Genomic DNA, 144,179 nt, shown 5'->3' on the forward strand with positions numbered 1-144,179 from the left:
CTCCTATTAATTTCCCTATAATTTGTATACGCACTTAGAAGAACGTATACCCCCATCCATCTTGTCAGGCACACACACCTGGGATTTTAGCAGCAAGAGGCTGAGAGAACAACTCAAGGTTAGGGAAGAGAAAGCAGCAGCAACACCCACTGTCACAAGGAAATCTAAGTTGTCTTTCCAGCAAATACATAGGAGCAGAGTTTTGTAACACAGGAGGCACGCAGACCCTATAGCTTCACAACTTTTTGGTTTTCCTCCCACATTACATCAGTGGAAGTGCTTCAAGCGCACCACTGAAAATGTCAGAGAACAAATCAATATCAAGGAGAGGAGAGTGGTGGCTTTGCACCAGCGTCTCACACGTGAAGTGAGGGACAGTGATACCGTCTGCAGTGGCTTTTCTGGTATGAATGCTACTGCCTGTCAGTCTCCCACCAGGGAAGAGAGAAGTGTTGGGATTCCAGTCTCACTGACTAGTCACCTTAAACCATCCTCACTCTAATTCAGCTCAAAGCTCAGAAACCATGACAAGCCATCTCCAGAGTGTGTCACAGAAGACAAACTAAGGTGCTTGTTTAGAAAGGACAGGAGCAATTTCCCTATACCTCGAAAAAGCCCAGGTTGAAAATCACCATTTCCAGCATCCATTGAATTCACTACCTGCTGCCCTGGAAGACACGTTTTGCCTGTACTGGGGAAGGCAAAAGCCGTATGCTCACAGACAGCAGCCACAAGTAGTGGGGAGGAAGAGGAGGAAAAAGGAGAGATGTGCATTCACCTGGGCAGGTGCAACCCAAGCAGCAGCTTCAGAAGGGATAAGGTGCAGGAGCAGTAAATGGGAAGCCCTCTGCTGGACTTGGTGACAAAAAATCATGTGAAACAGTATTACCAAAAATCCAGTGAGTGATTCATACTTTTCGGTTTAGTTGTGCTAGACTCTGAAAATTCAGACCAGGGGCCATGAGAGTGCTTTGTCCCTGTGGTACCCACCTCCTTGACATTTTGTAGGCACCCAGATAAGTAATTGACCAACACAAATATCTTTCTCACAGGGGAAAAAAAAAAAAAAGCTTGCCTTCAACAGAGAACTTTGGCATTTGACATGGTCTTACTTTGGTAACAAGAGTGAGAGTTTTGACAACAGCTAAGAAAGAGGAAGGGGTTTTTTTTCCCCCTTTTTTGAATTTCTTCCTACCTGCCATTACTTGGCAATCTTCTGTTATGTTACCCTGACATGCTAAGTCTACCCACTTTGAATTACTTCCTTGCTTTGGGATTTACAGATCTCTTTCTCTTGCTTTCCAGGCCTGGTTATGCAACTCGATTCATTTGCACGTTATCTTCTATTTTTCTGGGCTTTGTTCTGATGCAAAGTACAACCAGGTCACATGCAAAGCCTTGGAGCACATTCCTTGTTACCTCTTTTCTGGATTTAATTAAATTTTCCTCAAATCCTTGACTGCATTATTCATGTGTGTCTTGGCTGGCAATAGTGGACTGGGGATATGAGTGCCTGATTACTGAGATCAGGACAAGAAGAAACTTCAGCTACAGAGCTGCCAAATGCCCTCAGCCATCGCATGCCACCCCTTCTATTCCTCTCAGGAAGGATGTGGGCTACCAGGCTGCTGGGCTGTGTCCTCTGCTCAGCCTCAGCCCCAGGGTGCTGGAGGCCAGGCTGCAGCAGAGGCCTCTGCTGCACAGCACTGTGAGCCATGGGCCAGCAAGGGCTGAGCCCTGAGGGTGGCAAGTGGCCACAGACAGTGGTCTGGTTGCCCTGGAAACACCCCACACCTTGTCTGCTGGCCATGCAGCAGCAGCTGACTGCTGGCGCCCACACTGAGCCTTCAGCTCCACCTCAAGTGTTAACAGGTCTCCTTCCTACGTCCCCAGGATGAGAGTCCTTTCTGTTCAGAAGCATCTTTAGGTTCTATGGAGTACTGCTTCTAACTGTCTGCTGTGCTTGAATACAGAGTGACATCAGCTGGGAAAAGCTGGTACTGGCGCAGAGCTGCATGTTAAAGTTTCTTCCCACCCAAAAGCAAGGTCCCCCCGATGCTGCACAAAATAATATCTCAGTTCTGAAATCCAAAAATCCCAGGCAGATGACAACTCTCCGTAATCTTCAAGCAACCAATGAACTCCCTCTTTCAGTACCAGCTCTAGTGAGGGCTGGAGGTGGCAGTTATCATACTGATGGGCTGGCTGCCTGATAGGGTTTTTTTTGAGGGGTCCTTCTGGTGGTAGTAATTGTATTTTAATGTTCTAATAAGACTACAGGCTCCCCATTGAAAGACAAGGTAGTTGCACCACAATAATAAGTGATTCTTAGAATGATTTCTGCTTCTGACTGGCAACACATATTACCATGCAAGAACCTGATGTGTTTCATATGATCCAGGCCTAACTCAGGACTATTACTTCCCTCTGAAAGATATCAACAATTGCTGTAAAGCACCTTGGACAATTTTGGCGTACACACATGAGCAGGAAATATATTGAGATTTTTCTTTCTTTGGCAAGAAGTCAAGAATACCTCATTTCTGAATACATGATAAATGCAGCTGGAGAAATGCTTCACAAAGAAGAAGATAGGTCAAGAAATCCTTGGAGACTCAGATCAGCATTGAAAAAAGGTTTCTTTTTCTTGGGGCAGGAGATTAATGTTTATGGAAATTGTTCAGTCAAAAATTTCCATAGGTACAGCTGATCTAGTCTTTTGGGAAAAGCAGCTGTATGAGCACTTCATAATACTTACGATGTTTTTTGCTACTCTCAAATCCATTATTGATTTGCTGAACCACCACAACCTTGACAGCAGGGCTTCTGATTAGGATTTTGTTTAGTGATTAAAATTTTGTAGTTTCAGCAAGTGACAGGCTTGCAAAGGGAAATTGTCCTTTTTTGTATAGAAAACAAATTGCCCTGAAGGTCACAGTAAAAAACCCCAACTTTCTGGACAAAAGCTAATTTGAGAGATGATGGAAACATCTCATATTTCCCAGTCTGCACATAGCATGTCTTTTAGGAGAGAGAAAGCAGCTGAGTTTCCCAGGAGAGCATCGCTCAGGGACTTGTCCTGGCACTAATACCCTTTGGTCAAAAGATAGGTGCCTTGGGGCTGCCGTCAGGAAAAAGGAGTGGTTTTGCCTTTAGTTCTTCCATTTCCCTGAAGAGTTTCCAAGGTTATACAAGGAAAGGGAAGGAGCAAAGTGCTTATGGGACAAATTGCTCCAGTAATTCTCAAACTGTGTATGAGAGTCAGATGGAGTTGGTATGAAGTTTGAGAGTTTCTCTACAGCAAACAACATCTGGCAAAAATTTTGCTGCTAACTGAAAGAAAATTGTGATCAGCAGTTGAAGCAATGGAAAACTGCAGGAAAAGCACAGAGCATTACAGCAGGCTTCTCACCAGCAAGAGCTCCTCACAATTACAAGGCCCAATGCAGTTTATAAATAATGAAATGCAAGATTCCTCAGTATGTACAGGATTCAGGATTGAAGTCTTTAAGTGGGTCATTTTAAATGCTTCATTGAATAATGCTGTAATATAACAGCCTGTTGGAAGCTGTCTGCTCCCTGGGATCACCACTAGGACGTATTTGTTAGCTGATATTGAAAATAATTCTGCAGAGGATGCCTGAGGTTTAATCAGAGCAGGTTTCTCAAAACCCTTCACCGAAACCCAGATAATGAGAGAAGAAATGTTTTAGGTGTACAGTGTTGAAAGAGGGCAACCTGTGTTTATTCATTTACTGTTCCTAGCCCAAGGGGATAATGAACGCCAGTTGCCTTGGTCAGCAGCTAGCAAGGATGTAATCAAGGACTACCTTAACATCATTTGGTTTAGTTACAGAGGACCTCTGAGACAGGGAGCCAACAGGAGTCCCTTGGCCTACAGTGCTGGGCTGCTCCCAGACAGCAAGCAGCAGTTACAGCTCTCACTGTACTTTTCTCAGAGCTGCTTTGGCTACGTCAAGAGTTTCTTTGCTTCCCTGCGTTTTTGTTTTCCAGGGATGGCTCCGTGTCACTCTCCTCTGGCTTGGCGCACACTTTCAGCCAACATCAATGCTCCACCTGCATTTATATTCAGTCTATTAAATAACACGTCCAGCCTCACAGTTGACATTTCTGAGCTGCTTTGTACCTCTAGAGAAGATTTCACTGCTTCCTTAAATTTGTTTTCTTCAGTCAGGTCTGTCTTAACAGAAAATATAAAAAGCATTCCTCCGTTTAAGCTTTGTCTACCGCACGGTAAAGTCCAAAGGGTGCAAGATTGTCTGACCAAGCAAAGGTTGGACCCTGCCCCCCAGATATATGTATATATTTTTTAATATATATATATATAGAAAAACTTGCATATCAGTTTTCAGGACCTGTTCAGTCCCTCAAGCCACTTTTACTCCAGTACTATACAAAGTCCATTGGCTACCCCAGCAGGGTGCTCAGGATTGTCTGTCCTCTTCGTACCTGCTGGCCTGGTCCAGTTTGCTTTCTGGACTGTGGCAAAACCCATCTCTATTTCCACTGTCTGGTTCTATAAGCTTTTTACAACCATTTTCAGAAACTAATATTGCTGTTTGCAGTTTAGTGTCACAGCTCAGCTATTGGTATGGTACCTGTGCGCTACCTGGTTACCTGCCATGCTCAAAGAACTGTCCTCCTTTTGACAAGATACTTCAGGAGCAACAGCAAAACTCATAAAAAACTGCTGAAATCTGTTCTCCAAAATAATGGAGTCCTGAGTATCCCAGCACACACATGTTCCTGAGCAACAGCTCTCCTGTTTTTTCCTGCTTCTCTTTCCTATTGGAGTGCAATCCAGCAAGTGGGCAGTCCACAGAAGTGCACCGATGCCTGTGAAAAGGCTGAGTGATGCTCTCCTAGCTGGGCACACCAATTTGAGCATGATTACATGGACTCAGCTCTTCACTTGTTCCTCAATTTCACAGAACTCCCAAAGTTTTATTGTTTGCAACCCCATGGATGTAATGTCCATGGGCCAAAGGGCTGATGAAGCAGAAAAGACAAACCTCCATAAAAATGCCTCTGCAGTAAAAGTACTCCTGAACTGAATTATTTTCTCTTCATTCTTATATTTACATGACGATTACAACTGTTTCCTGATACCGTTATCTCTTCTTTTAAAATTACTTTATTTTCATGAAGTAACTGCACAAGTAAGTTGCTTACAACTATGATCAATAACTAATTAACTTTGGATTCTTTCTTTCCCGTCCTAGTCACTTAAGGAGACACCACTGACAAAAGAACCTACTTGGTTGTGGTGTGACGTGAAACACAAACACAAGCACCAATTCCTCTGTTTTTCCAGGTAAGTGAGAAGTGTCTTGTGTTACAGACATATCTTCCACCACCACTGGCACTAGCACCACTACAATTTTGTTCGAGAAGACGAGTCCCACAGGTAAAGAACAATTTTAATTAGAGGCAGATACTTAATGGTTGTTTCTCCCTCCTCAGCATTTTTTAACTTTTATTTTCAGGTTATTAATGGCTAGATGTCGATACCATAAAATTACAAGATGATAAAACTTCACTTTGGTGCCTAATTAGATGCTCTCCCAAAATAGTGATGCAAAATGTAATTGAGTCATGACATGTCTAATGTATCTGGTCTTGCATGACTCTCTAAACCAATCAATCATTCCTCCAATTATTAAGTAATCTTCCATTTAGCATCATCCTCATTATGAATTACTTTTCCAACAAGAAAAAAAACCCCGAATTATCAAGCCAAATAAATGGTAGAAGTCCTGATATAGCTATATCAAAACCTCATTTATGAATGTGTGTGATCTTGAAAAACAAAAAACACCAGTCTAGTTAGTAAAAATGCCCCCCCCCCCGACCTGTCCGAACAGATTTTACATCATGCTGCTTTAAAAGAAAGAGTAACTATCCTCCAAAAAAATTCCACAAATCTCTGTCAATGGCTTTTACATCATCTTTCTTTCATTATTGGGCAATGGAGCCCCACGTCAGCTTATTTTGCTTAAGACTGTGCTAATTGCAAGCTGTTAGTTTGTCATTCCCTATGCTGTTCCAAGAAAAATGCCAGGCTGAGCATTGCGATCTCCAAACAAACTCTCACTGGCATAGACACTAATACTAAACAAAAGGTCCTCAGTCAAGAAGATATTGAGCATTTGTATGTGTACTTTAAAAGAAGGCTAACAATATACTGAAATGCTCTAAAAAAAACCCAAAAAGATATTTTCAGTCCATAACACGCTGTTGCTGCTGAACTCAATAAACATTTTGCAATCGAGTGATCTGGTAAGTTTAAAAGTGGCAAAATATTTCAGTTTTGTATTTGGCAGTCCACATGGAAGAGTTCAGAAGTACACTGAGAATGTTTCTGTTGAGACACGTTAACTTCTTTTTAACAAGGACAGAGCTAACAATTGAGTTAAGGGGCCGCATGAACTGAGCAGGACAGTTTGCAGGAATGAAACAAAGTCCAAAGGTGACACACCAACATGAACCTTTCCTATTTAAATAATCCCGAGAACACAAAGCTAACTATTTTACAAGGCTCCATTTTGACTCACTGCTCAGTTGCCTTCAGTATTTTTATCAAAGCACTGTTTTGAGACTTAAAAATGAAGACATTAAAGGAAGCTGTTGCAGCAACGAAGGGCACCAAGTTTCTGTTAAAAAGCAGAAACAGGTCGCCAAATGTTGAGCCAAAGATGTACCATCAGAAAAAAAGGCCGCCTGCCTTCTTCCTGTAACGAGCTCGTGATCTTAAGTGAAGCGAGAATAAAGTGCACATATCCATCTTTCAACTGGCTGCACCTGCGTGACATCGCAAATGGCTTTCTGAAATTAAGAAGCCAACAGGCATCAGCTGTATAACATTTTTATTGTACTATATTCACATTTTATGCACAAATATTTTATCTGAGTAAAAATAGAAAATAATTGTTTCATGTAAAATTACCAAAAAATGCAAAACACAAAAGAAATACTTTTATTAGCAGAGTATAAGTGTCTTTATTTAAAGAGTAAAAAGTATGCAAAACCCCTTCCGTTTTACAAAAAAAACCTGGGAATATTTTTTCTGTGTTTATCTTCTGGCAGCAACACAACAACCTCTGACAATATATTCTACAACTTTCCTTTTATTGAAGACATCAAGTTAGTCACAGATTTCTTCCTCGAGTACAGAGACTGTGACTGATTTTACACGGTTTGAAAGATTCCTTCTTTAACGATGAGAACACGGTGGAAAAGCAAATGATCCCACAACAAAGAACCCAAAGGCCTATCACACCCACTAAAAAGCTGCAAATAACCATTGGATGTATTTACAAAGAAAGTGTGATTTCAGAAGCTTCCCCTAGAGGGCTTATCCCCAAACAAGGACATTCCAGGGCACCAAGTATTGACACTGCATTTCAATTTGCTGCTGGTTTATCCTCCCATAGTTCAGTTTGATCTAGAAAGCTTTTCCTTTAAGCTTCTCCCCTTTTATATTTGAACTAAAGAGGCCTCTCACGACCTCTGCTAAATAAAACTAGTGACTTGTATTGGACTGCTGTTCTGTAACTGAGCACTGTTACAGACAGAGCTGCTGCCACCAAACCATCAGCTTCATCCTATTCTCAACAAACCTGCACCCATTTGCTTAAGCCACTTCAAACACCAGCCAACTGGTGGAACCAGCCTACTGCAACAGCAATAAGTGGGGTGATGGTTGACCGCTCATCACAGATGCACTTACACATTTTGCTAAAGGCTTAAGATTTTCTTAAAACCAGAATGAAACCAGCACGCTCAGTAGATGAAGTGCTTTAACAGCTCAAGAATGAAAAAACAACATTAAATTACTGAAGGATTCTGGCAAGAAAAAAAAAATTATGGCTGCGGTGGTGGTGATGATGAAAAAAGTAGGCTAGAACTACAGGCAACATTTCTAGTTAAGCAAAAAATATCTGCAGGTGAATATCCACCTATAAAAAAAAAAGCTCTGTCCTTGATGCATCTTTAACACAAACATGCGTCTTCTGTGTTCTCTGCCCACTGCTTGCCAGTCTGACTGTTCCTCTTTGGAAGGAGGGCAACAGTTCAGTGCTCTTGTTACTTGGCATCAATGCATTTTATGTTTAGAAGCTCACTGTACAAGCACTTTTGATTTAAGGTTTAAGAGTAGCTCAGTCCCTCACAGCATTAAAGGCTTTCCCCTTGTCTGTTTTAATTGTTCAAGGTTACCAGGGGAGATTTCACCTATAAAAAGTTGGAAAACATGCACAGTGATGTAATATACTCCTTAATAATACGAAGAGGCAAACGCAAAACCAAAACTGCACCAATTTGCAGCCATCAAAAGAAACAGTCTAATAGGCATCAGTAACAGAAGCTCAAAAGTTGCAGCCTACTTCTTACTGCATGTGTAAGTTCGCATGAAGTAATTCTCCATTGCCCAGAATTCAGGATACGTTCCAATTCATCAACCAGACTTCAATTTACACCCAGCTCTGGAGCACACATGTGGCTTATGAAGCTTCACTTCAGAACAATGCTTGAAGTTCATAAGGAAAATAATTTTAAACAAAAACTCCACATCTTTGTATTTTAATATATGTTAGACTGTACAATAATTTGGAAATCCAAACTTCTGTGGAACTGTTTTGAGCTTGCATTTTGTTTTTAAATGGGGACTACTGACTGTGAATAACTTAAAGTCTTCAGTTACTAAGGTTGTCTACCACACAGATATAAGCCCCTTGCAGAGCAGAGCATTAACCCACTCCCCCCAAAAACCAAACTGCTCTTGTGGTAGTGGGGGAAGAAATTTATATTTGCTTTTTGCTAAATGGCTAGCGTTAACAATGCCTTTTAAAACAGGTAAGTACTTGCCCTCATATATGCATATCATCTACATGTAACAATGAAATACCCATAATTGGCTTTTCGTCTAAGTCAGCTCTAAACCTGGATCTCCTTCGTCGGCACCGATCTTCAGTTCGGTCTAGTCTTAGTTTCCTTTGCTTATAAACACAGAAGCTGTTTCAAGAACCTGATGCTCTGTAACATTTAATGTGCCTGGTGGCTCTGCTTGATTAAATGAGAATAACAAACACGTTTAACTTTGAAAGTATCAAATGCCATTTGGTAGTTCAGCAGAGAACAAAAGATGGGAGAGGGCTGAGTTCAGACAACTGATTGGCCTGCCTGCATTCCTAAAAGCGCTGCAAAAATGACTTTGTACAGCTGTGGACACAGAGTGCTGACCGGTTCAGCCTCTCTCACTAACCTCAGATTGCATACCACAGAGGCCCTGACTCCAAGTTGCAGAAGTTTAGGTGATCCCTTAACATATATGGAAATATATGCTCTTAAAAGATCCAAATTTAAGCGAGTCCCAGTTCTTTGTAGAAAATCATGCACTATATTGTACTGTCAAGAAATAACAGAAGTTTCCAATTCTGATAAAGGTTAAGAGCAGCAACTGCTCTGGTTATGTAGGAAAGGCCTCAGACTCCCACCTTCAAGTCCTAGTGCTTAATTATCTTTCTCTGTTTGCAGGGATGCTGTGGCTAGTGCCACTGCTGTAACTGGCTGTGCGATGCCATGGAGCTGCATCTTGGCTAGTTTTTTCTGCTCACATTCTGTGACCAAACGATTCAACTCTGCTGCGCTGTATCCAATGAGAGTTTTCAAGTCGCAGACAAATTTGTACACAAACCTCTTGCCTTGCACTTTGCAGATCATGTCTCCATCATAGTAATACCTGTAAAAAGGGAAAAAGAAATAATCAATGTCAACTTTCAACATCAGTAACTTTTCTACACTTCAGCCATTTACTTAAGGTCACTTGGAGGTCAAAATATGAATCTTATGATTCTCATATAGTTTCATTTACCAAGGGAAGATGGTTGAAAGTTGTCATTGCACCTCGATACATTAAGATGTAGGAAAACACAGTAATCACTTTATCAGCTATAGGAAGCACCAGTTCAGAAATGAAGGTTGAGCAGTTTAAAAATAGCTTGGGGGGCAGGAGGGAGGCATGTACTAAGTTTTATATCGTGCTTCACTTTAATATAAAAGGTCATCTCCTGACTCATTATTGTTTTCTGCTTTCTTTACTCTCGTCTTTGATTTTCTAAGGCAGAAATCCATGTTGGAAACAGTCTGAAAATTAGCATTGTGCCTTCTATGATATTAAAGCAGCCCATTCTCTCCCTATTACTTTCAAAGATGGAAGTGAAACTATAAAAGCATGTTTTGGTTTTTGTTTCTTCTTTTTTTTTTGTATAGTTCACATGCTGATAAAACTACATCCTTTGCCTTTAGCTACAGCTAAAAGCGATTTGTCTAACTACAAGTACTTCTTACATTGTGTCACAAAAGAGTTTTCAGACTGAACAGAAATGCAGTAGAGAAAACAGAAAGTCTGCATGCCCCACTGCTCCAGAAACATTGTGAGTCTTCAGGTAAGACCAATAGAACAGAAGTTAGAATTTTACAATTTGTTGCTGTTCTTGTCTCACTGAGGGCATTAATATATTTCTCATTAAGAAAATCCAAGTGGCTGAGATACATCTTGGACTTGATGAGCTTAACAAGCTTGTGATAAATTGAGAAAAAACCCTAAAACTAAAAACCCCAACAAATCTCACACCAAAAAAACCCCACCCCAATCCAAACCACCAAAAACCCAAACCCAACAACAAACCCCACTTAACCAAAAGTCCACCAATCAAACAAAAACAGCCCAACAAACCTCAAAATTCACACAAATTTCCTCAAAATTCACACAAAAAATCCCAGACTTCTCAACTAAAATTCAGTCCTCCGAGTGACGTACTTATAAAGCAAAGATGATTCGCATTCACTGGCGATTAAAAACACTAACTTTAGTTTTCTAGCTCTAATGAAAAAGTGGGCAAGAAATTAACTATTTTTCTTGAAGACTTGCTTCCCTACTGGATAATTAAACAGATGCTGATTTTTGAAGATTCACCAAGGTATACGCAATAAAAAGCAGCTCTTCCCTTTTTCACCCTGCTCCAAAGTCGCAATACTGCCTGATTTTCCTCGAGCTGGAATGAAGATCTGGCACATTTCCAAACAACATCAACATCATTTTCTGTATCAATCAGCTATTGACACATTAATTTCAGTGTATTAGTGTCATGGTTTGGCCCAGCTAGCACAACAGCACCACGACAGTTTCTCGCTCGATGCCCCCATTCACCCCCACCCTCGTTAAGATGGCGGAGGATCCAGTGAAATGGGAGTAAAAAGATAAGCAAGATTGTTGTGGATTGAGACAAGGGCAGGGAGGGCTCGCTGCCAATTATGGTTCTGGGCAAAACAGACTCTAGTACTTGACTTAGAGAGGAAAGTAGGAAAGTTTATTCTACAAGAAACAGAACAGAATAAAAGCAAAAAGGGAGTAGGATGATGAGAAAATTACAACCAGCACTTTAAGATCTCCCTCCCCCATCCCTCCTTTCTTCCCGGGCCCAGCTCACTGCTCCCGATATCTCTACCTCCTCCCCCCGCAACAGCTCAGGGGGGCAGGGAGTGGGGGATGTGGTCAGTCTCTCACAGATGGGCTCTGCCGCTTCTGTCTTCTCAGATGAGGACGACTCCTGGCATTCTTCCCCTGCTCCAACACGGGGTTCCTCCCCCGGGACACAGTCCTTAACAAACTTCTCTGGTGTGGGTTGTTCCCAGCAGCTGCGGCTTCTGCCGATACAGGTTCCCTCACACGGGACACAGTCCTTGGTGAATATCTCTGACGTGGATTCTTCACCGCGGTTGCAGTTTCTGCAGTTGCAAGGTCCCTCTCTCGGGACAAGGCCTCTTCTGGGCATAAGTTTAATGAGCTGCTTTGTCATGGGTTCCTCCCCACAGCTGCAGCTGTGGATATTGGGTCCCTTCCTCGGGACAGGGCCTGCTCCGGCCATAGTGATAAAGGGCCCCTCCTTCGGGACAAGGCCTCCTCCGGCCAAAATCACTGTCCCTGGCTCGGGGCCTTTAATGAAGTGAATCGCTGCCCCTGGTCCGGGGTCAGCTTTAGCAAAATGAGTCTCTGCCCCTGATGCGGGCTCATTATCAAAATGAGTCTCTCCCGCTGATGTGGGGTCTTTAAAGAAATGAAAATAAATCTCAGCTTCACCAGTTCTCTCCATAGAATGCAGGGGAGTCTCTGCTCCAGCACACCTCCTCCCTTTCATCACTGACCTTGGAGTCCGCATGGTTGTTTCTCTCACTGTTCCTACTCCTTGCACCACCACCAGCCAGAAGAAGAGAAGAAGGGGCAGAAGAAGGAAAAGAAGATGGAGGAAGACATCTCCCCTTCCGGCTTCTTCTTAAAAAGTGATCGTGGAGGCGTCTAATTGGCTCAGCCCCAGAAGTGAGCCTTTTCTGAGCTGGGGAGAGTTGTGAGCAACTTCTTGCAGGAGCCATCTTTGCAGCCCCTTCCCCCATACCAGAAAAGGCTGTCATGTCAAACCATGACAATTAGTGAACAAAGCGTATTACTGTTTCTATTTCAATAAAACTTTCGTTTGACAACAGTGTTTACCATGGGGGGAAGAAAGAGACATTCAATATCACGTCAGACATTTAAGTGTCAGAAAACATGTCAGTATTGATGCAGCTGCCAAAATGGCAATATTTTGAGTGGTGTGATTTTTGTAATTCTGTGACTAAAATACAAAACTTCTCTAAGAGTAATTTATGCAAACTACTGTGAAGACAACTGTTTAACATCCCAGCGATAAGAACATTATTTTCGAGTTCTTCTGCTGCCTTTGAGATCTTCTGTGGAGTTTGTTGACAAAACCCCAAAAACATTAGCATCATTTACAATATTTTGATCTTCCAGAAGTTTTTCACATCTACCTTTAGGACAAAAATGGAGAGATTCACAAAACCAGGCCAGAAATCTGGTATTGCAACAATACAAGTTGGGGAGCAGCTCTACTGGAAAGGCCCTGCTTTGAAGCAGGTTGGACTAGAGACCTCCTGAGGCCCTTCCTACCTAAGAGATTCTGTGATCCTATGAAAAAAGTAACATTCTAATTTAATATCCAAATAATGCAAGAACAGCAATACAAGACCAGACAAAAAGATCTATCTAGAACAAGATGTGGATGCCAGTAGACCAAAAGCAGATGTCCAAGGGAAAGCAGGAAAGTAGAGTAAGCATATAATGATGCTTTTCCTTGCTTTCAATGATCTGTGGCTCAGAAACATCCAGAAGTTGCAACTTGCTGTACTTAATATCTTAAAATCGCTTAAATAATTTGTGGGCTTAGGCAATAAATAACTTTCTTGAAAACTATTCAAGAGAAATAGCTGTAACTATATAAACATAAGAAATTAAAAGTTCAGTCTTAATGATTTCAGAGAATAAATGAATGAATTCTCAAAGGATTCCAGAGGTCGAAATAACCAGGGGGAAGAGAGTCTAAAATTCAGGTACTTGCATTTTTGCCTCTCCTCAACCACATCACCTACAATTCAATAACACAAGTCCCTTTTACCAATCTACAAACTACAAAATCATAACGGAATGAAAACAGCCTGAAACACTTCCATTTGAATTCTGAAAAAGTTTTGTTACATTCTAGCCATTATGTAAGTATAGAAAAGTACTTACTGCTTTAAACCATAACTAGAGCAAGAGGAACACAATCAAACAGTAAAATATAAAAAAAAGCAGTAACTCAGAATATTCATATATTTCTGCATCTTTCACCAATAATTAACATTATTTAGCACACCACTGAAAAAGTAAATGCTGAAGATACGTTAAGAAGAAATGTATTTCCAAAAGCAAGCTACCCAAATTAACACATCACTGATCAATAATCTGTAAAAAAGAAAACATTTTTCCAAATGTTCAAGAAGTTATTGTACTAGCTTCTTTAAAAAAGAAAAGAAAATCCAGAAAAAAAATCCCAATAAATACCTTGCCCATGAGACTAGTACTAGGGCTGATCGGAAGAAGTAGCTCCAGAGAATGTGTTTACTCCTTCACTAAAAGAAAAGCTGCAAGTCTTGCATTATGATAGTTAAAAATAAAGTAGCCAAGCAGAAGCAAATGACTTCACATATGATCAGGTCTTAAAATTTCTTACCTCAAAGCCCGACTGAGTTTCTCATAGTTCATTGTGGGTTTGTTTTTGCGCTGTCCCCATTTTTGTGCAACCAGTTCGGGTTGATTCAATTTAAACTCTCCTTCATCACCGACCCAAGAAATACAGTCCCGAGCATCTTTGTCAGTGAGAAGTTCTAATAAAAACTGCCACAACTGGATCTGGCCATTGTTTCCTGTTGAAACAGGAACAATAAATTACATTTCAGTTAGTCCTTTTATCTTCCTCTCATAGCTAAAAATTTTCAACCAACATATTAGAGCAGACTAACATAGAATACAAGGAACACCAGCACTTAATTACTTTCTTCTAATTCTCATTGAGATACAGATAGCAGACCTTATGTCTAAAGGGAGAAACAGCGTATTCCTCACTGATATCACGTGATAAAATTTTGGCCTAAGAATCCTGCATGACATCAAAATAGACTTTTATAGAGAGTTTTAAGTAAATAAAAATTCAACGGAAAGGAGAGAAAATGATTTAAGAGAAAAATTCACAAAGCAAGAAAAAAAAAGATGAAGAAATTGAGACAAGTTATTAATAATCAAAAAGCATGTACTAATGGCAGTAATTCCAAAAAGAAACTGCAGATTTAGTGTGCAGTATTCCAGAAGGTGTATGCATTTAACAAAACAAGAAATTCAAAGTCACCAAATTTGGGGGTTGGGGTGGGGAGCAGGAGGGAAACAAGTGGAGCAAGTAGTAGCTAGGTTAGACTGCTACAACATACAGTTTATTTTCTCCTCTTTCTGTAAATGGAAAATGGAAAGGAGTGAAAAGCTTCAATAAATGCAGTGTAGTGATTTGAAATGACAGACTGTTCAGCTATAGGAAGAGAAACAATTTTATGCATTTCATTTACTGTAGGACTCGAAAGCTGTGGCACCATGTTAACAAGGTGCCTGCAGGAGCCAACCAACCTGCCAGGTCTGCACGTGCTTCCACTATATTTTGTAGCTACAGTCCCTTCTGCACCACAAGGACTTATATAAACCTTGCATTCGGAGTGACAAAGATGTGTTCCACAAATCTGTAATTCAAATTAACGAGTAAGCCTTCACTGCATTTGTATTTAGAAACGATGGAGACGATACCTGTTCTGTTCCCGGGGGAGCTTCTGTCTTCCCCAGAGATCCTTGGAGCTCTCTGTACTTTAGCTGCTTTTGCACTGCTGTTTATTACTTTAATGGTGGTTGGGGTGGCAGGCTGTACAGATGCTGGAATAATCTGCACAGCTGTAAAGCAGAGAATATTGCAGAACATCAATTATAGATTGCTGGCACAGAAATAGGCATATATAATTTATTACCCATATTAGCATAACATGTAGGAGCTAGTTTTTTGCTTTGCTGAAAAGACACACTGTGTAAGTCACATTGCTAGGAATAATTTAAACCCTTTTTACTTCTTACAGTAGAAACTCTGGTTTTAGACCCTTAGAGAGATGCCACATTACAGATAAAACATCAGCTTTAGTTTACTATCATGTGTATTACGTGTCTCCATTAAAAAAACCCCAACACTCTCATGTCTTTGTTTTCATCTTCATGCTAGTCTCCTATAATCCATCATAATGCATTTTCCTTGGCAGTTGCTGTACAATTCTCCTTACCTGCTATTCAAATGGCAACTAAATACTCTTCTATTGTAATGGCACAAGAGGATGCAAATTGCCCTACTATAGATGGCTTTAACTAGAAACAAACCCAAGATTTACTAACACAGTCTATTCGTTTAACATATAAGCTGCTTACAAGTCTTCTGCAAACGGAATCATTTTAATAATTGATGACACTGCTTCAGCTGCAAGAATGAGTTTCAAATAACTGGGAAGTTACTTTAAGGTATTTTTTCTAGTATAGGTCTCTAAGCAAGTCCTCTCTTCTACACCTCTTTTCAGTTTTTGGGAATGCTTTCTTTTGAAATCATAACATTTTAATATATCTATTCACTAATGCAATACATAACCTAAAAAAGCAGAACTCAAGACCTCATATATGTACCCCAGACAGCTTACTTCTAGAGACTGAAAAACCTACCACCCACAACGAAAGTTAAAAAGGTTAGTAGTTCAGGTCATACACCACCTTCCAGCCAATAACAAAGTATCGAGAAAGCCAGCATTTTGCTTTTAAGTTTTAAATACATTTTCCTCCACTTACCACGGAAAACTACTATCTCCAGTGATTTTCTAAGTGTTATACTATTCTAGCACTGAAGCAAAGTACAGTGCTAAACCTGCAAACAGTTAATTATGTGAATTAACTGCTGGCAGAAGTACTTACGCTGATCAATAGTCACAGTTGCTATTTCTCCAGAGTGTTCTTGGCTAGCCAACACATCTGCAAAACAGGAAGGAAAAAAAAGCTTTCTTTTAAACCACAAATTTCAAGTCACCTGAAGATCAAAAACTTTTATATTTGCAGATTAATTGCAATTCTCTTGCAAAACTTTCTGTTTGCAAGAGACGTGCATAGCTCCTGGTCTTGCAAGCACAGACACATTCAATGTCTGTCGTTCAGTCTTTAGAAATAGGGATGTAAAGGGTTAATTTCAAGGTTTCTCATGCATTGTCCATCCCCTAAATCCTTTAGGTATATCATGTAAAGATGGAAATAGTTTTTAGTCTGCCAGTTACAGACAAGCATGGTAAACCTGAACTGCACATACACACAATTGTATTATACACCTACAATGCAACACTTATAGGTTGTGTTGTGTACAAATCTAAGGACTTCATTGGCTATGCATAATAATCTTCACTTCTACATGACAGAGAGGTGTACGTTAAATAACTCACAATCAATATTTAATTACAAAACTGTCAAATTCAGGAGATGCACAAACTAAAAATCTTTATTAAAACAAACGAGTGATCATCAGTCACTATTTCCTCCCTATTAGTTACAAAGTTAGATAAAAGATGGGCAACAGTGTTAGGCTGCAGACATGTTTCATAACAGCAGGGATTCTCACTAATATCCCCTGCTATCCTGCACTGAAGCCCTCATTTTTTACTGACATTATTAAACAGACAAAACTCAGCTGCTCACAATCGGTTTCATCTTTGAAGAAATGCACCCCCCCCCCCAAAAAAAAAAAAAAAAGGAGTGGGGAGAGGGAGTAACTACAATCAGGTACAGAAAAATCTGCCATACACTTTCGAAGCAGCTCCAAATGGCTCCAGAGGATCTCTCCCCGTGGGACGCGCTGGAAAAAGTCTTCTTGACTGAGGCTGCAGAGCTCCCGCCCAGGCATGCTGAGACCATTGAGGTCTATGTCAGTCATGCTGAACTCCTTCATCACCCACACCACCCAGTGGAGCACCTGGTCTGTTGACCACTGCACTGGGTCTGGGAAAAAACATGGACAAAAAGGCACATCATCATCTACTGCACAGTTCCTCCTCACTGAGGACACAGAGACAGTCTTTACTGTAACCAACACCAACGATGACCCACAGCAGAAAGCAAGCATAACCCAGAGCTCATTTCTTGCTAAGACCTTTTCTGAAGATCTTTTGAAAAATTTTATTTAGGGGATTCTTTTTAAAAGCAGTACTAGTGTGAACAAGCTAGAAAGAGGATGAGTAAATCTAAGCATCATCTTCAAAACCGTTAATGTCATATGCAATATATTAAAACATGTCAATGAGTACAAACTGGAAACACAAACTAAGGCACTGATATTTACTTCCACTGTCTCAAGGGCAAAAACCAGGAGCGGAACAATTTATGTACTTCTCAATTGCTATATCCCAAACAGATGTCACTTTGACAAGTTTTTGTTTCAACAATTAAAAATTCCATTTTGCTTACCAAAGGACAGTAACATGATGCCATTTTCACTGCTGCTAGCTAAAACCAGGCAATGTAATCCTTTGGGAAAACATTGCTTTAGTTATCAAAAATACATTCAAAGTATTGGCAAGCTACATCTCCTGCAAAGACCTGTGACTGCACTGGATTTCTTAACACTACCAAATATCTCACTTTACAAATACATTCCAGTTTTGCAGTCTGCTTAGATACTACAGCTTTGTGTGCTGAATATGCCTCAAGAGTACATGGCTGTGCTGCTATTCAATGAGACCTGGATGGGCTGGAGAGTTTGGTGGGGAGAAATATGAAATTCAACAAGGGCAAGTGTAGAGTGTTGCATCTGGGAAATAACAACCCCATGTACCAGTACAGATTGGGGAATGAACTCTTGGAGAGTACTGTAGGGGAAAGGGACCTGGGGATCCCATGAGCCAGCAGTGTGCGCTTGTGGGAAACTGCTAAGTAACATTAATTCAAAAGATGTGATGATCTACTAGGATACTTACATTTAGTTCTGAATCATCTTTTTCCGGTATGTTGAAGTATGGCTTTCCAAGCAAAATCTAATTTAAACACCACACTCAGCATCCTACAACCTATGAACAACTTGCTTCACTGTCTTTAGAGGCAACCCCCACCAAGTACTGAGTCCAGTTCAAACTCAGACACACATAAAAAGCTTTATCACTAACACACACATTTTTAAGGAGAGGAGAACGAATAAAACTGCTTTCTAAAAACTGCAATGGCAAGAAGGTTATGGAACTAAAAGCATTATTTTAATTCAACTACTACAAACATTGACTGTACTTCTCTTCAGTCTTTTTCTTACACAAATATTTGCCCTGTACTTACCCATACCACAGGAAGCCTTCTCTGAGGTACTGGAGCACTTCAATTATATAACCAAAACTAATTATCATTTATGGAAAACACCAATCCTCCAAACAAGAAAACCCAGCCACTACCCAAACACATGCACGTGCACACACACACAGAGAGCCGTGTGTTATTACCGTAGGGTATCCCAAGACGCTCCTGCTCCTTTCGGTAGCCTTCCAATGCTGCAGCCCATCGTGTCACTTGCTCAGATGTTTCATCTGAAATTGTTGTAATATGTTTTGTTCCATCCAAAGTTATCACTTGAGCTTCCTCAACAAGATGTGCTTCAGCCTCTGCATGATGAGCATCTGGATCAATCACTACTTCCACAGTTTCCACAGGCTTCACAATTTCAAGGATGTTTAACTTGGGCTCTATCCCTAGGTACAGAAAGAACAAATATAAAGATAGCAATGCAAATATGACAAAAATGTTGGTTTTAAAGCTTTCTGATTATTAGGTGTTACCATACTTAGGAAAGAAGCATTTCACAAAAGCATCACCAAAATTCTGCAAGTGTCCTAAATTAGAATGACATATTCTTTAATACTGTATATATTTTAGCAAGGTGATCACAAAGCTGTCTCTCTTTCCCTTCTCAGTATTACAGTCTCCTATTTAGGTGATCCATTTCAAATACCTTGAACAGAATGTTCATCATGTGCGCAAAAAGAACACATATTTTGGTTTCTAAGAAAGATACTCAAATAAAGAAAGAAAGTAAACAAAAAACCTCCACCAGAACAAGCATCTTTGCTGCAGCCAAGAGGCATTTCTTTCAGCCTTTACAGTATTTCCCTGATATCTTTGGGGTCTACAGATATTTTCTTTCAGTACTCTACAAAAGGCAATGTGTTTAATGAAAAGTAAAAAGAAAAGTTGAAATTTCTTCATGTTTTAAGCTTCTTCAGCTATTCACATTTTGGTTTTAGATCTGTCATTTAAGCTACTATACCACGGTCGGAATATATGTCTGTATCTATTCTGTAGCAATAAAGAACACGTTCACTAATGCTACTAATGCTTTTTATCATCACCTTCTCTGTCCTCTTCTGAGAGGGCGTTTTGTCCAACTAGCACTTCACCAAATTTCTGACATTGTAGAGAAGATTTTTCTTGTCATTATAGTATGCTAAACAGAAAAAAAATCTCTCCATTTTTGTGACATATCATTTCTCTTATAACCACAACTAACAACCACATTTTTCAAGATGTTTATCAAACATATTTGCACATTAAAATATCATTAAATTTCATTTTATTACAACTTGGGAAACCTTGATGAGTGTTGAGCACTTTACAGTAGGATTCACAGAACATCACATGGCCAGACTAACTTCGGTACCTTGTGCCATAAGCAATCACTTTGTGTCCATCCCAGATAATCTACATTAAAACTCAATGTTAGACGTAGGGTCTGTAAGTGACAGTCTTGAAAGGTAAAACCACAATCGGTTCACAGTTTTTAATGCAAAACAAATGGAGTACTAACCTGTAGTACCAGTAAGAACAAAGCAACTCTTTTTCAGACAGGAAACGCTACAAAGACTGTTAAGTACAATACACAACACTATGAAATTAAGGAAGTGAAAATAGATGTAGACAATCAATAAGTGGTTGATTAGAAGTGAACAGGAAGGAAAAACTTACTTTAGAGAGTAAATGTTTTATCTAGGCCACCTAATATCAACATGCATAGCACAGGTAGATAGAAATGCTACTGGTTAAGATTCTGGTTTTGATCTTCAAAAAAGAAAGTAAAGAAAAAAAGCTTCTAGAGAAGAATAGTTCACTATTGCTCAACAAAATAATTCGCTGTCAAAAAACTACATGTCAAAAGAACTGTGAATCTACTGCTTTATCCATATTGCAAACATAGAGATCAAAGTGATAAGTCTCTGTGTAAAAATGTTGTGAAGTAACAGTCTGTCACCTATCCTACTGCAAGGCTAGACTAACATTAATTCATTGGATTTGTCTGCATCTCTTTCACACCTCTTCTTTTTTCCAGTATTCCCTAGACAGCACGTAATTTATGGAACATAATGCAACAATATCACAGACTCCAGAAGTAAAAACTGGTACAAAAAGTACAAAAATTCAAGTACATAAGCTAGCAACACATATGCAGGTGTTGCCAGTACAAGCCCCTTCACTGCTAATTGTCTGAAGCTAGAGAATGTACTAGGGTTAAGACTGACTTACAGACAACGTGGCTTTTTTTCCTTGAAATGTCTAGTATTAACCACAGCCAGAGAAAGGACATTAGTCAAACTGCTTCTTCAATCTAAATCAATGTTTCATTACACTTAGGAATTGTTCCTTTACAAACTAAAAATAGTAAAAGCCTCCGTTCAATAGACAGACATAACTGCTTACCTTGTCTAGATATTACTTGCACACTGAGTTGCACTGTTCCATCTGTTTTCACTCCTTGATCAAAAAGGCTTCGGTCTGGGTCCAGCTTGACAAATGCAAAAAAAAAAGTATTAGTCTCACAGTTACAAGAAACTTACTCTCCTTTAAACACCAGAAACACTTAGTGTCTGCAGCACATTTTCTGAAGAAGTGTGGAAATATTTCTAGTACTATGTAGACACAGAACACGACAAAGAATTCAAATGGAATTTGAAACGTTCCACTCTGGTCTGTTTAAGGTAGTTTCACTTAGAGACATTTTTTAGCCTAACAAAAAACCCAATACCTGGAACTACCTTCACTTTGTGAAAAGTACCTATAGTTCCTTTTCCCAGTTTTACCATCTTCATAAAAATGCTTGTCTTTAAAGCACAATGAGAAACAGTTATAATGTCTAACACATGGTGGCGCCTGCAAAAATAAGGGAGGTGGAGGATTCCTTCAGTTATGTTTTGATATCTATGCACCTGATTAGTATAAAAACCTTTTAGCGTCATTCAGATTCAAAACAATGTTAGACTCACAGAAGTTCAGGCACCAACAGATCATGTGGGTTGCCCCAGAAAAGAGTGTATTGTTGCCCTCATTCTTCTTTCACTTGTAAAGTGGTAATTTTTTTGTTTCTTACCCTCACCCCAGGAATCTTGAAAGTACTTTGATCTCATTCACCAAATGAAGCATGAATTCCATAAACAATGGAAGAAATAGACAAAGTATGTAAAATGCTTCCCCATTAAGAGGTGAAATCTTTTGTAGTCTTTCAGTTTACCTGAATATCTTGTAGACAGATTTCATGTGCATCCAAGGAACACTGCAGTCTGGGTTCCAACAACTTCTTAAGATTTCCAATTGGTTCATTGATGTCAATAGCTTGACTCACAAATTCTGCTGTGGTGTAGGTTTGCTCAACAATGCTTAAATACCAAATTAATATACAAAAATATTATCTGCATGTTAAAACGGTACACGTGTAGCAAAGCTTCAAAAAAAAGTTAAAACTACATATAAGGTAATACTGACTCTGAAATCTTGATATCACACAAAAACACTTCTTAGCTTGAGTAGAGAATTAATTACTAAACTTGGTTCGATTGATTTTAGAGTTGTGCAGCTTTTACCCTATCACCATTAAAAAGCTAGGTTAAATACCAAGATTGTTTTCAGATCACCATTTTCAAGAGATTAAGTCACCATTAGCATATTCTACATTACTAACTTCCATGTAAACTAATTCTATCAGCCTTGCTTAAACTACATGTAAAATAAAGTTTAAAAACACGAAACACAGAAACTTGATGGGGGAAAATTAAATCTACTTTAATATAGACTAATTGTCTTTATCCTTGTGCTGACAGATGAAAAGACAAGATTAATGCATACAAGAGACATCTAAAAGGAGCTACAGCAACATGTAGCCTTGAAGGAAACATTAGTCACGTCATGGTTGTCCTGCATTAAAATGATGACAGTATTGGTGTAGGCATTCAGAAACATCAATGTATGGGGCTCATGTCTTAACAATCTCAGACAGTCGGTCTCTCTACATTTATACAGGAGAAAATCTGAAAGTATGCAGACATAGACAGTTTCTAAGTAGTCAAAATGTACGAGGAGCTCAGCATAATAAATACATAATCTATAATAATAAATTATTTAATAATAAATCAGCCAATAACTGGGTTTGAGTCAGTTCTCCAAAGCAGTTTCCTAAAGAGCAGGTCACCTACCAGTCTCAGCTAAGACTATCCAACACATCAACTGCCTCTCTGCTTTCAAAAAGAGTTGTAAAAAAACAAGAGGAAGCATTAGGAAGAAAAAAAAAAAAAAAAACCCAACAAGTTGAGATAATTAAGTCAAAGAATATCTTGCTTTGGTGCCTACAGTTCCAATGGCCCTAACAACAATGTAGTCAATAGATACAAAACATACGGACTGGAGAAACAGAAAGGTTCATCTCAATTAGAGAAGGATAAAACAAAGCTGAAAGTGTTTGTAGTATCTAAATGCAGACATATTCCTACAGACATGAAAGTAGAGGAAGATAACTACTATGAGAGAAACAAAATGGTTTGGGATTTAAGCAATTAAGATTCAAGAATATGATAGCATTATAGTGGTTTCCTACAGTTGCTACAGTTCCACTTCAAGAAAACTACCATTTAATTAGCTAAGAAACAGAAAAAAAATGAAGGAAGGACAAGCTAAGAACTTCATACCCAGCAAGAAAGTTGAAAAGCTGTGGAAACAATCAACAGCAGGATTATGGAGATCATATTCAGCCAGTTACTTCTGCCAGTTTGAAGTTCTTTATTTTAAGTTACTTCTAAGTAACTTTAAAATTACTTATTTCATAACCATAGCCTTGGTTACGAAGCATTACACAAAACCTAGTAATAAATCTGAATAAATAGAATTAGTGCACACAGCCATAAACCTGAAGCCAACTAAGGAAAGCAAATAAATAAATGAATTACAGCCTAAGGATCCCCAAAGGTAAAGGCATACATACCTTTCTTCAGTGCATTCCTGCTTCTCAGTTCCATCAATTTCGATTTCTATCAGCTCCTCTGCTTCTCTCTTAGTCATGGCTAAAATGTCTTAAGAACAGAGCTATGAACAGAAAAGAGTATTTTTGTAAGTCACAGACCGACAAACTACATGATGGATTGTTTCTATCAAACATTTTTTTTAAGTAAATACCAGTATGTTTTTTTTAAAGATAAGAATTCACCTAAAAAAAACAAAGCCAAAAGCTAATATAGATTTCACAAAACAGATGGCAATACCTGTTTCTCAAACAAATGCTCTAGGGGGAAAATCCAGATCTATAAACGGACGTTAGCACACAGACGAAAGCATGATTTTTTTAGAGGCATCCAAATTTACTGCACATTTTTGTTATGGGCCAGCCTCAGCTTGTAGGGGCTGGCTAAAAACTGAGAAGTCTTTCAAAGTTACACCTGTTTTGCTGACTAGATTCAACTACATATTGCCTTCCTAGAAAGGCTGAAAGTTGATGCTTATTAATTTTAACATCATTTTACTTAAAAGGCTGCAACAGGAAGACCAACGGAAGATCTATGATTTCCTCACAGGTAAATAAACTCAACAATAAAGTGCTTATTGATTGTCTCATCTTTCCAACCATCCTTCTCACGGGTGATTGCTCAATGACATGTGCATAACGAGTGCATCTTGCTAAATCCCAAAATAATGCAGTATGTTAGTAATTAAAAGGAAAGCTATTCTGTGACAATATTCTTACTGCAGATTTTTGCACCCTGTAGAATACTGGAGTCTGTCAGAAGGTAAGGAGGAAAGAAAGAATTGCAGCATTTGGTTTGCAAAGTCACAGATTGCATATAGTATTATCATGTTAAATGAACTGTCCCATGCATCGTAAGTATGAAATACCAGTGATAAAGAATTGGGCCAAGCCAAATGAATATTTTATGAGAAATAACACCATTAACTCATAGGAAAATGAGTAGAAAGGACTAAAGAGGAGAAAAACATCACAGAAGAAAAAGTGAAACATATTACTATTTAGGCATGCACAATAGCAGAGATTAGCAAAGTTTCCATGCTGAAATCATTCTTTCCTAGGGACTCCTCTATCCGAAACTCAACTGTTGATAAAAGAATTTATTAATGACAAGTTAATAAGGGATCCTATTAAACTTTATCAAAAGGAACAGTAATCAACTAAGTTGTATGGTTGTTACATAAAAAGTTTAAAGAAATTTTAAGTTTTCATTGACTCCTTCAAAAGCTATCATAGAATCATAGAATGGTAGGGGTTGGAAGGGACCTTTAGAGACTGTCTAGTCCAACTCCCCTGCAGAAGCAGGTTCACCTAGATAAGGCCGCATAGGAACATGTCCAGGTGGGTCTTGAAGACCTCCAAGGAAGGAGACTCCACAACCCCTCTGGGCAGCCTGTGCCACTGCTCCCTCACCCTCACAGCAAAATAGTTTTTTCTTATGTTTAAGTGGAACTTTTTGTGTTCCAGTTTCATCCCATTACCCCTTGTCCTGTTGCTAGCTACTACAGAAAAAAGGGATGTCCCAACCACCTGACACTCACCCTTTAGATATTTATAAATGTTAATAAGATCTCACCTCCATCTCCTCTTCTGCAGGCTAAACCGTCCCAGTTCCCGCAGCCTTTCCTCATATGAAAGATGTTCCAGTCCCTTGATCATCTTGGTGGCCCTGCGCTGGACTCTCTCCAGCACTTCCCTGTCCCTCTTGAGCTGAGGAGCCCACAACTGGACACAGGACTCCAGATGAGGCCTCACCAGGGCAGAGTAGAGGGGGAGAAGAACCTCCCTTGACCTGCTGGCCACACTCTTGATGCATCCCAGGATGCCATTGGCCTTCTTGGCCACGAGGGCACATTGCTGGCTCACATTTAGCTTATTATCAATCAGGACTCCCAGGTCTCTCTCTGCAGAGCTGCTCTTCAGCAGTTTGACCCCCAGCCTGTACTGGTACAGGGGGTTGTTCCTTCCCAGATGCAGGGCTCTGCACTTGTCCTTGTTGAACCTCGTGAGCACATAAAAAGAGTTTTGTAGAAACCAAGGACTTCACATGATACCAATCTGTAAGAAGGTATCAGGACTAGACAGGAAGTGAACAGCACCTCATTAATATCTCACCACTAGAAGCAAAACTAGAATCTGTTCTGCTCACATACCTGGAACCATGAAAATCCCCTGACTGCCAGGACATGTGGTAGTGTCCCCTGAACAGAGCTCTGAGAGACCAGTTCCCAAACCACTTCTTCTTGTATATTTATTTTCATGATAAATGGGGAAGAATGCAACACCACTTCTAAAGACTGTAGGCATCCTAAATAACTGTCTGAAAGAACCGATATCTGTGTGGTTACAAGTGATCTGGTTGATTCTTAACAGGTTTTTCAAACTTAAGGTTTGAGCAAAGTCCTTTACTGAAAACTCCCAAAGCTAACTGGTATCATAAAAAAGGAGAGAAAATTCTTTCCTATATCAGCAATCAGACAAAAAACCCTGAACAAGAAAAATAAGTCGTGTGTGTCTGTGTGTGACTTTACCAGTAATGTCACAAAAGGGGTTGAAGCTATAATTTCTGCTCTTTGATATATTCATAAGGTATTTGTTGAGAAAATCATGTCAAACTGAAGAAAAATCCTACCATCTCAAGTGATTTCTGGCAGAAAATATTCAATATTGGTAAATGCAAAGTCATGCACAGTGAGTAAATATTGTAATACCATAGCAACTTTGTGAAAAGTAGATAAGACATTTGGAAGTCCCTATGGATTGGACTCCAAATTGGCAGCTGGAGTAGGAACTGTTCAACTCAGTCTTCAAAGGCAATTTACAGTTGCACGTGGCAAGCTCTACTACATTTCTGGTTACCCTAGCAAGGCAGGAGAGGGGAGCACAGGCAGCAGGTACAGAAAGAGGAAGGAAGATGGTTCCATTGAGCACAGGTGCTAGAAAAGCAGATGACAGGTGGAACAAGGAAGAGCGACATCATGAAAGTATGTAAAGTCATCAATAGCTCAGAGAAACCTAATGGGGAAAATTATTCAGTCTTTCCTATGCTAGAATAGAGTCCTGATGATATAAACATTTCACAGAAAGTCTAGCAAAATTTGTTGCTGCAGGATGACAGAGTTGAATGTGTACATAGGTTCAGATGGGACTCAGCTTCTTCAGTCTTCCCTGAAGGTTACTGAGAAACTAGGGAACTCAAACATTTGTTTGAAGGAACATCTTAAAACTGTGCTTGGTTTGTGGAAGGTATTGCCTACTGGAGCAGTATTTTTCCTTCAACCTAAAAAGCCCGAAGACTTACCTGTTATACAAGACAGAATCTTACCATAATGCCTGACAGAGAGCTCCACTAATGTAAAAGAAGACACTTGTCATAGGAGCCTTTTTTTCTCCCCGCACAACAGCCCAGTGCTACTCCAGCATCTTTTCCAGTTTGGCCTTTGCAGACAAGGGAGAAGTCCCATTGTTCCCTTCAGACTTTTTTTTTTTCTCTTGGGACACAAGAAATCAAGCAAGTAATAAGCCCGCTACAATCTGGGCACAAGCTCTACTACTAGAATTAGTGGGTTTTATTCTACCAGGTAACTGTGAAGTAGGGGCAATTACTGGAGCCCATTATCAACTGATAAGCCCCATCTCTGAAGGTATTTGTGCTCCCAAGATGCTCTGGTGTTTCAGTTGTTCATGGAAAGTTTGGTACTACCCACCCCTCTTACCATTTTAATTTGGTAAATGAACAAGACACTCTACCCTTCACCTTTTTTTTTCAAGTTACCAGCCTGCTGGGATCTAAGACAACAGACAGTGGACCACTAAAGGGCGTGGGGCCATGCCCAGTTTCAAGTGTTCTCCTCTCTTATCAACAGCCAGAAGTTGGCGAACAAATCCCAACCGGGAAAAGTGGCTGTGCAGCACGTACCTGGCCGAACACCAGGACGCAAACTATGCAAGATGCTGAATTCCCTCTTAAGTTTTCCTCCAAAGTGATTTTTCACCGATAGAGTTTTTACGCCCTGGAGAGAACTCGTGGACCTCGGCCCGGGCTGCCCGACCGGCCCTCCGCCGCCACGGCAGGACCTGCGGCGGGAGGATTAACCTTCCTCCCGCCTCGGGCGTCCGCCGCGCTGCTCGAGGGGCCCTTCCCTGCGTTCCGCCGCAGCCGGCGGCCGCCGACCTGGCCCGGAGGCGCCGAGGATCCTGGGGATAGGGCCGCTCCTCCGGCTGCGGGGCCGCCGCCACAGGCCCTCCCACGGGCGGGCAGGCGGCGGCTCAGCCAGGCCGGCGGCCGGTGCGGACCCGCGGCCGGGCGAGGCCGCTCCTCCCCACAGGAGACCCGGTTCCGCCAGCCTCCCGCTTCCCCCCTCCCTCCTCCTCCTCCTCCTCGCGGCGCCTCATCGTTGTTTGAACCCGAAACGGAAATGAGACTCGCGGTGCCGGGGAGAAACGGAAACAAAACACGGGCCGGGCCTCCGGGCCGCGCCACACTCACCCGCCGCCGTCCGTCCAGCCGTCCGCCGCGCCGGCCCCGAGCGGAGCGGCCGCACAGCAGCTCCCACCGCCGCGGTCCCGCAGCTCTCGCTCGTCCCGCCGCCACCGCCGCCCTGAGGGCACCGTCGCGCGCTGGGGATTGGGCGGCGCGGCCGAGCGCGGGCCCGGGCGGGGAGGGCGCGCCCACACCGACACCCCCCCGCGCGCCCGACGGAACTACAGCTCCCGGCAGCCCCCGAGGCGGCGCCTGGCACTCCCCGTCGCTCCTCTTCGCCCGGAAGCGTATGGCCCGCTTCCGGCGCCACCGGCGGGTGGCGAGGCGTCCGTGCTGCCCTCTCGCCACGGTGGGCGGCTGCGTCGGACCGGGCGGACGCGAGGGACGCGAGGGACGCGGGTGCCGCCGCCCCGGGACCTCCGTGTGCGCGGCCGCGGGGCTTAGCGCTGTGGTAGTACCGGAGCGCGCGGCCGGTGCGATTCCCGGCGTGCCTTGCGCGGGGAGGCGGGGCAGGGCGGATCGGGACGGCGGTGGCGGCGACTCTCCCAAGGTGACTGGAACGGGTGCGGGTGGCCAGCTGTGCCCTGCACCTTCTGGCAGTGGCCCCGGTGGGTGCGGGCGATGTGTAGCCTGTGCGACTCCTGTTTGCTGTTGGTGCATCCGGGCCTTTGTGCTACATGGCCCCGCCGGCCCGCAGGAGGTTGCCCGGGGCGGGGGAGGTCGAAACGGGGACAGCGGCTAGAGGCGTGAAAAAGCGAGGGAGGGAGGACCGGCCGCCACTGGCTTTGGCTGGTTTAAAATTGTTATTTTTTCTGGTAACAAGGCAAAAGCTGGAGTTCTCCGTTTGTCCCGGTGGCGGTGCGAGCAAAGGTGTGAGCAGCCGCCTCATTGAACAGGCCGTGCCACAGCAGCCGCGGTGCCACCGTGCACTCTGGGTTCAGCGTCTGCCCGAGTCTTTACCCCAGATTGCACACCGGTTTAAACATTCTTTCTGGTTTAAGCCCTATCTCCGGACTAAATCTGGTTTATTTAGCTTCTTAATGCATATACATTGCAGGAAGAGCTAACTAATTCTGTGTGTTCTGGCTGATTTATTATTTTTTTAGCTCAACCACTACTGTCATCATGAATATGCATCAGATTCTGCGACTTTCTTCCATTTTGCGCTCTGCTATTTCCATTCAGTTGCGCAGAAACATAGGATTCTCTGCCGTTGTCTTTAATAAGGCAAAAGAGCTTGATCCAGTTCAGAAGCTCTTCGTAGACAAGATCAGAGAGTACACCACAAAGAGCAAGTAAGTAAAGGAAAATAAATGAAGACAAAAGGAGGGAAAATGTTGACAAATACTAAAATATGTTAGCTTTGTAGTTTGGCCGCTAAATACTTAAGGTTTGCACTCTTGCAAAGTAGGAATGCTTGTTGTTGCATATGTGACAGAAAATGTCCCATTTTTAGCCCCTTACAAAAAAAACCAACCCAAAAGTGATGTTATTTTTCTTAGGGGTTAAGGCACTCAATTAAGTTTATTTACAGAGGATGTGAACATACCAGTATGTTAACTTTTACTTCTCCGTGTGCTCTCTAAATAGAAAGAAAAAAAAAGCCCTTAATCCCCTTCTTTTTCCATCTGGGGAAAACAGCTGTTTTTGTCTTGTTTCCAGAAGCTGAATGGAAATAGCCTCCAAAAGCAACTGAGAATTTACAGAACTATGAGGCAGATATAGTAAACATCTAAAGTTAATAAGCAATTCGTTCAAATGGAATTTTAGATTCTTGTAACATCTGAATGAACTACTTAAAACTATAGTACTTCTGTCTAATTTATTCCTGGGGAAGAAATAAGCTACTTCTTAGTTCTACTGGAGGAAGATGTGTATTTGCACACGTACAAAGAGGCTTTTGTATGGAGGTATATTTTTGGTGGCTTTCCCAAGCGTGTTACCTGTGTTGGTAGAACTGAGCATTAAGTAGTCTAAAGAGTGACTATTTTAATTATTTTATATTTTTATCCCAAGAAATTCCTGGTTGAATCTATATGAATGCAAACCCTGTTTCTTGGGGTGGGTTTTTTTTTTTTTTTTGCTTGTTTAGTATTCAAAACATCTGCTCAGGCAGTAGCAGACGTATAAATCGCAATTTTATTAGGAAATCACACCTAGAACAAGTGAAACTAAGAGCCCTGAAAGCCTGGATACTCAATGTAGTTTTGTGTATCATAAGGCTACCTCTTTAGCTTGGATTTTCATCATTGGTAGTAGAAAGCCTGAACTTCACCCAAGAATATTGTTTATGTGTAAGGTAAGTAGGCCCTAAGGTGTGTCTTTTTTGGAAATGTTTTTAAATTATTTGTTTTAGTTGGTTGTCCAAAAGGTTTTTAATTTGTAAGTGGCCATGAAAATGTAGAATTTCCACATGACTTTTCAGAACTGAGCTGTTAATCGGAACTTTTGATGATTTTGTTTTAGGCAAGCTGGAGGGCCTGTTGATGCAGGCCCCGAGTTTCAGAAAGACATGAATGAGTCCCTTGCTAGACTTCAACGGGCGTATGGTGAGGGAGATCTAACCAAGTTTCCAGAATTTAAATTTGAGGGTGAGTTTTAACAATCTTACTGAATTGCTAATTGCAAGTAAGGACATGTTCACTGACTGGTTTTCTTAATTCCTATTTAGTTTTTATCTGGACTGTTAATTTTGCTTAAGATGCCTTCAGTGAATCTCCTTACTTTTGCAGAGTTCACATCTGATTCCATCTGACTTCTCTGGTTTTTAATTTTTTTTTTATTATTTGGTCTTTTCCAGCAGAGCTGTGGACTTCTTAATACTGATGCTTAACAAGATCTGCAGTGAGATCAGGCTATCTATCTTAGATGCCCTTCACAGGCCCTAAAGAAACAGGCCCAAAATAAATAAAAATAGTCCAGGGCCTATATTATGTGACCTCTCAAAGAGGTTATCAAGACTATAATTTTAAAGCCAGAAAATTATTTCAGAAAATGAACTTTGGTTACTTACAATCACTTTGTGAATGAATTTTCTTCAGTTATTTGAATACAGCTGCTCTTTAACTGCTGTAATTTTGTGTTAGCACAATTTCATATTATCCAGATTGATAATGACAAAGTGTGAGGATTGTGAGGATTGGCTGATCAGGAACACATCCCACAGACTTTGTCTGCCTTAGGGCGTAAAAGCAACAATATTTTTTTACTGACAGGCTCATTTCTATAATTTGTTTCTTTTGTTTGGTTAAGTGCAGCTAAAAGTCTTTGTCACTCACAAGCAGTTTTATCTGAAGTCAGGTTTTGAGAGGAGTAAGCTGCCTTTTTCATGAGCTGTAAGCAGCTGGTATCTGGGATTCAGCATCTTTTGAATGTGCCACTGGTTTACAAGGCAAGGCTTTGGTAGCGGGAGGCTGCAGGGGTGGCCTCTTACCAGGAGAGGCCAGGGGGTCTTCACACCTCAGAGCGAGCTCCAAAATAGACCCAGTGCAGGATGCAGCTGAGCCACTCAGCTATTCTGGTGGTGACTCTGTAACAATATATTTTTTAAAGGGTGAAAAATGCTGTCTCTGTCCTCAAACCTGTCTTGTGGAGGGAGGGAGGGAGTGGTGGAAAGAGTGAGAAAGAATGAGGCACTTTGGGCATCTGGCAGCCAGCCAAGGTCAAGCCACCATAGTCAGTGACTTGTAATTCTGACCAGACTAACTGGGCATTCTAAAGTCTAGTTTAGACTAGGAACAACACCTAAAAATGTTTTGGTGGGATTTCAGTTGGATTAAGGAAGAATGTGGCATCAGATTGTTACTGATGCAAAATAGAATATCTATAAAGTAATGTCTGTAGTGGGGTTTGGGTTTTGTTTTTTTCCATTTCCCAGATTTAGAGATGTGGTTTCTTTATATTCAGTTCTAATATGTGAAACAAGACATATTAAAGTTTAGGATTTCTTTCTTAATGAAATAATTCATGTGACCACAGGACCAAAAGAATGTGGAGGGAGACTGTGGTCTTTTACCACTGTTGCCCACCCTTAATCTAATTTCAACAAGCTTTCAAAACTCAGTGAGTAGATGGGTGAAAATAGATCACTGGCAGTTGAGCCTTACTTCTCAAGACTCTGAGTAGCAAGGAGAACAGGCATTAATAACCCACCTGTAAAAAGCCATAACCGTTCTGAGTTTGCACCTCTGACATCAAAAACTCTTTCCTCAGTGTTTGTATGTGGAGAATATCTGTTAATCAGCTCTAAAACTGTAATCAAGAGGAAAAAAAGCTTGTTTACCTGCTCTTACATCAGAGCTATGTTGGAAAGAGTGGTAGTGAGTCCAGTAACGTTCTAGTTTACAATTTCAGTTTATCTGCCTTCTCCTACCCTTGGTGTTGCTAAAAGCTGTTTTGGCAGAACATTTAGTAAGGTTAAACCTTATGCATAACTTCTCCAAGATGGAAAAGACCTGTCTCCAGTGTAGTTTATTTTTTATCACTACCCACATCCAATCCTATGCTGAAACAAAGTAAATACTGGTGTAGACTGCAATCTGTGAGAGCTTGCTTTAGCTTGCCACCTTTAACTTTTAGTTTTCTTTGAATAGCAGATGAAGAGGTTGGAATAGAGACTAATATGACTTTTCTCTCCCTCTCCTTCTTCCTTCAGAGCCCAATTTTGAGGAGACTCCAAAATGATCTCTGCAGCTCGTACACCAAATAGCAGCGTACATCCATGGAGCTGCTGAACATAGCACCAGTTGTAACTTAATAAATGCAGTATTTCAGTTTGATTTCAGAAGTGTGAATAAGTTATTTACTGATGGTGAGCATAGTGGGCTTAAGTGACTGAGGCACCTCAGTAGGGTTCTTCAGTGTTAAGTACACATGTCCTTGGCCAAGCTACATTGAGTGCTGAGAACATACAAACACTGATAATGATACACAAAGAAGGAACTATGTGTGTATTGTATCCAAAAAGCTTCCACAGAAACCCCATGAACCTCTAAATCTGTAGCAAAGCCCTATAGAAGTGATGGTCCTGTACAGCCAAAACTACAGTCACAAATACAGTGATTTTACACTGTATCAATGGACACACAGATGATGCTATGTCACTCAAAGAAGCAACTGCAACCTGTTAACAACATTGAGACATTTACATTTCAGTAACTGAATTATTGACACAAACACTTTAGATTTTGAGGAACCATTTATTAATGATGCTTCAACAGTTAAGGTCTGGATACCACAGCTTGAGTTCTGGCATGATTCTTCTTCAGAATGAAATTAATCTATAGTCTACAGCGAGAGGTACACTTCCTTGTTACAGAGAAGCTGTAGGCATTTTCTATTAGACAGGAGTAAACACTGCTTGAGCTTCAATTACAGGAAGCTTTATTCTGTCAGGATACTGAGTTTAAGTCTGCATCATGACTTATGCACTTACAAATGGCTTTGGCAGATCTAATACAGCATCACGGTACTAAGTCAGAATTGCTGGAGGGTTTGAGCCCTTGACAATGGTGGAGACATTAAATGTTAGCAGCAGCAAGGTAAGGTGTGAAGTTATTTGAATAGATTGTTCCAAGCTGTAAGGGTAAATCCTGTATTGTGGCATGTATACATTAACAAGGTGAGAATCTTCACGTAAATTGGCTTTTATATTCAATTTAGTTCTATCTTTAACTTAAAAGTTTTTTGGGGCTTTGTGTTTTTAAAAATCAATCACAATTAGGCTGACTCTAAACATTGGCGGTTTCTGTTTTCAGCATCTAGTACATGGAAACAATATTTACAGAGTAGAGGTCAAAAGATCCCTTTGATACTTTTGTATAACAAGTAGTCATTTGATGTCCCTCACAGAGGCTGAAATCTTCTAAATAACAAAGGACTCAGTATGCTTGAAATCCTAAATAAAGACAACAAGGTTACATTAGTAATAGTTAAAAAACTCTAACCAGACTAACCTTTGGTGTACATTTCAGAAGAAACTGAGGCATCAAGACTGAGAAGAAGGATCCCTGAAACACTGTTAGTTAACGTTTAACTCTCTTCTGGAAAGGGAAGTCTACAGAATGCACTGCTACACAGAACAGAAGTAGTGGCCGTTAAAAAAAGTACCAGTATCCAACACTTTAAGCCTCCGATTTGTAAGTGCATTAATATTATAAACAACACAGTTTGTCTTCAAAAATCTCCTTCCCAGGCAGAGCAACCAGGTGGCTGGCCTCACTAAGTTTCTTGCATACATTCCAGGTGAAGGAATAAGCTTCTGCTATTTGATATGTTCTGTTTTGATTTAAAGAAATGAGTGGCCTTTGGTGAACTTTTAAGGCAACTAATGTAGCCTTAAAAACTCTAGATAGTGAAATAAAGTTGCTCCTAGCTGAAGCTTTAGCTGGAGCTCCATTTTTTTCCTGCTATAGCAATGTACATGTACATATCCTTGAGCACTCAAAGTGGAAGGGGGCAAAAGTACTTAGTTTAGCTTTCATGTTTAGGCAAGCTTTTTGACCCACATTAGAGGCATTAAAGCCTATTTTTTTCTCTCACTGCTGCCTTGGACTGTGTTGAGTTTCGTTGGTTAAGTGATGTGTACAAGCAAGACAGAGTGGAATTCTTCACAAGAATGGCACCCTTAGATGGACACTATAGTCCAAATACTGACAAGTAGTGTAAAGGTCTCACTTCTTTAGCAGGAAAATAATAATGAAAATGGGAAAGAAAGAATGAAAGAAGCCAATAGAAAAGGAAAATGTAGTAAAAAAAGTAGGTAAAAGATAACCAGGTAGAAATCTGGATAGTGTGGTAAAGAAAAACATGGCAAAGTCTGGAGCAAGGCACTAGTTGGATGGTACTTGAGCTTGGGTAATAGGAAGCTAGAAGTGCAAACAGAGAAGTTATCTGCAGGTATTGGTGGCATGCGTGGTTTGGCAGGTGTGTAGGGGTCTGTGTGTAAAAACATCACTGATCTAAGGAATTTTGACGACACCTAAAACTTTTTAAACATGCTACTGAATGCAAGATACTTGCCTTTTCACTTGTAGATTGATAGTTGGTCTTCTTTCTGTTAACAGAACAGGAAAGGAACGTAGGTTCAATAGTGACTTTTCTGGTGTTAGCTTCAACCCTTTGAAAACCTTATCTATTAATGCATTTTTCCAGATTTCCAGCAATCCTCAAGAGTTTTTGTCCCACTCTTAGAAAAAAAAAATTTAAGTAACAAATCAATTGAATTCTATTAGATAGCAGTCATTATCTGATGAACCACTGTCAACTTCCATAGCTTGTCTTTTCAAGTTCCGCATCTTGTCCAGTTTGTGGCCAGGATAAATCACACACATACTATTTAAAAGTAATATTTGTATTTAGTATGTTACTTTCTTTTTAACCTGCCATTACCTAGAAGTGCAAAGATAAACTTTTCCTTAAAGAGTAAAATAAAAGTTGGAGGCCAGTCTCCAATGAAGCACACAATTTTAGTCTCGTGTGGGAGGACTAAAATAGCTTCAGGAATTTGGACTTACTGCTAAGAAATTTAAGAGCCTAAAATAAATCCATATAAAAGGAGTAGATCAGACACCCTCAGAAAGTTTCCACCACTCTTATTTTTGCAAAACGTTTCCTGAAATAATCTGTAGGCATGGATATGAAGACAGTTCTGATCATCCTTTGTTCTGAAGAGGAGACAAATGCAGGCCTGTAGCTGAGTTAGGGGTGTAAACTACAACATCTCTGCACTTTCATCAAGAAATAATGCGTAATTTTCTGACCAGCACACTGGTTCTAATGAGGGAAACAGCTGATGTGTAGCATCAGGTTTATTTCAGTGTTCAAAACACTCACAAGATACTTGTACAGTGCCTCGGGCTTTAAACAATCATCACAGATACTAAATCTTCAGACATGTAAACTAAGTGAACAGTGATTTGTGTACTATTTGTATCAAAATACTTACTGGGAAGAGCTTTCCTCTGGAAAAAAAAAAAAAGAAAAAAAAATTAGCACAAGAACATTTTTCTCAGGTGATTTAAAGTTCTTTTAAATAGTTCTTCACAACTTACTCAGGTCTTCAGTGAACCAAATATCTCTTTGGCGAATGAGTTTAAACAGAAAAAAGATTAGTTGCCTTGCAAAGTTCAATGAACTTCCAAACAGAACCTCTGATAGCCTGTTACTTTCAGGCAGCAGACTTTTCTCAGACCCTGACATTTGGCATTTCATCTTGCTGTGCTGAACTGTACATGCACTAATGTAAACGCTGTGGAGAGGGTTGCTTGGTGCCCAGCTTTTTGCAGCAAGCCTTAAAAGCACTTTCTGCATGTGTACTTTCGCAACGACCCAGAAGAGGGAGACAGTTAATTTAGTTCATCAGAACTCGGCCGTTCAGATTTTGTAGATGAAAAGTAAACTTGCATGGCTTGTTTTAACTTCACCTTTCTTACACATTGCCTCTCAACACTAGAGCACAGAGGCTCCAGGAACCAGGGTTGGGCTCGTTGCTTTCCCTACATTGCTGTTTGGTAGCCTTATGCAACTGCACAAACATCTCTGTGACATCCTTGAAGTATCTTTTGCAGTAGAAGTTGGTAGAAAAAAAATGGCTGCACCAAAAAGCTGCTGTTGCAATACTGTTTAGCTTTAGTACTATGGAGTTTGAGCCTTCAGGAAAAGCACAACACACTATAGTCAGCAGAAGTACGGGCTTTTTAATTTTCTTTTTTTGACACAGGGGAGAAGTGGTTTCATTCTACTTACTTGTAAAGTAGCCTTTTTTTTGGGCATAAAATACTCCAAGGCCACACAGTGCCATTACCAGAGCCACAATTACTGCAGCAGCGATGATGCCATTTACATTAAGGTCATCTGTAATTATAAAACATAAGTCTGATGTTGTAAGAATTTCCATTGGCTGGATTTTTTTTTTTCCATCATTACTACAGGCATCTTTTGTATCTATAGGTGGTCTGTGGCCCCAATCTGCCAAGTTAATTTGTAGCAGTTGGATGTGGATAAGTAGTCCAAAAGCACTATGATATCATAGCCACATTAACAGGAGTGCTTGATACACTTTAGTTTCTTAGTTTAGCTCAAAAGTAAAGAAATAATAAGAGAGGTCAAGGGACACGTACTCCTCATTATACCTATCCCCAATAAGTATTACTCAAGTCATATGTCTCTAAGCGAAGATATATTGTAATCTTTTAAAAAAGTATTCAACACAATGAAGGCCAACAAATATTTCAGTGCAGATGTCTAAACTCTACACTGGCCTATCAAAACATCTCACCATTTTCCTTTTGAAGGTGATGACCCTTGCCCATTTCTGGATATAATCACTAAGATCTTCAGACAGTCATCCATTTTAGAAAAATAAAACCCAAAACATTTTCATAGTTTTTTGTTATATGTCCAATTACTTATTTGGATCCTGGCTGCATGCATACATTAATATATGTTTGGGAATTTTACCCCCAGACTCATCAACTTTTGTGCATTGGTTGACAGGACCAATTTAGGACTTCAGTATTTCCACAGCAGAGGGATTCTGTCTTGGTAGCTTGTCAAATACGTGTTCATAATCAAACAGGAATGTATTAATAGCTGAAAATCCCTATATCATGGCTAGGTTCTAAGAGAGCACCAGACAATTACTTTATGGAATACTTGCACATGAATTTCTGTGCAGTATTTGCTAGGATCTGTTACCATCTGCTTTCCTATCACATCTGCAAGAGCTAGTTTTAATTCTGCAGAAACATTCATACATTTTTGGTTATTACAGACAATGCATCTCCAGCCTTTGCTAAATTCTTTATTAGTTAATCAATGCTACACTTATGCTGTGCAAGCAGAAAAGAAACAGGCAGCACAACTCTAATTTCTTTTTTAAGATAACACTGACTTCCTCTAGCAGGTATAAATGAGTCAGTTAAATTTCAGAACTCTTACATTAAGTTCTCACATGAACATATCTTAAAAGGGAGACTTTTCATAAAGAAAAGTACATCACACCATCCACAAAAGTATTCTTAAATATTAAAACTTGCACACAGATACTGCTGTTCCATGAAGTTCAGTGTTTAGCAACCTAAAGGCTGGCAACTGCAATAATTTAAAGGTACTAAACTAGCTGCTTTTCTGTGAAATGCAGTGAGATATGTTTGTGCTGTAAGAAAGGAGCCACAGCAACTACACATGAGGAACTAATTATTATTCCTTCCTCAAAATAAGATAATTCAATCTGATCTTAACTTCTCAGTTGCATCATGTAATACAATAATTCCTACTGCAAAACTGTTTTCTGCCATTATTTTCTTTGACACATACCAACTTGCATTCGTTTCACTGAGCATTTCTGAGATAATCCAATCCCATTGTAGGCTTCACAGAAATACTCTCCAGTGTCGTTCTTTGTAACTGTGTTAAATAGCTGTTAAGACAGAGTCCAAAACCATTATCACAATAGAAAAACATTCATAATTTCCTGCGGGATAGAAATTTTGACATGTCAACAAGGGGGATTCATTTTTTTTTAAACAAACATCTGAAACAGAACGAGAAATTCTGCTCCAGTTTGACCTCGTAATTCAGATCACTTAACTACAGCTTCTGGTCTAAGAAGGTCTTTTACATGGACATTTTAACTAGATTGAGTGTATCTACAAGGAGATTCAGTGGATCAGTAGTTTCCATTAAAATGGATTTTCTTATACATGATCCAATTTCAGAATCTCTAAAATTGGAATATTTTATTATTTGACAAAAACAACAACAAATTTTTAAAAAACACATACTACAAAAAATATGGCACTTACTCTCTTCTTCTAATAAAGAAATGCTGAACTACTATTGAATCCTATTACTATCAAAAAGAAAATAAGGAAGAGATGGACAGAGACTGACCTCACGTCAATTCCAATCTTTCTATGTATTTATTTTTTTAAATCATTAGACTTGTTCACTTTTTTCACTTTACTATATCACATACTTCAAAGCTAAAGTCATTAGTAATTTTGAGTAGTTCACCTAATTTTCACAGCACCTCTGAATATTTAGTCACACTTCACTTTTCCATGAGAACTGGCTGAATGGCAGAACCCAGAGGGTGTTGATCAATGGCACAGAATGGAGTTGGAGGCCTGTGGCCAGTGGAGTTCCACAGTGATCGGTTCTGGGGCCAGTCTTGTTCAACATCTGCATCAGCGACCTGGATGAAGGGACAGGGTGTACCCTCAGCAAGTTGGCTGACGACACCAAACTGGGAGGACTGGCTGATTCCCCAGAAGGCTGTGCTGCCATTCAGCGGGATCTCGATCGGCTTGAGAGTTGGGCAGAGAGGAACCTCATGGGGTTCAACAAGTGCAGAGTCCTGCACCTGGGGAGGAACAACCCCATGCACCAGGACAGGCTGGGGGTCAAACCCCTGGAGAGCAGCTCTGCAGAGAGAGACCTGGGAGTCCTGATTGATAATAAACTGAACATGAGTCAGCAATGTGCCCTCGTGGCCAAGAAGGCCAATGGCATCCTGGGGTGCATCAAGAAGAGTGTGGCCAGCAGGTCAAGGGAGATTCTGCTCCCCCTCTATTCTGCCCTGGTGAGGCCTCATCTGGAGTCCTGTGTCCAGTTCTGAGTTCCTCAGCTCAAGAGGGACAGAGAACTGGAGAGAGTCCAGCTCAGGGCTACCAAGATGATCAGAGGACTGGAGCATCTTTCTTATGAGGAAAGGCTGCAGGATCTGGGACTGTTCAGCTTGGAGAAGACTGAAGAGGAAACTCATTAATATTTCCAAGTATTTGAAATGTGCATGTCAAGGGGATGGGGCAACGCTTTTTTCTGTAGTGTTTAGTGATAGGACAAGGGGTAATGGGAAAAAGCTGAAATACAGAAAATTCCATTTAAAAATAAGGAAAAAATATTTCACTGTGAGGGAGTCCTGGCACAGGCAGCCCAGGGAGGGTGTGGAGTCCCCTTCTCTGGAGGTTTCCAAAACCCACCTGGATGTGTTCATGTGTGACTTGATCTAGGCAGACCTAGGCAGATCTAGGGTTGGACTAGATGATATTTAGAGGTCCTTTCCGACTCCTGCTATTCTAGGGTTTTCCTAGAAAAACTCTGCAGAAAAATCTTAGCTGATAATGCATAGTGTGTAGAATGTATTCAATTACTTTTTAGAAGGATCAGCTATTGGGATCGGGATGAGAAAGATGGCCAGTTCTGAGGGGAAAAAAAATCTACTACTCAACCAAAAAGCTACTAAGCTTATGTATAGTCCTGATTCATTCCCACTAACTTCACAATTACTGGGCTAGAACTTGTAAACGCCCCTGGACTGCCCTTAGTGCTGCACTCCTATTGAGGTGCATTAAGTTGCTATTTCAGATTTTAAGGCATTATCAAATACAACTCTGTTGACATCCTGAGATATCATTCTCATCTGGCACTAGTTAGCTAACTGACAAGGTGAAATTTGTCATGCATTTTCAAGATTCTCCTCATTTATCACCCCTGCAGCCTTGCAAGTCACACAATTTGTCTGTATCTCTCAGCTTCTATGGCTTGTCATTGGTTTGAGGCAGAGGCTACCTTTTATGCTTGTTAGCATATATTTCAGCATGACATTGGTCTCTGACAAAGACCTTGTACATTTTTGGATTAAGACCCTGTGCATCATTATAAACAGTAAATTTGGTCTTCTTGACAGCTGGTGATAACGGAGTTGGCTATTACACTTACCAGAGTGCCAGACTTCTTATTCATGGTGTAAGTTATGTTTGCTGCTTTAGCACTGCCTGTTCCTGTCTTTTCCAGTAAGGCAATACCATTTTTGTACCACTGGTACTCCGACGGAGGAGACCCCTCAGTCTCCTTACAGCTCAGTTCCACAACCGTCCCCGTCATGGCAGAGCTGGGGACCTCGCACACCGGAGTAGTTGGAGCAACTGGACAATGAAATTGCACCTGTTACACAGTCTCCTCAGTACTGTCTACACCACAACAGTTTGACGGTCACTGGTGAGGAGATGAGCACTTGTGTATGTGCTTAGAAACTACCACATGTTAACAGAATGAGGTGCTGGGAAGGCACTCAAGGCAGAGCCCTGCTACTGGAGAGCACAGTAAAATGGAAGAGAAGCTTGCTTTCAGCCTCCCGCTCATCCATGCTGTGTCATCCTGTCTCCAATCTATACACACTCATCCAACCCCAGAGAGTTTGTTTCACTTTGTTTCTTGTATGAGGCCTCCTGCTCACAGAGGGAGCATGGATAACTCAGAGAATCTTCAGTCCAGAAAATCCTCCCTTCCCTGCCTCCCTATTTAAAAACAGAAGTGAGAAAGAGGGAAAAGATTTTTTAATTAAGTCAACTGGGTTTTAAAAAATGACTGTCAAAATTACCAAGACTGGCCACCATCACAGTCGTCATGTAAATCCCAGGCTGACTGGTTACTAAATTTCATTTTAAATTAAAAACAAACTTTCCCACAGAACTGATTGTTACTTCTGCCTTGAAGATGAATGCCTCTTTTCCCATTTTGATTACGTGAACAGGAAGGGGTTTTTTTTTTAGTATCTTGAAGCTTAATAGAAGAAAACTAAGGGTGAAGAGGCATACACAGAATATTAAAAGCACAAGTGACACCTCAACAGACTTTCTTCTTGTCTGATTAAGATAAAAAGCAAAAATAAAGAAAAAGTGAAACACTAATTTAGATTAACTTTCAAAAAATTTGTGAGCAAGATAGACACATACACATGCACTCTCTCCTTTTGGTTCTAAGATTTCTACTTTAAATGAAGAAGCTGCCTTTAAAAGAGGAAAGCTGTTGAGAGTGGAAGAAAGAAGGAATAAGTGAGGTTACCTCATTGTTGAGGCTAATCAGAAGTTCATTAATTTATCAACTTCTAAGAAGAACTTTGAGACTTCATTTATAGTTTTAAAAGACCAATTATTTTTATGTATAAACAATATACAAACTAAAAAGGAAATATTTTCTTTTCTTGCTATACAAAGAAAAAGGGAGAACTGCCAACCTTTACCACCTATCACTGGGAAAAACACCAGGAATAATGAAAGAATAATGTGCTCAGTATTCACTTTTCCTTCCCAACTGTAAAAGAAAAACAAAAAAACAGAAAGAACAACCCCTGCCCCCCCAAGCCAACACCATCAACCCTGTAAATGAAGTCTACAGTGCCTGGCTGGCATTGCACAGACACTGCAGCAGTTTCTCCTTCCAAAAACAGGAGGAGACTGTAGCATACTGGAATGAACAGCTACTTAGGAATATTTGATAAGTGTTGACAGATGTTGACTTTCTAGAGCCATACACTGTGATCAGTTTATCCAGATTCTCAGCCACTGAGAGACTTCAGTTTTAACAGAAATGGAACTTTCACCACCACATAAATCAGCATACCTGCTACGTTTTGAGAACTAAACCCCACATTTATATCAACAAAATCCAAGTTGAAGTCTTTTCCAATGCAAGTGTGCATTTTGTAAAGTTCTTTTGTAAGGTATGTTGCAGAACAAATATATGAACACATGTTCACAAACCCATCCCAAAGATGATCCAAAAAGCCCAGCAGCCACACACCATATGGACAGCCCTATCTTTAACACTCTTTGCTATCATTCCATTTCATTATAGAAGCCCAAGTAATAAAAAGTTTGTACCCAATACTGTGAGTGTAATAGTAGCCTCTCCCAGGCGTTGTCCCTCTTCACTCTTTGCACTGATTTCACAGCGGTAGGTTCCAGAATCCTTTCTGGTCACATTTCTAATACGGATTCCAGTATTTAGCATCTCTGCTCGGCCTCGCAGATCACCTTTAAGAGAGAACAGATAGAGGAGTTTTTTGCTCTTTGCTTATAGCAAATGTCTATGTCTCACTGGCTTGTTCTGAAATCACATCCAATTTATGAACTACTGCTCATTTATTCAGCGTTAGTTACTTATTACCAGGGAGCAATATGTAATCCTCCTCCCAAGACAGTAAGAACCTTCCACAACTTGTCTATTTAGTCCAGAAAAAAACTCTCAATTCAAAAACCCTACATCTGTTATATATTTTCTAGTTGTAAGATAGAATGCTTTCGGATTTTAAGAAAACATGTATGACAGTAGTCAGGTGGCCAAAAAAAAGAGACCTTTCCCACTAGAGGGATGGCAATCACTGACTTAATTACCTTACAGAAAGAATTGTTAATGACACCACAGCAAAGTATTTGACATTTTAACTTGGCAAGAAAAACTTGACGGATTTAGCAAAAATATTGCCAGACTTCTTAAAATGTGGATTTTTTTTTCATTCTACAGCTTGCTATGAAGTTACATGCATACATGGAGTCATGAGCTCCAGTGTTTCTCTGAGTTAAACGTATGCAGGAAAAATCCAAGTTCATCAGCAAGACCAGCATGTCTTGCATGCTCTACAAACTAACAAAATTGCTGTGCTTCTATTTTACTTCTCGACCTTTATTTATTGTGTATGAGGTACCAGACCCACATTATCTTCAACACAAAACTGAGGCAAGTCTTTTTTCAGAACATATAAAGACATTCTGCTTCTAAAAAGAGTACAAATAATTTAAAATATACAGCTGAGTTTATATTTTATGTATATAAAAACTGCTGCATTATTCATATCTTGGTCGCATGCTCTACAGGAGGCTTCAGAAACCTCTCTGTAGGACAGGAGTGCAGAGCTTGCAGTAGTTTGGAGGAGCTTAGATCTGAATACAATTTCACTTTCGAAAAATACCAAGGATTATGCAGTGCCATTTTTTCTTGAGTTTTGTTCTATTTAACTTCATTAAAATATAATTAATCATTGATGATTTGTCATGGTTTACCAAGGAGCAGCTTTTGCTTGGTAAAAGGGGGAGGGGGTTGCAGTGAAGACCTGATAAAGAGTTTTTGGACTCTCCTCCATCTCCTGGGTTCAGACCCACCTCTGGCCGGGCTGGGCCAATCTGGCGCCTCTGCGATCACTATTTAGGGACGGGAATTTGAAGTGCTGGCAGGAGGTGTAAGAGTGATACAAGATGGAGGCGGCCACATGGACCCCACAGTCAGAGAAGGAGGAAGGATGGAGAAGCACCAGACCAGAGACCCCACTGCAAGCCATGGCAAGAACGCAGGCTGTGCCCCTGCAACCCATGCAGGGCCATGGCAGGACTGAGAGCCACCAGCAGCTCCGTGTGAATGAGCCCAGACAGGCAAGGGATTGTGTGGGGAAACGGCCATGGCGCCATCAAAAAGATAGCTGCTGTGCAGCATGGAGGGTTAAGAACATTATCTTTCAGTCACTTTCCTAATGTTGCTCTCCAAGAAAGAGTTGCTATCTATGCTAGAGAATGACATGTTAACCCGTCAGTCTAAGTTTGTAGTACTGTACCTGTAAATTCACCACTGTAGTAGACAAATGAGACTCCTTGAGACTGGATTTTCTTCCACTCTATTCTTAAGCTCATCCCTTTTGAAAATTTGTGCTTGCAACTAAGAATAGCCTCTAGAGGGAAAAAAAGACAAAGAATGCGAATGGGAAAATTAGAGACTTCTGCTCTACGTTTGGTACACATTCAAGCTCCATTATATTAATATTCCCCTTTTGAAAGACCGTGGACAGTCAGCAAGGGCCAGATCTACTGAAAGTGATGCCACAAGGCCTTCTTCAGATTTAAAGAAATACAGTGGGGAAACTGTAGTGTCCCAAGTTTGGACTGAGATAGTTAATTTTCAGAAATTAACTGGGGGGACACATGAGGACTGCTGACTTGGACCAGCCACGGGGATATTCCATACCTATGACCTCATGCTCAGCATATAAACTAGGGGAGCTGTCAGGGAGAGAGGTGCACATTACAGCTCAGAACAGGCTGGGCATCATTTTGCACATGATGAGCAGTTGCATTGTGCATCACTTCATATTTTCTTGTATTAGTGTTATTGTTATTATTTCTTCTCTCTGTGTGTTGTCCTAGTAAAATCTCCTTATCTCAGTCCATGAGTTTTTACCTTTTTCTTCAGATTCTCCTCCCCATCTCACCAAATGTGAAGAGGAGTGAATCAGCAGCCACACGGTGCTTTGTTGCCAGCTGGGCCTAAACCATGGCCTGATCATCTTGAAAGTCTTTTCCAACCAAAACAATTCCATGATTCTAAGACAAACAGAAACTAGTAATTTTCCCATACTTCAACTGCCTTTGATCAAACTTCAGATGTTGGGAACTAGATATTGCCATGTTGTAGGGGCACAGATTCTGAATTACTACCCCAATTTTTTGTTTAAATACTTATCACAGTGAGCAGGCCACCATCAGAAAAGGTCACTGACTTTGTTATCAACAATATTTTGTGAATTACCATTCTGAATTCAGTATTAGTAGCTTAATTGCTTAAATGTATAAGAATACAGATCAAAAATACATCAGTAAGATGGTCAGTGTTCAGGAAGGAAGAACCCCAGGCTCCAGAGCTGCTGGCAGCAGATGCTGCTCATAATATCTCTTGGCAGATACCTCTTATTTTTCTTGAATTCTCAAGAAAAGAAAGACATTGTTCACCTTCCTGTTTGTCCACTCAGGTTTCCCTGATTTACAAATAGGGGGCATCACCAACCTAATTTCACAGAGAGGCTGAGATTTCAAGGTTACTGATTATTGCTCAAGTTGTCACAACTGGGTAGGAAATAGACCAAAACTAGTGCACCTGATGAAGAACATATCATGCTGAGATCTCAACTGTTCTTTTCTCCTCTATCACAGCAGAGGATCAGCATACACCATCACTAATATATAGCTTGCATCATAGTAATTGTGGACTATGGTCAAGCACATAGTTATTATGGAGAAATGAAAGAGGGAAAGATGATATAACAAACTGTATAGGTGAGTTACTAGGACAAACTCAGCGTTTCAGTAGCATCATTCTTCATGGAAGAGCATGTTGAATTGCCCCCCCCCCCCCCCCCCCCGGTGAAATAGCTCTTACGGCATTAATAACAACAGAGGCAAACATCAGAGGAAAGAATCAAATCACACCTCTGACTGGCTCCAGATCTATTAAGAAATTTAAATTTGGTGTATCTCAGACACTTCTGTAAAAGAAACAAATACAATGTTGATTTTGACTATTTTAGGGCTGCTCATCTTCCAATAGTATCTTCCAGAGTATCAAGGATCAAAAACCTTTATATATTTGGCAATGTCTATCTAGCTTTCAAGAGACAAACAGCTACTGCTTAAACACAGTCAATCTGCATTAACTAGCACCCTCATTTCCAGTCTCAAACAAGGCTGAAAGGGCAATTAAGAGCTACCAACAGATCTACTCACTCACCCTTTAAAGTCTGATTTCCCAGGTCTGTTCTGTAGGGAAGCAAAGAGCATCCAAGGGGCCAGACTGGTAGCCTTTGTGATATCACAAGGGGGAAAAAAAAAAATTGCCTAGACTTGAAAGAAAAATTGAGGCAGGAGGGCATTCTTGGCCAGAAACATGTTATACCAGCCACTTCAAGAAACACACTGTGCACTCAGGAAGCCAGAGGTTCCTGACTTCAGGTTGAGTGGATGGGTGGAGGCTTCCTGAATCTTAAGATTTGCTGAAGTTTCCTTTCAATTTTGTTTTTGTATCCTTCTAACAAAGAAAAATCATCATTCAACCTCAGTTTGCTTTTGCTGCTGACCTTGTGACAGCTGGCTGGTCTCATGAGCTATATTAGGTGACATAGAGACAGCTCAGACAAAGTGTTCTCAGCTGAACAAGTCACCTCAGTCTTTAATGACCTGCCCCTTTCTTGCATGCCACAATATTTTGGTTCAGAAAAAAGCAGCATTGATACTCTCACACTAATCTTATTCAGAGAAAGGAAACAGAATGTAAAAAAGGGACCACATGCAGAGCAGAGCCAACATAATAAAACCCTCCTTATAGTTCCTCTCTCATGTTTTGCCCCATACTAATGGGTTCAGCAAGAGGTATTCTTCAGAACAGGTCTACTTGATTTCCATTAAGGTAGGCCCACAGGGCATTGCATCAGCACAGGCTCTGTCAACCAAATGCAAAAAAACCAAACAAACCCACAAACCAGACATATGCACCTCTAGGATCCCTTTCTTATCTACCCAGCAAACATTTTCTTCCCTGCCTCCTCAACTTCTATGGCACATTATTAGAAGTAATTTTTCACTTTACATATGACATATGTATATATAAATATGTAAATAGCCATTATAGTTACAGACAATTAAAATAGGCATTGAACTACAGTTACTGACAATTCACTGACCTACAGTTGTTCTCTCTCTAGTCTCCCACCTCTCTGTACTGCAAGACAATTAACACTTCTGTTTTCTATTAGTTCCCATTATTTTGAGTGGAAGGAAACCAAGCAGAAGTTCCAGAGTGAGCTACCAGGACTGACAAATAAATCATAGAAGAAGTGAGGTAGAAAAGGACCTCTGGGGAACACCTAGGCCAAGCCCATGAAAGAAAAGAGACCAAGATTACAAAAAGAATCAATGAAGAAGGTAGAAGCAGGACCCCTTAGGAAAGAGGAAGACAGTCTTAACAGCTGCATAGTTTCTGTATTCATTGTTTGCTTGTATTCTATGTATTAAAAATATTTCCAGCAATGCCCATACAGTACCCTTAAACTCTTCTGCTTTTACGTTTTTGTTGTCCGTTTCAATGGAAATTCCAGACACTTTATGATCTGCAAGAGGACATAAAAAAATAAAAATCAGCTTCAGCAACTACAAGCAGTATTTTCAAGACCTCCTTTATACTGGATAGATTAGATATTGTCTAGTATAGAGAGCACAGGACTAAAAGCTTAAACAGAGCTGGCCATGTGGGTGGCCTTCAACAATTCACCTTCTACTCTCCATGCAGTGGTACCTGTAAAAAAAACCAGTAATATTTCTCTTCTGCAGTAGCTTGGTAATATTTACATGTATAAGTTCTATGTAAACAGTAGGTGTTGTTTTATACTGGGGTAGTGTCTCAGTCTGTTTCTAACTGAAGAGATACCTATTATAAGGCAGAAGAAAATCTTGTACAGCTTCTACAAGGTAAAAAAAACAAATCAAAACCAAATGTGCGGTAACTGACAGTTACCTCAAATTGTTGTTGAAATGAAAACAGTAGTCAACATTTATGTAGTTTTGCATAAAGGAGAGAAAAAAAACCCCACACATTCTTGAATATCTCTTGTGTTGGGAGTACTGATATTCCAGAGAGAACAAGTGAAATAACCACTAGGCCTACATCAGCCCCCACCCAGCTATCTCCCCATCCCACTGCAGTTCACTATACATTCTCCCTTAAGACCTCCTCTCCTCCCAGGAAAGGAGTCCACTGTGTTCACTCATGATTCAGAAGCATTCCTGCAAAGCTCAAAAGTCAGTCACAGTTATTCTGATTATTCCCTGGCAGGCTACAAGTCTACCAAGTGCTTAAGAACAGCTAAATAGAGTTCTTCACACACATTTACATTAACTTTTTTTTTTCTTTCCCAAAAGTTCTCTTGGGATTAAGACCAGTTTTGAAGACAGCATGGACACTCCTAATGCAGTCCACATGCTCCGTTCACATTAGCCAATTGAACAATTGTTACAGAGGGTATGAACAAGAACTGATCCCTGTAGGGTCTTGCCAGAGCAGAGGAGGAGAATCATCTCACTCAAACTGCTGGCCACACTTCTTTTCATGTCGCCCAGGATATGGCTGGCTTTCTGGGCTGAGTACATGTTGCCAGCTTATATCCAGCGTTTCATGCTCTTCTTGGCAGGGCTGCTCTCAATCCACTTATCCTCCAACCTTGCACTTCACCCGTTGAACTTCATGAGGTTCACATGGGCCCACTTCTCAGGCTTGTCCAAGTCCCCATAGATGGCATCTCATCCCTCAGGCATGTCAACTGCACTACTTGGTGTCACCTGCAAACTTGCTGAGGGTGCACTTGATCCCACTGTCTGACTAAACAGCGCTGGTCCCATACACCACCATGGCTTTCTTCTCAGTTAAAGATGATTCCTTATCATTCAAGTTTGGCACAAAAGAGGGAATTCTCCATCCATATGGTCACCACAGTCCTTCCTCTCCATAACTGTCTATCTTACAGCATCTTTAAAAAAAATATAGATTGTGGTTCTACTGGTATCTATAACCATTGCCTCAAAGTCATGGAACCACAGTTAGAATAGATGTTTGAGTCTCCAGAACTGTAACAAAAGTTTAGTAACTCATTCACTGTATCCTTTTATGGTGAATTGACCTTGGCCAGCTGACACATGCCAAGCCAGGGCATGACAGAGCGTAGGATGTAGGTCCTCAACATCATAGGAGAGAAAATAAAATGAAAAAGCTCTGGGGTCAAGAGAAAGGCAGGGAAATCACTTTGCAAATCACCAATACAGGCCAACTAGACTCAACGGAGGGAAAGTTAATTGTTTATTGTCAATTAAAAAGAGAGTAAGTGCAGGGCTTTTGGGGAATGAGAGTTGTGGTCAGTCTGTAACAGCTCCTCTCTGCCATTCTTTCCTTCACGCACTTTTCCCATCTTCCAACGTGGACAGTCAAGAGCCTGCTCCAAGATGGATTGTCCATGCATTTCAGCTTCCTCTACAGTATATCTACTCGTTCTGGTGTGGGATCCTCCATGGGCTGCAGCTCAGACATCTGCTCTAGCATGGTCCTCCACGGGCTACAGAGCAATACCTGCTCCATCAGTTACTCCATGGGCTAGAGAGGATTCTCCTGCTCTCCCCTGGGTGCTCACAGGGCTGTTTTGCCTCAGAGCTGGGCAGCATTTTCCTCACACAGGCTTTCCCTGGGCACTGCTATGGTGGTTGCAGGGCTCAGCCATGTCCTGTGGTGGGTGGGTTGGAGCCCACTGGAACCATCTGTATCTGGCACAGGGTAGCCCTGGCCTCTCCTCACAGCAGTCGGCCTGCAGCTCCTCACAGCTCCTATGCACCACCAATGTGCCCCCCCCACCCCGTACTACTCTTCAGAGCTATGGTTTTCTAGATCTCACCATCTACTTTCCCCCTTCCAAATGTGCATGTCCAATATTTCTTGTTTCTATGAGAATACAGTTTCACACCTGCATGTGAACACACAATATAAAGTGAATTTTCATATGTGCACATAACTGACATCCAAATTTGTGTGCAACTATCCTGTTTTTAATGTTTTAGTTTTGTCACCTTTGTGTTACCTCAAAATAGTTACAACAGAAGTTTATAATATAAAAAATAAGTAAGTGAATAAGACAATTCCAGCAATGCCATTGATGTGCCCTTAAAATATTGAAATAGCAAAAAATATTTGCATTACAAATAGCACTTGAAGTTTTTTTCCATGGCATCAAGAAATAAAACTTTTGTGTTGGACTTGAACTAAAGAATTAAAAAACCCCAAAATGACCACTCCCACACACATCCCCTGTTGAAATCGGATGAGGTAACTGTTTCTCCAACACCTCCCAAGCTAGGATTTCTCCTGCACATCCACACGGAGCCCATCTCTTTGCTTTTGTCCAAGCTTAGTCTAGAATAAAGCCTGAAGTCATTAAGTCATCTTCCTTTTAATCTATTAAGCTCTGTTCAGTTTTAGGGAAATAAAATGAACTTTTGACTTTCACCCAAACCATGTTGTTTCTAGAACAATACACACATCCCCTCATTCTATATATGTCAACAGATAATAAATGCTGTTTATTAACATCTTCCTTCACATATTCATGATGGGGAGGAGCATTTTATTCTGAAGCTCTGACAGCAGCCAGCATTTACTAACACTTATGTAGGAAGCATTTCTATGACTCCATGATGTGAGTAAAGTAATTTATAAATGACTGTCACATCAGCCTCTCTGTCTGCACAGAAAACATCTCAAATGTATGCAATTCATCACTGAATTGCATTCACTGTAATTCACCTGGAAATTTATCTCCTCTTTAATACAGCTGTCACATAGCTCACTGTCATGGTCTAAATATTTATAAGGTAAAACTCATTTTCTTATTGTGACTTTTATGACTTCTGGGGCAAGATCATGGCCCTTCTCATTGTGGAAGTTAAAATGAAATTACTTTGCATACTTTGCATTGAGAACCTGCAATTACACAAAGTCTCCATACTTCCCCTTGCATCAAGGAATTTACAGAATACATGAAGATGCTATTATGCAATGCAGTAAGTGCAAGATATGTCACAAAAAAATGTTCAGCATACACAAAGCTCCCCTCCTCACACACACACCACAAATATACATGATGCTCTTCAAGAAGCAGTACAGTCAAAACAACTCCAAGTATCTTAAGGTGGTACAGAGACAGCTGACTAAATTAAAACTTTCATATATGCTCATCAAGCAGAATGACTTAAAAACTAAAGCACTTATCCCTTAAAATGTCTTTTTAGAAATGTCTCCACCAATTGTTCAGAATTTAGTTTGGATTTTAATTCACCATATAAAAAGCAAGTGAAAAAAACCCCCATATTACTGCACTAGTAAACTTTTTATTAAACACTTTTACATAGAACGAACAAATCTACCCCTACTCTTATATCTCAGTGACTTCATTTGGAAGTAAATCCACAGAATACACACTTTCTGTCTGATAATCACTCACATAGCTATAAAGTGACACTCCTAGCTGGAGGAATCATTAAGGAAAAGCATATTAATCAAATCAAAGGAAACAGTGTGCCTGGAGGAAATTACATGAGAACGGAATAAAAACAAAGTACAAGAGAAAAAGCAGTCTTGTGCTATTTGTTTTGCCAAGTTCTAAATAGCAGGTGGTCTAAAGCAAAACATAACAAAGGATTTCAGAGGATACTCTAATTTAGGAAGTTTGATGTCCCAAGAATAAAGAAATAATGAAGTCCCTGAAAGAGAATGAAATAATACAATCCCTGAAAGAGAACAGAAAGCCAGACATCTGTTTGGCATTAGCATCCTTCAGACACAGGACCACCTCAGGACAAATCATCAGCAATGTGCTTAGATACTGATGCAGGCTTGTCAGCTTTGTAATGACCTAGCATGAGATACTCAAATAGTACCTAGAGTTTTGTCATAGTCACAGCATTTAAACACTCTCATCTCTTCTGACTCTTCCATTGCCAAATTCTTTTCCTAAGAGTAGTCAACAGACATTTAGTCAACAGGTAACATAGTCCATAAATGGGGAAGGCAGAGGAGAAGTTATCCACATTTGGACAGAATTAGTTGCAAATCACCTACAAAAAAATAAAAAAACCCTAAGTAAAAAAAAGACTAACCCCCATTCATTCTTCCGAATAGTCTAAGATGCAGCTGCTACAACTGAAAAGCTACCAACCCTGCTAACAGTCACACTGGCAGGCTAAACTATGTTAACTGACAGTTAACAGACAGCCAGGGCTCAGACCCAACAATTTTCCCAACCACACTGCTGTTAGCAGTCAGTCTTTAAGCAGTCTTCACCATTCCTCAGTTCTGCTAGGTGAACACTGACCTCCAGCAAACATGCAGGAGAGAGATTGGGAATATTCCCAGCCTCTGCAGGAGCCTCCTGTGTTGGCCAGAGTCTTTAATCAATCTCTGAAACCCGTGATTTAGGCACCAAACCATAGACTGAAATAACTGGAGTAAACCCAGCTTCATTACATAAATGTAACATGAGCATGGCATTAAGAATTCAAATTTTGGTCAAAGGCTAGAAGAAATTATTTCACATCATGGTGGGGAAAAAGAAAAAAAAAAGATAAAGGAGCTTAGCTTCAGTCTTTCAGTTATTTTGAGTTACAAAGTTTCTTGACTCTCAAAGAATAACAACAAAACAGGATTTACTTTTGGCAGAGGATATCCAAAAAAAATTAAAAAAAACCCCAACCCAATCCTGAATATCTTCAGCCACAGAAAACAAATAAGGGAGGAGTCTGAAGAGGGAGTCTGTAGGGTGGGAATAAGCCCATCTAAACCCAGATGTGGAGAGCAAGTTTGTATTTTAATAGGTGTGATGTGACTGCATGAAGGATGGTAACCCAAGAATCACATAATGGTAGGGATTGGAAGGGACCTTTAGAGATCATCTAGTTCAATCCCCCTGCAGAAGAAGGTTCACCTAGATCAGGTTGCATAGGAACATGTCCAGGCAGGTCTTGAAGACCTCCAAGGAAGGAGACTCCACAACCCCTCTGGGCAGCCTGTGCCACTGCTCCCTCACCCTCACAGTGAAATAGTTTTTTCTTGTATTTAAGTTGAACTTTTTGTGTTCCAGCTTCATCCCATTACCCCTTGTTCCATTGCTAGCTACTACAGAAAAAAGGGATGTCCCAACCTCCAGACACCCATCCTTTAGATATTTATAAATGTTAATAAGATCTCCTTGGGGGTTGGACTAGATGATCTCTAAAGGTCCCTTCCAACCCCTACCATTCTATGATTCTACAATTCTCCTCTCAGTCCACTCTCTTCTGGACTAAACAGTCCCAGTTCCTGCAGCCTTTCCTCATGAAAGATGTTCCAGTCCCCTGATCATCTTGGTGGCCCTTTGCTGGACTCTTTCCAGCACTTGAAATTCTTTAGTCCCTCTTAAGCTGAGGAGCCCAGAACTGGACACAGGACTCCAGATGAGGCCTCACCAGGGCAGAGTAGAGGGGGAGAAGAACCTCCCTTGACCTGCTGGCTGCACTCTTCTTGATGCATCCCAACATGCCAAAGAGAACACACATTTTCTGTCTGACCAGCTAAAAGGGTTTAAAAAACACAAAAGGAACTTAAAAGAGATTCTTAGCCATCCCTTCATTTATGTGGTAGCTGTCAAAACATGACAGAAGTGTTGCTGTCAACTAGTCGACCTAAACACAGCAAGTTTTAGTTGTTTTCACCCTGGAGCTGCTGCAGCTATGAGACCTGGTGGATATATATAGAAGTCTAGAGAGTAGTTTAACACATTGAAATTTGTGGCAAGATTTCCAGCACTCTTACCACCTAATTCGGACAGACCTTGCAAATGTTTTCAGTCAAAGAAGAAAACCTAGGGATCTTACCCTATGTAAGTACATCAGTTCCCTACATCAGTGGCAAATGAGAAAAGTTCTTCTAGCACCTTGGAGAAACTACTAAAAAAAAGTTAAGTTCTTATTTCTTACAACTATAAGGAAAAATCTTCCTCAATGCAAGCAAATGTGATGCTGGTTTCCTGGCACTATGAAGAAGTTGTTCTAATGTGTCTGTGCAGATAGTGTTTCAAGTATCAGGAAAAAAAAACCCACTGATAGTTATTTTCAGTATTTAGACAGTACTATAAATGCAGTATCTTGGTCTTGACTCTTGTGAGTGATACAGATAGAGCAGAAGCAGCAGGCTTAGAAGGCTCAAAGGACAGTGGGATGCAGAGAATTAAAGCTCATCTGCAGAGTAACACAGCTTTACTTCTGTGTTGTAAGCAGTGCCTTTTCCATAAGGAGATGTATTAATAACCTCATGAAAAGGCTTGTAATCAACTGTAATTTGTGCACATAGATACCTGGTTACTTTCCCTTCCCTCTTTTTATACAAGCCCTCTTCTAACTTCTGACACTTTTTTTATTCATGGAGAAATAGACTAGGCTTTCAGAGAAAGGGAAGAGCTTGGGCAGTAAGAGTAGCTAAAACCTGTATTTATTTTGGATTGTCTTTTGGAAGAGCAGCTATTACAAACTAAAATTCCATCCTTACAGCTGAGTATCTGACACATAAAATTGGCCTTCCCCCCACCCCCAGCACAACCAAAAGTATCTCCCAAAACCCAAAGGCATTTTCCCATCTTCCAGCCCAGGCTTTAACGCATAAACAGTGGAGTAAATCTCCACTCTATTTGCTCTCCTGAGCAGAGCTATACCTTTGAAGCAGTTAACAAGGCTACCATCCAGATGGTAGTTTGGTTAGATATACAACATATACAGTAAGTATCTTATTGGGAAATTAGTAGCTTCTCTTTTCACTTGTTTTTATTAAAAGATCATAAATGAAGGGTAGAAGCAGTCATATAAATAACAGTAGAATTTTAAAAACATTAAGTAAGACAAAGCAGTCAAGTTTTAAGGTATCCTGCCTGCAGGACCTCTATTGCAACAAAGCAAGGTCTCACCCTAAAGTGCACTTAGGGTGGTTCCTACAGACAGTAAAACTGGACAAGTAAAAGATACTTCAGGAAAAAAAAAGCAAACAAAACCACAAAACACACCCCTGAAACTTAGGCAAAAAAGTACGGAGTTTCAATGGCCAAGCTACTCAAGTTCAAATAGTTTTTCTTGGATTTACTATTTATTACATACCCAGAGGTCTAGAGCCCAATACAAAAAGTGCTATTTTATTTAGATACAGCATAACAATAAAAACAATCCTTCACACTCATTTGTTACAGAGAATAGTTGTTAAATAAGCTTCAAGTCTGCCTTCATAATGGAAATCACATGAGAAACAGAATGAAGAACTGCATTTTCATCTATCCAGGAGTTACTTAGAGAAAGAAAAGCTTTGCCAAGAAGTGACTAAGAGCAGGATTTCTACCTGTATTAAAAGCTGATATTGGATGAGCTCTCAGTCTCACAGGGAGAAGAAATTCTTGTGTTAAATGCCTCAAGTAGAGCAGACTAGCAAAGATTTTTTCAGTTATAATACCAACCTAAGGAGGAGTTAATCCTTGGCTTTGTGTACTGTTTAGTGTAATCTGGTAGGCTAGTATACAGTTGACAGTACCCTAATCCTTAATTTTCAAAGTTAAGCAAAAAAAAAAAAAAACCACCAAACCACACACCAAAAAATCACCTCAAAAGGAAAAGTAGTAAGATAGAGATTTTTCAGAGCCGATTATCTAAAGTTATCAGTAGTAGTCCTAAGAATTTAAGATCATGTTAATGCTCCATTTCAGAGCAGAGCTCTGTTGGCCCTGGAAACTCAAAACTAGAAGTGTGTGTAGAGGAGAAAGTAGGGAATGAAAATGAAGTGGCATGAGACAAGAAAGGAAGAGATTATTTAGGTCAGCCTTTTTGAAGAAACTCAGCACTAAAGCACAACAATTCCAGATAAACTGAACAGCCTCCCCAGTGCTTTCAGCAGTCCAAATACTGAAAGATTACTGCATGAAATGGGGTGGTAAATTCTGGAGGAGAAAAAATATATATATATAATTGTCAAAACATAAAACTGAATTCCCCCCTTTTTTTTTTGTCTCCTCTTTTTCTACTCACACAGATGAGAGGAACAGTCTGAATTCACAGCTTGCAAAGATTCAATGTAGCATGGAGATCACTCCAACAGAAAGATAATCCAGAAAGCATATGCTATCAGCCAAATATTTATAGTTTGCACTTTTACAAGACTCCAAACTCTGCTACTCTTTTTGTCTCCATGGTAATTCAGAGGGAGCTTCTGAAGATGGGGGATGGGGTTTTAAAGTAGTTATACTCCCATTAAAAAAAAAAAAAAAAGCAGCCTATTTTCCAGCCCTCTCTCACCCCTGCTCAACTTTGGTTTCCACGGCAACTCAGTTGCAGCTCAAAGACAGCTTGTAAATGTAGTGCAACCCTATCACTGCTTCAGTTGTTCCTTATTTTAAGATGTACCAGGATGCTGACGACTTGTGTCTGGTACCATCATCTTTCTAAAGATCATGAGAGCAGACTATGGGAGTAGAAGCCCATTGCCACTGCCATCCTGCCCACCTCATATCACACACTATGGTAGCAATCTAAAGAAAGAGGCTTCCAGTTGCATTACTAGGTGTACCAACTCAATAAAACTGACTACCCATTGCAAACTAGCATGTTCCTCTGAAGTCAATAGTACTAAACTGTTTTACAAAAACAGTAAAATGAGCCCTGAAACACCCATCTGTGAGAAACCAGAAGAAATCATCTCCTCCAAAACTACCACAACCAATCTGGCCTACAAATTAAGATAAAGATCTCTGAAATCTCCCACAACATTTAAGTGACTTTTGCTGGAATTGCTAAGCCATTGAAAAGTATAAATATTTTCAAGGTGTCATTTATATATCTACAGATACCCACATTACTTAACTAACAAAGCCTGAAAACAAATTTAGTTTACTTTCCAATTTCCAACCAGCATTGGTTACAATGCCAGGAAGCACCAAATGAAACTGGTGAAACTGCTCATTCAGAAACAGTGAAGTCATTCAGCCCCCTCACTGTAGGATCATGTTGCCAGATGATAGGAAGAACATTAAGATGATAAAATTTGATTTTGTTGTAAGTAAATCCATTGTTATAGAGACGGAATGTCTCTTCTCATAGTTAGTCTTATTCATTTAAGCTGGAAACAAATTTCTTGTGAATCATCAGTCCCTTGTCAAGGCTATAGCAGTTTTTCCTCAGTAGATCTTCAATCCCTTTCTGATTAATCTAAGTACTTCTACAAAGCACATTCACTGCAGAGGATGAGTACATATGAGTATGTATGAAGTCCTGGTTTCTAAAGGTATAGGAGTAGCTAACTAACTAGAATTGTGCATTGCAAACAGATCCTAAGTAGCAGGTGGGATAGCTAATTTGAGCAACTACATCCAAAAGTCTCATTTTCAGCAAGGTGTAATAATCAAAGCCAAGTCAGCATTGCCAACTTACATCCCCCCCTAAAGGAGATAATACATCTGAAATACATTAATTTTTTTCTAGTTCTCTCTGAAGCAAATATTGACCTTGAAAATACTTATATACTAATATGCAACAGATGTAAAAATATGCCTTGTGCTGAGTTTTTTAAAAGGGCTTTAAATAGTTTTTTTTCCCTATTCAATTTTTACTGACTTTGGGACATATCATGGCTTCATTCTAACTAACATGTCCATTAAAAAAAAAAAAAGTCAGATTATTTCCAAAACCAGTAGTATGCTCTTAAACACAAATACTCAGCAAGTGCATTGTGCAATGCTTTGTAAATTAGGGATCTCAGGAGATGTCTCCACTATCCAGGGGCGACAGGAGTGTATTCACTTGAGCAAAGTTCTCTCCAACCATGAATTACAGGACCGCATCCTACTAGCAAGTAACAGTTTTTAAACTTTTTTTCATCCAGAATAGAGACCAAAATCTTTGTTAATGCAGGCTGGGAACATGATGACCACTTCTCTCCTGGCCAATTTGATGAACCCCTCCTAATCATCCAAATGCTACTGCCAAATTAGCTCATCCCATTTTCATTCACACATGATCTCTTACACTGCCAAGTTTGCTTAATAGTCTTCCCCCGTCATGTTTTGTGACTATTATTTCCAATGAACATCACAGTTTACAGTACACATGTATATCTTTAGCCTTGATTCTGCAGGCCTTTAATAGATAATGTATTTCTTTAATATAAAACTATACAGAAGCACCTTCCGGCACAGTTAAACACAACTGAAATTGCTCCTTCAATTCAACTAAGGCAGATATGTAACAAGAAGAGCTAGAACAAACAGAAGATGTTTTGCAAGCTTGCAGGAGGAGGGTGATTAGAAGAAATCCTCCGGAAGGTAGAGCTAGGAACAATAGGTCACACTATAATAGGTGCCAAGTTTTCCTTCAAGGGGATGAAGAAAGTTAAGAAAATCCAACACAACAACAAAACTGCACTACATTCTTCACCACATTAAAAGCTACATAAGCAAAACAACATATGGGTATTCAGATTAGAAAACATTAGAAAAAACAACACTGGAAAGTTACTCGGGAAACAGGAATAAACATAGTAAGTTAACTCTGTGCTTGCTTTATTTATTTTTAAATCAGTGGTGATCACAGCTTTTTCAACAGAAGGGATGTGTCAGCTGCCACATCCTCAAGAATATCTGGGTAAGGCTCACTAATGAAACACTGCTATCTTGCATCAGAAGCAGCAAAAGCTCAGTATGTGAGCTAACATTCACAATTCAGTGGTTTGCTGTGTGTAATCAGATTTGATGATCTTGTCTGCAGGTACTTAAACTAAAGTTGTTTCATTCTCACAAAAAGGAAACAAAAAAAAAGATGTCACCAATTCTATAATACTACAACAAAACATAATCCAGGAGACAGAATGATTTGTATGGAAGACAAACCTGTCAGAATTAAGCAGTCCATCTGTGACAGTTCAGACACAGAAATAGTACCAGGAACACAGAGCTGAGAATTTTAGAATAATTTTCTTTTAAACTTATTACGTACATACTCTTTAAAAAAAATAAACCATACTTTATTAAGGATTCAGCCCCCTGCGTCACTACCTTCTCAAGCACAATTGGTGATTAAAAGTCTGATGATTAAAATGGCTGTATCTGGAACATTCTATCTTATATGCACTGTAGAATATCAAAAACCATGTTACATTTCTAGAATACTTGTTACAGTCAATAGAACACATTCCATGAAACTAGGACCCCCCGACAGGCATGCATTCTGCTATAACTATTGTTTTGCCATCTGCTTTGCTTACTTCTGCCTGTATTGCCTTTATAACCACTGAGACATTGATGCTCTAGAAACTTGCATGACACTATTATTCCTTAAACTAAAGTTTCCTTTAGAAAAAAAGGATAAATAAGACCACTTTGAAGGTGCTTGTGCTCCTTCAACTCAGGTCAACCGATTTGAATTTAGGAATCACTTTTTGGGAATGATGACTCAACAACAGGCCAACACCTATGGTGACATTATACAGGCAGATGTACATCAGCATAAATGCTGTGATCACATAGAATCCAAACACAAAATAAGGTCTTCAAAGTTCAGCCATAGGAGCTTCCTTGGATACTATCTGTCCATCCAGCATACATTTTTCATCCCATGGCAGAGGCAGCTAAAGAACATGGACCATCTACCCTTCAGTCACCACAACCAACTATCTAAAATGATCACCTTTCACACCACATTTTCATGTAAAAAATTTCGGCAGGGGTCCATAAAGTTATTAGGGATTCAAATGCAACATATAGGTGAATGATTTCAGCCTTAACAGCAATATGATGTGGAAGATTTATATTTCTGGTTTCCAGAGGATTAGTTGCATCTCAAAACTGAAGGTGTTTAAGTTACTAACGTATCTACACTGGATATCACATTTTAAATAGTATACCTATGAACAGGGTTACTAGGACTCCAGGCAGCTTCTTTATGAACACATTGGACACATAATCTACACTGTTATTTTGATTGTCATTCTCTCTAGTTACAATTTGTCCCTTTCTTCTTTGTATTCATCCAACATGAGATAATTTAGTTTCAGATGATGGGTAAATTAACTGTTCCACCACCAAGCTGTTCTTTTGCTTTGGAGGCAAGGGGAGCATACACTGACGTGTATGATCAACTGTTAAAGATGCCAATAAGATCCAAGTTAAATTCTGCCTACCTCCAAAATCAGATGAAGTTAAAACTAGTTGCGTTCAGAGCTTATCAAATGCTAGTCTGATCCTAACTATTGACTCATTTCCAGCTTTACAAAGCGAAATGTAAACTTTTGGGCTTAGCAGATTTTGTAATATAGATATTGTTTCAGGTTCTATCATTTTACAAGAAGACTAAGTATCTGTCTTAAGCGTTTTATTAACTTTTCATGAGAAAACAATTTTTCTGTGACTTTTTTATGCCCAGAGGGGTTATAGAGTCTCCTTCCTTGGAGGTCTTCAAGACCCTCCTGGACATGTTTCTATGCGACCTGGCCTGGGTGAACCTGCTTCTTCCGGGGGGTGGACTAGATGATCTCTAAAAGGTCCCTTCCAACCCCTACCATTCTATGATTCTATGAGTCTATGACTGAAGACTAGTTTAAAAAGGTAAGAAAAAGACTTCTGTTCAGTTTTGATGTTCCATAGAAGACATTTAGTTTGCTTTGACTCAAGAAAAATGTTCTGGACCTGAAAGCCATCCCCCTCCTCTTTCTCTGTTTACATAGCTTTCAAAAGCTTTGAATAAACTTTAAATAAGTTTAAATGCTTACAAAGAGACATTACTTCATTCTTCTCTCACAAAAGTCAGTGCATTCTCCCAGCAGCTATTTATGTTAGAAAGTCACTACACTTTTTGGTGACTGGGCAAAACTTTTGTAGCACAGTTTCCTCTCCCTTGAATTTGAACACAGCTGGGGAGTGAACAGCAACTGCATGTGGATTGCTACAGTTTCGAGGACTCAGCTAGAGATTGAATTGGAACATGATTGAAATAAGAAATAGAGTATACAGTGACAGGGGAAAAGTAGAGCTGAAACCCAATTTTTTAGTTAATCTATCTACATATAGTGCCAATTCCCTGCTGATAAACAGCTTCCCTGAATGACTTATCACCTAGAACATTATGTACTTACAGCACTTGACTTCAATAAGTAAACTTCTAGAAGTACCCCTGTGCCATCATTTCAACAACATTTAAAACTAACATATAGAAAGAGAAGAATCACAATTACTTTTTATGCTCAATACATTTCAGAAGACTTCTGTATAATTTGATTCAAACAGTGCTAGTTGATGTCCAGAATATAAGTTTCATTTAGAAAAGTGGAAAAAAAAGTGAAAGCCTCAGACTGTATCGGCAAGTAGCATACAGTAACATAACATAAAAGGTCACTTCTTGATGTCTAAGCATACTTCCACATTGTTTGAATCTGAATTTGTTTGCTTTACTAGTTGCTCTAACACTACAACATCATAATCTTAAAAATCTTATGAGCCCTTGCTACTACCTGTCTGTCCTAATCATCCCTCTCTTCTACAGTTTCATATGCTGTAGTCGTCTATTCCAATATTGAAATACCCATTTTCCTTTTAGGATCCTCTCAAATTATTATAATACTCTTGTGTATCAGTAAATCATATTACACCAGAGAGGACCATTATGTTGGTGAACAGAAGGCAACAATGACATCCATTGAAAGATACAAAGAATACTCAGAACAGTGACTAAAAAAAACCCTACATTTACCTTTTACCTAAAATATTTACTGACCTCTAAATGGAGAAGTACTAAGTCCTCTCAGAGGGCAAAGACCTTTACTGTAGAAACTCTTCCAACATCTAAGCACGGTTACAAGTGATCTTTTAATTAGCCTTTATGTGGACATAGGAGGAGAAAGAAAGAAAAAGATACATCATTTCCTCACTTACCAAGGACAAACATATGATACACGTTTGTTCTTTAGACAGGGGCACAAAACACACACCACAAACCAACAAGACAACAGAACTCAAACCAGCATCATTTAGCATGTATTTTTGTTTCTGAACAGTGCTAAGCATCAGTGATGTCTTCATTGATACCCTCCTACTTTGGTTTTAAAGGTCCTCCATTTCACTATTTGTACAGTTAGGAGTTCTGAACATCTGAAAGACGCTGGAGTTGTTTATGTGCAGTATAAACTAAGGATTAGTTATAATCTTCTGTCTCAAACAATGAAATACATGCATTATCTAAGTTACTAAAATTTATACCCCTTTCCAAATCTTGACATAACATCTTAATTGGCAAGACATCACATTAAAATTTGTTTAATTCAGCATTTAAAGTCTTCAATCATGTCACATTTGTTACAGAAAGCATGTATTTGTTTAGAATTAATTTGTACAACTTAAAGAGTTCATTAACACACACTCCGCTTTCATACAGTATGGTTCAGCTAAGTGCTTTATTCTCAGGAGGGCCTGATTTTCCCAATAATGTACATTTTTAAAAAACATTCAGGCTCTCAAGCGAGCTCAACACCCCAATACCAATAAACTGGACCCAGTAAAGCTCTATAGCATGAAAACAGCAGCTCGGAATGCCCCAGCCAGTGCCACTGAGCACTGCCTCAAGTCAGAGCTGCATGGGCTCCCAGCCAGTAATCCCCCATGAGTCCTGGAACCCCAAAGCCATTATTTCTCATCCCCTGCCACTGTGCCATCTCAGATTTTTCTGTATTTACGCAGGAAAGTGGCCTCCCCAAATACATAGTCCTTCACTATTAAATACATGGGACAGCTTGCTTGAACCTCAGTTTCAGAAGTGCTCATCACCACCAATCTGAACAGCGTCAAGGCTGCATCAAAGCCCTGTCACACTCCTTGAAATATCACTCAACTTGGCACAAAGGTACATAAAATGAGAGTCACAAAGAAGAAGCCAAGAGTTTAAGATAGGATTTCTCACCTTTGTGGTTGACTAGCTTGAAGACTGGAGGAGGCATGTAAAATGAGTTTATGCAGCCTAATAGTCAAGGGGCAAAAAATTGATATTTACTTCTTCAGACCAATTCATAGAAATGAAGAGGTACTGAAGCACAAAAGCTAGCCATAAGACTCACTTAAACACATCTAAACACTATACAGATATACCAGAATATGCGTTTTTACTCATTTTTCGCCAGTAGAGCTACCAGAAGGCTTCAGTTATTAACCAGGGCCTCCTGGAGTTAAGTACTGTACATTCAAGTGCTAAACTGCTGTCTAAAGCACATAATACATATTCAAACTCTAGTTTTCTGCATATCATTTGCTTGTATGTTTACAAGTATGCTAAGCACAAACATCTCTCCAATTCTAATCCAGCTCTAGCCAACACACACAAGTCCTTAGAATACTACCCCCAAGAATTTCTCCTAGTTCATACTGGGCACTTTCTGCAGACTGAGATAGACTACACAATCATTTCAGTTTATTATATCAATTTGAGCAAAACTCACTTCTCAAGAACGCATGCTCCATCATTACCTCTAAGCACTATGTACTGTTTGCTAACAATAAATATAGCCCCTATTGTAAATGTTATTTGGTACTAAACCCTTTAATACATCACCTTCCATCCAGACAATAATACGCTTTGTTTTCCTTTGAGTCTGATCCAGTGATTTGGACAGCGATTCTTGAGAGCATGTTCAACTCTTAAGAAGTCAATCAAAACGAAAGTAAATATATCTGTTGAAACTGCACACCTGTAGGGTCTGTTCTTTCCAGCTCAAGTCTACCTATTTCTTTTTAAAACAGCCAGGATCTAGTTTTAGCTATTTCAATGCAAGTTTCATTTTCCTATCTCTTACTGAAAACTGGTAAGTTTTGAACTTGTAAGAAAGCATGTCCAAAAAGGCTTATTGCCAGTTTTTTGTCATTGTTCCCTCTGCAAATAAACTTTGCGAGAAACTGGATGCAAACTTTAATTCCTATTAACCAGTAGGGGTTACAGACTTATTAGTGGTTCAAAAACTACCACTGCTATGACTTGCTGTTGGTCAGAAATGGCTATTTTCTTCTTCCAGCTCCTTCACCTCCCACTGTGTGTTGGAAAGTGACAAGTGAACAGGACCAGATGTTCAGCTGCCAAGCTCACCTTCTGCCTGGTTCAATAAATTTTATATAAGCATTTGAGTGCTCAATGATATACTGTGAGCACAGGATGTGACATAACTCATCGGAGTCCTCCAAAATAAAGTGGCTTTGGAAATGCAGGTGAGCACAAGCACTGGCAAACATCCAAATGCTCCTCCAGACTTACTTGCTGTCCCATTCTTTGAAATACATATTCATTTCTCTAAAAAAACCCCAGCATTTAGATGAAGGAAAATCAATCATTTGTCTTGTTTACAAGACACCATAATATTTGCTTTAAGCTTCCTGTGGTAAAATTACAGCACAATCATATACAGAATTTTCTGAAGAAATATTTTGTTAAACTGATGGTTCTTTAAAAAGTACTGGGGATGGAAAAATACATGCCAGAAAGTAAAACTGTAACAAAGGTAGCTTTACAACATTGCTGGGGGCAGGAGAGGGGAGCAGGAAGGTGAGCTAGTTGGAATAGAATTAACTTCTGGCAAATAAATTGCCTTTCAGCTTCCAAATAACATTTCCCTTTAAAGTGCTCGCTCCATTCTAAATTACCTACTAAACTAGAAAGTAAGAACTTGTAAACCATCTATTTTCCTACATATATGTAATACTGCCACAAGGTTACTAGGACGGAGAAAAAGAAAAGCAACCAGAAAAACAAGAAAAAACAACACTAAGGTAATTCATTGTATACATCCACAGGGATAGTATTTTGAGCAAATTCTTTTTTGTTTGATATCATTGTACAACTTCAAGGGAACCTTAATTTAACAATTCCATATGGCCCTGGCAAAAAATTCTGCAATGACAAATAGGAATGTCTGCCTTGTGCTTCAATTGTTTTGATTTACAAGATATTTATATTGCAACGTGGACATTTCTAGCTGTGTGAACATTTCTCAGTAATCTTCCTTTATGTAAGCATTTACACTGGAGTCACCTCTAGCATTGCTGAGGGAAAGTAAGTCTTACTTTTAAGAAAAACGTTTCCAAACAACTGCAGGGAACCAATGATAAACTGACTGTCTTCAGAAGCACACCACGACAAAGATGACATTTTGAGTTTTAATGGACTCTAAGTAGATCATCCCATATGTAAACTTTTCAATCTCAGTTTCAGAATTAAATTACTAGCTGTTCCCACCCCTCCGAAAGTACTGACAACACAAACGTACACTCCTGTCCAAAACAGGGAGCTTGCTCACTGCTGCTGCAGAAGCCCCGCATGGATGTCATTGTTCATCTTTGTGAAAAAGTATCACTATTATTTGATTGTTGGAGGAAGAAAGAAAACCCATCTCCAACCCACTGCTTATTAATTTTCTTATTATCACTTGTACAAGAAGATTCTCCCATACTTGAGGACTTCTCTCTGGTGACTACAAGCATTTGAGAAGTTGAAGCACTTGGGGCACCCTGTGCAGAACAGTTAAAAGCCTTGTCTATGTCTATCATTTTTAACTCACTTTAAAAATAGGTCTGCACCCACCCCTCAATAATAGTAGGGGTCAGTTAGTGGTCACAGACAAGTTTGGTAGCTTTAGGTCACAAAAGATCCTACACGTTTTGTGAAGTCAGTCAGCTGAAGAGAAAAGGTGAAGTCAATGTTCAACTACTTGCGAGTTCTGACCTAGTCATCTGTGATGTCATCGGTTTCTACAGCAGAACCCTGTAGCTACCATGTTGCTGCCAAAACAGCCTGCAGTAGGAAACACAGGTATAATACAGGAAACAATTGCAAAAACATCTCATCTATTTAATTGAATTACACAAAGAAGAGCTTGTCCAGGCTCAATCACATCTGCTAATTACAGCGGTAGTTCTCCCATTATTAATGCCAGATCCCCTACAGTAGCCACAGTTACTGAAAATATATGTTCTTTGACATGACCAAAGAATTGTTGCAGTGTTAACACTGAGCAAACAGTAACTCAGTTTTTAGTTTTGTACATCCAGTAGTAGGCTGTGAGGCCAGTAACCTGAACTAAGGACACCACAGGGCCAGCCAGGGATCAGCTCTCTCTGCTTCCTCTCAGATGGAGAAAGAGGAGAGAGACAAAGCCCTTGCCACAGAACAGCACTGCTTCTGTCTTCTTTCAAGTAGCAGGCCGAGGTTTAAAGTGAAATAGCATGACTTGGTCAAATGCAGCAAAGATCATGATTTCTGAGAGAAGTGCAAATAACTCACAGCTGAAATTTCCTCTGAGCCATGAGGATCTAACCAAAAGGGTAAAATTATGAAGGTTATAACAAGATAGAGGGAGGAGCACATCCTCCTTTTAAAGATAAGAAGGGCTTCCACACCAATTCTCAATTCTGTCATTTTAGAAGCATTCAGGTATCTTGTGCAGTGCAAAAAAAAGTTAGGTTGAACATTAGAAAAAAAACATTGCTTTTCTGTTGTTAACTTTCATTTACTTGCTTATATTTAAGATGTTTGCTCTCATCTCACAGTCTCTGTTATGGTACCCAAGAGTCTATGCAGGTTTGCAGACCACTAGCAAACTCTAGCAAAGAAATGTTGCTTCTCAAAACAGCAAGAGGAGAAATTTTCCTTTGACATCTCCCCACTTCCTCTCCAAAAAATAGGTAGTCTGGCTTATAGTATTATGTTGTACAGGTGTTACTAGAGAAGTACACAGTCTTATATAAGACACCCCATCTCACCTAAACAAACACTCCAATTTAGAGATCACAGTAAGTCCCTATCAAGTTAACCCAGTAAACAAAGAGGGTTCGGCAGAAGACTGGGAGTTGACAGTATTCTCAGTTTTGAGTACATGAGTTATACACTAACATATAATCAGAAAAAACACAAAGACTTTCACTGTAAATTTCTATAGCCATTGCTGTCACGCTTTACAAATTCTTGTCAGGGGCAGGAGTGAAGATACAGAGGTTCTAGACCAAAAAAGCCTTTTGTACGTGGCTGAAAGACTCCTGAGCACTAAGGAATGTTTGTTTTAAAGTGAAAAAGCTCCAACCAAAACAAGGAAACAAAATCTCACCTTATTTATTGCTCAAACTACACCAGTGAACTCCATCATGTTTATGCAAGACTATTTATTGCCTCTGCATTGTCCTCACACAGCCACATTTTACTGGATTTGCTTCCAGCACCTGCAAGTTTAATTTCTAATGTACAGTAATGCAAGTAAAAATCACACCTAGAAGGCTCACAAAAGGGCCAAATCATCTGTAAATACAATCTCCTCCAGAGCAGCCATGATATTTAACAACATTAATTTCTGTATACTTACTAATTGTTTTGCCGTCAGAACTCACAAGTCTTTCTTTGACGTTATTTGGAAAGTTTCAAAAGATGCCAGAGTTTCAGGAGCTCATGCTGACAGAGAATATGACTGATGACCTCCAACTCCCTTACTTTCCCCTAAATTAAAGGTCAAAGAGAAAGTTTAACTCACAAAAAACCCACTATTTTTGAGGGTCACTAATACTTCTTAGTAAGTTCTCACTGAAAAAAAATCCAAACCTCACATACCTCAACATTGTTCTTGGCTACACTGATGTTCTCTATTTAACTTATATAGCTCCTAATTTCTGTAGCTAAACTACTAAGTTGTCTATGCCTGCTCCACACTACAATTCTCACACAGTTCAAGTATCAACTACTACCCGCTTTTCCTCATTAGTTTCAGCCCATTCACCGTTATCTCCAGAGCATGTGGGTCCCACATAAGAGACTGAGAAGCCCATATATCTGACTTCGATGTCAGTCTTACTGTTCATGTGAACATACTGCAGTCTTAAGAGCAGCAGCAGACTCCCAATTGCCTGGATTTCTGCCTGGATTTCCTCTGGATCACACAAACAATCAGCATTTCCACACCCACCTACAGTCACTTTCTTCATGTGACAACTTCTTATCAGCATCTTGCTGGTAAACTTTCTCCCCACCTGGCATTTCTTGGGAATTGGGACAGGAAGAGGAAAAGAAATGAGCAAGTCTGACAACAATGTAGGCACCAGACTTTGATATGCTGTACTGCTTCCAAACCACCCTCTATCATTTCCTCACTAGTCAAAGCCAGCATCACTAACAGACACAACTAACCAGAAAGCTAAGCAGCCTGAATACATGGAAACTTGTCACCAAAAAAACCCCCACAGCAGCCTTATGGGCTCAGATATACCCATGCAACTATCAACAAATGAAGGAAAAAAGAAAAAAAGCAAAGAAAATAAGTCTTATTATTATTTACTATAGGAATTAGAAATGCTGCGCTAGCTGCTTATCTAACAGCCCAAAATTTCCTACAAGGGCTCACTGGAACAAAGAGAAAGGGAAAGAAAAATGCCGCCAAATCAGAGACCTAACAGACCACTCATCATTTCAAGCCTTTCCTTGATAGGACTCAACCCTCCGCTACAAAAAGAGCTTCCACACAAGTTCTGTTGGGCAAGGAGGAATGAAAAGGAAACTACAAAACATACACAGCCTCAGTGCCACATCCAGAACAGACTGAGAACCATCCCAGGCTGGCCGCAGACAGACTCTTCGTTGCAAGGCTGCACTACATAATTCTTTTTGAGCCATTAATGCCACGGACAGACTCTTTCCTTACAATACCAACAACACAAGAAGTAGCATACAACAAGAGCATACTAAGATGTGTGTGTGTGTCACCAAGTGACAGCCTGAACACACAACTGGTACTGTTAATGCTGTATATTGACTCACTGCTTCTTCACAGGTGTGTCACCCCATGATCTGGGGTTTTGCTGAGTTTTTTCTTTTTTTCCCCCATGTGTTTTCGGGATGAGGCAGCTTTTGGCAACTTATTTTTACTTCCACACTCCCCTTTTATTTCTAACGGCTTAGACAATAGGGCCATAAATATACTGGGAATGTAAGTGCGTTCAGAACGCCACTGCCTTGTGCTGGAACAGGCCCGGCTTAAAGAGGTTACAGCTGTGTGAAAACACGAGACACATGGAAATTATCAGCGCGCACTCCCTCGGTAGCAGCGAAGGGTGCGATCGCTCGCGATTCCCTGTTGGAGCGCGGACTCGGCTCCTCTCGCCCCGGCGGCACGGGAGGTTGAAGTGACCTGCCGCTGCGACTCCCCTCGCCCAGTCTGCAGACACCCCGGGCCGGGCAGCGCCGCCGCGGGGGCGGCTCTCAGCGGGGCGCGGCAGGGCAGGGCCGGGGCGGCGGCCGGGGAAGGGCGAGCCGGCAGCCCCGGGGCCGAGTCCTTTCCCCTCAACGCAGCCTTAGGCGGGACCGCACCCCGCGGCTAAGGAAGCCCAGCGGCCGCAGGGCCACCGCCGGAGCGAGCGGTACGCGACAGCCTTCAAGCACCCGCTCCGCGGGAAACGGACGCGGCCACTTACAGCTCAGGACCCCCAAGTAACCGAGAAGCAGCAGGCGGAGACTCTGACTCGCCATCTTCCCGGCGACGGCCGCTCCCCACCGGCGGCAGTTCCTAATAACCGCCGGGCGACGGCAGCGGCGGCGGGGTGTGAGGCGCGGCCGGGGAGGGGAGGGACTGGGGGGGGGAGGCGGGCGGGCGGCTGGCTCGGCTCGGCCCGGCCCGGCCCGGCCCGGCCCGGCCTCGCTTCGCCCTGGGGGAGGCAACTGTCAGCAGGTGCTGCTGCTCGAGCACACGGTCCGCTAATCTCTGCCTCATCCTCCGCAGCCACCGCAAAACTTTTAACGTGTCCGAGGAGGCGGCTGCGAGCGGCGGGAGCCGCGGCGGGGCTGCGCTCTGGCCGCCCGCCCGCCCGCCCTTCCCCAGGGCGCTTCGGAGCGGGGGCCGCGGCGGGAGGCAGCTCCGCGCCAGCTCCGATCGCATCGTCTTCCTTCTCAGCCCCCGCGCATCCCGGGGCTGTATTGTGTTGTATTCAGCAGCTTTTTCCCCTTCCTTGTTTCTTTATTTTAAACTGTGAGATCCTCACAAGCTCAAGGACATTTGTTGCAACAGAATAAACTTTTCATCACGAAAAGCTTAAGCTTCACAAAGAAAACCATAGGCCCTGTTGGTACATTTCCCGACGTCAGCCCTAACTGGGGTGGAAGTAGGAATAACGGTGAAATCACGAAGCAAAAGATGATCCGAATGAGAAGAGAGCGATGTAGTGACGAGTTACTGTTTTAAGGCTGTAAACGAAGCCACAGTAGCTCCTTGTGCCTGTGCTGCTGGGATGGAAAAAGCCCCACCGACCCATGGGCCAGTCTTGTTAACTGGCAGAAGATGGGCTATGCCATGACCTGTAAAGCCTTTGTAACTGTTAGTTTATACCAGCCTCGGAGATTCTTGATGAAATATACAAGAGGTGCAATGGCCCTTTAAATTTATGAATTGAGGAAAATTACTCATTGTGACAGTTAACTGTGCATCTGAGTAGCTTCTAATGACATCTTAAAAATACATTACCACTGATGTAATACAGTTCTATGACAAGAAAAGCATTTATCTGATACTCAGAGCAGCAACATTGGCTAGATTTTGTTAGACTGTAGCAAAATGAGAAAATACTATTTATAAATAAAATCTCTAACAGCTATTTTAACGGAGACTAAAAAAGTTGGATACCATGGTGCTCCTCATGTCAAATCTTATTAGCTTATTTTTTTCACGTGTTTAGAATACAAGTAATATTTTTTTTTTAAATTGTATTTATCATAGAATCATAAGGGTTGGAAGGGACCTCGAAAGATCATCTAGTCCAACCCACCTGCCAGAGCGGGACCACCTAGAGTAGGTCACACAGGAACTCATCCAGGGAGGTTTTGAATGTCTCCAGAGAAGGAGACTCCACGATCCATCTGGGCAGCTCATTCCAGTGTTCATTCAACCTTACAGTGAAGTTTTTTCCCTGTGTTTCTTTGGAACCTCTTATATTCCAGCTTGAACCTATTGCCCTTTGTTCTTTCATTGGACATCACTGAGAACAGCCTGGCTCCATCCTCCTGACACTCGCCCTTTCTGTATTTGTAAACATTAATGAGGCCAACCCTTAGTCTCCTTCAAGCTGAAGAGCTCCAGCTCCCTCAGCCTTTCATCATAAGGGAGATGCTCCACTCCATCATCTTGGTGGCCCTGCGCTGAACTCTCTCCAGCAGCTCCTTGTCCTTCTTGAACTGAGGGGCCCAGAACTGGACACAATATTCCAGGTGTCTCACAAGGGCAGAGTAGAGGGGGAGAAGTCCAGTATATATTGGCAGTACAACAGTGATATGCATTTAAGAAAATGAAAACTATTCCATAGGCAACAGAAAAGTTCTTTGAGCGGCCCAGCACATGGTAACTTTAAGCATAACACAACATTTAATTGATTGCTGTAGGACTGCTTTATTGTTCAGAGGCACACAGTGACTGAAATGCTGTGTTGATACAAAATTTAAATGTATGAGAGAAAAAGTATAGAGATGGGGAATGTTAAGAAATGGGAGTTTGTAATTAAATTAAGTGAAGACACAGCTGATAGGATGACTCCTAAAGCTGATGCAATGACAATGAATCAATGAGGGGAATGAAGAGATTACTCATGAGGAGAAAGTATCCCATTTGACAATGAGATGAAGGTTAGGCTAGCACAGTAGCCTTTCCACCACAGTAAACATTCAGTTATAACTGTCTAGCTACATAGACTCATAATGAGGATTTAATTTGGATTTCATTAACATGACTCATACCACAATAAATCCACTTAAATGAATACGTTTACATACATATGAGGTCATTTTTCTGTTCACTGTTTTGTTTCCCTTGCAAGTGAAGTAGTGTACAGGGCAAGTGAAGTAGTGTACAGGGTTGTCTTCTCCATGTTTCTCTGACTTTCTAGTACTGTCACAGTTTCTTTACATTACTCTCTTTTATTTCAGCAATAACTATATCACCATTTCTCTGCTTGCTTCATACAACTGCAGGAAACATCAGCAACTAAATACGAATATTCTGAATGCATTTAAAGAATTACTGTAAAAGTGGGTGTAGTGCATATAGTACATTTAATATAGGTACTTGTTCTGTGTTTGCTGAACAATGGTACTCTTCAAAATACTGTCAGGTACTTTGTTACAAAAGACTGTTATCCATATTTCTAATCTTAAGCTAAATATAGTAAAGTATTTTCATTAAACAGCAGATAGAGCCCAACATGGAAGGATTCATCTGAGATGCTTAGTTTAACAGTTATTCTTGGAGAGCTTTCCATAGAGATTCCTCTTTGGAATAATAAAAATAGTCTATAATTAACATCTGCACAGAGGATACCAGTCAAGAATAGCTATCTTATTTTGTAATAACTATTCTAGTCAAGTTCTTTGTGAAGAAAAGCCTTTAAGAATTGTGTGGAAGTGCAACTTGATTTCAAGACTCGGATGCTTCTTAATGATCTCAGTAATTCATAAACCAAAAGATGACTCCCATTTTGTTATATGGTATTTTAGATAAATCTACATTCTTACACCGCAGTGGAATTCCTTCCCCTTTTAATGAAACTTTCTATTGCAAATCTGGAGTGCTGGTGATAATCTGTTCTAACAATACAAGTTTACTCTTTTTATTATGGTACCATCACTCTTTTAAAGAGCGTTGTGAAAAAACAGTTTTTAAAAATAATTTGCAAAAATTCTGTGAAACACTTTAAGCCAAAACTCCAGCTCTTCACTTTGGGAATGTTTCATTTTTCTCAGCTAGAGGATGATAAAAATGAATATAGAGAAATTAACCTATATTAAGAAAATACGCTTTCTGATGTTTTCTCCACTCAAAATGGGTTTTTGTTTTTGCAGGGAGAACAAAATCAAATCACCCTACATCTATTTTTCTACTGCTCCGTGATGTCATGAAGAATACAGCTCTTAAGATGTAGTTGCACACCATGTGGTCTTCCAAGGAAATTGCTGCCTCTGGCTATGGATTACTGCTACTCTTTCACTTGTTCACAGAAACGAGCATATAAAGCTGTACTTCAAGCCAGGTCACTGAAATAATATGAATAAGTCAAAATCTCTTAGCAATATTTATCCTGCAATTTGTATCACTTCCATGATCTTATGTTCAGCACCTTGCATAGCTCTGCTACAGTTGTCTACCTAGAGGGTAAGCAGTGAGAAACCACTGAGAATGGCAAAGAAGGATGGAGAGGGCTAGAACTTTTAAGCCAGTTTTGGTTTTGAAGCAATGTGTAAGTGAGCTCAGAACTGGCTTTAAGGCAATAAACTGTCAGTTTATAATTTATGCATTAGTGTTGGGTCACATACTATGGCATAAGAGCAGTTATGGGGTTCCTATTGTCTTCTAGGACAACCTCTAATTTTCTGCCAATTATAAAATAACATCTATGGTTTTCTTGAAAGTCAAACAATTTTATGAAGACCAATATGTTGTAATTATTCTTGGACAGTTTTGTTACCCATCTTTTCTGCCTACCACAAACATGCTCAGTGTTGCAACACACTAAAAGCTACTGGATTTCAACCAGACCCTTCTGAGAGTACTTCTCAGTTAGAAAGCTTTTTATTCTTTTGGCATCGAGGTATCAGTAGCTGGGAATTGCCAAAGGCCTGTATGTTCCCCCCAAGGCTGCTGACAGAACCACGTTTGGCAGCTGAGAATAACCCCCTGGCTGGCCCTCAGCTCAGTCCATGGGATTTGACCCAGGGCATTTTAAAACTCCTCTCACAGGAGCCTCAAGTAAATATGCTGTAGTAAACAAAGAAATTGTATTACAGTTGTGATCCAGCTATGCCAGCTTATTAAAAATATGCTTATCAAAAATAAGCTTAAAGACTGAACTTTTTAATTAGCCCCAAAACTATGTTAATGTTTCTCTTTTCTGCTTTTGTCCAAGGGCTGAAGAAATGCCAGCCAAAACCTGGATGAAATTTCCAGCAGCTTTGGATATCTTTTGGTTTCCACTGGGAGGTGTGTGTAAATCTTTGCAGTGTCACTCTTGTCTGAGGATTAGCGAAGGCAGAAAGCTATGATTGTGCTCCACCTGTAGTTTTCATCGTGTTACAAGCCCCAAACAGAATTTTATTTGCATTGTGCTTCCAGAGTGACATCAAACAAATGGAAGGAAGGAACGGATATTCTACCACAATTTTTCTGAAGATTAAGCTGAATAAAGAGTTGAAAATACTTGTACAAAAGACATAGAGATTATAAAGTGTCAGTTTAAAACAGAGGGACAGACATATAGTTGAGTATCAAATAGCATTTTACTCTTGTTGTTCAAGACTTCTTCAGCATGACAGAGTAGGTTTGTTTCTGTCTTTCATTGTCTGAACATTTTGAATTTATCTCCTTGGGGTGGTTTAGCCCTGGCTGGGTGTCAGATGCCCACCAAGTCATTCTATCATTCTCCCTCCTCAACTGGACAAGGGGAGATAGAAATACAACAAAGGGCTTCTGCGTCAAGGTAAGCACAGGGAGGCTGCTCACCAATTAGCGTTGTGGGCAAAACAGACTCAATTTGGGGAGAATTGGTTTGATTTATTAATGAACCATCAAAACAGAGCTGGGAAATAAGAAAAAAAAAAACCCAACTTAAAACACGTCCCCCAGTGCCACCTCTTTCTTGGACTCTCCCTTCTTCCTCCCCCTCAGCAGCATAGAGGGATGAGGAATGGAGTTACAGGCAGTTCATTACAGGTGGACTTCACTGCTGCTTTTTCTCAGGAGTTGGACTTCTCACACTACCCAGTGTTGCAGCGTGGGGTCTCTCCCGCGGGCTACAGTTCTTCACAAACTGCCCAAGCGTGGGTCATCCACGCGGAGAACAGTCCTTCAGGAACAGAGTGCTCCAGTAAGGGTCCCCCATGGAGTCACAAATCCTTCCAGCAAACGTGGTCTGGTGTGGACTCCTTTCTCCACATGTTCCCAGGTCCTACCAGGAACTTGCTCCAGGGTGAGCTTCCCATGGAGTCACAGCCTCCTTCAGGCATCCACCCGCTCCAGTGTGGGGTCCTTCATGGGCTGTGAGTGAATCTCTGCTTCCCAGTGGCCTCCAGGGACTGCAAGAGCGCAGCTACCTCACCACGGCCTGCACCAAAGCTCACAGGGGAGTCTCTCTTCCAGTGCCTGGGCACCTCCTCCCCCTCCTCTCTACTGACCTTGGTGTATGTGATGTTGTTCTCACATTCTGACTCCCTTCTGCTGCTGCTGCAGTTTAGCACCTGCATAGCAACTTCTTCCCCTTCTCAAATACATTAATCACAGAGGCATTACCTCAGTCACTAATTGGCCAGGCCTTGGTCAGTGTAGGTCTATCTTAAAACTGGCTGGCACTGGCTCTATAAGCTACAGGGGAAACTTCTAGCAGCTCTTTTTAAAAGAAATATGGTCACACAAAACCACCCCTCACCTTTGTGAATCATGTATCTAACAATTATCATAAAAATCCTCATTTGTCACACAATCTTCACTCACATTAACAAAAAAACAAGTCACCACACCAAAATGAAAATAACATCATCACAACATCGAATGAAAGTGGACAATTTACAGACAATCCACCCCTCATCCCTTCACCACAAATAACCAAAATTCTTCATGACCATTCCATTTTCTAATATCACTTAGTCCATGTTTTGCCCATTACTTCTCTCAATTACTGTCTTTATCTTGAAATCCTCATAATCCTTGAGCCCCACACTGTGTGCCAAAAAGGACTGTGATGGGTTGAGTTTTGCTGGATACCAGGTGTCCTCCAAGCTGCTCTATCACCACCCTCCTCAGCAAGCCAGGGAGAAGAGAAAATAAGATGGAAGCCTCATGGGTTGAAATAAAGACAGTTTAATAAAGTAGTAGGCAAGGCCATGCACATGAAAGCAGGGGGAAATGAAGATGTGACTATCTCCTTCCCATCAGCAGTGATGTCTGGCCACTCCCCAGGCAGCAGGGTTACAACACGCAGAGTGGTTGCCTCTAAAGACAAACGTAAATCATGAGGACTGCCTCTTCCTCCTCCTCTCCTTGAGTTTATATTTCTAAGCTGACATCATATGGTATGAAGTATCTCTTAGGTCAGCCTGGGTCAGCTGTCCTGGCCATGTCTCCTCCCAGGATCCTGCCCACCCCTAGCCTACCAGTAAAGCTAGGGGGAAGAAGTGTCAGAGAGGCAGCCTCCATATTGTGTGAGCAGTAGCCAAAACACTGGCGTGCTGTCAACACATTTCTAGCTACCAGTAAAAGGCACAGCACTTTGAGGGCTGCTATGGAAATTACCACATTCTCAGTCAGTCCCAATACACTCGTCATACAGTAAAAATGTTCTTTTTATACTTTACACTGTGATCTTTGGTGAGTTTTTTCTTACTATTTAAACCAAAAGAGTTAAGTGATGTGATAATTGACTGCCTGTGACTCCTCAAGCCACAGAACAGAATCATATAATCATAGAATGGTAGGGCTTGGAAGGGACCTTTAGAGATCATCTGGTCCAACTGCCCCGCAGAAGCAGGTTCACCTAGATCAGGTCACAAAGGAACGTGTCCAGGTGGGTCTTGAAGACCTCCAAGGAAGGAGACTCCACACCCTCCCTGGGCAGCCTGTGCCAGGGCTCTCTCACCCTCATACTAAAATAGTTTTTTCTTATGTTTAAATGGACCTTTCCGTGTTCCAGCTTCATCCTATTATCCCTTGTCCTATTGCTAGATACCATCAAAAAAAGTGGTGCCCCCAACCTCCTGACACCCACCATTTAGATATTTGTAAATATTAATAAGATCACCTCTCAGTCTCCTCTTTTCTAGACTAAATAGCCCTAGTTCCCGCAGCCTTTCCTCATAAGGAAGATGCTCCAGTCCGCTGATCATCTTGGTGGCCCTGAGCTGGACTCTCTCCAGAAGTTCTCTGTCCCTCTTGAGCTGAGGAGCCCAGAACTGGACACAGAACTCCAGATGAGGACTCGGTAGGACAGAGGAGAGGGGGAGCAGAACCTCCCTCGACCTGCTGGCCACACTCTTCTTCATGAATCCCACCCAGGATGCCATTGGCCTTCTTGGCCACAAGGGCACATTGCTGGCTCATGTTCAGTTTATTATCAACCAGGACTCCCAGATCTCTCTCCGCAGAGCTGCTCTCCAGCAGAATAGAAAGCTAATAGAAATGACGTGGTAAAATGACATAAATAATAATAACATCTTTGTGTTTTCTCATGACTTTTCACCTCAAGGCTACATAAACTGTTTTATATATGCTACAGTAAGCCTGGTGCCCTAAAGAGTAAGTTGTAGTCAAACAATTACAGCAATGTAGGGTTACAAAGATTAGTAGAGGACTGAAGCCTCTCTCTTATGGGGAAAGGCTAACAGACCTGGGGCTATTTAGCCTGGAGAAGGTTGAGAGAGGACCTTATCAACACTTATAAAGGCCTAAAGGGTGAGTGTCAAGAGGACGGGACAATTCTTTTTTCTGTAACACCCAGTGACAGGACAAGGGGTAATGGACACAAGCTGGAACACAAGAAGTTCCACTTGATCATGAGGAGAAACTTCTTTCATGTGAGGGTGAGGGAGCCCTGGCACAGGCTGCCCAGGAAGGCTGAAGAGTCTCCTTCTCTGGAGGTTTCAAAACCCACCTGGATGTGTTTCTGTGTGACCTTATTGAGATGAACCTGTTTTAGCAGAGGGTGGGGCTGGATGATCTCTAGAGGTCCTTTCCAAGCCCTGCCGTTCTGGATTTCTGTGAAACAAAACAGCAGGATGACTGACCTGCTGAAATTCTTAGTCTATCAAATAATGCAATGAAGGGCACTGAATAGCTACTGTAGTTTTATGCACCTGTTTTTCTGGATGAGAGCCCGGGTATGCAGGAAAGCCAGCACCAAGTAGCAAAACAAGAGCCAGCTGTCCTGCTGCTCTGCAGACATGTTCACACAGAGGAAAATTCCTCGTCTATGACTGGCCCTTGCCAGTATTAGTACATTTATTTTCTTGACGCTGTGTTGGATTACATCCTTTAGCTCTATTGGCACTAATTCAGTGTAAGCATTTGACATTGGCATTCTTGATGGCTGTTGTTATATTTTTGCCAACTGGGGATTGGGATGAAGACCACCATCAACTAAATTGTAAATCGTTGAAAAAAATTTGAGTTATTTCCACAAATTGAATACATTTTATTGCAAACCATGGGTTTCCTACAGAGGCAGTAGCTAATTTCTGCTTGGCTTCAATCTTTTGAGGAAGAAAGTTGGCAGAGGGGTTTGCTGGGTTGACTCTGGCTGGATGCAAGGTCCCCACCATGCTGCTTTATCACTATCCTCCTCAGCTGGACAGGGGGAGAGAAATATGGTGACAGGATCATGAGTCAAGATACAGACATGCAGAGATCATTCACCAATTACGTTCACAGACAAAACAGACTCAACTTGGGGAAAATAGTTTATTACCAATCAAACCAGAGCAGGGTAATGAGAAATAAAAACAAACCTTAAAACATCTTCCCCTCACACCTCCCCTCTTCCATTACTCAATTGTGATCTCTATTTCTCTAACTTTTCTCTCTGAGCAGAGGAACAGATAATGGGGATCATGGTCAGTTCATCACGTATTATCTTTGCCACTCTTTTCTCCTCCTCTAGTGTGGGGTTCCTCCCCTGGGAGACAGTCCTCAATGAACTTCTACAATGAGTCCTTCACATGAACTGGAGCCAGCACGGGAATTTTCCATGTGGTTCAGTCCTTCAGGAACAGATTGCTTCAGGGTGAGTCTCACTCCGTGTCACCAGTCCTGCCAGGAGCTGCAGCTGCTGCAGTGTGGGAACAGTCATAGCCTTCTTTGAGCATATCCACTTGCTCTGTCATGGGGTCTTCCATGGGCTGCAGGTGGACCTCCTGCTTCTAACAGCTTCCTGTGGAAACCACCTCTGTAGCCCCCTGCTACTAAAACCTGGCCATACAAACCCAATACAGGATGTCAGTGATGTTAAAAGGGAGCTGGCAATGAGGAGCTGGAGTTATGTGGAAACTCAGTGGCTTGAGCATGGCGTGACCTGGCCTGTGGCTTTCCCACAGCACGGAGCTGGGCCCCAAAGACCCTTTCTATCAGCCAACAGCACATTCTTCCAAAAGATGCCAGTTTTGGGGATGACCTTACTGTCCAGGGTAATGAGGCCTGTTACAATCCTAGAATCATTTTGGTTGGAAAAGAACTTTAAGCTCATCAAGTCCCAATCGCTAACCTCACGCTGCCAAGCCTGTGTCCCTCAGCACCTCACCTACAAGCCTTTTAAATATCTCCAGGGATGGTGACCGCACTCCTTCCCTGGGCAGCCTGTTCCAATGCTTAATAACTCTCTCAGTGAAAAAGTTCTTCCTCATCTCCAATCTAAACCTCCCCGGTGCAACTTGAGCCCATTTCCTTGTGTCCTATCATTCATTACTGAAGAGACTGACCCCTACCTCACTAAAACTCCCTTTCACGTAGTTGTAGAGAGTGATCATGTCTCCCCTCAGCCTCCTCTTCTCTGAGCTAAACAGCTCCAGCTCTCTCAGCCACTCCACATAAGTTTTGTGCTCCAGACTCTTTGCCAACTTCATTGCCTGTCTCTGGACATGCTCCAGCACCTCCACATCCTTCTTGAAGTGAAAGGCCCCAAAATGAACATAGTATTCAAGGTGTGGCCTCAGCAGCACAGAGCATAAGGGTACAATCACTTTCCCATAGTCCTGCTGGCCATACTATTGCTGATACAAGCCAGGATGCCATTGGCTTTCTTGGCCACCTGGGCAAACTGCTGGCTCATATTCAGCCAGCTGTTGATTAACATTCCCAGGTCCTTTCTGCAGGACAGCTTTCCAGCCACTCTGTCCCAGGACTGCAGTGTTGCATGGGATTGTTGTGGCTGAAGTGCAGGATCCCTGCACTTGGTCTTGTTGAACTTCACGCAATTGGCCTCAGCCCATCGATCCAGCCTGTCCAGGTCCCTCTGAAGAGACTTCCTGTCCTCAAACAGGTCTATGCACCCACATAGTGTGGTGTCAACTGCGAATTTACTGAGGGTGCACTCAGTCCCCTCATCTAGATCATTGATAAAGATGTTAAACAGAACAGGTCCCAACACTGAGCCCTGGGAACACCAGTGGTGACTGCTAACTGGATTTAACTCCATTCACCAAATGTTGTGTCAAAGGAGTGGCAAGGGGCCATGCGTTCACCCACAGCGTGGCGGAACACAGACCATAGGGCCTCTGAAGAAACAGTGACAAGCTGAGGGCCAGGAGGGCAAGCTCCTGAAGCCCCGAGTCCTCGCTGCCCCCGCGCTGCGTCTCCGACTCCGGCCCCTCGGTGCCGCCTGGCGGCCGTGAGCGAAAAGCCAATCGGAACCGCGCTGCCGCCGCCGGTGTTTCCGCCGGAGCCGTGGAGGAGGCACCGGGGTGGCGGCGGGACTTGGCGGAACATGGCGGCGCGCTTGGCTGGGCGCTGCCTGTGGGGCGGGCGCCAGGGACGCCGTGAGTAGCGCCGGGCCGGGTCGGGCGGACCGCGGGCGCAGCGGGGCGCTGGGTGGGCGCGGGGCCAGGACGTGCTCCTCCTGTGCCGGTGCTTTGAGGGGCCCGGCCCGACCTGGCCGTGCGGGGAGGCCCGGATGCTGGGGTCTACGTCCCACCGGACTGTGGAGGCCGATGTGCGTGCGGGCCGGGCCGGGGCGGCCGTGGCCGCTGCCGGGAGGTGCGGACGGGTTTTCTGAGGGAAGGGCCTTGGTAGTCTTAGAGCGCCGTGAAGCTTCTGTGTCTGCAGAGTTTTGTGTCATGGCTGTGTGCAGGCACTGCAGGGGCAAAGAGCAGACGGGCACTGGGAGCTGCTCAAGTGCTCACCTTGTGCACAGCGGGACGAACACACGGGTTAGCAGTATAGTGTCAGGTTTGCCTTTGTTTAAAACTAACACCTTCTAAAGAGGCCTCAAAAACTCCTTATTGCTTATTTTCTATCATTCCCCTTACCAGGGTTCATCTCCACAGCAACTGTTTCTCGACTGACATCAGATGACGTGATTCAGATGCGTAATGAGCTCTTCACCAAAGAGAAGGAGCGACAGTTGTCTCTTTATCCACGGATTGAGAAAATCGAAGTAAAATACATTGGGAAATCGCACCCTGGCAGTGTGTTTGTGATGAACAAGGCTTTGTCCACACCATACAATTGTGCCATGCGTAAGTGAATGGACTCTTTAACCTTGCGACACTGATGAAAATTGCAGTACTTGCTGATCTCAATTAAAAATGTTACTGTTAATGACACTTTAATGACCAAGATAGCAGACATGCATTCAGAATATTTGTGTTTGGCAAGTTTAAAGTACTTTTGTACTAAAATACGTCAGAAATAGAGATAAGTTTTGGAGGCTCTGTTAACAGCTCATTGGTTCAAATCAGTTAAAGTGAAACTTAGAGTTTATTGTTGCAAACCCCCAAACACAGAAGTCTAAACTGTGTAATACCTTTTTTTGGTTTCTTTAGACTTAAGTGAATGGCACTGCAAGAAATCCATTCTAGCTCTTGTGGATGGTGAAGTGTGGGATATGTACAGACCCTTGACCAAATCATGTGAAATTCAGTTCCTTACTTTCAAAGACGAAGATCCAGAAGAAGTAAACAAGGCAAGTCTGTATCTTATCCCATTGTAGATGATCCTGATTATGACCACTTCTTTTCATATGCGTTTTTTAGTTCCATCTCTGTCTGCTTTCTCGAGCATTATTGTTGTGGAAGTTCAGATATTTTTAATACTTGGTTGTTGTGTCATGGTTATCATTAGCTGTACCAGGATGTGGGCTGAAAGTGATTTACAGGAATCCCTTTCAATCTGTGTTGATGCATTAGTCTGTGAATTCAGATTTAAATGTCTCCGGGGAAACATCTGGGTGGCATTTTAAGAACAGTTTTGATTTTTTTTTTTCTTTTGATAGCTTTTCTATGAAGAATCATCATCAAATGGAAGTTTATACACTAAAGAAAGTAATGCTTGGGTTGACAGCTAGGTTTGTGCATCATTCAGTTAAATGCTGATATTATTTTGGAATAAGTAGCTGACGTTCATCTGGTGTGGGTTGCTTGCTTCTGGGCTATAAACCTTTCTTTTGAAATTCTCCTCACAGGCCTATTGGCGCTCCTGTGCCATGATCATGGCATGTGTGTTAAAGCGGGCATTCAAAGATGAGTACTCAGTGAGTCTGATCAAAGCTCCAGAAGTGCCAGGTGATATAAGTGTTTTATATTTATTATCTAGTCTTTTGCTACATTGTGAGTGTCTAATAGTGTTATGAAAAAAACTTTTCCAATGATTGAAGATACTTAGCATTGATTTGTGTATTTCATACTGTTGTTGTGGCCTTTAATTGATAACAATCACACTGAAAACAAATTTTGTTATCAAAATACAGAAAAAAGTACACAGAAAATTAGTCTGTGGCAACTGTAAAGACTACTTAGGATTTCATAAGCTAAGTTTGAAACTTGAGTACATAACCTTTTTATTGTGAACTTACATGAATAAGGTATTTAGAAGATGTGATGTGTTTCTGTGATTTTACATTAATAACTGCATAACTTTATGAGCACCTGATTTACTAAAAATTTACGTATACATCACATTGGAAGATTATTTAAATACAGGGCTAGTAACAACTGTTGTTCATCTGTGATCTGATACAGGTGTGATCTGGTTTTTGGCTCTATAATCACAGCTGTGATATATTTATAAGTGTATTATGGCAGTCAAATACGTACTTTGTTACAAACATGAGTATTTTTCTCTTTGGAATTGGGATTGCAGTGATCTCTGGAGCTTTCTGTTATGATGTGATTTTGGACAACAGGCTTAACGACTGGAAACCGACAAATGTAAGCACAACAACTTCCTCCTCAAAAAGTTATAAAGCTTGTATCTGTGTTCAGTCTGTTTTTTTCTGACAGGAGAGAGGACGCAGCAAGTTGTTTTTTTCTTTTCATAGGATATATCAATAATAGTATTTTATTTTAGGTCAGGAGTATTCTTTGGGAACTACACTCTGCCATGAAAGCCAACATGTGGTAAATGCAGAGAAATCTTGGAGCACACAAACTGAGTTCCTTTCAGATGAAATGAAATGTAGAGCTATCTTCCAAATGCTTCGAGGTTTTAAGTGTGTGGGGCTAGAGTAGCTCTAGTCTGAAATGGTATACCTAGAATAGCTGGAATGGCTGTTGGGACCTCAGTGCCATCTTTGTTCCTATATAGATCTGCTCCTCCCCAGCCACTCTTGGTAATGTAGATGCAACCGTGGCTTAATAGCCTTTGTGTGAGTAGACACCTCTCAAAAGGAAAGTGTGTCTAATATGTGTATTTTCACCTAGTGGTTTACAGCATAATCAGTTTATTGTAGTAAAAGAACCATAACCATATTCAACCAAAGCTTTCCTTAATAGCTTACTTATGTTTCACAAAAGCTGTTTGGTAAATCTAATAATCTAAAACCGTTAAGTCTCAGAACTGTTTAGTTTAGTAGCTGATGTGATCATGAGTATTTTACTCATCTGGTGCCCATTCTGATTCTCATGCCCAAATATTAGCAGAGGTATGGCTAACAAAGCAATGTTGGTACAGTGCAGAATTTCTCTTCAATATGATCTTGTATTTGAAGTAACTTTCTTCTAAATGTTTTCTAAGTGAAGTTATAGATGTAGTTTCTTCTTTATTGACAAATCTGAGTAGGCAGAGCTTTGGATTTTGGACCAAGATGATCAGTGTATATTTATTAGTTTTTCAGTACTTTCTTCTGTTATTTGCATCAGAGTAGAGGCCATTTGTAAGTGGAATCATGGGAAACAAGATATATGGATGAATATTTAACAGTAATAAGACTATGTCTGTATCTATCACATTGGGGAAACCCGAGAAGTTTAGCTGCAATTAATAAGTACAGTTTCTAATAGAAAAATGCTTGTTGATTTTACTGGGCATTGAATCCTTCCCTTCCAACAGCGATGATCTGTAGCAATCTGTTGCAGATAAATAGTAGGAGTTGTACAGCAACGTTCTTCTGTTTAGAAGGTATAGTAGGTGGTCCTAATTGTTTTGACTAATATTTAGTGTTTCCTGTGCTTACATCACAGTACAGTTGTGACAGAGTGGTGACAGTTTTATATGTACCAACTGTTTTTTTAGGAAAACTTCCGTTCTCTTACAAGAGATGCCAGAAAGCTCATTGATAAAGACCTGCCGTTTGAAACCCTGCACGTTGAGGCAAAAGTAGCGTGTGAAATGTTTCAGCATAACAGGTAGGTGTCTGAATTTGCCTTTCTTTTAGAAAGACAATTAGAAATTCAGTTAAATTTGTGCTTGATTTTGTAATCTAAAACAAGATGTGAGAGTCAAAGTAAGATACTTCTGCTACTCTGGATGAGCCCACCTCCATTCTCTCTGTCACACCACCACATTTAATTTTTCATTTTGCCATATTTCATCTCATGTTGTCTCTCCTGAGGCCAGCCCTTTACTGGATATAGTTTTGTGACAAATTGACAGTCTGTGGACTTCTTAGTTTAATAGTGAGCTTATCGAATTCACTCTTTCTGAATTGAAACTCTGGTAGTTAGACTTGGCATGCTAGTTCCTCTCAACCTTTGCTGAAAGGCTTTCGAGTTCAAAGAAACGTAGGCTTTTCGTATCTTGGTATCTTCAAAGGAAGATTTGGTGAAATGCAGTTTTTATGCTCTGCAGAGGGGAAAATGGGTAAAATACTCTGGGCTGTGCTGCAAAAGAAGGCTTGTTCAGAACTCTTCAGTCTTCTCTGCTGAAGAACCACTTAAGCAATGTTTTGGAAAAAAAATTCTCTGGTCTACAGCTTTTTGGCAGTTACAGAGAGGTGGGGATAAATGATAAGTAACTTAGAATTTTATGAACCAAAAAAAAATGATGCTAAAGCTAAAGTTGCAAAAATATCATTTTTTTTTAGTTTGCTAGTGAAGTTGATTATCAATGTGGCATGATTAACATCTCTTTGCCATGTTGGCTGGCAGGCATTGACAGCAGGTGGGTGTTGACTTTTGATAACAGCTTTAGACATTATATATGTATTTGTGTGTATGTGGAAAGAGCAGAGAACACTGCTGTCTGGCAGATGACCATCTATCAAGGACCACACATTGCATAAAATCAGTTTAGGTTATCTGCTAGTTTCTCCTAGTCTCACCTGTGACTTCAGAATCTATTTTTACTTGAAGTAGTAGGTTCATTTTATCTTTCTGAATGAAACTGCTTGAGAGAACATGGCCCTCCTATAACATCTACATAAACTTTCAGTGGGGAGGGCTCTACAGTGATAATTTAGCCCAACTGCCTGACTGATTCAGGGCTGACCAAAATTTCAAGCGTGTTATTAAGGGTGTTATCCAAATACCTCTTAAACACTGACAGATATGGGGCATTGACCACCTCTCTTGGAAGCCAGTTACAGTCTTTGACTACTGGCTCCATAACGAAATGCTTCCTAATGTCCAGTCTAAACCTCCCATGGTGCAGATTTGAACCATGCTCACACATTTTATCATAGGATACCTGGGAGGTGAGATCAGCACCTTCCTTTCTATGTCCCCTCCTCAGAGAGCTGCAGAGAGCCATGAGGTTGCCCCTCAGGCTCATTTTCTCCAAACTAGACAAGCCCAAAGTACTTCACCACTCCTCATGGGACATGCTTTTCTGCCCTTTTCACCAGCTTTGCTGTCCTCTTCTGGATGCATTCAAGGACCTTTACATCCTTCTTAATTTGTGGTTCCCCAGAACTGCATGCAGTGCTCCAGGTGAGGCCACACCAATGCAGAATACAGTGGGATGATCACCTCTTTTGACTAGCTGTTCCTGCTGTGTTTGGTGCGCCCCAGGATGGGATATGTCCTGTTGGCTGCCAGGGCACATTGCTGGCTCACACTGAGCCTGCTGCCCACCAGTACCTCCACATCCTTTTTTGCAGGGCTGCTTGCCAGTCACTCTTCTCTCAGTTTATACTTGTGCCTGGTGTTATTCCCTCCCAGGGGCAGAATCCAGCATTTGGTCAGAAAAGCTGCATCCACTGTCTTCCCTTCATCCACTAGGCAGGTGATCTTATCATAGAAGGATATGAAATTTGTTAAATAGGACTTTCTTTTTTTGAACCCATATTGACTGAGCCTGGTGATTGCATTTGTCTTTAAATGCCCTTCAATAGTAGTCAGTATGATCTTCATAATTTTTGCATGAACTGAGGTTACACTAACAGGTCTGTGTGATATGCTTTATGAAACATGTCGATATATGTTGTAATATAAAATTAAGAATTTAAACCTGACCAGCTTGAGAGCTGAGTATAGAGAAACCTCATGTGGTTCAACAAGGGTAAGTGCAGAGTCCTGCACTTCAGGAGTAACAACCCCATGTACAGGCTAGGAGTTGACCTGCTGCAGAGAAGACCTGCAGAGAGGGACCTGGGAGTCCTGGTTGATAATAAACTAAACCTAAGCCAGCAGCGTGCCCTTGTGACCAAGAAGGCCAATGGCATCCTGGGTGGGATTCATGAAGAAGAGTGTGGCCAGCAGGTCAAGGTTCTGCTCCCTCTCTACTCTGCCCTGATGAGACCTCATCTGGAGTCCTGTGTCCAGTTCTGGGCTCCTCAGCTCAAAAGGACAGAGAACTTCTGGAGAAAGTCCAGGGCAGGGCCACCAAGATGATCAAAGGACTGGATCATCTTCCTTATGAGGAAAGACTGCTGGAAGTAGGGCTGTTTAGTCTAGAGAAGAGGAGAGTGAGGGGGGAATCTCATTAATAGTTACAAATATCTAAATCGTGGATGTCAGGAGGTTGGGGCACCACTTTTTTCTGTTGTATCTAGTGACAGGACAAGGGGTAATGGGAAAAAAGCTAGAACACAGAAAGTTCCATTTAAATATAAGGAAAAACTATTTCAGGGTGAGGGAGGTCTGGCACAGGCTGCCCAGGGAGGGTTTGGAGTTTCCTTCTTTGGAGGTTTTCAAGAGCTGCCTGAATTATGTTCGTGTGTGACCTGATTTAGGTGAACCTGTTTAATCAGGGAGGCTGGACTAGATGATCTCTAAAGGTCTCTTCTAACCTCTACCATTCTCTGATTCTGTGTGAAACCTGTTTCAGAGCTCACATAAATATGAGCATGATTTTTAAGAATGCTCCTTAAATTGATCTCTTAAATATTCTTATAAGAACTAGATGTTAAAGGTGAGAGGTTTTTTTAATCTTTTTTGTTTTTGTCTTGTTCAGACACAAAATGGAGATGATAGAACAAAAAGCTTCTCAGAACACGGAAGGAATTGTAACATTACACAGGTGAGCAAAACTGAACTCTCAAATCTGCACTGAATCTCTGCAAGATTTGATTATATTGCAAGTACTCTCTGTGAGTAAGCAGAGTAAGTTACTGGTAATGTTTATCAATTGAGAAATCCCTTGTATTCATTGCTGTCTGTAGTATGTCTTGAGTTGTTTGGACGTGGGTTGGCTTTTTTTTTTAGTTTAACCATGGTTTTGGGATACTTAACACTTAGTGGATCTCACTGCATTTCCTTTTCTTGTTACTTTAAAGGTGGTAAATATCAGAGAAGTCTTACTGCTTTAAATGCTTTTACATAAAATCTGAATACATCTCTACATCTTGAAATTTTAGAATGACGTGTCTGTTCTCTCCTTCCTCTTGCTCTCTAATTTGGTCAATAAGAGGGAAAATGGGCCTACCAATTGATTTCTGGTAGAGGTTTGGTTTGAGTATGCTTTTGCTGTGCATCTTTTTATCTCTCACTTTTCTTAATTAATTTGAAGTTTTTTAAGACCTGAAAGGGAAGTACCTGTGCAGGTTGTAAACACTGCACTGTGTAAAATATGTGACCATGGAGACAAATCTTTTTCTGCTGAATGACAGTTACCCCACTTGTAAAGCCAACGTGGCTTCAAAGATTTCTTAAACCTAGGATCCTCTCTGTAGACTTGAGGTTTACATTTTCTAAGTTCATTTTGGGAAATTGTGTGACCTGTACATTTGTTTCAGGAAACCTTGAAATGCTGAACTGAAGATTTGTTTAGATTTGGTTTGGGATTTGTGTGGATTTTCTTTCATCTGTTCTGTAGACAGGAATTTGCTAATCAAAAATTAAAACAAACAGGCTTGTACTTCTCCCTGTGTGAACTTGACATTTTTATTTGCTCCCATCAGGTTTGGTGATTTTGTAGATGTTAGTGAAGGCCCTCATATTCCAAGGACAAGTTTCTGTTTCCAGTATGAGATAACAGCAGCCCATAATCTTCAGACTGACCAATCTGAATTGATTAGGAGATTCCAGGGTGTGTCTCTGCCAGTCTGTTTGAAGGTAACTAATCCAATTTGCACAGGTTTTCCTTCTTTAAGTTAGGACATTGGCTTACTTTCCAATCTTTATTACATGCCTAACTGATAGTCAAATGTAATTGAGAGGTGAATTAGTTAGCAGGAAGTGGGGGCCCACACTGATGACTAGGTTGGATATTTGGAGTTTCTTTTCTTAGAACTATTGTGGATGTTAAATCAGAGTAAAACAGGGCATCAGAGGGTTCTTGATGTTATTTTCATTACTGACAGTTTTTTGGTTGTATGATTTCCGTATGGATGTTTCATTCACCTTACCTTATTTGTGCATGCTAATAATCGTGCTGAGAGTGCTTATTCAAATGCAGGAAAGAGCAGAACTTTGAACTTAAAGGATACCATTTCAAAGTCTTTTATGATTCCAAAGTAAGACTTAACAGTAACAAAAGAAATCCTGCCATTAATCAGTCTTACAGGCTTTGCAGAGCTGTAAGTGGAGGCAGGGCTCTTTCTACCCACTCCTGTTGACTTAAATGATTTTGACCTGTGGTCTAGTGTATTTGCTCTTGTCTCAGCTGGGGAAGTTTGCAAGGGACAAGTGGACACTGAGTTCCTCACCTCATCTCTGTGTTCCCTTCCTCTAGAGATTTTAATTCCCGTTTTTACCCATTACTTCCTCGGTGTTCCACACTGTGAATGGCTATGAACAGCAGACATTTATTCAAGTCCCCCAAAGGAGTATAGGCAACTTGAACACTGAAATCATAAGCTATAAAATATGACTTAAGGATTGTTATGGTTTTGTGCCAGTATTTCTGTACATTTGCCAGAATCTATGCTACAATAAGATTTATTTTTTAACCTCCTCTAACATCATTTAATACAGGCTCACCACACCGTGTGGCACAGGCTGCTGGAAAGATCAAAGAAGCTGGTAAGTCTTGTTAAGTGATGAAGCAGAGCTTACCAAATGTAAAGATATGCTGTATTAGAGTATAATTTGAATGATTAGAGATGGGTAGTGTATTCAAGGGCATATCTTTATGAATGGAAATGTTGACAGGTGAAGAAAAATGAGATGAGCAGGAAATCTTTACTGTGTAGTAGGGGACATGCTAGTATTGTTTCTGAAGTCTGGTTATCAAATGCATTGCACTGTTATAAAAAGACCCATACACTATTCAATTGATGTGATTTGTACTATTAAAAAAACCTTGGAGTAAATTATATCGTACTTTCTATCTGTGGCACTGAAGCTGTCTGCTTCTGAGAATCCCTTTGCTTTTTGCAATAATCACTCTCTCTAAGGTGTTGTTAATTATCACTCTAAACTGTATTAGTATTTTTAAAATTTGTCTCCAGAACTAATACTGGTATCACATGTGTGTAAAATGTAACATTTCTTTTTCCCGTTTTAGTTGTGAACATGAATGAAGAGAACAAAAAAATGGAATAGTGTATTTAAACTTATGTAGGTTTTAGGTAATAAAGTTTTAGGTAATAAAGTTTTCTGACACAGGTGTGAAAGAACACGGGAACATGTTCCTTATAATTGAATATGGGGATAAAACCTGATACCATCTAAACTTAGACAGAAGTTACTGGAGATAAAAGGGAATGGTATTTCAATAAACAGTATAAATGCATTAGTTTGAGTACTTTTTGTTTAAAACCTACATGGAAAATGAGAGTTTCTAGCAAACTTCACTGTCATGAAACAACATGTTTTTCAAAGTTGAAACGTACTTATCCCAGAGAAGCTTTACAATGACTGAGTAAATGCAAAAGTCAAGTTTTTAAGAAAGGTAGAACTATGAAGTGGAACTATGAAGTATCACAAGCCACATATAGCCAGAGACTCACTGTCAAGGCATGCTTGAATGTAGGAAATGTTCATAAGAACTGAGCCACATATGTTTTTGAGCCTTCCTATCAAATATTTTAATTAGTTGTGTGGCTAGAGAGAGAAGTGTACTATATGCCTACTGAAACTTGTTAGCCAAGAATGTGTTCAGAGCCTAGTCTGTGCTATTTTTCTGTTATTTTTCAGTTTGAAGATGCTTGTAATAATTTATCTTTGTCCTTTCTTGTTAAAGTGACAGTATGAGGGGAGGATTTCCAGGATTAAGGAGAATTAAATAATTTTTTAAAATATAGCAAAATTAATATGTTTCTGCAGGTCACTGAAGAGAAATATTTGGAAGCAGCAGCGGCAGCAGCAGAATGTCATGAGGCGAAAGATGGAACTGAAGAAGGAAAAGATCTATCAATTTAAATTAAATTTAACCTCTAAATGTACATAATAAAATATGTATTTTTTACATTACTTACTGTACTGCATGTAAAAATAACTTATTTATTTAAATGCTGGGGGCCTGTGTCACAGATAGATACAAAGCTGTTGCCAGGTATTTCAGTCCACTTTGAAGAATTCACTCATTTTGCAAATTACCCTTTTCTTTAATTCAAGAATTATTATGTGACTTTATGTTCTCTGTCGTGAGGGCAGTTTGCCCTATAGATAGTAGTGGAGCTGGCAGGTGGAGAGGATGTCCCCTTTAGCTTGGTATCATTTCAAGACCCCTTATTTTGTTGTCCATGAAGAAAGTATTTATTTCGAAGTTCAGACCTGATGTATTTGTTTCTTGCTGGAACTTCCTGATGAAACTCCACTGAGTTATTTGCCTACTGCAATAGAAAGTTGAAACAAACATTATCTTCAAAAAAAAAATAGTGCCCTTTCAGAAGCCCTTAAAGGGTTGCAAAATATTGTACTTATATGGATTTCCTGCCATAATTGAAATTAGGTACTTCATTGTGTTTCCGCTTCAAAAGAGTCCATTCAGTAGCCAACTGTGTAATTGCCATTGTTTTACTAATACAGAAATAGCAGAATGTAAAAGCTGAGAAGTTCATTGAGTTTAATATTTTCTGTTGTACAAGTGCAGTTAAAGATAATTTTCCAGAATAGTACCTGGGGTGTAGTCTATTACTTGCATCCCCAGCGTAGTAAGATTTATTATGAGTTTTCATTCCTTGATATTTAAATATGGTGATTTCAATTAAATTTCACAAGAGGGTTCTGTTAGGTGATTTTTTCTGACATTTGATATTTCCACCCCTAGCTCATTAGAGCTGTTCTCATTATGCCAGAAGAGATTTTTATTACTTCTTCAAGTGCAAATATTTTCTCTGGATTTAATCCCAATTACTATTTTTACCATTAACTTCATCACTTGCTTTCTAATCAGTCAGTGCAATAGTTTTGTAAGAGCAGGGTAGCAGTTCAGTAAAACCCATTGAGGTAAGGAGGTCTTACCTGGCTTAATTGAGCTAAATAATAAGTAAGGAAATGCTGAATGTGTCACAGAAGAAAAAAATGCAAGTGGTAAAAGTAGATTTTGTAGAAAATGGAGAAATCTGCTTAAGATATGTGTTAAAATATGTTTACTCCTACTCATTTGTGTGCTTGATGGGATCCATGGCTCTTCAGATTCACTGTCATGCAGTGAAGTTAGAATTCTGTCTGTCAGTGTGTTAACAGGCAATGAGCTCTGGTTTAGTTTCCTGTTAAATATATCGTACCTTTAACCCGTAACCCGTGCCTTGGAATCATAGAACCATTTTGGTTGGGAAAGACCTTTAAGATCATTGAATTCAACCACTAACCTCACACTGCCAAGCCCATCTCTAAACTAAACCATATCCCTCAGCACCTCATCTACACATCTTTTAAATATCTCAGAATGGTGACTCCACCACCTCCCTGGGCAGCCCGTTACAATGCTTGGTGAAAATATTCTTCCTCATGTCCAATCTAAACATCCCCTGGTGCAACTTGAACCCATTTCCTGCTGATTAATGTTGCAGCGAACTTTAATTATAATGGTATCATGCTTATTTTTTAAAATAAGATTCTTGACTGAAGGCTTACTTTAAGAATACACACACATTCTATATGCTTTCTTAAGACTGATCTTTGCACTGGACTTCAAAGATTTATGTTTCTTTTAAACCTCACCTTCTGCAGTATAGTTTGACTTTAAACATGCTGCTCTGGTGCTACTGAAAAAGCAGGCATTGATTCCTGTCTTGAGGAACACAAAATTTTCGGATTTTTTTTTGTTTTGTTTTTCCCAGGTACCTGCCACTTCTGATTAACCCCAGACCATAGTGAAACTGTGTCAGTGGGATTTGATCTAGGTGGTCTGTTTTGAATCTTGAGCCAGTTCTAACACCAACCCACACAGATTTCTGATGTCTGCTCTGTATTTTGGGAGTCCAGAATTTCTGCTGGATTCCACCACCTGCAGAGGAAAGTGAGAATGCTGCTTCCCCTTAGGAAAATTTTAACCTTGTCTGGAATTTCATGTTTCAGACCTTGTCTGTTTTTTTGGGATTTTTTTTGAGTAGGAATAAACCTGTCTTTTAAAAGTGGGCAGTGTAAGAAATGGTTTGAAAGGTGCATAGCTAGGCTGAGTAGTCTTGAGAGGGAATTTCCAGACCCATACTAGGTGTAAGGCAAGCGTGTGTGGGGCTGTCAGGGGCCTTCTTGGCAGAGCTCCTGCCGCTAGGTGGGAGCAGTGGCCTGAAGGGAGAGAGATGCTGCCCTGCCAGTGGGTGAGGAGTAAGAGTCATCCTACGGGGACATGGGTGAATCCCCGTGGAAGGGACTTTTGCAACTGCAGAACTACGTTATTGAAAATGTGGTTGAGGGCTGACAGCTGATGCTTACTCAAGGTTAAACTTCCCCACCTCATTCCCTGGAGATCTGTACATGAAAAGGTGGAAACTCAAACTTCTGCAGAACTCAGTGCTAGCTCATCTTAGGTGGGCTCCAGGAGGCAGATCTTCCTGTGTGGGAGAAGAGAGACCTGGAGGATGAAAAGCACCAAGATTCTCACAGAGAGCAACAGCAGTTGAAAGAGAACTGGGTATTAAAAAGTTGTATCCTTTCTTACCACTGACGTGGTGCTGATAGCACTTTTCAAAGCAGGAGATGTAGATCCAATTATCACAGAGAGATTCAGTGTCACACTTGCAGAGGGAAATGTCTGTGGATTTTTTTTTTGGGGGGGGTGGGTCATAAGGTACTTTGAGTACTCCCTAACCAATCTGTGTGAAGTGATGCCGCTACTAGAAATGAGCAGAGCAGGACAAGCAGGAGAACAGGTGGAAACAGTGCACAGGGCTCATGGCAGGCATGGAGCAGCAGGAAGATCTGATCTGGGAGCTCAGATGTTATGCATGTTATCATTAATTGCTGGCAAATAAAATGCTGAAATTGTCTACCAGGAGGAATGTTGCAACAGCTAAGCCAGATTAATGCTTCCCTTCTCTTTTTGGCTTAAGGATTTCTGAGCTTTAACTGAGATGCAGGATGGTACAAGACTGGCTGTCTATTTGGTTCTATGTCATACACCTCAACTATATCATAGAATAAAATGGGATGGCAGAGGTTGGAAGAGACCTCTAGAGATCATCTAGCCCAACCCCTCTGATAAAGAAGGTTCACCTAGATCACAGGAACATATCCAGGTGAATTTTGAAACCTCCAGAGAAAGAGACTCCACACCCTCCCTGGGCAACCTGTGCCATGGCTCCCTCACCCTGACAGGAGAGAAGTTTTGCCTTGTGTTTAAGTGTAACTTTGTGTGTTCCAGCTTGTGCCTGTTACCCCTAGTCCTGTCACTGGACACTACAGAAAGTAGTGTCACCCCATCCTCTTGACAGCTACCCTTTAGGTACCTGTAAGTGTTGATAAGGTCTTATGTCAATATTCTCCAGTCTAAACAGCCCACAGCCTTTCGTCATAAGAAAGATATTCCAGTCCCCTGATCATCTTTGTAGCCCTAAATATATATATACCAAACTTAAAGCTCTGAGGTAATAATAACAAAATGAGGTTGGGTATGGAAAAGCTCTGACTTTGTGTGGATTCTAGATGTTTGTGTGCTGTCCCATCAACCATGGGCCATGGCCCAGTCTCCACTGTAGGTCAGTTCAAAAACAGACAAGAAAGTAGGTACAGTTATTTCTCCATACTGAATGCTATAGACCTCAGAAAATACGGGGGATAGGGGAGGGTAGATGGACAAAGGAGACTGCAGAATTAACAAAGTCTCCTCCTTGGCTATTTCTTGTTTGTATTAAATTGCTTTTCAGCTATAAAGAGGCAGTTTGTGCAGTTATCTGTTCAGTAAAAGAATGCAGAGACAGTCAAAGTAAGGAAACATCTATAAAGACACTATACAGATGACAGAGAAAGGGGAGAATGGAGTGATTTAGGCCAACATACATGAGCAGAAAATAACGCTGGACAAATTCTCTTGAGGAATAAATGCGGAAGATTTTTTTTTTTTTAAGACAGTGAGGGACTGGAACAGGTTGTCCAGAAGAGCTGTGAATACCCCAGCCCTGGAAGTGTTCCAGGCCAGGCTGGAGGAGGCTTTGAGCAACCTGGTCTAGTGGAAAGTGTTGCTACCTATGTCTGAGGGAGAGGAACTAGAGGATCTCTAAAGTCCCTTCCAACCAAATCCACTCTATGATGATAGGAAAAAAGGCAGGAACTGAAGCCTTCTTCCTTGTGCATCTCAGTAGTAACTCCATGGCTTCTCACACTCAAGTTGTTCTTCCTACTACTTCTTTGAAAGAATTAAAACTTTTCCAAATTGCAGAATTTTTGGTGTGAGCTTAGGACTCCCGAGACTCCCATTTTTTGATCAGATTTATCAAAAAAGAAAACTCTGTACCAAGGATAAAACCCTTGATCCTTGGTGCCTTGATCCTAGGAGATGTTGATAGGAAGATTGAGCTGAGTCACTTCCACCTTTGTAAACATGTTATCAGACCAACTGAGATTTTTTGTAACTCATATTATCAAGGATTTTGGAGACAGAAAAAGCAATTATGATATAGTCTGACTTCCTTCGTAATAGAAGGGATTAAATGTCAAGAGTGAGTTGTTGTTTGTTTTTTTTTTCTTACCAAGGAAACAAAACTCTTCCCTGGGAAATTGAACACATGCGAGTGATGAAAACGCTCAATCATCAGTAGACCTCAAGTCCTTTTATGACAGCAACCAGAATGAGCTTCCCTTTCTGTTTTAACCTCTGTCAAGAAGTAATCTCTTACTGCTCTTTGGTAACTTGTCTAAGGCTGTACCACCCAGCTTATCGCAATCCTTTGTTATGTTTGAAGCCACTGAATTTGTTAGCGCAGCCACACTTATTTTATTATTTTTCTAGGAACTCAGAAATTCAAGATCACAGAGATGTTCAATGGGAAGAGTTAGCAGTGAATATTTCTTGAAGAACACCAACGATCTGAAAATGGTAATGCTATCATGCTGTGGTCTTTCGCAAGACTTAACCCCAGTCACGGGCAGCATTAACATTTTTTCAGAGTAAAAAGAAACCCTATTTTAAAAAATATCTGCTAATATAATATTTGCAACTTGCTTTTCTGGGGAATCAGCTGTGCAGAAAAAACCCTCATATAAATGGTCTAATGACTGTATTTATATTTGCTGTTTCTTAAGTTTTCAGGTTGAAGAGATAAAATGTAAGGGAACTTACATTTTCTTTTTATAGCCTGACTATGGATCATAATGGTGAGTGGCAAGACCCACTTTCTTCCTTTCTATACCTTCTGTTGGCATGTGTCTATATAGGATAGAAATGAGAATTCTGGGCTGGGGACTGGAAAGGCGGGATGAAGTAAGAAAGTCACAGCAGGTCATTGTTTCAGTACCACGTCATTCACAAGCACTGAAGACAGTGCATACTTCAGGTACAGCACTGTGATGTTAATTAAAGCCTTTGAAGAAGAGAAAAAAAATCTCCTGCTGGTTGCAGGCTTGGGATGTTGTGCGGTAAATGAGACTTCTTTGAATGCAATGAGGAACCAAGGAAAACATCATTTAACATCTTCCTTTTGTGAACACAAAAGACAAAATAAATGTGGTCACTTCATTGATACTTTACTTAACTTCCTCCATGGGATGTATAGATTGAAGTTCTGTAGACAAGCTCAACATCATCTCTAGGTTTCTGTGTTTCACAGAAATCTTAGCTTTAAAATTGTTTATGTCAATCATGCAACTAGGTGTTCTGTAAGTACTGCAACCATGTCAAGGCAAGACTGTGCTAACTGCTGATACTCTGGTAACTACACCATGGGGAAGACAAGTAGCAGTGACTCCTTTGCTTCTAGGGGCTCAAGGACCACCTTGGTTTCAGTGAAAGGACTGGTATTGCCAAACTTTGTCTCAAATGGAGTAGGATATCAAGCTATGCTTCACTGTTTCACTCTTATCTCAAGAAATGAAAATCTTTATTGACTTGTCCTCTCCACAATTTCCTCCACACTTTCAAAGCTATTTTTCCTGCAAAATGAATAGGAATACACTTTTCTTTAACAGAATGTTCTTCACCACATTGAAAATACCCTCTCAAAGCTATGGCTCTGACTTTGAAATGGATGAAGCTGGCTTTTTCTTTTTCTGGTGGTCATGGCCCGTGGCTGTGTGCATCCATGGAGGAGCCACTGGACTTGTAGTCTGTTTTGAAAACATTCATACCCTGCAGCAGTTCTATCTGAGTGGAAAAATCACATTCAGTGAGACCGTTAATATGTGAGACTAATTTATATGTGAGACCGATTTATATGTGAGACCATTGACTCATAAGGGTCTGCGATCTGAAGGTGCTCTGTAATCATGCCTCATGCTGGGAGTAAACACTGTTAGAATGGTATACATACTGTTACAGCACAAACATTGACCTTATTTCTTAAATAATGGTAAGTACTTTGAGACTCTTTTGTTTCTGCTTCTCCATCAAATTAATGTCTCATAACTAGACTATTCATTAAGCAGATTTAATTAGAGCATAAGATAGAGAGTTTTAAAGACTGACCCTATCAGTTTTTGTGATTGTGAGTATTCAGCATCTATTTTGACCTTCCACAAAATGAATATTACAATACTTTCCTATTTATTTAGAATTTTTAAAGACTTAGTCTAAAAGTTTGGAATTAACTGACAATCCTAAAGTAAAATGAATATATTTAAATTTTCTCCTGATGAACCATCGACCCATTTCTCCTGAACTGACAATAAAACCTCAGAGAAACATTTTCCATCATTTTTTTCCCCGATGTATAATAAAATTCAGTAGAAATACATAGAATGCAGAGTTATGCATGCTGAAAGTTTAATTCATCATTTTTCTATCCTAAATAAAATGCAAAAGTGAAATATTTGTGTGGGAAGCAAAGCTAGAAGAGCTGAAAAGCCATTAAAAACACCCCAGGTTGTTGCACTCAAAATGTTACATGTTCTACATTGTAGTAAGGACTTATTGATACGCAGAGCTGCTTTTTTCTTTCCTTTTTCCAGTGACTGTAAACCTAGTAAACATTTTAGCAAGCATGTCTGTATGCAGGACAACTTGTCTTTTTACATGTAGAAGGAAGGTTTTCCCAGCATAGCACTGATTGATTCATGATTTCTGTTCTCCTCCCACAGCAGCAGATTTTTCCATGTGAGTTCTGGTAAGAGGCATGATACAGTGTTAATGCTAATATGTAGGAGTCAGTCAGAGGTAAAACCCCTATCACGATTAGCATTAACAACATATAGCCTACAGAAGAACTCCAGAGAATGGTGTATGTGACATAAAGAACTGAAACCGCTGGGTTTTTCCCTTGATGTACCTAAAAAAGAGAAAAAAGAAAAAAACAGAAAGGCATGCAAAAAAAAAATCATGTCAGAGAAACGACAGACATCAGAGGAAAAAAGATTGCAGCTCGTTAAATACATAGGAATTGTCTGCTGTAGATTTAGAAACAGTTGAACCTGCAATTTTTTTAGTTACTTTTATAAGAGAACTAGAGCACATTCACCATTCTTCTTCTCTGAGGGACTTTTATCATCCTACTTACTGCATATTTTGCTTTTTTATGTTGCTGTTTTACTTGCATTGAACACAAGGAATCCAGACTGTAGCATGGCCTTGCCTAATTTTGTATCTCTTTAGAAATCAGTTAATAAAGACTTTTAATATCAACCAAGTTCCTCAAAATGTTGAGAACCCAAGATAAACAAAAGCAGAAATGAGTTTATTTTCACTTAAATCAAAATGCTTATGAGGACAGCTGACTGTTTAACAGGATGTAAGAAATACGTAAGAAAGAATCATGGTTTTATCAGTATGCAATGTTTGTAATTAAGCAAGAAATATTCCTTTGGATTCTGGAATAAATGAGCATTGAGTAGGGAGAAAACCTGTTGGACAGATTTAGTTGCTGGTGTAGGACCCACATGCAGGGCTCCTACACCCTCGTTCCAGTAGATCAGAATAAGATTAATGATTATAATTGCCTGTGTTGAACAGTATATTGTTTGCTAATCTCTATTTCATATTACTCAGTCACTGATGCTTTGACCATAAAATTAACAAGTGCTGAATTTTTTTGGCCAAAGCTGAACTTTTTTTCAAAAATCTTTTTAACTTCTTTCAGCTTTCTCCTGAAAACAAGAAAAACACAATTTTAGAAACCAGTAATATTCTAAAATATTTCAAAAACTGCAAAGGAAATAAAAATGCACTCAGTGGAAGGAAGGATAGAGACTCTTCATTGTATATCCAATTATCTGAAATTTTTCTACAATTTTCAGTTACTTACATGAGTAACAAGGATGGAATAGTTGAGACAGTCATTCCAAGCAGGTTTAAAAAGGCCTGAGTAGTGCCCAGTTAGTTCTCTGCTAAGTATGGCTTGATTGAAATATATTTTCCTTTCTCCACCTTTCTAAAATAAAGTATCAGCTCCTGGGCAGAGGTCAGAAATGGTTGAATCTCATTTGTTTTCTGTTTGGTCTCCCAGTGACTACTTTAAAAAAAAATAAAATTACCACTGTTTAAGAAAAAAAAAAGTAACAAGAAAAACAATATGGGAACCGAGACATTATATATAAGACTGAATTTGGAGATCTTTTTTGTATGTAAATTTAAAGAAACTTATGTACTTTTATAACTTCCCTACTCTTACTAACACATGTTTTAAGAGGAAGTTAAAATGTCATAGTAAGACTGTGATCTAATTTAGAGATTTTAGGGAAATCACCTTTCACTTTGTGCCACTCTAAATGAAACCAGCCAAGTGCATGGTTGTAACATGTAAGTGGCAAACAAAAATTCCAAGATGAATTTAACATTTTGGTAGGCAGAAAAAAAAGTGGTTTAGAAATTTCCAGGCCTCAAATTTAAAATGATGATTCAGAGCTCTGTTAAGAGGCTGAACTCCTACTGAAGTCAGATACTGAGACCTGTGGTGTAACATTTGCATATGTGGGCAATGAAGTGAGCAGTTTCTAAACCTATACATCAATACTCCTAAATGTTGTCTGTGTATATGTGTGAAGGGTGAAGGGCACAGGTGAGCGGAGTAGGATGAGAGATGCATGCTAAGGCATTAATTTTCATTCTTTTAGGAAGAAAGCAAACAAATTCTGCCAATAAAAGGCTATTGGCTTATCTGAATTTAGTGTGGATTGCACCTGCTTTGAGCAGGGATTATGATTTGGTGACCTTCAGAGATCGCTTCCAAATTAAATTACTTCCTGTTTCAATTGTTGTTTTAACGTCTCCAGATCCCCAACTCTTTATTCACTTGCTATCACACAGTGGATATGCAACTTTATGAAAGACTTAATGCAAAATGTCTATTCCTCTTGTGAGAACTCTAAATTTGGCTTCATTGGTCTTTGGATAAGGATCATACCCAGCAGTAGGACAAGACCTTTGCTACAAGAAGCTTCTGCAACTTCTCAGTCTGTTGTCCCAAGAATATTTGTAGAACATGTTTGTAAATCTACACTGTCTGAGATGTATTCCAGGTTGCTATTCTTTGCACCGTGCTTTCCAAACCCTAATTTCTTCATATCTTTATCGGGTTTGCCAGAGATTCCTAAGGGTTTTGATAAAAACAAGAATATTTTTATCTGTGGTTTGCAGCAGCCATTTGTGGTTGACGGCACTTTCGTCCTCAGTCTGCCTTCTCTGCCCTTCAGTCTTAGAGAAGGGATGTATTTGCAAAGATCTAATAATTGTTTCTGTAAAGAAACCGAATCAGTGCTGTACTTGCACACGCCTACTTCTGACATTACTGTTGAGCAGTGGGGTGAGCCACCTCAGGCAGCATCTGCTCTCTGCAGCTTTACTCCAGAGCCACCCTTCTAGGCAAAAGTGGGTAGCCATAACCATAGACAAGCCTTTGCCTTTGTTGTTTTTCTAGTCCTATATTCTTGGAGCTATACGTAGAATAGTTTTGCCTAGGCTGGCGCCCTAGCATTTTCATTTTTTGTTTAAAAGATGCACAGCACCTCCAATGCTGCAGTTTTGCTTCTGTGTGCTAAAGGAAAAAAAAAAAAAGAAGAAACATGCTTTATCAGGAAGTGGCGAGAAATGACATGTGTTTCCTCTTGCTGAACCTTTGTAACAGCCTTTTGTACAGCTGTCAGATTTCCATTACGTGAACAAACGCTTATATTGTTGCCTGCCTTCTCACACAGCTCTAAAACTCTGGCCTTGCAATCGGTGGAAATGATGACCATCTACTAATTTTTAAATATAATAAAATAAAATCCCCTATTTTTTCCCTTACAACAACAAAACCAAAAAAAGCTCATATGATCTGGTGTGATTTCCCTCTTCCTCTTTCCAGCATTCTCTTCCTTCTGTCACTAACATCAGAAAAACACATTTATTCTTCCTATCTTATTTGTTGATCTCTGGTCATCAGGTCCTATCTACTCATCTGCTTTTCTGTTCCTTCATCTGTTGAAGAAATGGTGTGTGTTTTAATTTCATCTTCAAACTTGATTATTTGCTTTCATTGCTACTGCCTCCACAGAAGCTGTCCATATCAGTACTGTTCTCTTAGGCTAGCTGCTCTATCCTTTGATTATTTTATCCCTGTTTAACAGTCATATATAAGTGAAAATATTGTCCCACCTTGGTTTTTTTTGTGACTATTCTTTCTTTGTTCTCCTCCAACCTCTGTGGCCACTAGACCTGTCTCTGTATTTTTAACCTTCGTCACATGCTTTACCTATTCCTCTGAGGTGTCCCTCTGGATTTCATGGTAGCAACATTTGACTTAAGACATATAAACTGCAGCAAGTATTTTTTTACTCCAGTGTTAGCTCTGCTCAAGTTATTCTCCATTTGCACTCAGTTCTTTCTCTCAATACTATACAGAAGTAATCTGTTCCACCAGCTGTGTTCTTTGATCTCCTTGGAAAAGCTTCCTAGAGAGGTGGTCAATGCTCCAAGTCTGTTGATGTTTAAGAGGCATTTGGATATGCTTTAAGTTTTGGTCAGCTTTGATTTGGTTCGAAAGACCACCCTCCTTCAGACAAACATTTTTTCTCCACAATTCCTTTCCCTTATTTCAAATACCTCCTAAAGGTCAACCTCTGCTATGACAGTTTCAAGAAACACTGTAGTGCTCTCTGAAGAGCCTGTGAGTCAGTTGGGGTAAACTGAGGGGCTGCATAACTTAGTCTGTGCTATAAGCAATAAAACCAAAAGTAAAATTAGTAAACATTGACAAGGTTTTCTTTGTTCTTGTATACACATAGGCACATATATTCTATTTCTTCTCATTGTAATTTCCCTAATAGGTGACAATATTGTCTTACTTCTGTTGCAATATTCATGCAATTGACTAAGACCTTACTGAGACGTATGGCATCACCAAAAAATAAATATTCACTAGCAATTTTACAGATTACAGTAACTTTACTTCGTAGTCTGTCTTCCAAAATGAATATGAATGGATTAATGTATTAAAGAAAATGATCTATGAGGTTTTTAGGCATTTTAAAAGTCTGCTCAAGTGGAGGTAGCACATTGTTCCCTAACCTAGGATTTTCTTTGGTCTGTGAAATACGAATGATTAATCAGTTAATCTGTATTATAGTCAATATTCAGATTTCCTTCAGAAGGAGTGCCACAAATGCAGTTCAAACTATTCAGTTTAAATGCAACAAGTGTTTATTTCCCCATGTGTACAATTGTATATCATTGTATGGTGCCTCAAGGGTCTCAGTGAGCTAGATGAATTACAAGTGTCCAGCTTGTTAGTCTAGTTATGTGACTATTAGACAGTTTTGCCTCTCCAGTCTAAATGACCAAATACTTACTTACCTGTTGGTCAACTAGAGGGGATCCTTTGTCATGAAACTGACATAAAACACAACCTTCTGTCTTTGGACTGGTAGGAAGAGGACATGCCAGCTTTGATAGTAATTTCCAATGTAAAGTTTTTTATGAAAATCACATGCAGGTTAGGAAAGTAATCCCAACTCTGCAAAATATGGTAACCAATTTTGAAAGGAAAAAAGGTGCTATCTAAACAGCCAAAAAATTTATAACTTTTCCTTTTGGGGAGCCCCATCTGAAGGTGCTTGCAGTTGTGCAATCATCTGTGTTACAAAGCCCCTTTTCAGTGGGAGCATGAGAAGGAGAAAAGGCAATTCACTGAGACAGTGAAGTGCTCATGCATGTGAGAATTTACACTCGAGCCTGTTGGATGAATCAGATTGTGATACACTCCAAGCCTGATGCTTTGTCAAAGAGAAAAAAAAAAAAAAAAGAGGCTAAGGACTAGAGACTCACACTGACCCCAACAGGCTTTGAAACAGACCTACTGAGCCCCAGTCTTTCATTTCCGTTTGCCTGCATATAAATGAGTCATAACTCACAAGAACAATGTCAGACTACCTGTTGAAAAGAAAGGCTTCATTCTGGAAGAAAAAACTTGAAGGAGCTTCAAGGTCTTGAAAGAGATGTGCCAACAAGCAGACTGTGTGAACAGCTTTGTAGCATACGTGAGGTGGGACTCACTCCATCCAACTGCAGCTATACAAAAATTAGGTTTTCCATCTATGCTACCTACCTGCGAACACTGCATTCACCAGAGAGACAGAGAAGTGGGCGCTGGCCAAAGGGTAATGCCTCACCTATTTTACATATTTCTTAGAGATATTTGAGATGGCTATTTCCTTTTTCTCTGTCAAAACTAAAATTTGGTAGACAAGAGTGGCTTTTGAATATTATTACCCTTGAATAGTGGAAACCTGATTTTGACTGAAAAAGAATTAGTGTCAATATAATTAGCATACTCTATAATTCTTTTAATCTCCTACAAAAGTCTGTTACACATAAATGGTGCATCAGAGATGCATTTTCAGGTACCATATTTTACATTTTCAGGACGATTTTAAGTCCTCTGTTCTCCTCTACTTTATTAGAAAGCCAAGTAATTATTTTTAAAACACGAAAATAACGAATTCAGGTGTCTTACTTAACATACTGGAAGAACTCCACAGATGTACATATAGATAGAAGAGATTTTCCTGTGCCGAAAACTTCCCTCTAAAATAAAAGGTACTTCTATTTCACATTGTGGATTGAGTAGCTGGATTATTTTCTAAATATTGTATTTAATCTATTTTGCTTGTTCTTTTGTAAACTAAAATTTGCCATATTAAAAAGCTAATAAAAGAAATTAGTAATCTTGGTATTGGCTGTCAAATTTCACTTCAGTGCAAATTTTCATGACCAAATTAAACCTCAGAATTTTCACCAGAATTCTGAGCATGGAGTTCCTGTTTTGTCAGTATGGATATGCATTTCAAGAAAGTTATATAAAGTTCTTATATAGGCATTTTAAACATCTTAATTTTACACTGAATTTAAACAAGCTAAATTATCAAACATAAAAGAGATACTTTAAAGAAGGCATTTCTCTGTTGCTTATTTATGAAAGGAGGACTGGAAGCTGTCCCATATCCAAACTACTTGTATGGCCAAATTAAGCCAGTCAAACTAGTCTGTACAGTTACTTTTCCTCACCTCAAAATGTCTCTGTCAAACTGTAGGCAAGAGAATAACTGCAGATTAGTCATAAACCTCTTCCAAAATCATAACTGAAACACTGTAGAAATTATATTCCGTATTACATGGTCTTCTAAACCACTCATCTCAAAACAACAAAAGCAGCATGCATCTGCCATGTCCTCTTAGTTGTCTGCAGACACCTTGCTTGTGTGTGCTCTCCCATCAGTTATGTGAGGTCACTCACAAAAGTGAATGCAAACACAGCGAGGAGACTGGGTTTGTATTCATTCAAGACTGGTTGTCTGAATGTGATTCTGGGGTGCCTGTCTATGTCTGCATGTGTGCAGATGTTTGAAGTTTAGCCTCTCTGACTTTGAAGCTTCTAGACTCTGCCCTAGGGCCCTTTCCCTTGGCCTGCTCCCATCTCCTGTAACATACAAGCTTCTTATTTAAAAAAGAAAAAAAAAAAGACCACATGCCAAAATAAACAAAAAAAGCCAAAGAACCAAACTGAAAAACCTACCTGCTACGAGGCAGTTTCTTTATACAGAGATGCAAGCAAAACCAATGCAGCAAGAAGGCCACAGACTTCCTTTGTTCCATCTCACAGGTTAACCATGATCGCTGAGTTTGGGTTGTATTTTTTTTTTCTTCATAAGACAGAGAGGTAGAACGAGAGAGAGAGAGAGAAATAAAGTGAACAAAAAATTTAAAAAAGCAACTGACGCAGGAGCAGTTGCCACAGAGGTCTCTTGGTCTGGTTGGTCGCCTAATATCCCTGCAGCACAAGTTAGGTGAAGAAAGCCTGCTCCAAACAACTTGAGACCCTTTATAAGTCATGAAGGTGACTCATAACTAACCGACTTGCCTTGCCTTTAGTAAATCCCCTGCTTTCCTTTTCTCAGAACAGAGCTTCAAACCAAAAAGAAAAAAAAAAAAAAGAAAGAAAAAAAATGAAACAAAAAAAGAGAAAACCCCAGGAAAACAACAAAAGAGAAAACTCCAGTCAAAATGAGGATTTTTAAAAAATACACTGTGTACTTTCCTTCCCTCTGACAGCTTGGTATTAGCCTTTGGATTGAGTAATAATAATAATAAATCCAAATGATTTTTTGGTAATGACACTACACTTATACAAGTTAGGGGGTATGTCATGAGAGAGAGAGAGAGAGAGTTCCTGATAGTATCTTCTGAGATCTATCTGGAGAGGGAAATCACTGTAGTGAGCTGTTTCTCACTTTTCTCTGTATTACTTTTTCATCCAGTATTACTTTCTCATCCAGACCTGTCCTGTGGGGACTTTTTGCTTTACAATTAACCTCATCAGATCAAGGCAGAGAATAAAAAAAATAATCAGGGATGGATAAAATTCTCCCAGTCTTCAAGAAACATGCAGGGAAACCCGACAGTTGTAGCTGGAACAGTTACAAAAAAACCCAGGGAAAAGTTGTAGCAAAATTCTGATGTACATGGAAGACTGTGAAAACGTGGGTTGTGTAAGCCTGCTATTAAAATGATATGACAATTTGAACATTTTTGAAAGATCACTGCAGATGACTGAAAAGACAGATTAGTTCAGGAGATATACATTTATACAGTTCTTAGGTTCTCAACATCTTTGCAGAAAAACACAGTTTATGTGAATTTCCAGCCAGGAAAGGTGTGGCTGCTACTGTCTGATTTTCCTCAGGAACAGAGGGTTGTATGCTCTCAAAATACTACATTTTCACTATGAATAACAGAATTTATTTTGTCTGATGCTTTGCAAGTTTGGTGACATTAAAAAAAAAAATAATTCCAGAACTCATTAAAATGGCTGAAAGGCAACCACCAAAATGTAAGGAATTTAAAAAATTCCATCTAATTCTATCTTATATGCCTGGTTCTTCTCTTTGTTTTAGGTGTGTAATTGGAAACATCTTCATTTTCCCTGTTAAGCCCATGTAAGTTTCGGTTGCTTGTCCACAGGTCTGCGCTTAGGTGATTACATCAGACCCTCAGGCCTCATTACCAACATGATGAATTTGACTCCTGTGGTTATAGAGAAAAGTTTGAAGCTGTGGCTCGAGCAGTGATGTTTCTCTGACACATGCTATAGGTGGAGCAGCTCTGAGAAACATAATTTTACCTCTGTTACCCTCTCTGGGGATATTGCCGCTGCCCATTTTGCTGGAGGAGAAGGTGACAGTGAGTCTATCTGTGCTCTAATGCATCTGGATAGGTAGGGAGGTAATGGCAGTCACCTTTCAGTTTTCTTCCTATGCCTGTGGGCCAGGAGACTGAATTTCTCTTGACTCCTTAATCAGGAAAAAGAAAACCCACTAAAGTACTTGGTCCTCTCTCTCAAATGTCTTCTCTTACTTGGTACTTGATGTAGGGCCAGAACTTGAGGTTAGCTTTTACATAGAAGAGGGAGTCCATTTCAGTGAGACGAGACCCTGAGATTGTCTCCAGCCTGATTATACTACAACATAAAAATCTGAATTTTTACCTATTTTTTTTTAACATGGATCTTTATTTGATTTCAGTATAAATTGGAAACCTATGTTCCTAAGGAGATGAGATATGGATTCACAATTGGCATATGTATGCCTGACATGCGTATCTGTTGGTCTTCTCTCTAGTGACCTGAAATCATGGGTTAATTTGAACCCGCGATGACAAAGGGATATGAAACTCCCATGATCTTTGTGGAAACAAGTGAGCAGATCAGGAATGACCTTATTAAAATTCCTGCTTGTGGAAAGGATGGTAATTTGAGTTCAACTATTATTAAATACTGCAGAGTCCATATGGGAACTCAATTACAAATCCATAGGCAATTTTGTTCATTTTACCACTTACAAAATGACCTGATTTGTAAGGAATTACTTTAAATGCATGAAAACACCAGTTAATACATTGATCAATAGACAATTTTGGGTTAAAGAGCAAATAAAATCCTAATGTTGCTAAAAACAATAGATGTGGGTAATTTAGCAGAAAAGTTGACAATTAGGCATTGATGCCTAATTAAGGATTGCTTAATTAGGGTAACTTTTGTGCATTTGTGTTTGTAGACAGGCAGGCAATCAGCTTCAAATGCCCAGATTGATGGAGGCTGTGAGATGATCTGGTAGCATTGTCATGGTTCAGGGAGCTGCTAAGGCTGTCTCATGCTCTCTTCCTGCTTCTTCGAGTTTTACTCCCTAACCTCTTTTTTTTCCACCTTACAGCAGTTATCACTGAGCATAAAGACTCTTCATATTTTCAGGTGTGTGAATATTATTTCAGTGGCTACATTGGGAGATGTAAAGCTACATTGAGAGAATGTCACAAATGACCTTTATGGTCATTTAAAAAAATATCTAAAAGCTTGCCATATAATTTTAAATTTCTCTGGTCTTTCTAGTTGTCCAGTATAAATAGAAACATAAATTTCCTAATTGACATGGTAAAGAAAGTTAGGGTTCCTGTCTTCTGAGATGCTCTATGAGATGTGCCTGACCAACAGAGGGCAATACATTTATACAAGCTATTGACTTTGGTCCAAATCTTGTGGAAATCAAGGAGACTTTGAGCTTGACCATTTTTGACACTGGTCAGATCCACAATGCTCAATAGTAGTTTCACTTGGGATGGTGGCTAAGACTCTTAATGACATCTATCAGAGCCAGAAGTAGATCGCAATTTGAGCTCTATTAGAAAACAATCAATTAAAAAGGTGGAGATGGCAAATTTAATTAAAAATGTCTAATGACAGATGTACCATCTTCAAATAGAGCTTGTTCATGAGTAACTGCAGGTGTTTAAATATGAGTCACTGGAAAAGGTAATAACAATTGTCGTGGTTTAGGCCCATCATGGAAAAGACCACGAGTAGCCTCAAGTACCAAAGACCTGAGGATTGCAAAAGGGCATGGAGAGCTTAATTGCCGCTTAAGGTCCAGGACAAAACAGACCAGGCTACTCAGCCTGGGGAAAAAACCAAAAGAATTTAATGCAACATCAACTAAAACATAACATTAAAACCCCAAAACATAGCCAAAATAAAACAACACAGAGTGGTACAACAATGAAGAGTCCGACCAGCCCTTTAAGAACACCTTCTCCCCACCCCTCCCCTCTTCCCCGGCTCAGAGTCCTGATCCCGGTGTTTTTACCTCCTCCCCCCTTGAACGGCTCAGGGGGGCAGGGAGTGGGGTTTCAGTCAGTCTATTCCCGATAGCTTCTGCCGTTTGTCTCTCCTCAGGACAGGTAGGCTCCGCACCCGTCCTCCCTGCAAGTCCGTGGGGCACCTCACACACATGGCAGCCCTGCACAGGCTGCTCCGACGTGCGTTTATCCCAAAGGCTGCAGCTTCTCTCTGCCTCTCGTGTGGGGCTGCTCTGCGGCATGCAGGCTCTCCAGCACGGCCTGGGCCATGGCCATCTCCCCACACAGTCCCTCACCTGTCCGGGCTCATTCACACCGAGCTGCTGGTGGCTCTCAGTCCTGCCATGGCCCTGCATGGGTTGCAGGGGTACAGCCTGCATTCTCGCCATGGCTTGCAGTGGGGTCTCTGGTCTAGTGCTCCTCCTTCCTTCCTCCTTCTCTGACTGTGGGGTCCACGTGGTTGCCTCCATCTTGTATCAGTCTTACACCTTCTACCAGCACTTCAAATTCCCGTCCCTAAATAGTGATCACAGAGGCGCCAGATTGGCCCAGACAGGCTGGAGGTGGGTGTGAACCCAGGAGCCGGGAGAGAGTCCCAAAACTCTTTACTGGGTCTTCACTGCAACTCCCTCTCCCTGTTACCAAGCAAAAGCTGCTCCTTGCTAAATCATAGCAATGATATAAAGGCAGCAAACTTCTCTTTTAATTAACTGCAGTTTTCTTCAGACTTGCCAGAGTCATCTTCTACTGCTTTTTGAAATAAATTGGTTTATTCCTCTAATGAGCTTTTGAGCTGAAAATTCCAGAATTTCTAAATTTAGTCTTTGTAGTAAAAACTGGCTGTAAGTTTTTATTTTGAGTACATCTCTGATAATTTAATGGAAATTGTGACATTGATTAGACATTTTTGATTAAAAGTTCTTTAAAAGGTAACATTTCAGTTAACAACAACAACAACAAAATCTAATGAAGTATCTAAAACATACCTTGAGATGGATGTTTGAAGTTTCTTCAAACTCTCTCTCTGTGTTTGCCACTATCCCTTTGCAACAGACTCTGTTGCTCCTGTGCAATCCTGGGTCTTAATGACAACTGAGTTGCTTTTACAGGGAAACCTTTTTTTCTTGTGGGCACTAAAATTCTCCCCAAGTTACCCTTTAGGTACTTATAACTTTTTCTGTTATTCTGAAATCCTACTGGTGAGCCATAGAGGATCCAGGATGCAATTGCTCAGATCTATCTTCCTTTTCTGATTGAAAGGTCATAAGCCCTACATGCAGCTATAAACACTGATGAACAGTGCCTTGCCTTTCTTTACAGTCTTTTCTTGTCCATGCACTGGAGATGGCGCTTTCTAAAACTGCCACGCAAGCAAGACATTCTAGGAGACCTGCTTTCCAGTGGAACTTGTGGCCTTTTATGAGGAACTAGGGCTAAAGCCAGTATCCCAGGAGGTGAAGAGGCTCAGGAAGAGCAGATGGTGCTTGTGGTACTACTATACTCATGTCAAAACTGACAGTAAGAAACCCAGGAGGATATGCCAGAGCAATAGGCTGCACAGACGTCTGAGTGTAGCTTGGCGACCATTCCCATGAAAAAAACTGGAGATCAGACTTTGAGCATGAACACCAGAACCTCTGCACTCAAGGCCCTGGAAGAAGGCAGCAGTCATGGAGAAAAATGCTTTAAAGCTACATGGGGAAAACAGCTTCCCCCTTCTTCTTTAAGGAAAGGAAAAGATTCGGTCCTGGGAAGCAATGAAAACTGGAACTAGTAAGGAGGACTCCAATATAAAAAGGAAATGGATGTTATTGTGAACTGCCTTTGAGATTAACATGGCTATGTTTATAAAACACACATTTTAATGTATCCTAGATAAGTCTAAGTGCGACTGAATAAAACTCAGGAATAATTAAATGTATGATTAATAATGCCAAACTACTGTTATTTCTAAGTGCTTTGAGTTGTATCCAGACATCAAAGAATGACATTTGGATTTGTACCCTAATGGCATTTCGTATAACAGTGTTCTCAAATTACATCTACAGCTCTCATAGTTTCTGGATATTTTATTATAGACTTTTATTCCTGAGTGAAAACTGATACCTTTTTTCCCCCTTGATTTTCAGTAATTATAATTTCTCACTGTCTGTGAGATTGTTTTTTATTATGTTTAGCATCCGTGCTTTGTACCCTTTGGTTGTAGAAAGGAGTGCAATTAGACATTAACTGAAAATAATTTGACATACTGGAAGTCTCTCCCTGTTACTCTGTAGCTGGTAAAAACTGCTGTCATCCTTTCAAATATGGAAAACCAGAGGTAATATGGATATTGCTGTGAAACACAAAGCCAGAGGACAAAGCAGTCTGATGCACATACTCTTTGATCCAGTATGCTTCTATCATTCTCAAATCTCACTGACATCATGGAGAGAAAATGCAGCATTTTTTGATGATTATGTTTGTATGTCATTTCACAGAATCATGGAATCACAGAATCTTAAGAGCTGGAAGGGATCCTGTGTATGAAGAGCAGGTAATTGGATTTCTGCTCCTCTTATGCTCAGATGGGTTCTGTTCTCTGTTCTAGTTTGTGGAACTGTCCTGTAGGAATCTTCTGTCTCTTCACGCAGATTTTTCCTCACACTAGAAGTGGTGCCAGACAGTATGCTTGGTGCTCAGAGCCATGACTTGACAGAGAACAGCCCTAGACATGCACAAGTGCTTTATAGTGCGGCCTCTGTGGTCCCCTCAGGGCCTTGCCAGGGGCAGGGGCCAAAGGCCTCTGTCCTGGGGAGAGCTGGTGAGGAACACAGGGACATGGGTGGCTGCTTGCAATGCTTCCTGCCAGTGTGGCATCCATAAGCTCTTCAGCCTCTGTTTCTTAGGAGGTACCAGTTCAAAGACAGCATACGACAAGTAGGAGAGAAGTCTCTGCTAGGTTTGGCAGAATGAAAGGGGAGTTGTGGGAGGGAAGCATTTGCTGAATAATAAAGATGCTTTTGCAACAGACCTCAGAAAAATGGAATTCATGATTATCTCCTTGTGGCTTCTTAAGAATTTCTTGGAACTTTCCTGTTCAGCTATGTAATGCAGTCTGCAATTACTTCAGCAAAGGGTAGCCACTGAAAATATGACTGAGGAAGTTAATCACCACAGAGGTGTGTTTTGTCTATGTTTAAGCTGGATGTAGAAAAAGATGTATGTAAACTTATTCAGGGAAATTTTATTTTTATTCCTTTTTTCCCTTCTCTAATCTTGGTAGGCACAGGCTGAAGCAACTAACAATTGTTTGGAGTAACAGTCTTCACAAATCTCTTAGGTCCTTCACTAAGCTAAAAGACACTATAGGTGCCTTAGTTGGGAGACAGAGATAAGCTTCAACGTAAAACTAAAAGGAAAATTTTTCTCCTATCCTGATTCAACTGTTGCACTTGCACTTTCACAGAGGAAAAAAAAAGAAGTCAGAGCTGTGCAAACAAATGTGACTGCCTTCAGTGTTGTGGAATCTCCTTCTGCCTGCAGGTTATATGCTTTATGTCTTGCTTACATGGATGGTAATTATGAACTACTGTATTCTTTATTTTAAGTACCCTGAACATTCAGGGCAGTGCTTCTGTGATTTTGATATACACACAAAAAAATATGTAGATCATATGTCAATGAATGTCCCCAAGCATATACCCCATATCAAATCCTTCAGTTGTTATTTCCTCTTGAAAAATCAGGATTGCATTTTTGGGAAAGACAAGAACATTTGTATAGATTATTGATCACTTAGGCTGACAAATGATGACAGTCTGTGAAATTTATTATTTCAGAAGATTTGTTGTATTTCTGAGGGTGGGAAACATGTTTTTTTTTCCAGCAGAAGCTGGGTTGGTGCTGTAAAAGAAATTGTGTATTTGCTTATTATTGCCTTTCCCAAGATAAATAGTTTTACATATGAAATTGGACTGAGTGACAGCTGACTTCAACAATAACCATTGACTGTTTGAACTTGTTGAAAAATTACAGTGATATACATGGGGGTATATCCTCAACAAGAGAGTAAGAAGTAGAACAGTGGGAAGTTGCAGGCCAGAATTTATGAGAGTATCAGACTGAGTATAAAGCAAAACAAAGGTTAGGCAAGCCTCATGTTTCCTCCCAAGAGAAGAACTGGCAATATTTTCTCTGAATTAGGGGCAATCTGCAGCTATTTGTGAATGCCACTTGAAGGTCAAAAATACTTTCCCTGAAATATGACCTGTTTTTCTTTTGAAGATGGTTCTCCTGCTGTTCCTTTCTGAGCTGTGTCTATGTTGAATGGTTTTGTTTAGTTACTTTGCAGGGCAGTCAGATGCAGTGGTACAATGGAGCCTTGTAGCATGAAAACCCTTCCAATCTGATGTTATTCAGTGGTTCTGACAGCAGAGTTTAGCCCACTGTGGAATATAGTATAGATAAAGAATTTATTGGAGTGGGATGCAGAATTCATAGGTAGCAGACAAAAAATTCTGATAGAGTTAATGGTGTGCATTTTGGGTTTTGGATCTTGAGTTTGAGATTTCTGCTCATCTTTGATTATAGTTTAAGCTGAGGGCCTCTGTGCTCTCTTCACCAGTTCAGACTGCAAAGTAAATTTTATTAATATAAAATATTAGAATACTTTTAAATAAGTGGGTGTTTTGATGAACCATTATCATAAGGATATTAAATATTACTAAGAATTCGACAGCACCAGATATCCCTTTGTCTGAATGTCTCGGAACACTTACACAACGGTTATTAATTTGTATAGCCTTATTCAAAGCTCCTAAACTCTCGTAGTCTGCACATTTCAAATAATCCAGAAAGAGGTTTCAGCAAGAACTAAATCAGAAATATCTACCATATGTTGAAAATTTAGAATTGGATCTGAGCTATGGCACAGCTCTGTTTCAGCAACATATCGGGCTGTCAAATCGAGAAAAACAGATGTTTGTTTTCCAGGCTTAGAGAGTATGTTGATGTTACCATGAAAAAAAATATTTTTCAGCTGTTAGAAACAGCAAGGACAAAAGTCTAACTGGATAAATAAAAAAGCCTGAATTCAATGAGTTAAAAAAATATTCTTAAAGAAAAAAGCTGCAAACTTCTCACAACAATTGCTGTTTCCCATTGAGACTGTTTCTCTTCGTTCTAAGACCTGCATGATTACAAGCGTGTAAATATATCAGGGATTGAAAGGGTTAATGGATTTTGTCTGCTTCTTTTATACTCACAGGAAAACTAGTTAGGTTGATTTCCTGTAACACAGAGAGCTGTATCACAACATGAAACACTCAGCTGACAGTTTTATGGCAAGAAATGGAAGGAGCAGCTCTGTGAGAGTGTACTTCAAAGAGAGTACTGTGGGTGGGGAATTTTTACAAGCTACGCACAAGTTCAGAAATTTCTCCAGAAGTCAGTCTTCGATCAGTGATCTTTCATTCTGTAAAGTACATGGGATTTTGTGCCTTTTTCAGTGGTGAATACTTTCCTTCTCAGCATCCACTTAATGACAACACTGTTTGTTACTACAGAGACATGGGATTAAAAAAAGAAAAATAGATTGCCTGGCAATATGGTAATAAGTATCTCTGTATCACACAGAGAGAGATGTTGAATGAAAAACTACATGTTAAATGTCTTCTATGCTCTTGTATATTCCTAGGAAAACTGAATAACTTTATAAATATAAATCTGCTAAACATATTGCAAACATAGTTACACAATTGCATTTTCTCTTTACATGGCAGTGAGGTTTCAATAAATACAATGAATACGTAAGTAAAACAAAAACAACACATAAATAAAACAAGGACTGGCTTCAGTGAGATAACACACCTCTCAGGAAGGACAGGGTCACAATTAAAACTGAGTTGTAGCTGGGAGCAAAACCATGTTAGGTAGTGAAGATATTACTGTAAGCAATATCACCCTAGTTATACTTCTGTTCAGCTTTTGAAAAAAAAGAAAAAGTGGAGTCTATTGATTTTCAGTAGACTGTATTTTGATAACAAAACCGGTTTACAGCTTTTGACACCCTGAAAGCTAGCAGCTGCAGGGAAGGCTACATATGAGGGATTTTCAGTGCCACAAGGAGCCCTACAGCTCCTACTCACAACTTTTTGTAAATGGCAATGGGAGAATTAGAATAATCAAGCCTTGAGGGTCTGACATCTTGGGTTAAGATCATCAGAAATTAACTAACAATTATGTGCCTAAAAATAATGTTAAGTCACACCTAACATAGCCTTCAAAACAGAGACTGTGGTCTTCAGTGGGGTCAACAGTTTTACTTTGACTCACAGCCTCAAATGATTTTATCTCTGTTAGAGGGGGGAATGAAGGAATATATCTGTCTTGTTTGAAAGAAAGCTGCATAATTCTGCACTGGGAGGAAATTACTGCTGCATTTGATAACAGCATGCTCTGTTTTTAAAGGAGATGGTAGCAATGGTGAGTGGTTACCATGTGTTTTTGCTCAGGTGAGGAGCACTTTCTCATATGGTCAGTAGTGTTGTTGGGTTAAATAAGATACCACTTTTGTCTGTTATCTGGACCATCTCTTCATCCTACATTTATGTAATTGGAGAAAACCAAAGAAAGGTACTCCAGACCAGAGCTTAATTCAACAGCAAACACATGGACAAGGAGGTAGCAGTACGCCTAAGAAACTGGCTGACAGCGTGACAGTGAAGCAGTGTCTGTATCCATGTAGGTCTTGTTTCTGTGAATGAGCCATTATACTTCCAAGCTAACTCATGAACCCAAACGTGACTAACAGAGGCACCCATGATTGCCCCCCTGCAATATGCAACTCGAGGTGAGATTTGTCAAATGGGATGCAGTTGGAGCAGTATGGGTTAATTCGGGGCTGCTCCCACCACCTGGTAGGCTGTGAGTAGGTATTTGAACTCCTAGGGAGTCCAAGGCACGCAGGGGTGGCTGGAAAGCCCCTCAGGGCACATCCCTGCTGTGAAATGCAACACCCAGGAACCAGAGGAAATCTGGCTTAACCAAAACTCCATATATCTCTACAAAGCAAGGAATGTGAAAACCCCCTGCCGATAAGGTTTTCCAGCCCTCCAGACCTCGTGGAATGTTTGCTAAGGTATCCTAAAAGTCCTGCTTTAATTTGGAGCAGTTTGGTCCTGAGGCAGTCCTAGTGACTATGAAGTGGTATTCTGGGGCCACAAGTCTCAGTGACTGACACTCACAGAGGAGAGATGAGCTGGCAGGAAACCAGGAGGAATGCTGCTTGCTATTTGTTGAAAGTCTTTTGAAACAGAAATGTTTCCATGGGGTTTATGGTCATCATAAAATTGTTCTATGTTGCAGGATTATTTACCAACTCTATGTGATGCCTCAAAGTGCAAAGTCCTAAGTGAGAAGTAAAATACTGGCATGTTGATTTAGAAGTTGTAAAACAGGTTTTCCTGTTCCATCATATGTTCTGCATTTCAGGATCATGTTTTCAGTGTGTTTGTGTGCAACTGTGAGGGCTTGCAAGCTTTCCTGAGCGAAAACTGAAAGTACAATGTTAATGCAGAATTTTTTAGTCCATATTTGCTAAAAAACCCACCTAATATCCGGAGACTTGAGTGCTGCTCTCTGCCCAGCAAATCATAGCCACAACACAATTCACTTATTTCAGTGTATCCTCTCTCCAGCTGTATTTTCCTGTTCTGCAGGAAGAAGAGGTGACAGAATACAGCAAGGAAGATTCAGAGTCAACCAAAACACTTAAGCTCCACATAGTAGCTGACCACCCGAGCACAAAGGGAAACTTAGGAGGGAAGTATTGCCTTGTAATCATTTAAAACATTAAGCTGCGTTGCTGTGTATTCAATACTCACAAAGAGATAAAATGCTATGAATGATCAATCATCTTTCCAATGTTCTGAAGCTGAAAAAAAAAAAAAATCCTCAATGAAAGAACATAGTTTGGAATCACACTTTCATGTCTTAAGGGATCTCAAAGTAGCAAATTTATGGGAGAGGTTGAAAGACCAGTTAATATCTTTCCAGAAAAAAAAGAAAGCTTGCTGCCAAAGCAGTGTTGATGAAAGGTGATGATCTAATTGAAGAATATGAGACAGATTGGTACCTGTAAAACCCCTTAACCTGAGGGAAGTTAGTTTGAGATGAGGAATCTGGTTGCAAACAGCAATCCATTTCTTCTCAGACTTTCACTATAAAGATGTAGCTTAGTGTGCTGTTGGAGGTTTGAACAAGATCATTATAAGTGTGTACACACAGCCAGATATACCCCTTCCCTCCACACCCCAGTCCATGGCAGTGTTTGCAGTAGGCTACCAGATGACTGAGTGCTAAATGGGCACTTTTCAGAATATTAAGCATAGCTATGAATGATTTTCAGGAAAGATGAAACAACATCAGCTGCAGGATCAGTAGTTTTGTAAATTAACTTATGATCCAAGAAGACATATATGGTTACATCACACACACACTCTTGTTTCCTGAGTCCCTAAAACTCAAGTGACAACTTCCATTCTATAAGATGTACCTACACTCCAGCCTAAAAATAAAACCTTCAGGTATGAATTTTTATCTGTTTTTCTGAAATGTCACCCTTTGCAAGATGAGCATTTATAAAGCAGAGCCCAAAACTAACAAGGGAGGTATCTAGTATTTTCATATCTACCACATATCCTCTTTTCCAAATGACATAGCTTCAAACACAAACCTTTTAATTTCTTAAATGACTCATGAAACACATGCAGGCTCTGTTTATGCTTTCTTCACCTTCTTAACAAAGAATGGCAAACCACTGAACATTAGGAAGCATTCCTGCTTCATTTCTTAGAAGTTTTTGCTGTTCCCCTTTCTAACGAAGGCTGCCGTTATAGTTGCATGTCAAGAATGATTCATATAACGCAAGATAAGTTTACATATGCCTTACTTTGTGTACTTTCACTTAATCATAAACTTAGACACTCATTCTTGGTTTAGATTTTTGTTTAATTCCTGTATAAAGATGTGTGTTCATTTACTCTCAGAAACATAATTTATCATATTGAATAGAAATTTGTACATAACATTTGTTGCTTGGGTACTTGGATGCTTCAAAAAAGAATTCTAAAAACAAACTTGCTAAGGTACATACATTTTTATATCCTATATGTCATATAGTACTGGTTGCTGACTTTGTCTTATGATAACTTAATTTTACTGATTTAGGTGTTTTATGGTAAATTTTTCTATTAATTTGTTTACCCTGCTGCTGCAAGTGTCAATCTACCAGATTTCCAGATGTTTGTCAATACAGGTTACTGCATATTTGAAAATCTTGGTAGGACATGCCAAACATAGGGCAGAGTAAAACTATTTCATATGAAAACTAGAACTGAGGAGGTTTAGATGCATGGAAAAGGTCACTCCTTGTCCAAGACTTGCTGCATCTGCAAGTGAACAAGTATGTTAGTAGAATTATTTGTTGCTGAGGATGTTCCAGAGACAATTGTTTCAAAGGGCTTGGGTCTTTTTATGGGAGAATTCTGAAATCCCTTAGGGCACTAAAGCAAGAAGATTTAGACCTTTGACAGGGATTTCATTTCATGTAAAATGGACTTTCATTGTATTAACATCTGTGCACCCTGGATTCTGTGTAAGATCTGTAAGTGGGAAGAAACAGACTTTTTAGGACACAGTTTATCTTGCCTCTTATAGATTTCTACTTTAGATGGAGATGATTTGTACCCTAGAAGACCTATATATCTCCATGACTATACAGGAAATCTACACTTTTATCTCAGTTGCTGAAATGTACTTATGCTAGACACTACACTACATTTTTTTGTGTGAATTCTATTCACAAAGCCCAGGCCAAGTGAAAAGTTAATCAGAAAAACACGAGTGAAGTGCACTAACCTCAGCATCTTCCTCAATCAAGGGGTTATATAGCTATAGTGTGTACTCTACAAAACTGAAATGTGGATTTTATTTGGTTTTATTTTTAACTTATCATGTTGCAGATGAATATTTGAGTTTACTGTGATGTGAAGACCGCTGTAACAAGATTCCAGGATTAAAAAATAAAAATCTTAGGAGAAAATGTCTGAAATCCATTCATCAAAGCTACTATATGGAGTTTATAAATTCTCAGTTTTATTTACAACTGGTTCAAATACATCATCTGACTAAATGCACCTGTAATGATTGCTATTTGCCAAAGACTGTAAATAAGGAGAGAGCCTGGACATCTTCTAACACTGTAAAGGCACTCTTGTCAGACAGTGACTAGAAGTAACTGATGAATTATTCTTTATGGAATTTCTTATATAGAGTTTCTTATTTATGGAGTACTTTATGGAGTATTCATCTTAATCTAAACATCAAAGATTTCTGTGGATATTTATATGCAGAAGACCAAATTTTGAGAACTGTATTTGCATTCTTAAAGGCTTGTCATACTCAGTTGATTAGTTCTGTTGGATTTACTGCCTACTTGTCTGCTTCCCTATCTGACCTATCAAAGCCACAAAGTAAAAAGCACTGATAAGAAAGAAATTTAGTCATAGCTTTGTATAAGTACACTTTATACCTTTATTTAGATGTGTATCTAAGAACCCACTCTAATGTTGAATTCCTGCCTCCTGGTAAATAGGTAATGCAAAAGTTTTCAATTTAGAATCCAGCCAAATGAAGGTGCCACCCAAACAGTGCTCTATAGACATCAGCTTGAGCAACATCTCAAGTTGGTTGACCACACAAGATTTTGTCTGCTTGGATGTTTCTGTTGTGGCGGCAAATGAGATTCTTGTGGGAGAACAGAATTCATTTATGAATCCAATAATATTTGATTTGCATGTCTTCAAGAACACATTTGCACTATTTTGAGTGTAGGGAATGCTTTTTGTTACATTCTGAACTGTAGACTAAAGTTATCCTGTACACTAGGCTCAGAGTACCATGCCATGAAAGCGGTTGCCTCACTTGATTGTCACTAGCATTGCACGCTCCTGAAATGTTCAGTTGTTCTCCTCTTTCAAACAGAAAATGCCACTTACTTTGTCAGATTTTTTGAAACAGGACTGTGTTTTAACCACAACATTTGCAATGTGAAACAAAATTACTGTATTCCGATTGGCTTCTGAGACATAACATGCACAGGGAAAAAAGGGTAATTATTTTTTTAAAAAAGATCTTAGTTCTTGGATTTCAGAAAAACCTGGGGAGTGAGCTGACCTATATGAGCTTGATTGTGCAGTGAGAAGGTTTTGAATTTGAGCTCAGTGAAAATGAAAGATGTTTGATTCCAGTCAATTATATTGTGGTTTTACTGGAAATTTGGGATGCTCTGTTCCTCCTGGGGGGTAGGGTACTAAGGAAGTTAAATTGTCAATTAAGTATCAAACACAGGAGTAATATTTAGTTTAAAATCACAACAATAAAACTTCCTGGATGTTGGACATATTCCCATTGATTTTTCAGTTCCAGAGTTCCAGAGAGTTCCAGAGTTTTCATTTGGAACAGATTTGCTTAGAAAATGTATAAAATAAAGTGAAGTAGAAGCAAATTCTGTAATGTTATCTGGAACGAATAGTGAAATGGAACACTGATGGAGTAGGAAGCCAATTTTCTTGCAGGATATAATGTGGTATTTATTAACAAAAAATAATTGCTACTTCACTAGTTGAATGGATTCTTAAATGTAGTCGATTATTCAAACACATATTAACTAATGTTTTGTGTACTGAAGCCCATAGGATATGTACTTCAGAAATAGAAAGTATTTATTTTGTTTGACTATTATGTAAAATTAATAAAGATTCACTGGAGAGAATTAATGAATGATCTGTGGAAGATGCTCATGTGCTTCAGTGTGAATTTGCTTCAGTGAAAACTGGAAGCAAGAGGGGTGTGGGGGGTGAAGGGGGGTGAGGGGGGTGCGTGGGAGGTCGTGGGAGGGGACTCGGGGGTCTTAGGGGGTCGTGAGGGGGAGGGGGAGGTATGTGGGGGGGTCGTAGGGGGGAGGGGGAGGGAGGGGGAGATGGGGGGAGGAGAGGGGGAGATGGAGGGAGGGGGATGGGGAGGGGGGTGGGGGGTCATGGGAAGGAGAGGGAGGTACACGGGGGTCGTGGGGGGGACACGGGGGTCGTGGGGGGTCATGGGGGGGAGGGGGAGGGAAGGGGAGATGGGGGAGGGAGGGGGAGATGGAGGGAAGAGATGGGGAGGGGTGGGGGGGGTCTTGGGAAAGGGACACGGGGGTTGTGGTGGGGCGTGAGGGGGTGTGGGGGGAACACGGGGGTCGTGAGGGGGTGTGGGAAGGAGGGGGAAGGAGGGGAAGAAGGAGGGAGGGGATGGGGAGGGGTAGGTATGAAGACAGAAAATGTGAACTATTTCTAACAATGAAGAAATATATATAATATACAAACCTTTGAAGTTGTGTGTCACAGACATCGTGAAAATACACTGTTGAATTCAATAGAGAGTCTTGTGTGATCTTATAGAGAGGTTCTGGAGTCTCCTTCCTTGGAGGTCTTCAAGACCCACCTGGACATGTTCCTATGCGACCTGATCTAGGTGAACCCGCTTCTGCAGGGGGGTTGGACTAGATGATCTCTAAAGGTCCCTTCCAACCCCTACCATTCTATGATTCTATGATTACTGATTTTCGATTAGCCAATGACTCAACAGCTAGAAAAATTATTTGAAAACAGACTTCTCTATCTGAGGTAGAAAATCTCATCTTTACGTTGGTTTGTTTGGTGGGTTTTGTTTGTTTTTTTTTCTTCTTTTTTTTTTATTAAACTTGACACTCGGGTAATATCTTTTATTCAAAATTGAAAATCAGGTCCCAGAACGACAAACTAGTTTGAGCCACAAGGATATGGAGTCTTGCACAAATGTCCCTTCTTCATGTTTCTAGTCAAGAAATGAGCCAGATTTGTGCTGTGGTCTGCAGTCATTTTAAGCTGAAAAATTCATTTAACAAATTGATGTGAGGTTTGTTTGATATATCTCTTGGGAAAGTTACAAGGAAAATCTAAAACTTCTCTCAGTTTTACACCTTCCATCCTGAAACTTCATGTGCTCACATGAAATTACTCAGGGTTCTTATCAGCCACAGGGGAGAGATGAGCTCCTAAATTTGTCTTCTGCTCTCACAAAGTGTTGCCTTCTCTTCATTTTTGCTGGGGCTATAGAAATGATAATAATGAAACAATGTTTCGTTTTGGAGACTAACTGATCTAAATATATACTGTGGTGTTGTAAGATGAGCAATCTGTAATTTAAGAAATTTGTCTTTTTGGTAATGTAATAGTTATATTTTACTTCAAGGAGACTATTTGTATCTACCCTAACACTCCATCTGCCCTTGCTGGGTTCCCATGAATGCTCACAGTGGTTTCATCAAAGCAGTTTTTAAAGTATACCTCTTACTCTTCGACAGACAGCTTTGCATGTAGACAAATTGGAAGACGTGACTAGAGACCCTAACCTTTAGTATTTCCTGGCAGAAGACAAGTGTGAATGGTTGTGCACAGAGAAGTGTGAACTGGTATGTTTGACATGTCAGGGGAGTGTGTATCTATTCTCTTTTTGAGAACCACTGAGTGCAGTGAAACTAATGATACCTGCTTGCCTGTGTTCTCATGATTTTTTAAAAATAAGTTTTTAATTCCTCAAAAGCACTTCTTCTATTCCAGGAGCATGCCCAGATAAAATATGGGATATTTCAGCAACATTCAGTGTTTGTTGAGTACTCCTCGAAATGCTATTACGTTGTTTGTGGCCTACATCTGAGTTTCCTTAGAATTATGGAATCATTTTGGTTGGAAAAGACCTTTAAGATCATCAAATCCAACCACTAACCACTAACACTGTCAAGCCCATCATTAAACCATGTCCCTCAGCATCTCATCTACACATCTTTTAAATATCTCCAGGGATGATGATTCCACCACATCCCCGGACAGCCTGTTCCATTGTTTAACAGTTCTCTCAGTGAAAAAAGTTCATAGAATCATAGAATCATTGGAAAAGATTTTTAAGATCATCAAGTCCAACCACTAACCTCACACTACCAGACCCATCACTAAACTATGTCCCTCAGCACCTCAGCTATTATCTTTTAAATATCTCCAGGGATGATGACTCCACCATCTCCCTCGGCAGCCTATTCCAATGATTTATCAACCCTCTTGGTGAAGAAGTTCTTTGTAATCTCTAATCTAAACCTCTCCTGGTGCAACTTGAGCCCGTTTTCTCTTGTCCTATCTATCGTTCATTACTGAAGAGGAGAGATCGACCCTCACTTAACTACAATTTCTTTTCAGATACTTGTGGAGAATGATCATGTCTTCCCTCAACCTCCTCATCTCCAGACTAAACAACCCGAGCTCTCTCAGCCACTCCTCACAGGACTTGTGCTCCAGACCCATCACCAGCTTCATTGCCTGTCTCTGGATACGCTCCAGCACCTCAATGTCTTTCTTGTGGTAAAAGGCTCAAAACCTAACACATTATTAGATAGTAACAGGACATGGGGTAATGGGATGAAGCTGGAACACAAAAAGTTCCACTTAAACATAAGAGAAAACTATTTCACCGTGAGGGTGAGGGAGCAGTGAAACAGGCTGCCCAGAGGGCTTGTGGAGTCTCCTTCCTTGGAGGTCTTCAAGACCCGCCTGGACATGTTCCTATGTGACCAAATCTAGGTGAACCTGCTTCTGCAGGGCGGTTGGAGTAGATGTTCTCTAAAGGTCCCTTCCAACCCCTACCATTCTATGATTCTATGATTCTATATATTCTCACCAGTGCTGAGTACAGAGGGACAATTACTTCCCCTTATTCTGCTGGCCACACTATTGCCACCACAAGCCAGGCTGCCTTAGCCACCTGGGCACATTGCTGACTCATGTTTAGCCAGCTGTTGAACAACACGTCCTTTTCTGCAGAGCCGCTTCCCAGCCACTCATCCCCAAGCCTACACACACACACACACACTTTGGTACTCTGTGTCAAAAGCCTTGCTGAAGTCAAGATGAGCCGGTATGCACTCACAGAACAGGTTGGTCAAGTAGGATTTCCCCCTGCTAAATTCATGTTGACTGCCCCTGATAACCATCTTTTCCTCCATTTGTTTTGTGATGACATTCAGCATGAGTTTTTCCTTTCCAGGGATGGAGGTGAGGCTGCCCAGCCTGTAGTTTCCCTTTTTGAAGACTGGAGTGATATTGGTCTTTCTCCAGTCCTCAGGCACTTCGCCTGTCCTCCATGATTGTTCATAAATGATGGAGAGCAGCTTAGCAATTACATCAGCACTGTCACATCACACATCAGTTCCCTCAGCATTCTCAGATGAATCCCATCAGGTCCCATTCATTTATGAGTGTCAGACTTGGCCAACAAGTCTTTAACCTCTTCCTTACCCACAAAGGGCAACCAAATAATGTACTCATGCTAGCTTTTATACCCTTTTGGTAGAAGAAATATTAATTCCTTTAATCTTTTCCTTTTCTCTTTCTCTCTTATTTTCATGCCTTTCTCTCAGTGTAAGATATTATCTGTCATGGTTTGACATGAGAGCCATTTCTGGTAAGGGGGAAGGAGCTATAAAGATGACTCCTGTAAGACGTTGCTCAAAACTCTGAGCCAGACCCACTTCTGGGGCTGAGCCCATTAGGTGCCTCCACAATCACTTTTCAAGAAGAAGACAGAAGAGGAGGCTTCTTCCTGTATCTTTTTGTTCTGTCCCTTCTTTTCCAGCTGGTGGTGATACAAGGAGTAGGAAGAGTGAGTGACTCCAAGGTCAGTGAGGAAAGACAGGAGGAGGTTTGCTGGAGCAGAGACTCCCCTGCATTCTATAGAGAGAACTAGTGAAGCTGAGATTTGTTTGCATTTCTTTAAAGACCCCACATCAGTGGTAGAGACTCATTTTTATAATGATCCTGAATGACGGGCAGAAACTCATTTTGCTAAAAACCTTGAGCCAGGGGCAGTGACTATGGCTGGAGGAGGCTGTGTCCCGGGGAAGGGACCCAATATTCACAGAAGCTGTAATTGTGGGGAAGAATCCACAACAAAGAAGCTCATTAAAATTATGCCCAGAAGAGGCCATGTCCAGAGGGAGGGACCCTATATCTGCAGAAACTGCAACCGTGGTGAAGAATCCATGCCAGAGATGTTCATTAAGGACTACATCCCGTGTGAGGGACCCTATATTGGCAGAAGCTGCAGCTGCTGGGAAGAACTCACACCAGAGAAGTTTGTTAAGGACTATGTCCTGAGGGAGGGACTCTGTATCAGAGCAGAGGAATAATGCAAGGAGTCGTCCTCATCTGAGAAGAGAATAGTGGCAGAGCCCATCTGTGAGAGACTGACCACATCCCCCATTCCCTGTCCCACTGAGCTGTTGAGGAGGGAGGAGGTAGAGATATGGGGAGCAGTGAGCTGGGCCTGGCAAGAAAAGAGAGATGAGGGAGGGAGATATTACAGTGCTGATTGTAATTTTCTCATCATCCTACTCTCTTTTTGCTTTCATTCCATTCTGTTTCTTGTAGAATAAACTTTCCTACTTTCCTCTCTAAGTCGAGTACTGGAGTCTGTTTTGCCCAGAACCATAATTGGCAGTGAGCCCTCCCTGCCCTTGTCTCAATCCACAACAACCTTGCTTATCTTTTTCCTCCCATTTCTCTGTGGCCTCTGCCATCCCAATGAGGTGGAAAGGCTGACAAGGTGAGGAGATGGAATTGTTCTCTATTTGAGGGAGAAATAATGTATACTGAACTCTGCCTGGGTGGGATGAGGGGCAGGTTGAGTCCTTATGAGTGAAAATTAAGGGATAGGGCAAGGCAGGTGATATTGTTGTAGGAGTTTGCTACAGGACACTTGATCAGGAGAAGGAAGCAGATTAGGCCTTCTACTAACAGTTAAGGGCTGCAATCACAGTCACAATCCCTGGTCCTCATGGAGGACTTCAACCTCCCTGATATTTGTTGGCAAAGCCACACAGCCAAGCACACACAGTCCAGGAGGTTCCTACAGATTGTTGATGCCAACTTCCTGTCACAGGTAATTGAGGAACCAATGAGGAGGGGTGTGCTGCTGGACCTGGTACTGACGAATAAGGAGGGCCTTGTTGGGGATGTGAAGGTTGGAGGCAACTTTGGCTGCAGTGACCATGTGATGGTAGAGTTCAAGATCCTGTGTGGAAGAGGCAGGACACAAAGCAGGACTGTGACCCTGGATTTCAGGTGAGCTGACTTTGGCCTCTTCAAAGACCTGCTTGGACAGATCTCATGAGATAAGATTCTAGAAGGTAGAAGTGCCCATGAGAGCTGATCAATCTTCAAGCACCACTTCCTCCAAGCCCAGGATCAGTGAGTCTCAACATGCAAGAAAGGAGGAAAAGGAGGTAGGAGGCTTCCATGGATGAGCAAGGGTCTGCTGGGACAACTCAGGCAGAAAGCAGCCAGAGATAGAAATAGGGCCTGACTTCTTAGGAAGAGTATAGGAACATTGCTAGGGCATGCAGGGGTGCAACTAGGAAGGCTAGAGCCCTTCTAGAATTAGTCAGGAAAGTTAAGGACAGTAATAAGGCATTTTTCAAGTACATTAGCAGCAGAAGGAATATGAGGGGGAATGTGAGCCTGCTACTAAACACAGAGGGTGCCCTGGTGACTGAGAATGCGGAGAAGGCTGAACTACTGAATGCTTTCTTTGCTTCAGTCTTTATGGCCAAGGCCGGCCCTTGGGAAGCCCAGTCCAGCAAGGATAGTAGGATGGCCTGGACAGCAGAGGATGTGACATTTGTGTAAGAGGAAGAGGTTAAAGACTTGTTAGCCATGCTTAAGGCTCATAAGTCAATGGGTCCTGATGGGATGCATTCAAGATTGCTGAGGGAACTGGCTGATGTGTTTGCTAAGGCTCTCTCCATCATTTTTGAACAATCATGGAGGACAGGTGAGGTGCCTGAGGACTGGAGAAAGGCCAATGTCACTCCAGTCTTCAAAAAGGGCAGGAAGGACGACCCAGGAAACTACAGGCTGGTCAGCCTCACCTCCATCCCTGGAAAAGTGGTAGAACAACTCATCCTGAATGTTATCACTGAACATATGAAGGAAAAGATGGTTATCAGGGGGAGTCAACATGGCTTCACCCTGGGTGAAATCCTGTTTGACCAGCCTGACAGCCTTCTATGAGTGCATAACTGGCTGGCTAGATGAGGGGAGAGCAGCGGATGTCATCTACCTTGACTTCAGCAAGGCTTTTGACACTGTCTCCCATAACATCCTCAACAGAAAGCTCAGGCAGTGTGGCTTGGATGAGTGGATAGTGAGGTGGATCGAGAACTGGATGAATGACAGAGCCCAGAGGGTGGTGATCAATGGCACAGAGTCAAGTTGGAGGCCTGTGGCCAGTGGAGTTCCACAGGGATTGGTTCTGGGGCCAGTCTTTTTCAACAACTTCATCAACGACCTGGATGAGGGGACAGAGTGTATCCTCAGCAAGTTGGCTGATGACACCAAACTGGGAGGACTGGCTGATTCCCCAGAAGGCTGTGCTGCCATTCAGCGGGATCTCAACCGACTTGAGAGCTGGGCAGAAAGGAACCTCATGAGGTTCAACAAGGACAAGTGCAGAGTCCTGCATCTGGGAAGGAACAACCCCATGCAACATTACTGACCGGGATTGACCTGCTGGGGAGCACTTCTGCAGGGAGAGACCTGGGAGTCCTGGTTGATAATAAACTGAACAAGATGATCAGGGGACTGGAACATCTTTCATATGAGGAAAGGCTGTGGGAACTGGGGCTGTTTAGTCTAGAAAAGAGAAGACTGAGGGGAGATCTTATTAATATTTACAAATATCTAAATGGTGGATGTCAGGAGGTTGGGGCACCTCTTTTTTTTGATGGTACCTAGCAACACGACAAGGGGTAATGGAATGAAGCTGGAACACAAAATTTCATTTAAACACAAGGAAAAACTATTTTACTGTTCAGGTGAGGGAGCAGTGGCACAGGCTGCCCAGGGAGGGTGTGAAGTCTCCTTCCTTGGAGGTCTTCAAGACCTGCCTGGACATGTTCCTTTGTGACCTGATCTAGATGGACCTGCTTCTGCTTGGGGTTGGACTAGATGATCTCTAAAGGTCCCTTCCAACCCTACCATTCTATGATTCTATGAATGGTGCAGAAAACACATTGAAGAAAGAAGTAGAAAGAGGAATCAAAATAGTGCTGTTTAAAGTAGCCTTTTTGACTGCCATTCCAGTACTTCTAAGAAGATGTATTTGTTTCTTTGTTACAAGTGAGCTAGCACATTAGATCTAAAATCATGAACACGAAAAAAATGTGTCTCTTGAAAGCAGGTCAGATCAAATTGCATTGAGCTGAATCTGAGCAGATGAACTCCCAAATTGTCTACTTTCTTCTTAGCCTATTGATAAACCAGACTGAAGGTCTTGATGGTCAGGAGTGAATTAAATTGTGCTAGAACACATTTCTTTCCTGCTTTATCTGTGTGTCTACTTTTCCTTAAACCCCACTTGCCCTGTGTCTCATCTTGATGTGCAGCAGAAACACTTCTAGAGTGACTCTGTATGTGGAAACTCTCAGGGAGAACATAATAAACTGATGAAAAGAATGTTTCTCCTGGGAAAGTATTCCAGGCCCTCATTTCAACTCAGCCTTGACTTTTAAGTGGCTGTTCAGACTTGGAGATGGAAATTTGTTAATAACAGTAAAATTTACAGGAGAAGAAGGCATCAGGTTTCTCAGTTTGCCTTGAGTAATTCTTAACTTTCTTTGCTCTAGAGTAGGTGTAGACACTCTCCTGGGAATGATTAAAAACAATGAAATTTATTGTCTGTCCTTGGCTTTCAAATGGCTTTAATAGAGTATATAATACTTTGGTTTAGGATGTTGAAGATGGATTTGCTTTATTCTGCTCCCCTCAAAAAAATCCCCTGGGTAGACAATGGACATCTAAAGCCACGGCAGATGTGTTTAACCTGTTTAAAGGAAGGAGATGTATGTTATGGAACCAAATTTATGTTACCTCATGTCAGGCTGCTTTCAGTCCCTGCAGAGAGTGCATTTCATTCAAGAAGGAAAGCATTTCTGTGAATTTGATGAATACAGTATAGAAGATGACTGACTTTCTTTAACTTGAAGGCTTGAAGTGGGCTTGAAGACAGTTGGAGATTCTTATGACAGTAGCTGCTAGATCTGCCACACCCAAGAGTGGTGGGAAAGAGCCAAACAGGAATGAGACAATAACAATAAAATGGTTTAGTATCTAACTTCTGTGGGAACAATAATAACTTCACAGTATGGTTTTAAGGGCATTGTTCTTTAGGAAGTGATGCCTTGGCAATGACGTCTGGGGAAATGTCACTGTGTGGTCTACAGGATTAATCACACTGGGGTCACCTGTTACTCTGCTCCCCTGCAAGTACAGCTGATCGCAGAAATGAGTAATGAGGTGCATAGGTAACAGTCTTTGTAGCTGTGCAGGAGGCTGGTTTGGGACAGTGGCAGCCCTCCATCATAGGGCAGAAGATATTCCCTGGAAACAATCTGGTTCCCCAGGAATGGATGTGAGGGTTGGGAGGGCCAAATCCACCAGCTTCCATAGCCCTGTTTTTATCCTATATGAGTCTGAGAAGGATCACATAGAAGAGCTGAATCACTGCTTGCCTACAGGTGGCAAAGTATGATGGCAGAATATGGTAGTGAGGGACAGCTATCTTCCCTCCATGGTCAGTGTCTGCAGCAGTTGTGCTTCAGCCTGGGCCAGTGACAGTGTGGTTTGGTGGAAGGCATGGTCAGAGAGTTTCAGATATAGAATTAAACTGTCTTTTAAGGTTAGTAGGGAGGAAACTGAGGATTTTGTTGGAAAGGGTGACCTTAGTGACTGATGTGAGACTTTAAAAAGTAGGCCAGCAGAATTAATACTAGCATCAAATAGGTTATCTCAGAGTGAACGTGGAACTGAGGGATACTAAAACATGTTTTATTGAAATCATGTTGGCTCAGTGGAATTCCTAACTAAACATTTAGAGAACAGGCTTGAAATGGCCTCAAAGGCACTCAGAGTTATCTTTGCAAACTTGGAAAACAGGTAATGCCCAATGTCTGCAAGAAGCTGAGCAAATCACAAAGCGAATCTAGGAAGCTGTAGTTTCTTATCTTCTATAATAAGACTGAAACAAATAGTGAAACAAACAATTTATGAGCATCTCTATGTGTAGATTTATTATGAACAAATTGTGCCAAGTAGTTTCATTCATGAAGGAGAACATGAGTGCATGCTAGAAAAGATGTTTGATCTTTTGACTCTCACATAGTGTTGTCGTAAGTAAACTGTAGATGATGTAGATGAAAGTACTGATGTAGATGAAATGGTGTAGATGAAAGTACTATATAGTGCAAAGCTGGCTGGAAAACTGTTCTTACAAAGTATTAACTAGTGATTCATCACCAGAAGAGGAGAATATATTGAGTGGGGTTTTAGTAGGCTACTTTTCACTGTTTTCATTAGTGTCCAAGGTGAAGACTCTTCAATTTGCAGATGACACCAACTATACTACTAGAAGATAACATTATAATTCAAAGTATTCCTGGTAAACTTGTGAAAAATCTGAAAAAGAAGGGCACAAATCAAAAAAGAAAAATGTCAAATTGTCTGTTGTAAGTCAACTTTCTGAAGTATTTAGCACATGTTTAGCAATCAAAGTGTTTATCTCAATCCTCATCTTCATGAATGATACTGAACAAGTGAAAAAAATTCAGAAATGAAAAATGAGAGAGGCACACCTCTTAAAACATGTGACTTATGAGGAGAGCTTGAAAGATCTGAAGTTATTTAGTCCATGAAGCAAAAGATAGAGGTAGGAGTTGGTCAGTCTTAAAAACCGTAAGAAACTAACAGAAAGAAGAAAGAAATAATCTATTCTCTGTGTCCTTGATAGACAGGACAAGAAAGAATAGACTGTGAAGTAAAAAAAAAAAAAAGAGGTGAACTGTTAGAATTAAAGTCCACATAAATCCCTCAACCCCCAAATATTTTCCAGCAAGATGTGTACCATACTGGTATGCCTTATATAAGCCATTACTGGCGATTTTTAAGAATAGCTATTAGGAATGATATAGCTGCAATTCTACAGCATATGAGACAAGTGAATGGACTAGATGATGTCTTTAAATCCACTTCTCTCCTGATTTCTATAGTTTTGTGATACAACTTTTAACAGAGAAATCAGACATTGCTGCCTACAGAAATGTTAGTCTTGAATTCAGGAACTGTCTTTTGTGCTTCCTGTGAGTGTTTCTTCAGTTAGGAATGACTGTGTTTCTGTCTCACCCTAGTTAGGGAGAATCACACCAATATTTATTTTGTTCATGTATATATGTAAAACCAAGAATATGTAGTCTGGCATGGCCGCGTTCATTCTGACTCACTGTTGCCATTACCAGGGCTCTGAGTGCACTAACAAGCCAAAAGACCCTCAACAGTGTCAGTTGGAGCCTCCACACACTCCCATGGGCCCAGAAGCTCTATATAAGCTCAGTCCAATGCCTTCACACTCTGTCTGTGTTGTGATGGTGGAGTGTTGATCCTCAGCTCAGACACAGCCTTGCCTGCCTCTTGCCTCTTCTCCAAAGCCTTTTTGGTCAGACTTCAACCTCTGGGTGGGATCCCCGGCCCAGCTCAGATGTGTCCATCAGTCAGAGGACCTGATCCCGGCCATGACCTGCAGGTTGACTGTCCAATTTGATTCCAAACCTGACTCATCACCACAGTGTTGTCTTATGGTCTGACTTCTTGGTTGGACCCAGCCACCACCTCCATCTCTGTCCTGCTTGGGTGATGCCAGGCTGGCCTCCAAGCAGAACCCAGACCTCTGCAAGATGTGAGGACAGGCTTTTCTGGGGCATGAGGTCTCTGTCCACGCTCCCATGGTGCTCATGGGCCTGACTGTCTTTGTACAGGACTTGGGGGTCCCAGGTCTCTGGGGATATCAGCCTTTGCCCCAGCAATAGTATAGAAAGGCCAGTCTCCAGCTCCCTACTGTCCTGCCCAGCCACAGGCCTCAATGAGTCTTGCCCGTGTTCAGGCTCCTGTCCCATTCTCAGGGATGTACCTGATGCCCAGAACTGGGATTGTCCCTGTGCCCCTGGCTACCCTGCCACTGTCTGGGATGGTAGGATAGATCCCTGGGGAGCCTCTGGCTCAGGCTACACGTACCCATGCCTGTTCACTGATACCCATCCAGAAACTTGAGTGATGGAAAGCATATCCTGGAGTCCAGCTTATGCTGTGAAAGGTCATTTTTTTTTTCATAGCACAAATAAGTATTGTGGATAACTGTCAGGACAACAATTTCTGTTTAGACAGGCAATACACTTATACAATTTTGATTTACTTCTTCAAAGTATGGACCTCTAGGGTGTTATTTTTACATGTCTTGTTTTGATAATACAATTTTTACCTTTCATTTATCCCATGCCTATCATCTCAGTTCTGAAGTATTTCACAGAATGAAAGGGTTAAAAGGGTCAGTTTTCTGCATAAAAAATATTAACAGAAAGGATGTGTTTTAGATTATAAATTTCCCAATTGTGTCAGGCATTTAAAAATGCTTTTTTTCTACAAATGACATCAGCTTGGAAATAACCTACAACTTCTCTGGATATAAGAGATTAGCACACACTCTTGATAGTAGTATTAATCAGACTTTTCACTTCTGTTATGCGTACCCTTGGTAGCACAGACAAAGTGAAAAACTTTGAACTGCAAGATGAAATAACAGGTCACATATACAAGGAAGATCCTTAAACTCTAATTTAAAATAATATACTTTAAAATCCTGAGGGAAAACAGAGAAACTACAGCCCTCAAATTCAGCAACATAGTTTGTATTGTGAATCTTAGTGTAGTCATTTCCAAGGCTGTTCTTCAACTTGGAAACATATCACAGAATCACAGAATCATAGAATGATAGAGTTGGAAGGGACCTTTAGAGATGTTTGCGCTAAAAGTACAATAATGAACACTGACATGTAGTGTTTATACAGTACTTTTTAAAAAAAGGCTTGGAGAAAGTGAGAACAGAAATTCTGCCCCCTTCTCTATACTAAAATGTTCCCTTCCCCTGTCAGTCTTGGAAAATATTACTTGAGTTGTTTTCCTTCTCTTCATAATTTTTTTTTTTTTTTGCACTTTCAGCCTCCTGACTGGAAAAGAAACTGAATACTCACATGCATTGAAGAAAATAAAAACTGGGCCTTTACTAGTTGTACTTCAGAGAATGAGGAAATAATGGAGAAACTGGGGAAAAAAATCTTTAAGGGATTTCCAAAGAAAACTATAACACTCTTTATCAAGAAAGAAACAGAATATTTGGATTTTTAGGTACATTTTAGTGCCAAACTACTTATTAGCATTTGTTAATTTTTTTATCACGTGGGAATAACTAAAAGTGTAGAATTAAAAAAATATTTGGCACTCGCCAAATCCTTGCCTCCAGAGAAATTTGGCATCTCGTATCAAACTCTTCACTTACAATCCACTCACAGTAATAGGTTGTAGACATTTTTTTTGATATTGCAGAAAAAAAATTATAAAATGCCCTGTAGCAATGCGATGGTCAAGGAGATCACACTGATCACTTAGGAACAGCAACAGACAACTGTAAAAGTTCTGGTCAGTAAGGAAATGCATTAGGTTTTACCAAGTGTGGCTGCCTAACAGAGGCAGCTGATTTCTCTGAGTAAGACTTATTTTACCCAATTTGTTAATGTGGAGTTTCTTTCTGTAAATAATAGAGAAAGATTGGTAATATCAATTGTTGATTCAACATTACTTTCTTACTGACCTATTTTAAGATGGAATTAATTATCCTCTGGGCGTGACTGTCTCCTGTAGAAGTCTAGATGTCTGATTTAGTCTATGAATATAGACTTTCTTGGCTGCAGTGTTTCTTGATAGGACTGTTTAACAGATATGTTCTGAACTCTTTTCTGCAGGAGACAAATTTAGGTTTCTGATCCTAATTGTTTTGCAACTAGTGCAGAAGTGCTATCTACAAATTGGGGTTTGTACAACTATCACTGAATAATTTTTCATTTGCATTGCTTTCCTACTCTGTTATGGGAATAAAAAAGAAGCTTGGTCCTACTGGTGGTTTGCATTTGTAAGCTTGAATAAGGTGGCACACCGTGCTGAGTACCTGATCTTTTAACAGTGGACAGTGATATCACACAAGTGATAGCCATGCTTCTTCAGTAACAGTTTGCTGAAAGAGATACAGTAAAGTCTCTTGCATCTGCTTCCACTGGGGATTTCCAAGTACCTCATGTCTCATATGACATAGCGTGAGCAATAGCATACATATCTAGTAGCCACACATTTAACATGTTTTTTTTTTGTTAAAATAAAGGCTGTTATCTGTTGGATTCTCTGGCAGTGTTGGTGAAGCAGGCAGGTGAGAGCAGTCTCTTTTCTACACTTCTTGGATGTCAGAAAAGTTCCTATTAGGCAATGAAAGATTTTAGCTTCTACCAACACTTTTTATATCTATCTCATTGGGTTAAAAGCTGTTACAACAATCTCTGCAATGTTTTACTACTGTCATTTCCCTTTCACTCAGTATAGTCTGTCTTCAATGTCATCCTTTAGTTTTCTGCAAAGCCCAACAGCCTTTTCTGGACCTGCATCCCAGACACACAGCTTTTCAAGTATTTCCTCCCTCTTTCCCTGGCATTCTACAGATTACAAAATAACTGCTCCGTTTTTCCCTAGCCCTTTCCGGGTGAATCAATCTTCTTACCAATTAAATCTGTAATGCTATGAGTTCTTTAACTAGCATCCCTGATATTCAGCATTGCTATATTTGCTAAACTCCAAGGACTTGATTTTCGTCCTGTCCTGAAACTATCAGTGCTTTTCAACTATATATGTTACCGAAAATAGTGCAAATGCAATTAGGTAAATTGCTTTAAAATCTTTTTGAGCATAACAGTCACTTGCAGAACTGCACATATCTTCACACCTTGGCTGCATACACTATAGAAAAATAATTTAGGAGGATGGTGGTGTGGTGTAGGGAGTTCTGATTAAAGTTTTTGGAAGATAAGAAAGTCCTGTACCAAATTATCACACCATAGGTTGACAAAAGCATTGTCCATACAGCACCATTCTTCAAAATCAGAGGCTTCTTGACTGTGAAGGGTTCCAAACCCTTTCAGGATGCACCTTTCCACATACTGTGATTTATCTTCCTTCTCTCTTTTGAGACTTCAATATTACCTTTTCTTTCCAAGCTTAGTTTTCTTCTTTACTATCTGGCTATTAAAAGAGAATTTGCTTTCTTAAGTGTTTCTCTCTTGAAAGTCACTGGTAAATAATTTCCTCAGAAATTTTAAATGGATTAAATTTTGTTGAGTTTTCTCACTAAGAAATATATCAAACAGAAAAATATTTCTGTTTAACAATCTAAAAATGGACCTCTCTTTCAGCAAAAATGCTTTTCATGTTGATAGTTGTGTTCAATATTATCAAAAAACCCTCACAAATTTAATCATAAAACCTTGGTTTATTTTCTTATAGTGTTACCAGTCTATTATTGTTAAAATCAAAATTTTGAAAGTTACCCCTCTTCCATTCAAAAATTTTTAATTATTTTTGGTAATATGTGACCATGAAGATGTATCCATTGCCTTCAAGCACAAAATTTAGCACCTTAACCTGTGACAGCTGGGTCTGAAAGTTTACATTTGGATTATTGGGCTAGATTAATTTTGGAATGAGTTGAATACTTCTCATTAGTATTCCACTTCTCTTTAACCTTCAGTTATCATGCATAGGAAGGATTTCCCCTACAGTAATTAGTAATCTGAAAAAAGAAAAAGGTGTCTGAAACCACAGAAGAAACCTTTTTAATAAAATTTCACTTTAAATGTTAAACAGTGTGTATGAGAAGTAAAGGCTTAATCATAAGTAAAGTATCACTGAAAGGCAGCTTGGTAAACTGGACAGAAGCCAACCTACCATACCCAAGCACACCACAAATAGTTCTATGAAAGACTACTTTTGAACTTGTCAGTCTTTTGCCTTTTTCAGAAGCTGATGGAAATTCAGTCTGTAAAAAATAAACTTCTAGTGTTATTAATGTACAGAAGTTCCCTTTACCACACAGCTACAGGCTTTCTTGTTACTCAACAAAGGCACAGATATGTAAATATAATTTTGTACTTTTAGTTTACCTAGGGCAATTATCTTTGAATCTTGTAGTGATTATTTTTATCTATTTAATAGACATTAAAAACAGCAGCCAAGTCTTCTATGAAAACAAAACCATAAACTTTCTTTATTGGCTGATTGATGTCTGTAGTCTAACGCAGTGATAAGAGCTCTGAAAAGTAACAATCTTGTGAGATAAAAGATACTATATCAAATGAAGTGATTTATTTGGAACTCTTTTGGTTACTAGGTGTTACTGATATGCTGCAACTGTGATTTTGTCCCATTCTAGAGCTGAGAAAAAACCTCAGTTTTGAACTGGATAGTAATGTAATAGTATAAATAAGCTAATTATTGCAGAGCTGTAGAAAGAATTCTATATTTGTGATTCACTCAGTGAGTAGATTGAGTGAGATCACCTGAAATTAGAATATAAAAAATTGAATCTGTTTTGTATAAAAAGGAACAGACTTACTGCAAGATAAGTACAAGTATAAAAAAATGACAGCATTAAGGTTTTCTCTGCATGTACAATCTTAGTGCCAAACAAGAGCCTTATGCACACATTCGTTGAAGTATTCTATTTATTTTTTATTGTTCCAAATTTATACTTACTCAGTGAGAAGGTAATTAATGTATTTTATTAATATAATGGTGTGACTCATTATTTACTCTAATTGTCCTTCCTTGAAAAGAAAATGCTAGCTCATACGACCTTGATTATTCTACAGTGATAAATTAATTTTCTTATTATTGCAACTCTTGAGGTATAAGAAATGATGGCTTGTTTTTACAGAGGGGAACGTGAATACCAGAACGGTATCTAATAGTCTGGGATGCCTGCTTTAAGATGTCTGGAGCTTGATTTTTTTCAGAACACCCACTATTAGCAATTTTCAGGTTGAAGGTATAGCTTTTGCTTGCTTCAGTTTCCCCTGTGAGTGATCAGCTTTGACACCAGAGTCTCGGGTCCAGCATTTAATGAGAAACTCATAATTAGTAGACACCTGAGAAAATAATGTAAAAAGCTTTTCTGCTTAGCTGATAGGAGCCTCTGTGACAGAGGCAGGGATAAAATGTAATTCAGTGGGACAGATTTCATCTATCTTACTCAAAAGACCATTTTGTTTCCTATTTCAGTTTACACCTCCCAATGTCAATGACAAATGAAACTAAGGTGTTATAGATCACTGCTCCTTGTGCTGTAAATCAGTTACTTGTTCCCAGAGACAATTCATATTATATATTAAGAGAGGTAGAAACCTGTACAGTATGTGGTGATACAATTAAGACTACTACAGTGCATTCAAGAAAGGGTGCAAAATGAAGGTGACAGATACCACTTTAATCTTCAAATTTCTTAATTTTAGTCTGATTAATTTTACTGCAGTCACTTTAAAAATATCCAGTTATGCATAATTTTCAAGATCTTAAAACACAAGACAAAGAGCTAAGAAAAGAAAATTAGGCTCTAAAGTAACACTATCAGCAGGGTTGCTATTAAGTTAGTAACTCATGCTTCTGACATTTAAGCTAAAAGGCACTGCTAAAACTGGCAGTAATTCTCCGTGTGGACTCACATTACAGTGGTGTTAGAACTTTCATTTGTCCAGTGAGTTGCTCATGTATTCTCTAGTATCAGCTGGTACACAAGAACTTCCACTCAAAAACAAGGAAAAACTTCTTTCCTGTGAAGGTGAGGGAGCCCTGGCACACACTGCCCAGGAAGACTGTGAAGTCTCTTTCTCTGGAGGTTTTAAGAACCACTTGGATGTGTTCCTGTGTGACCTGATCGAGGTCAACCTGCTTTAGTAGGAGGGTTGGACTGGATGATCTCTAGAGGTCCCTTCCAACTCCTACCATTCTGGGATTCTGTGATCAGGGAAACTCAGCCTTGGAAATTTGATCCTGCTATATATAACCTAGCCACTTTTAATATATCTTATTAATTTGGGATTTTTTTCAGCTTTTACCAGTCTTAGAAATCACTTAATATTTCTCTCTGTGTTCTTTTATCTTTCTTCTAGGTGCTAGCAGTTTGAGGCAGAGACGGTCTTTGTCCTGTGTATGTGATACTTAGCACAAAGTGATTCTGGTGATGGTGCATTCTGGTGCATGGTTTCAATTCAGATGCATGCTACTGTAATAGAGATAAACACATACATTCACCTTACATTCTGAAAATTAGACCTTATTGTTTACCAATAAAGTGTGTTGGAGCCCAAGATCTGTCTCTGTGTACTTATGATTATTTTTTTTCTCCAGTATATATGATTCAAATAAAGGTAAAAATACTTATTTTCTTATAACTGAACAAGTTATTTTCAACAACCTCTCACTTCAAATTGTTCAAATTTTCTACAATAATTTATAAATAGTCCAAGAGGAGACAGAAAATTTCATTTAGAAAAAGATTCCTTGGAAAAGTAAGAACGACTGGAAACATGTTTCTCAGAGCACCTGAAAACTCTCACATTCAAGTGACCTTATTATTACTTACCAAATATTTTCGACTAATTATTCTTTAGATACCTGAAGATATCTGATATTAACCATCTAAATATTTACATACATGTACCCTTCTGAAAATCACATTATTTTTTTTCTTCAGTGTATACAAAGAACTGTTTATAGTATCAATATCGAATTTCAAGATATAATTCCCATCTGAACTAATATTCCAGAGACAAAAAGGCTGCACAAAAGACTGCTGTTTATCCTCTGATAACCTCAAATTCAGGATCATTAAACACTGAACAGTATCTGTTATATACCATGATATCCTTGTGGCCAAACTGATGGAGTGTGGGTTGGATAGGTATAGGATAGATGGATCAAGAGTGGGCCTTGTCAGACTAGGAAAATGGACTGACAGGAGCCTCATAAAGTCCAACACAGGTGACTACAAAGATCTGGGATAAAGACAAGGTCCTAACTGGTAAGAATGGAGTTCGAGTCAACGTGAGTTGAATACAAGTGAGCAGAGTGGCGTTAGGAAAACAGCCGAACATATCCCAGGCTGTATTAGAAAAAGTATAGTCTGCAGGTTGACGGAGGTGATTATAAATATTTCCCTCTGTTCAACATTGGTTTGGGGCTTCCCCAGTACATGAAAGACATGGATATACTGGAGAAAATTCACTGTGGGCTAGCTGAAATGATGACTGGGCTGGAGAACACGGTTTACGAGTTGATACTGAGAGCTGGATTTGTTCTGTGTTGAGTTGAGAAGGCTGGGGAAATGGGGGATTCATTGTTCAAGCCAAGCTGGCAATGAAGAACCACACAGCCATTTATTCACTCCCCCTCCCCATGCATCCTGTAGGATGGGGAGGATAATCATAAAAGAAAATAAAAACTTGTGGGTTAAGAACAAGTATAATAACTAAACTAAACCAAAATATAATAACAGTAAGAAAAAGAAAAAAGTATAACAATAGCAATTAAGAGAAACAAACCTCAAGAAAATGACGGATGATGCATAATGCAGTTGCTCACCAGCTGCTGAGTGAGTTGGTCCATCCCCACCAACTCTTCCCAGTTTATATACTGACAGTCTATGGTGTGGAACATCCCTTTGGCTAGTTTGGGTCAGCTCTCCTATTACTTCCCAGCCATGTTCCCTCCCAGCTTTGTATGCAAACACCAGCCTCCCTCCACCCCACTCCCAACCCCTGTCTGCTCTCTAGTGGGGCAGAGTGAGAAGCAGAAATGGCCCTAACACTTGCAAGCACTGTTCAGCAATAATTAAAACATTCCTGTGTTATCAACATTCTCTTCAGCTTAAGTCCCAAATACAGCCCTGTAGCAGCTACTAGGAAGAAAATTATCGCATCCGAAACCAGGACAATATTCACCTCCTCTTTTATACCATGCCCAGCTCCCACACTCTCCAGTACATCCCAATTGATCATCACCACCTTTCTTCTTTTTTAATATACACACAGAGAGATATCATTCCCACTATGAACTACTCCTACAAAATGTCTGTTGAGTTCAGTCCAAGATGTTGAGTTCCCTCCATGGCTGTCAGGACCTCATGTATGTTCTCCTCCAATGCTGCCTACTCACAGAGTCAGGGCCCCTCTGTGCACAGCCACCCACTCTGGCATGAGCTGCTTCACAAGCTGCTAGCAGATCTTAGGTCCACAGTTACCCTCCATGGGTTGCAGGGGACAGCTACTATCTCACCATAAGATGCAGGGGAGTCCAGCACATCTCCTCCTCTCCTCTCTCACTGACCTTGGGAAATGCATGGTCACTTCTCTCTCATCCAACTCCTTTTACTGCTTTCCAGAAAAGACAACTCTCCTCTTCTGCCACCTTCTTCTTAAAAAGTGATGTTGAAAAAAGTATAGTCTGAGGTGGGTCTGACTTAGAGCTGGGGAAAGTTTCAAGCAACTTCTTACAGGAGCCATCTTTACAACTCCTTCCCTGTTTCAAGAAATAGCTCCAAATGTGATGGGGATTTTCATTGCTGTCTTCAGCTACTTAATGAGCACTTATGAGTAGAACAGAGCCATATTCTTCTTGCAGTTGAACGGTGAAGGGATAAGAGACAAAGGATACAAACAGCAATACAGGAAATTCTGTTCAAGTCAACATGAGTTGAATACAAGTGAGCAGTGTGGCGTTAGGATACTAAGATGTTTTATCTGCAATAACAGTATTCAAATACTGGAGCAGGTAGCCTAAAGAGGTTGTGAAATCTTTGTCCTTGCAGGTGTTTATAATTCAGCTAAGCAAATTGCTCTGAGTTCACCCTGCTTTGAGCAGGAGATTGGACTAGATGACCTCCAGAAGTCTTCTTCAAAGTATATAAAACTGTAATTCTTAAAAAAATCTCCTGGGAAAGACAAACTTTTCAATTAAGACTCAATAGATTGTTCCTTTTTTGCCTACATCCAGTGATACCATCTGTCAGTTGTGAGGATTATGATACGGTGAACATGCTTGTTTATCTATGATAAAGCTTTCTGTGATGAAAGTGAGAAGCATTTACATACTCAACAGTTCCTAGTGCAAAGCAATCTAATGATATCATGTGTCACAGCCACTTTTTTTTTTTTTTCAGGGACAGCACATCTTTGAGTCACAGTTGCAATGCTTTTTAAAAAGTGATGTCATGGTTCAAGCTCAGCCAGTAATGAAACACCACGCAGTCATTTCCTCACTCCCTCTCCCCACACATCCCATAGGATAGGGAAGGAAATTAGAAAAGAAAATAAAAACTCATAGGTTAAGATGAGAAAAAGTGTAATAACAAAACTAAAATATAGTATCAGTAAGAAGAATAAAATATCATAATAGTAATTAAGAGAAATAAAACCCAAGAAAAAGATAAGTGATGCCCAGTGCAAATGCTCACCTACTTGCTGTTCTTTACCCTGAGCAGTGATTCACTCCTCCCAGCCAACTCCACCTCAATTTATATACTTGGTTCTAAGTTCTAATGGTATGAAATAGCCCTTAGGTCAGTTCAGGTCAACTGCCCTAGCCATGTTCCCTCCCACATTGTTATGTACATACCAGCATTCCCCCAACCCCTCACCTCCAGCCCAGTCATTGGCAGGTCAGAAGTCCTTGATGCTATACAGACACTGCTCAGCAACAATCAAAACATCCCTGTGCTATCAACATTGTCTTCAGTGTAAACCCAAAATACAGCCCTGTAACAGTTACTAGGAAGAAAATTAGCTTTATCCCAGACAAAACCAAGACAAGTGAGGAAAGTCTTCCAGTCCCAGGCAGCTGCTTTTTCACTGACGGTGAAAATCCTTTCATCTATATTATCCAATCATATAAGTCAATATAGTCAATATAGTCTCAATTCTAGGACTGCTTTGACTGATGGTGAAGCACTCCTGTGCAGAGTCAAGGAGTTAAAAGGGTTACTCAGTTTCCATCGTAACCATTCATCCCAACTGTGTATGAGAAATTACTACAACTGCTAACTATTTATGCCACTTAGCATCCAACAATTTTCAGTGACTTTCAATCAGTGAAAAGCTGAAATTTCTTGAGTGATATTGAAGATGTTGATTCAATCTTAAGCATATTTAAGACATTGTCATAGGATATGGCAAGGATGGAATGGCAAACACTTTACTCCTTCTCTGCAGTAGGAATTGCATGTGCCTTCTTTGCAGGGTACTATCTGTTAAAATCCCATATCATAGCCTCTTTTCAAGAAGTCATTTCAGGACCCAGGGAACCTGACCACCTATTGCTCACTCTCAAATTTCTTTCTTTTTTTGAGAAGAGGATGTTAGCACTATGGAACTGGTGGCAGACAACTTCTGTTAACTTTGATGATATGTGATCAGGCTTGAAGTTCTCAGGACAGAGAAATATTGCCAGCTTCTGTGTTTGGGCTTCAAAGGTGAAATGAAAAAAGCCAGCAGTGTCTGTTCATACTGATCGATTAACTGGTGGCTTTTGATCAGAACTGATTAAGGCTTTCTAATGCAAATCATATTTGGCCACGAGTACAATAAAAGAGAGCCTGCAAAATTGAAATTTTCAGTGCTCAACTTTCAATTCTACTGCAATGTTTTTCTTTCCCATTGGGAAAACAAGCTTAATATTTCATTTCAGACTGAAACTATCTGAACAAAAATATGACTATTGAATTGAATTGAGTGGTTTAAATTCAGGTCAGACTGTCTGAGTTGATGTGATAGCTCCTGGAAACTGCAGTTGTGGAGGAAGTAATCATATGTCTTGATTCTCTTAGGAAGAAGTGAAACTTAAATAGGTAAGGCTGATCATGTACTTAATGATGTCTTCACGTTCAATTTAGGATCACAGAAATTTATATGCATACATTTGGACTGCTGTATGTGTCTGTATGCATGCATGTATATGCATAAATAGAAGTATTTCCAGGAGAAAAATACATTAAAGCTACTTTTATATATAGATACAGGTATATATTTTATATACTTTATATATATTTATATATATGTAGCAAAACATATTTTTCTTTCCTGTGGGAAAATATGACTGGAGCCCAGAAGAGAATGAAAGATGTTCACGAACTAAAAATTTCTTTCCATCTATTTTTTCCTGGTACACTGTGTTTTCATTTCAACACATAGCTATGCCTTATCTGAACAGTTTCTGTGTGTATGAGTATTATTGGTAGGCCTGTGCCACAGGTAGACACTACGAGAATTAATACCAAAACTTAATTTAAGCATATAAATGAATGAATTAATCTCCCTATGACTTTGTGCAGAAGAGCCACAAGGTGGCAGGAGCACCCCATGACAGTTTCTTTTCACATCATATGCACTCTATTTTCCTTTCTTGTATTGCATTGCAATTTACATACTTTTGATGGTTTTAAAAGCTAACTCAGTTCAACAGCAAGTCATTTTAAAGGTTTTAGGTCTCTTATTATGTATACTAGAATCCAGAGTAAATGCAATAGCAACATTAAAATCTAAAGTGTTGTACTAGTAGAAGAATGAAACACTTTTAACATCCAATTCCACAATAATTTCCTTATTTAGAAAATAAATTGTATCGCCATCACATTTTCAACTGTTTAGAAATTTATTTTTTTTCTTCCTTGATCAAGTCCATGACGTTAAAAAGTACTAATGGATTGGTAAAATTCTCCCAATCTATTACTCACACTAGAATTCTGAAAAGAAAAATTGCTAAAATACTAACAGGTCCTTAAAAAAGTTAATGAAACAGTGCTATAATTTTTATGCTACTGAAGGAATATACTCCAGGTACAGTGCTATCAGAGTCTCTCCGAGAGGTAGTGCAGGTACAGAATGTTACCTCCAACTTGACGTATGTAAACAATTTTGGAATGTTTCAGGAAAGAAAAATTAGTTTAAATGTGACCCACACACTCCTCTCCCCCTCAAAAATACAAATCAGCTATTTATGAATAGTGTATCTGTGCTTTGAAGAAGACTTGAAACTTGGAATAGGTTCTCTTGGGATCAAAAAATTTTACTGTCACTAGGAAATGTGGTCAAGTCTGACCAT

The 144,179-nt window shown here is 40.3% G+C and overlaps 4 protein-coding genes across 10 annotated transcripts; 2 read left to right on the forward strand and 2 right to left on the reverse strand.

Annotated features, from left to right (window-relative positions):
- Window positions 1-6,992: 6,992 nt before the first annotated feature.
- GABPA (GA binding protein transcription factor subunit alpha) lies at window positions 6,993-28,732 on the reverse strand. Of its 2 annotated transcripts, none has more exons than XM_062002431.1 (10): window positions 28,306-28,732; window positions 23,781-23,881; window positions 22,041-22,185; window positions 21,233-21,317; window positions 18,988-19,233; window positions 17,309-17,503; window positions 16,436-16,492; window positions 15,245-15,385; window positions 14,130-14,322; window positions 6,993-9,760 (listed from the first exon to the last, which is right to left on the reverse strand). In XM_062002431.1, the coding sequence occupies exons 2-10, from the start codon at window positions 23,855-23,857 to the stop codon at window positions 9,532-9,534; spliced, it is 1,368 nt and encodes a 455-aa protein (XP_061858415.1). In that variant the 5' UTR covers window positions 23,858-23,881; window positions 28,306-28,732; the 3' UTR covers window positions 6,993-9,531. The 2 variants fall into 2 exon arrangements, with proteins under 2 accessions (XP_061858415.1, XP_061858424.1); XM_062002440.1 differs by lacking the exon at window positions 28,306-28,732 and adding an exon at window positions 27,142-27,296.
- Window positions 28,570-33,077, forward strand: ATP5PF (ATP synthase peripheral stalk subunit F6). 3 transcript variants are annotated; one of them, XM_062002470.1, is made up of 4 exons: window positions 28,570-28,648; window positions 29,406-29,594; window positions 30,766-30,890; window positions 32,954-33,077. In XM_062002470.1, the coding sequence occupies exons 2-4, from the start codon at window positions 29,425-29,427 to the stop codon at window positions 32,980-32,982; spliced, it is 324 nt and encodes a 107-aa protein (XP_061858454.1). In that variant the 5' UTR covers window positions 28,570-28,648; window positions 29,406-29,424; the 3' UTR covers window positions 32,983-33,077. The 3 variants fall into 3 exon arrangements, with proteins under 3 accessions (XP_061858454.1, XP_061858446.1, XP_061858437.1); XM_062002462.1 differs by lacking the exon at window positions 28,570-28,648 and adding an exon at window positions 28,671-28,907; XM_062002453.1 differs by lacking the exon at window positions 28,570-28,648 and adding an exon at window positions 28,671-28,849.
- Window positions 33,078-33,483: 406 nt separating this feature from the next.
- On the reverse strand, window positions 33,484-70,076 carry JAM2 (junctional adhesion molecule 2). 4 transcript variants are annotated; one of them, XM_061988659.1, is made up of 11 exons: window positions 69,962-70,051; window positions 67,867-67,997; window positions 47,942-48,007; window positions 44,690-44,803; window positions 42,966-43,118; window positions 41,023-41,228; window positions 38,617-38,719; window positions 37,045-37,152; window positions 36,245-36,260; window positions 35,320-35,353; window positions 33,484-34,195 (listed from the first exon to the last, which is right to left on the reverse strand). In XM_061988659.1, exons 4-11 carry the CDS (start codon window positions 44,763-44,765, stop codon window positions 34,163-34,165), a joined length of 729 nt encoding a protein of 242 aa, XP_061844643.1. In that variant the 5' UTR covers window positions 44,766-44,803; window positions 47,942-48,007; window positions 67,867-67,997; window positions 69,962-70,051; the 3' UTR covers window positions 33,484-34,162. The 4 variants fall into 4 exon arrangements, with proteins under 4 accessions (XP_061844643.1, XP_061844642.1, XP_061844641.1 ...); XM_061988658.1 differs by lacking the exon at window positions 69,962-70,051 and adding an exon at window positions 68,109-68,282; XM_061988657.1 differs by lacking the exon at window positions 67,867-67,997 and having other exon boundaries at window positions 69,962-70,076.
- A 10,884-nt stretch (window positions 70,077-80,960) lies between these two features.
- Window positions 80,961-91,385, forward strand: MRPL39 (mitochondrial ribosomal protein L39). The gene is made up of 10 exons (XM_061988661.1): window positions 80,961-81,035; window positions 81,528-81,734; window positions 82,041-82,180; window positions 82,679-82,778; window positions 83,356-83,423; window positions 84,727-84,839; window positions 87,826-87,891; window positions 88,772-88,925; window positions 89,787-89,834; window positions 91,080-91,385. The coding sequence occupies exons 1-10, from the start codon at window positions 80,984-80,986 to the stop codon at window positions 91,173-91,175; spliced, it is 1,044 nt and encodes a 347-aa protein (XP_061844645.1). The 5' UTR covers window positions 80,961-80,983; the 3' UTR covers window positions 91,176-91,385.
- Window positions 91,386-144,179: the final 52,794 nt, after the last annotated feature.

The sequence above is a fragment of the Colius striatus genome, chromosome 1, assembly GCF_028858725.1.
Source record: "Colius striatus isolate bColStr4 chromosome 1, bColStr4.1.hap1, whole genome shotgun sequence".
Taxonomy (NCBI): domain Eukaryota; kingdom Metazoa; phylum Chordata; class Aves; order Coliiformes; family Coliidae; genus Colius; species Colius striatus.

Excerpts from the sequence above, each read along its gene's own strand:
- GABPA (XM_062002431.1), bottom strand. The coding sequence starts at position 23,857 with ATGACTAAGAGAGAAGCAGAGGAGCTGATAGAAATCGAAATTGATGGA. Across the intron at positions 16,493-17,308 it reads TTTGGAGCTGCTTCGAAAGT|ATGTGTTGGCTAGCCAAGAA; the intron begins GTATGGCAGATT and ends CCTGTTTTGCAG. Across the intron at positions 14,323-15,244 it reads CTCCCCCGGGAACAGAACAG|GAAACAATGGCCAGATCCAG; the intron begins GTATCGTCTCCA and ends CTGTTTCAACAG.
- ATP5PF (XM_062002470.1), top strand. The coding sequence starts at position 29,425 with ATGAATATGCATCAGATTCTGCGACTTTCTTCCATTTTGCGCTCTGCT. Across the intron at positions 29,595-30,765 it reads GAGTACACCACAAAGAGCAA|GCAAGCTGGAGGGCCTGTTG; the intron begins GTAAGTAAAGGA and ends ATTTTGTTTTAG. Across the intron at positions 30,891-32,953 it reads TCCAGAATTTAAATTTGAGG|AGCCCAATTTTGAGGAGACT; the intron begins GTGAGTTTTAAC and ends TTCTTCCTTCAG.
- JAM2 (XM_061988657.1), bottom strand. The coding sequence starts at position 70,016 with ATGGCGAGTCAGAGTCTCCGCCTGCTGCTTCTCGGTTACTTGGGGGTC. Across the intron at positions 48,008-69,961 it reads TTACTTGGGGGTCCTGAGCT|ATCATAAAGTGTCTGGAATT; the intron begins GTAAGTGGCCGC and ends GTCCTCTTGCAG. Across the intron at positions 34,196-35,319 it reads ATCAATCTACAAGTGAAAAG|GATTTCAAGCATACTGAGTC; the intron begins GCAAGTATCTTG and ends GTCTTTATTTAG.
- MRPL39 (XM_061988661.1), top strand. The coding sequence starts at position 80,984 with ATGGCGGCGCGCTTGGCTGGGCGCTGCCTGTGGGGCGGGCGCCAGGGA. Across the intron at positions 81,036-81,527 it reads GGGCGGGCGCCAGGGACGCC|GGTTCATCTCCACAGCAACT; the intron begins GTGAGTAGCGCC and ends TCCCCTTACCAG. Across the intron at positions 82,779-83,355 it reads CAAAGCTCCAGAAGTGCCAG|TGATCTCTGGAGCTTTCTGT; the intron begins GTGATATAAGTG and ends TTGGGATTGCAG.